Source organism: Lissotriton helveticus, chromosome 5_1 (assembly GCF_964261635.1).
Source record: "Lissotriton helveticus chromosome 5_1, aLisHel1.1, whole genome shotgun sequence".
Lineage (NCBI taxonomy): Eukaryota > Metazoa > Chordata > Amphibia > Caudata > Salamandridae > Lissotriton > Lissotriton helveticus.
In genome coordinates, this window is record NC_136065.1 from 1,534,512,172 (window position 1) to 1,534,656,350 (window position 144,179).

The following is a 144,179-nucleotide window of genomic DNA, read 5'->3' on the forward strand; positions in this document are numbered from 1 at the left end:
GCATCCACCACCACATCCACCACCACCGCATCCACCACCACCGCATCCACCACCACATCCACCACCACATCCACCATCACCACCACATCCACATCCACCATCACCTCCACATCCACCATGACATCCACCACCACATCCACCACCACCACATCCAACACCACCGCATCCACCACCACCACCGCATCCACCACCACCACCGCATCCACCACCACCACCACACCCACCACCACATCCACCACACCCACCACCACATCCACCACCACAACCACCACCCCATCCACCACCACCACCACATCCACCATCACCTCCACATCCACCATCACCTCCACATCCACCGCCACATCCACCACCACATCCACCACATCCACCACCATCACATCCACCACCGCCACATCCACCACCACCACCGCATCCACCACCACCACCGCATCCACCACCACCACCACCACTACATCCACCACCACATCCATCACCCCATCCACCACCACCACCGCATCCACTACCACATCCACCGCATCCACCACCACCGCATCCACCACCACATCCACCATCACCACCACATCCACCATCACATCCACCACCACCACCACCACCACATCCACCTTCACCTCCACCACCACTACCACCACCACATCCACCATCACCTCCACCACCACTACCACCACCACATCCACCATCACCTCCACATCCACCATGACATCCACCACCACCGCACCCACCACCACTACATCTACCACCACATCCACTACAACCACCACCCCATCCACCACCACCACATCCGCCGTATCCACCACCGCATCCACCACCACATCCGCCATCACCACCACATCCACCATCACATCCACCATCACATCCACCACCACCACCACATCCACCACCACATCCACCATCACCTCCACATCCACCATGACATCCACCACCGCCACATCCACCACCGCCACATCCACCACCGCCACATCCACCACCGCCACATCCACCACCACCACATCCACCACCACTTCCACCACCACCGCATCCACCACCACCACATCCACCACCACCGCATCCACCACCACTACATCCACCGCATCCACCACCACATCCACCACCACATCCACCGCATCCACCACTTCCACCGCATCCACCACTTCCACCGCATCCACCACCACCGCATCCACCACCACCACATCCACCGCCACCACATCCACCACCGCATCCACCACCACATCCACCACCACATCCACCACCGCATCCACCACCGCATCCACCACCTCATCCACCACCGCATCCACCACCACCACATCCACCATACCCAACACCATCACTTCCACCACCACATCCACAACCACCGCATCCACCACCACCACATCCACCACCACCACATCCACCACATCCACCACATCACCACCACATCCACCACATCACCACCACATCCACCACATCACCACCACATCCACCACCTCCACCACCCCCACATCCACCAACACATCCACCCCCACATCCACCACCATCACCACCACATCCACCATCACCACCACCACCACATCCACCACCACCATATCCCCCAGATCCACTCACCCTCACCACCTCACCCTCAACCCCTCACCCTCACTCACCCTCACCCTCACTCACCCTCAACCCCTCACCCCCCACCCCTCACCCTCAACCCCTCACCCTCACTCACCCTCACAACACATATTGTGTTACAATAGGTGTCACATTTGCGAAAGATAAAACTATCTAGAGATGTAGCATAACGACCAGAGCTGCCATATAAGTCACGTAAATACAAAACATGTTGCATTCCAAATGCTATAGGTGTCACTCATCCATTTGCAAAACGAAAAATGTCAAACTCTTCTATTGCGAGACCTATTGCATTTTCAATGCTTGTTTAATTTCTCCTCATTCTGCCAGGTTAAGACCAGGTTTTCCCTGGTCTTATTTTTGGGGCTGCCCCATAGTTATGCCACCCTTGTAAATGGGGGGCAGTGTAAAAAAAATGGGTGTTGCGGCATAACGCCCACTGCAAGCCCCATTGCCTGCCCCATTCACTCTAAGTGCTGCGTGAAAATGGTTGCTTATTCACAAGGCGGCAATAAGTCATCTTGTAAATAAGACGAAGGGTTTATCGCCACAGGAACATCATAAAAAGTGATGTTCCAATGGCGATAAACTCTTGTAAATATGCCCCATAGTGTGTTACTTTTCTGTTTCGGTCTTGCCTTTCGATATCCTTTGCATTTGATTTTTCTTTCTGCTCTCCGTGTTGTTGTTTTGGTTTTTTTTCTCTCCCACACAGTAGTTATGCCCTGTGTGATGGCCAAGATGAGGCAGTTAACTCCACATTCACCCCGTGGCAGCGGTACTTGTAAAGATAAGTCTCTCTTTATCTGAACTCTAACAACTCCCTAATCACAACAGGGCAGAGAAAAACATGAGAAGATTGTCAGAAACCTGTCTCGCTCTAGGACCTTGGTACTCATAGTACGGCCTGCGGGCTGCCAGCCGGCCACAGACCTTTCTTGGTGGCCGGCAAGCCTTGCAGTCAATGTACTGGTGTGTCACAAACGATAGATCTTCACTGAGCATGCTCCAGAGGCCCTCTTCTGTGTTTACTATTATTAAGAGCCTCTTTTTTTTGGCATAGGTTTGTTTATAGGGGGTCACAGTGGCAAAGGATTTGATGTGCAGTGACGAGGGTACAATCTATGAGTAATGGTGGCAAAGCGCAGGGATGAGAAAACAACACTTTCTAGAGACCCCCGAGGTAGGAACCCCCTGAAGCGTTTCTGGGTGACCTCACCAGCTAACGATTTCAGGATGAGATGATGTTTCCAAAGCTGGGGGCATAGGGGACGACTCACTGGTGTCCTGAAGGGACTAGTACTGAGTGGAAAGAAACCTAAGCACATTCTGGCCCGGTGTAATTGGTGTCTTTGAGACGGTATAGGGCAGTGGTTCCCAAACTTTTGACTCCTGAGGACCCCCATTGAGTCACCACTGGAAGCCAGGGACCCCCAAGCAATTTGTATGAGTTAAGTTTCAAATATTAAAACAGTAATTCGAAAAAAATACACACGTGTGCACACAAAACAAATACTCAAAGTACTTAGGGGCAGATTTACAATAAGTGACGCATCCATGCATATCAGCAGGGATGCGCCACTTATTGTGCGCCATGCATGTGCCACCATTGATGCGCCACATTTACAATGCTGCGCCTCATGGGGCAAAAAAGCACAGATGCATGACGCATCTGTACCGTAAAGGTGGCGCATTGCTGGAGTTGCCTCGCAAGCGCGACACACCTCCAGCAATGCTCTGGGGGCCCGAATCTTGTTAATGCTTCGTCAATCCTTATGCCTGCTTCAAGCAGGCGCAGGGTTTTGACGCAACATGGGCCCCAAAGTGACTGAGTGAAATCTTGTAGATTTCACTCAGCCACTTTTAGGAGGCGTTCCTGCGCTGGAACGCCTCCTTCTGGCGCAGGGCTTTACAACGTGGCGCATCTCTCAGATGCGTCATGTTGTAAATACCCTGCACCATGGCGCATCTTTTGCGTCACCGCTGCATCACGAAAGTGACGCAACGGTGGCGTAAAAGAGGAGCAAGGGGCTTGTAAATCTGCCCATAAGGATTTTGGGGCCAGAAGTACGACCATTTCATTTAGCGCCTCGCAATTGGCGACACATTGCGAGTGGCAAATTGCGAGTCGCTAAATGACATGTACAACAGTGTGTTTAACACTGTTTCGGATTCCCAATGGGGTCGCAAATTGTGAGGTTCATTAATATTAATGAGCCTCTCGCAATTTGTGAGCCTATTGGGAATGCCAGCCCTCCTAGGTATGGTGCCTGCTGGGCTCTGCTTTTAAATAAAGCAGTTTAAAAAAAATGCAGCCCATTTACCATGCATTTAAAAAAAAAAAGAAAATGAAACGTTTTCGTTTCATTTTCTAAGGGCAGGCAGAGGTCCCTGGGACCACTGCCTGCCCTTAAAAAATAATTTTGCATGCATTTGCAAAGGGGAAGGGGTCCCCTTGGGACCCCTTCCCCTTTGCAAATGCATTACCATCTACTTGAAGTAAGTGGTAATTGCGAGTATTTTGCGACCGCAAAACATTTGTACATGGTTTTAAGACTCGCTATTTGGAAGGGAATGCCCCTTCCAAATAGCAAGTTACAAAACCTATTTAGCGAGTCGCAAACAAATTGCGACTCGCGAAATAGGCAATGTACATGGCCCAATACGTTTTTGCATGTGGAAGCGGGTTCACAAACCCGTTCACGCATATAAAAATGGATTGTACATCTGGCCTTTAGTATTTTATATTGAAGTAATAGCCCCTCTGTCCATGTATTTCATTTGTTTTATAGCATCTCTTATACCATTGTAGGATGTCAGAGCACTTTACATCACACACATATAGAGACATTGAATCATACATGTAAATCAGTGTGTATATAAAATGTTTAATGAGTGCGTGGTCTGGAAAAGCACTAACTCAGGAATCAGAACATAACACAGTGGCTAGCACTGACTTTAACATTAAAAATGTATTTCCACCCAAATAAATCTTTTTAGCAGCATCAGGATAATGAATAACTGGGAAAAAACAAAAGCTACTAACTGGTACCATGCAGTTTGCAAGCAGCTCTTTGATGACAGTTTATAGGTCCCTCCGATACATTACGAGTGTCACTTATGAAGTGCACAGTAACAAAAGAATCTATGTGACAAAAGCAGTAACCACGAACCTATGCACATAAAATGCTGCTTTTTAAAATGCATGTTACACGTTCTTTGCAGTAGGGACATTAACCCTCTGTGCTACATTAGTTAAGTCAAAGCTGCCACTAAACATAACTCTCCTCACGCTCCAGCAGGTACATTAATCACTGGCTTTATCTTGACACTTTTATTGCTGCTGGCAATCTGCTAATTATACAAGAAACTTTTCTGTGCTTTTAAAACTGTTGCCTGCGGACCCCCTGGGAATGTGTCACGGACCCCTGGGGGTCCGCGGACCACAGTTTGGGAAACACTGGTATAGGGTAAAGAGGGGGGGAGGTCTTGATGCATCTTCGTTCTCTTTACGTTATCTCTTCCTCCTGTTTTACCCAAGTCCTTGCTGGATGTGGGCACCCATTCGGGCCATTATCTCACTGAAGGTGTACTAGCGATAGACTTTTCTCCACAAACTGCGCTATTTTTATACCTGGTCATCTCATGCATTTTTCGAAAAAATACTCCCTAGTTATAATAGTCATTTCACTTGCACTGTCTTACAATATGGAGAACACAAACGTATGATCGAAGATGGGGACTGGCGCAACACCTCCACAGTTAAAAACATTGTTATGCGTGTTTACAAGGAAGTAGCCAGAAAGTGAAAGCACCCCACTTAGAACTAAATCTCTATTGGCACAAGGTGAGAAAAGCGACCCTTCCTAGAATAGTTCCATCCAACCTCCTTTCATGCATCCTTACACTTCTCCATTTTTCCATCATTTCACACTTCCATCCATCCTTCCACCATTCTATACACATTTATCCGTCCTTTCACTCATTCATTCACCAGTCTATCTAATACCCTTCCATCTATCAATCCATTCATTCATAGTTCCATCCATCCTTGCTCCCTTTCTTCTTTTTACACGTCTTCCTACCTTTCACATTTTCTTCTTTCCACCCTTTCTTTAGGTCTCGACTATTCTATCCTGCAGGGATAAATAGACAAGAGTATAGTAGGCAAAACAAGCTCTTGAACCATTGCGGATTTAGTACAGTTCATGTGAACACAATCACGCGAATTCTCCCCACGGGCATTTTTTTTCAAGAGCTTTCATTGGCTCTTCACTTTGTGCACGCTGCATTCAGCTGCCAGTCCTCCCACCCCCTCCCTCTCCAGCGCGCGACTCTCGCTCACTACACCCCCTCCCTCTCCAGCACGCCAACACGCAGTCCACAGCCTCTCTCCCATTGCGCATTCTCCCCACGGGCATATTTTTCAAGAGCTTTCATTGGCTCTTCACTTTGTGCAAGCTGCATTCAGCTGCCCAGTTATCCCACCCCCTGCCTCTCCAGCGCACGCGTCTCGCTCATTACACTCCCGCCCCCACACAGCAATGCCGAGAAGCTTGTTTCCTCTAGTAACATATCGTTTGCTTCCTCTTGTATTTTGTTTGCTCTTGATACTTGCACAATTGTCACTATTGCCTCATGTAACGTAACGTTTGCTTTTGTAACATGCTCACTTGTAATTTTTGCTTCATGTATCACTACTGTTCCTATTGTGAAGCGCCCTGACACATTCGGGTTAAGTCCGTGCTATATAAAAACGCCTCCCTCGCTCTTCTGCCACTGCCATTGCCTTGGGCTCTCGCGTTCTTTTCTCCCTCTCTCCCGCGCGCTTGCCACCGCTCTGAGCCAACCAAAGAGCGGGTACAGCAGCTTGTGCACCAACTGAGAACAGCGCGCAAGCTCAAAAGCCAAACTGGATAACTACGCACGCGCGTGAACTCCCAAACGCAACTCGTCCCTGTGCATATGTCACTACCTTAATTTGTGCGCACACGCTCTCGCTGTCATCGGAGTCGCGCGTACAGTCTCACAATGAAGCTTGCGACTTTCTTTTCTCTGATTGCAGGCTCTTTGTGTGGTCTGCTGATGTATGCTGGTGAAGTGTTTTCCCGTTTCTCATTCTACACGCCCTTCCAGCGCCTCTACTGCCCGAACTACGGACGCCAGATTTTTCGTCACAAGTAGAAGTGTTAAGGTGCCTCTAAAGTTAAATGTATTTAATATTTTGCACACGGTAGTGGCATTATGGTGTATATCAGCTACAGAAGAATAGCATTACATGCCAATCTACGTTGGTTTCATTGTTTTCTAAGGAAAATACCGATCTCGAAAATGGTCGGTGGACAAGCCTAAATATAGTAAGAAGCTTCTGGGTACTTGTTCACTTTTAGCGCGATGCGCGCGCATTTTGTTAATGCTGTGGTACTGGATGCTTAAGGGTCCACTGTGGCCTCGGAAAGCAAGCTGTGGAATGTCCACTTTCTAAAGGGGTTTTAAATAGAGAGCTGTTTAATGTTAGCACCAATCCCGAGATTGCATCTCGGCGCTGATTGCTGGGAGCCCCAGGGGCTCGCTGGTGTTTACAACCCAGTCTAATCTGAAGGTGGAATGTCCCCCATTTAGGGGCCATCACGTTAGGGAAGTCATGTTGATAACATTTAGCTGTGTGCTAGGCTTTTGTGATAAAACCATCACAAAGCATACATGCATAGTTAAATGTACTTCCTTTATGGGCCTTGGGTGAACCTTCAAAAACCATAGGTCGATTTCAGTATCATTAACATTTTCTTCCGCCCTCCACTACATCCAACATGGAGCGCAAGGAATCCCACTTAAGCCATGTGCTCTCTTGCTGAGTCAGTGTTTTGCCTACACACATGTAAACAACTGCGTGAAACGGTGTTCCCTTCACCGCCAGGGCTGCTGGTTGAGTCCTTTTATTTTACATTTTCTTACAGGTTTCCTTAATTTGTTTATTTCTCCTTATAGTTATTTATTTTTGTCTCATTCGTCAGCATCTACTACTAGGTGCACATCCCCTCCCCCTTAAATGTCTTTATTGACATTTGGGTATAAACAACGATACTGCTGCATGCTGCAGAATACCACACAACTCACACTCCTGCATGCCACACACTCCTGCACGCCACACACTCCTGCACGCCACACACTCCTGCACGCTACACACTGCTACACACCACACACTGCTGCACGCCACACACTGCTGCACGCCACACACTGCTGCACGCCACACACTACTGCATGCCACACACTGCTGCACGCCGACGCACACTGCTGAACGCCACACAACACCACCACATCACTCGAGGACACAACCACATCACTCGAGGACACCACCACATCACTCAAGGACACCACCACATCACTCGAGGACATCACCACATCACTCGAGAACACCACCTCATCACTCGAGAGCACCACCTCATCACTCAGGGAAACCACCACATCACTCAAGGACAACACCACATCACTCAGGGACACCACCACATCACTCAGGGACACCACCACACCACTCAGGGGCATCACTCAGGGGGCACCACTACATCACTTAGGGACACCACCATATCACTCAGGGAAACCACCACAACACTCAGGGTCACCACCACATCATTCAACTCCACCCTCCAACTACACCCTCCAACTCCAACTCCACCCTCCAACTCCACCCTCCAACTCCACCCTCCAAACCCAACTCTACCCTCCAACCCCAACTCCACCCTCCAACTCCACCCTCCACCCTCCAACTCCACCCTCCAACCCCAACTCCACCCTCCAACTCCACCCTCCAACTCCATCTATCGCCCTCACTCTATCTATCGCCCTCACTCTATCTATCGCCCTCACTCTATCTATCGCCCTCACTCTATCTATCGCCCTCACTCTATCTATCGCCCTCACTCTATCTATCGCCCTCACTCTATCTATCGCCCTCACTCTATCTATCGCCCTCACTCTATCTATCGCCCTCACTCTATCTATCGCCCTCACTCTATCGCCCTCACTCTATCGCCCTCACTCTATCGCCCTCACTCTATCGCCCTCACTCTATCGCCCTCACTCTATCGCCCTCACTCTATCGCCCTCACTCTATCTATCTATCTATCGCCCTCACTCTATCTATCTATCGCCCTCACTCTATCTATCTGTCTGTCTGTCTGTCTGTCTGTCTGTCTATCTATCGATCGGCCTCACTCTATCGGCCTCACTCTATCTATCTATCTATCTATCTATCGGCCTCACTCTATCTATCTATCGCCCTCACTCAATCTATCTATGTATCGCCCTCACTCAATCTATCTATGTATCGCCCTCACTCAATCTATCTATGTATAGCCCTCACTCTATCTATCTATCTATCTATGTATCGCCCTCACTCTATCTATCTATCTATGTATCGCCCTCACTCTATCTATCTATGTAACGCCCTCACTCTATCTATCTATGTAACGCCCTCACTCTATCTATCTATGTATCGCACTCACTCTATCTATCTATCGCATCACCACAGCATCACTCAGCACCACCACAGCATCACTCAGGTGCACCACAACATCACTCATGGGCACCACAACATCACTATGTGCTACCACAGCATCACTGAACACCACAGCATCACTCGTCGCCACCACAACATCACTCAGCGCCACCACAGCATTAATCTGTGCAATCATTCAACAACGACTGGTTCAAATATGTTCGCTCAATGTTTCAAGCTTCATTACAAATGTCACAAAAAGATGTTAATATTTCACTTCTGTTCTTGGATTTTCTTCATAATAAAATACAATGAACATAATCTTCACACAAGTTATTTACAAAAGTTTAAGCTATTGCCATTATCAATTACAATAACTTTTTTTAAAGTATTAATTATTAAAAAAATTACAAGCCATTGTTATTTGTAATATCAATACATCTAAGTCATGTAAATACAACACATATTGCGTTACAAATGCTATAGGTGTCACATTTGCGAAATGTTAAAACTATTGGCATTGTAAATGACAAAGCTATTAATTTCACTATTTTCAAAACCAACACATAAATAAAAAATGTGTCATTTACAATACCAATAGCTCAAACGTTCCTAATGCGAGACCTATTGCATTGCAAATGCTTGTTGCCTTTTCCAATGAATCTTTTCTGCTTTCTACCTCCAATCTTTCTTTCTTTTCTCATATCATTTTTTTTGTTCTGTTTGCTGCCTCCCTATTTTCGATGTTTTCACCATGTTTCTTTGTATCTGTAATACAAAGGCATTATGCCTTTGCAACTGGGCGTCTGGGCCTCTTCAATTAGTGGCTTGCTGAATTTTAGATAGATGCAGGGCTTTAAGTGGGCCGGGTCTCACCGGGTCTGACCACCTGTAGTTTTTAGGGCTCGGGCCTACGTCACACACTGCAAAGCAGTGTGGGCGGAGCCAAGAGTCCTATAATCAGGGTCTCCGAAAAGCTACCCAAACATTCCTGAATGCTCGTGATTTTTCGTGTTCTTTTTTTGCCATCTGCATGGCAATTGGGCCTCGCATGCCTGTCTTTTTAGAAGACAGCACGCAATAGGCCATAGGCTGTAGAGTTGCTCCACTTCCTGCATATTCCGTGCGGACACGAGCAGCAGAAGGGCATATGTCATCAATTACCAGCTGTCAGGGGCCGCGGTAATTGAAGCCAGATGCTGGGCGCGCATTCAGCACTCTCCAGTTACTTTTTTTTTCAGCTGTGTGTGCGCGCATGCTGGCTCCCTGCCAAAGCTTGTGTGTCTAGTTTATGTTGACTCAGATTGGCACTGCTTCGGGCAAGTCAAATTCCGTTAAATGTCCGATTTCCCAACACATCAGAACGATGACTTAATCCCACCTTACAGTTAGTATTTATTCCGCTTGTACGTACATTGTAGATGTCCGTCTATTTACAACCGCAAGCATTATTTTAATGTTGGCGCAGAACGATACTGCTCCCGGTAAGTCACATTCCGTTAATACACAATATTAAGAACTGCATACGTGATTACAGTAAATGCCGTTAACGCTCTTAAGCACTTTTTTAGCTGGTGTTTTCAGCGATCACAGTTGTTACCACTCCCACAAGGCACAGTAGTTTTTAGTCACGTGACTAATAGGAACTCTATTAAACTTTGAATGGTATCATTACGCGGTAAATACAACGGGCGAGTATAGCGGTTTTTGGCAAGACGTGATCACCGCTTTAATACAGATTTGCTGAGGTACGTTCATGAGGCATTTATAAGGTATTGGCAAAATGAATGGTCCAGGCTTACGAATTATTCACGGCAATTCATGAATATATGTTGTCGTTTTTTTAAAGGCACGATTACTCACGAGTGTGTGAAGGACCGTTTATTTTCCAGACCATTGGATTATTTTTTTTGGGCTATCACAAGGTATGTCAATTAAGACACGTTTTTTTTAAGACACACACTAATGTGGATGTAAGTTTGGAAATGACAGGAGCACCATATTTCTTACAGATGATTATGAAATCGCTTGATTCAGCAATTGCATAGAAAAAACTTTCCTGGAATTCCTTTGGCCAGCACCTGGTCCTGCTTTAATCAGGTCAGCTACATTCTATACTTATTTGAGGGTGTTATCGGAGAGAGTAAGCAGAACAGCACTTTTCAACTCAGGTGGCAATAGTACATTTGTTGATGTATGTACAACCATGCAACATTTGTATCAGTGCTCCCTTCACACCTCGCCATAGCCTTGTGCCCCAAAACGCTTGTATTGATCATCACGGGTTCAAACTGCGTGATCCTGAACACATCGCCCACCCCTCCTTTGTCCCCGATCTCTGGCAAAGGTGGGAGCGATTAGAAGCAAGCGTATACCCGTGTTAAGCAGCATATATGGAACTGGGTTGGTACATTGGCAGCTGCGGCTAGCGCCCCCCTCCAACACCCCCACAGCTCCCCATCCCTGATGTAAGTCTCCCGCGCCCGGTATTGACTACTTTACATGTCTCTGCCTGGGAGTTCATTCTGTAGGGACCCGGGCTCACTTAGCTGACGTCTCAGGGCAGGGAAGGATGTGCGCTGCCACGGTGCCACCCACTCCCCCCCCCCACTCTCATATAACACATGTAAGTACGTGCCTGCGGTGGCCCTGTCTTTGCCTTCCTATTTGCATTCAGTGCTCTTGTAAGGACATTTCATACTCCCACAATTTAAATCATCCCTCAAGGAAGAACTTTGTGAGTTTATCAGGAGCCTGGGAAAGGGTACCAGCATGCTACAATAGAAGTCGGACAACTCGGTGGGTCGAGTGCCTGCTACAGAGATCTGAGTAACCTGCAGGGGTAATATTCGAATATAGACAGGGCCAACTTAGATTTTCCTCCTTTGGAAGTTGATGATATAAGAGTCGTTAGATTTTACAATGGAAAAAACCTTTGTTAGCAGGACTGCAACTCTATGAACGCACTGAACGCACACTTTGTTGCTGTTACAACCACAGGAAGACTGCGGGGGTTCTCGCAGAGTGAACGCCGACGTGGCCATGTTTAACTGTGTATTTCGCAGCACATTTCACTGTTTTAACCCATGTGTGCAGCACCAGTACTATGAGCCTCTGGTGCTCAGTGCCACAAAGGCTGCAGCACAGTAACTTTCTACAGTACAGAAATCCAAGCTTGTGAGCACGATGCTGCGGTCGAGTCCTAGATATTCTTACCAGCCTGCCAGTCCTCTTCAGACTGCAGCTCCTTTCCTCCCCCACTGGAGAACTAATGTAAGTATCGCGCCTGCCACTGTCCATGGCAGAGTGCAGTAGAGTGCAGCGTGCAGTAGAGTGCAGCGTGCAATAGAGTGCAGCGTGCAGTAGAGTGCGGCGTGCAGTAGAGTGCGGCGTGCATTAGAGTGCGGCGTGCAGTAGATTGCAGCGTGCAGTAGATTGCAGCGTGCAGTAGAGTGCAGCGTGCAGTAGAGTGCAGCGTGCAGTAGAGTGCAGTAGAGTGCAGTAGAGTGAAGTAGAGTGCAGAGTGCAGAATAGTGCAGAGTGCAGTAGAGTGCAGTAGAGTGCAGAGTGCAGTAGAGTGCAGAGTGCAGAATAGTGCAGAGTGCAGCAGAGTGCAGCAGAGTGCAGTGTGCAGTAGAGTGCAGAGTGCAGTAGAGTGCAGTAGAGTGCAGCAGAGTGCAGCGTGCAGTAGAGTGCAGTAGAGTGCAGTGTGCAGTAGAGTGAAGTGTGCAGTAGAGTGCAGTAGAGTGCAGTGAGTGCAGAATGACTGCAGAGTGATAGTGAGTGAGTGCAGAGTGTGAGTGAGTGCAGAGTGTGTGCAAAATGAGTGCAGAGTGACAGTGAGTGCAGAGTGAGTGCTGAGTGCAGAGTGAGTGCAGGGGCAGAGTGAGTGCAGGGTGAGTGCAGGTGCACAGTCATACAGTTGCAATATTTCATACAGATACATTTAATAATGTCTGATCTTACCTACAACTGTGTCAATGAAAACGTTTTCCTTTTTGAATATCAATAAACAACTTTTACTTGCAAAAAGTGTTTTTTTTCAGACTGTAAATCAAAGTTACAAACACATATTTTACGTATAGTGTGTGAGTGTGCAGAGTAAGCAGTATATGGGATTAGTGTACAGTGAGAGTGAGTGCAGAGTGAGAGTGAGTGCAGAGTGAGTAAGTGTAGAGTGAGTGCAGAAAGAGTGAGTGCAGAGTTATGTTATGTTATGTTAATTTATTTCTTCTATAGCGCTCGGCTACTCCAAGGAGCATCCCGGCGCTTTGGTGAAGAAAAAACAGCAAGCAAAACAACCACATAACAACTAAAAGCAGACACAAGAGAAAGATCAAGTTTTATTTAGTAAAAAGCCACGTTTTTAGCTCTCTTCTAAAAGTAAGGAGATTGGGAGCCTGTCTGAGAGAGAGTGGTAGTTCATTCCACTCCTTCGGGGCTAAATAGCGAAAGGATCGACCTCCAATCCTTGCACGCCTGATCGCTGGGACTGTCATTTGAGATAGATAGGATGATCTCAGAGATCTGCTGGGTACATATCGGGAGAGGCGTTTCCTTATGTACTTAGGGCCAGATCCATGTAAGGCTTTAAAGGCAAAAGTCAGACACTTGAAAAGAATTCTTTTAGCGATCGGCAGCCAGTGTAAAGAATTCAGTAAAACTGTGGCTCCTGCTCTTCTCGGAAGTCCGTAAATAGCACGGGCTGCCGAGTTCTGGACTACTTGCAAGCAGTTCAAAAGATATTTTGGTAAACCCAAAAAAAGAGCGTTTGCGTAGTCCAGTCGAGATCCAATCAAGGCCTGGACAATAATCTTCCTATGCTGGAAAGACACTAGAGGAAGAAACTTCCTCAGCATTCGTAAAATGCCAAAGCATTTGCCTGAGAGGCACGAAATATGTGGCCCAAAGGACAATTCACTGTCCACCATCACTCCCAAATTTTTTGCCTTGAAAGACACATTGTCAGGAGGGAACAAGTCTTGTGGCCACCAAGCTTTCCAATCTGGTTCACAGGTGCATCCAAAAAAGAGCAGCTCCGACTTATCGGAATTGCACTTTAGTCCATTACACCTGAACCACTCAAAGACCGCGCTAAGGCAATCTCTGATCTTTACGCCGTCGAATGACCCGCCCCTATCACAAGTGAATAGGAGCTGGGTGTCATCGGCGTAAGATACGATCTGGGCGCCAAAGGATTCCGCGACTACCGCCAGAGGGGCCATAAAGATGTTAAATAGCATGGGGCTAAGAATGGAACCTTGCGGAACCCCTACCTCTAGCGGAGTCATATCAGCGGAAAAAGGGGGTGCCCAGATCGTTTGCCGGTGGTCGGCCAGAAAGGATTTAAGCCATTTCCACACCGTTCCCCGAATGCCGCTCTCCCAGAGTCTTATAAGGAGGCGATCATGAGGAACGGTGTCGAAAGCCGCCGACAAATCTAACATAACCAACATGGTCCTTCCCCCAGAGTCGAGTCCTTCCCTGATGGCATCAGTGACCTCGAGAAGAGCCGACTCCGTGCTAAAATTTGCACGGAATCCCGATTGCGTGTCATGCAACAGGTTGTTTCCTTCGATGAAATTGGAAATCGTCCGATGTGCAAATCTCTCGGCCACTTTCGCCAGAGCAGGGAGAAGGGAAATAGGCCTATAGTTGGCATGGATGAGGGGGTCCAAGGTAGGCTTTTTGATCAATGGCAGGATCAGAGCATGTTTCCATGCCTGCGGGACCACTCCCGTTGACAATGAAGAGTTTAGAAGAGGGTTCAACAAGGCATTTAAGGCAGGTGCCACCTTCCCCAGATGTTTAGCCGGGCAGGGGTCAAGTGGAGAACCTGATTTCAAGCCTGACAGAAGCTCTAAGGAAGTGTCAAGGCATAGGTGTGGAAATTGTGAAAGAGAAGGGCCTAGGTCCTCCCTGAATGGGGAGGGGGATAAGGGACCCACAGCCGACTGAGAGCTGGAGTGGAAAAGAGAGGCCTGAATGGTTGAGATTTTATTAACAAAAAAATTTGCAAGTTGTTTTATCCATACTTCTGAATGAGTATGAGCTGGTGTAAAAGTAGCTGGAGAGGTGAAAACCAGCACAACTTTAAAGATTTCTTTGCATCCATTTTCAGCCTCATCGATCCGACGCTCGAAATAAGCCTTTTTTTCATTCCAGATTGACTGGTGATAGGCTTTAGTTGTTGCTCGAAATTTCAATTTCTCAGTCGGGTCATAGGCCCGTCTCCAGACTCTCTCAGCCCTTTTACAACCCTGCCGTTGCTCCCTTAATTGGGGAGTGAACCATGGGGCCGACGCTCAACGTTCACCTGATGTAAGCTTTTTTTCGGGGATTAGGATCTCGAATCTGGCTATCAGCCAATCATGAAAGAGGCTAAGGTTCTCTTCCAAATTGCCCAGAAGCTGACATGGAAAGGTGGTAAGGGCCTCAGATAACATATCCACTGAAAGCAGATGGAAAGGGCGTGAAGTTCGCGTGGTCACAATTGATTCTCTCACCCGAGTCAGAGCAACGGCAGGTACGGAAAAGGAGATCAAAAAATGATCAGACCATAGTACTGGTTCCATAGCCGTTATCGTAATAGATTTTGTTGAGAAAATCTGGTCTAAAGTATGGCCTTTATTATGCGTCGGTTTCTGCAGAAAAGGAGACAGTCCTAATGGAGCTGTGATGTCACTAAGTTTCATTGCATCGGGGTCCAACGTATTGTCCATGTGGACATTGAGATCCCCAAGTAGCATACAATGTTCAGATCTGAGACAAGGGACTGAGAGAGCTACTTGTAGTTCATCAAAGAACGGCCCTACAGGTCCCGGGACTCTATACAAGAGAATCCCTGTACAAGCCTGGAGGGGGGCGAGCTGAAGCGTGAAACCCAAGGCTTCACATACCTGGATATTCTCTACCGGGAAGGTTGAGCAGGGTATGTTTTTATTTACCACAAGAGCTACACCACCCCCTCTGCCTGATGTTCTATCCCTCCTAAAGATGTTGTATTCCGGAGGGATGGCATTGGCCAAATCAGGTGCGGAGCAATCACTCAGCCAAGTCTCAGTAAGAAATAAGCATGACACATTGGAATTCTGTAATAAATTCCAGATATCAAGGGAGTGACAGGTCAACGATCTGGTATTAAGGAGAAGACATTGATATGGGGCCGGGGTATTGTCCTGCGCAGATCCAGTAGACAATGGAAGACGCCAGCCACAAGTCGGACACCCTTTCCTTAAGGCTCGACAGCCAGGAAAAAAAGAGTAACATAGGTTACGAGGGGGGCGTAAAGCGAGTAAGTCTGCCGAATTATAGCAGAACATATCCAAAAGATAACACAGAGATTCTGCAAACAAATACAAAATTTAAGCAACCCACCGTCCAGCTCCGTCCGCTGCCGAGACGCTGACGGGCAGGACTCTGGCAAGACTCCGGCAAAGCGGAGGCCGACCCGCTGCACGATCCCGCTGCGCTCGGAGGACAGGTTTAAATAGTCCCTCCAGGTGGGGAGCAGAAACGACCCTCCGGTACACCCAAGATGGCGCTGGAAGAGCGACAAAGCCCTTCTCAAGATGGCGCCCGCTAGGAAGCAAAGAAAACCCTCAACAACCCCAGAACCGGGCCCGCACAAGCGGCGGTGTAATAAACTATTAAAGTGCAGGTAAGGGGTGAGCCCCAGGAGTACTGCCTGTTAAAAACAGGGGATAAAAAATAAACGAACAAAAATGCAAAAATGGGCTATTTAAAACCAGAACGCGCTCACCACGCTGCGCAGAGCTGTAATAGCTGCCTATGCCTGGCCAGTCGTTTCAATCAGGCTGAGTGCAGAGTGAGTGCAGATGCAGAGTCAGTGCACAGTGAGTGCAGGTGCAGAGTGAGTGCAGTGTGAGTGCAGAAAGAGTGAGTGCAGAGTACAGAGTGAATGCAGAGTGAGTGCAGAGTGATTGCTTGCAGATGCAGAGTCAGTGCACAGTGAGTGCAGGTGCAGAGTGAGTGCAGACTGAATGTGAGTGCAGAGTGAGTGCAGAATAAGTGTGAGTGCAGAGTGCATGTAGAGTGAGTGCAGGTGCAGAGTGAGTGCAGAGTGAGTGCAGGTGCAGAGTGAGTGCAGAGTGAGTGCAAGTGCAGAATGACTGCAGAGTGAGTGTGACTGCAGAGTGACTGCAGTGAGTGTGACTGCATAATGACTGCAGAGTGAGTGTGATTGGAGAGTGAGTGTAGAGTGAGTGCAGGTGCAAAGTGAGTGCAGAGTGAGTGTAGGTACAGAGTGAGTGCAGTGAATGCGAGTGCAGAATGACTGCAGAGTGAGTGTGACTGCAGAGTGACTGCAGCGTGAGTGTGACTGCAGAGTGACTGCCGAGTGACTGCAGAGTGAGTGTGACTGCAGAGTAACAGTGACTGCAGAGTGACAGTGACTGCAGTCTGTGAATGTGCAAGGTAAACAGTATGTGAGTATGCAGGGCGAACAGTGTGTAAGTGTGCAGGGTGCAAAGTTTGTGAGTGTCCAGGATGAACAGTGTGTGACTGTGCAGGATGAACAGTATGGATGTGCAGAGTGAGCAGTGTATGTGTGTAGGGACACTGTGTGACTGTGCAGGAGACAAACACTAAAACTAAGTTCACCACACACATACATAGGACCACACACATAAAAACCACTGTCGTGTATTTCTATAGGTTCTGAATCGATCCCCCTATTCCTGACCCTATTCTGGTTAAACTACCTAGCTAGTTAACTAACAGTCAGCCCATGAGGCAAGAAATCCCCCATGATGCAGATACCGTTATCTGACGCAGTCACACTACGGCACAGGAACGTGTTATCTGATTAGGTCATAACGCTTGAGATCTAATTAGACAAGCGACATTCCTCCAGCCCCTGATAAGGCATACGACGTTCTCATAACAAATCAAACCTATGACAACCTGGATAATCCGTGCGGCCATTGTTTTGATTTCACAGAGAACTTTAGTAAAGAATGTGCTAACGAGCAAGTCGTATGACATCTTTATTGACGTACCTATGTCCATCCTTACGTCAATCCCGGCACCTTTAAGGTATAAATATTGCCGACCTTGCCCTATGCAAACACACGCGTGGTGACAAGACGGAGCAGCCATACTTGCCGAAGCCGAGAGCAGAAGCAGACCCCGCAGGCAGCAGCCCCGCCTTCCTGACGCGCTGAGAGACGCGCTGCTATCTCAAGCCGAGAGACCCAGCACCGGCGCTTCTGGGCAGCCCTCGCAGGCAGCCTGGAATATCGAGAGCAGAGAAAGAGATACCATTCCTCATTCATCCTAAATTCCAGGTACAGAACTGAATAACCCCTCCTAGAGAATTCTTTAGTTATTCACTTGGCAAAAACAAACTTAACTTAAACTGTAACTTTCTATTCCCGCCCACGTATTAGACTTAGGTCAGGTACACGGGGTAGGCGTATTTAGAAACACCAGTTGAGCACGTTTAGTCAAATGTATATGTGTATGTAAATATATTTTCATCATTTTAAAACATCATATGGCTCAGAAACCATATCAATGTTTTTACAGTATTATTTTATACTATTGCTTTTAATGTATGCACTTTACTTAACTATAAGTATTGCAATAATATCGATCCATTTCTCTTGTACGAGAAAAGAGACTGATCAATAAATCACACCTTTTATTGAACACGCCCGTCTCTTCCTTTTCTCTACATTCTGATGAGACTAAGAATGCACGTACTGACTGAGTAAAATAATTGCCTTGTGCTCACACGACTCTTGAGATTGACTCTTGATTAGGGGAGAGCAAAGTTGTCATGTTCTATGGTTGTCAGAAACTAAATCCCTTCTTGTCTAATCAGGGGAGTTAATCCTTCCTTGAACATTCGAGAAAGTTTCTAGCGAACTCTGAGCTTAGCTGGCAAACCCAAAAATTAAGTCTAGTATCGACAGTAGTAGACCTAGTTAACGTCTGGCCTAGGCCTTTACTGCTGTAGGTACTATTCCAATGTGCAGAGCCTATTGGGAAAATAGGAGCTACACTACATGGCGCCCAACGTGTTTGGAAAGGGCGATAAAACTAACGTAAGACATTTAGAGTAACTCAGTCGTGCTTTCTCACTCAGACCCCTTTTCCCAAATACTCCAAAGACGTCTGGAGTGGGTGAAAGGTTATAATATCCTCCAAAACCTCGCAGGAGGGAACTCCTATGTATGGTTCTTGGTCTAGTCAACGTTGAAGGATAAACAGTGTTCCAAAATATTGTGCATCTAATCTCTGTTTCCATAAAGAAACCTGATCTGCAAATAAACATAATACCATCCTGTCAGCAAAATGGACAGCGATGAAGAACGAGAGGTTACTAGATTAGCTACTGAAATAGCAGATGCTGATGCTACCATGCAAGCAGCAGACGCGGATATAATACTCATTCCGGTCGCCAAAAGGAGATCTATAACCTTAAAACTTATAGAAAATGGACTGACACCTAGAGGTGGCACAGTCATATTCGTAATCGAAGCACACGAATATCGGCAGACAGAGGTATACTATACATGGATACATTTTCCAGCAGCTAATACTATAACAAAGTACTTCCACTATTACAAAGTAGAGGAACCTCCTAATGAGTACACTCCTTTCGAGGAGGTGGAAGTACCACTCAAATTCCAAGAGCATTTGCTCTTATTTGATGGCGCCCTAAAACATAATAATCACATTACAAGGCTCGGTCCTTTAGGAAGACCAGGAGCAACGTGGCCGGTCTTAGCCGGATACACACCATATCCAGACATCGAAAGAATGCCTGCAGCAGAGCTGTTAATACAGCTAAAACAACTACTAAAAATTCACAGACAATTAGTTCAGTATGTAATGCGGACTTCAACAATTCAGCCAGCGATTAAACTACCACAGCTGACCCCTCACCAGGGGAACACAAATAAAATTACACCACAGAACATCCAATCCTGCCTAGGTAAAGTTCCAGCTAAACGGGAACAAATACCATTCTGGTTGGCACAGAAAATTACCCAAATAGAGGCGGTGTTTCCTGACACCACCCCATTAGAAAAACACAGGATTCTGACTATATGTCTCCCAATGGGAATCGCACCACACATTGAGGACTGTGACACTTGGGGTACAGTCTTTGCTTCCATCTACACAAAAACGCACGGTGTTCCATCCATTTCGGTAATACCAGATGTGCTAAAACAAATTCAAGATGAATACGGTCCAGAACCTGCTTTAACTCTTGGTATGAAATTACTAAAAGACTTCAAGCAGGTCTCGGCTATATTACTAGCCAACATAAAGGGTGAAGCAGCAAACGTGGCGATCCGCCAGAGGTTAAAAGAGACAGATATAGCAGACCAACCAGCTGAAATTGCCAGAATCATAGAAAAATCCTATGAAGAACTAGGCAGAGATAGTCTAGGTGGAATACCAGTAAAACCGCAACTGACTACAAGTCCAGAAAAAATGTTTTTTAATAATAATAATAATTCACCAAAAAAGAACTGGGATGGGAACAAACAATCCAATCCCAAAGAAAAGAAATTCCAGTCCAGAGGAAGGTCTCCTAGGCGAAGAGAGAAATCTCCAAACCCGAGACAAAGGTCACCCCAGAGTGAACCCTCTGGGAATAGATATAACCTTAGAAATAGGGATAATATTAAAAAACCTGATAGATATCAAGACATTGATACACGTCCCTCTCAATCTTTTCAGAATTCCTCGCAGAAATCGGAAAGAAGAGGACGATCAGAAGAGCACGCCAAGTCCAAAGACAAGGAACCTGCTCAACTGAAAAAGAAATCACAATTTCCAAAAAAGAAGGTAGCCAGTATCAAGGTAGTTAACAATGCCGAGAATACTGAGGACACAACTGAAAAACGGAGAGTGGGCTCAGACAATGCTAGACAGCGCAGCAGAGGTGAGCATAGCTCGCAAAGTCCTTATGGATCATCTGGAGACAGTGGACACGAATGAATACCTTCAAGTGGAAACTGCAGATACCAGAGTTAGCAAGCCCCACAAAATATACGAGATAACATTACGTATAGAGGGAGATAAGACTAGGAAAATAAGGGGACTATTTTGGGATAACCTCTCAAAGGGTTATGACATACTTTTAGCTGAAAAAGACTGGCCACCAGAGTTTGTCAGGGAGTGCCCTCATGGCGAAGAAGTAATTATGCCTGCCTTCTCGAATCAAATCCCGATTCATAAAAAATACACACTTGCTAGAAAGTGGGCAGTGGCCTTAGCACCTGCTTTATATAAAAATGGGATGGGATGAGGATTCTCCTCCTCACAAAGTCCAGTTAAAATCACAACCAACTGCACAAAGGCAGTACCCAATTAAGCAAGAAGCTAAAAAACAAGTAAATGAAATACTAGATCAGCTAGAATACCAGGGGGTGATTGAAACTTGCACCTCACAAATGAACAATCCTTTGTTTCCGGTCTCCAAACCAGACAATTCATATCGTCTAGTTTTGGATTACCGACACCTTAACACATGTTGCAAAACTTTTGCAGTGCAAAACTCACACAGTGCTGCACTAATGAATAACATAGTGCGCAAAAAATACAAAACTACCTTGGACATCTCCAACGGATTCTTTTGTCAAAACATAGCACCAGAGAGCAGATATTTAACAGCTTTCTCAGTAAATGGCACTCAAAAACAATTCTGTCGGTTAGCCCAGGGGTACAAGAACAGCCCGGGGGTATTCTCAGCGAGAGTAACAGAATTACTACAACTATATGATGATGAAGCATTATCTTATGTCGATGACATTTACTTAACAGATGATGACTTGGAGACTCACTTGAAAAGAGTGAACACCATAATACTTGGTTTCGCTGCAGAGGGTTACAAATTCAACTTCAAAAAATCCAGAATTGCCCATCTGACAGTCCTATTCTTAGGATATGAGTTATCAAGTGAAGGCAAAAGCCTGGCAGACAATTTCCTAGAGAAATGTGCCGTTATCCAAGCTCCTAAAACACTAAAAAACCTACAGTCAATTTTAGGCTTCCTAAATTTCGGAAGAACTTACATTGCAAATTACGCAGAAAGGGTCAAACCCCTTTACGATCTAATTAAGCCAGATTTTAAAAGATCAAGTTGGACTCAAACACACACAGACATTTTGAGATCCTTACAAACAGACATGCTAATTAAGACAAAATTAGAAACACGTGATAATACACGCAACCTTGTGATCCGAGTCATCCCAGGGAGATGCGGATTCACATACCTGACCTCTAATGAGGGAGAAAAGGTACCAATTGCATTCAAATCACACTTGTACACAAAAGCTGAGCAGAGATTCAGCAACAAAGGAAAAATTGTTCAAGCAGTTCAAACCGCAATAGCTAGAGAAAAAGACATAGCTGACGGTAGACATATCACAGTCAGAACAGCTGAATCAGCCTTCGAGGCACTAACAACACCGTGTAATTTACCAACAACAACATTGAATCCGGAATGGATACAATGGGTGAATTCAATCACAACGGACAAAGTATACTACTACTTTGATCCAGAACTAGAAGAATTGGAAAATCTAAAATATGAAAAGACGTATCCTCTGCCAATCGACATTCTGCCTCTACGACATTACGCCTGTGTAATCTATACAGACGGACATGCTCAACCCTCCGTTTGGGGAGAACATGCATACAATCCCACATGTGAGATCACAAAAGAAGTGTGGCGCGGAGGTAAACTAAAACCTCTATTAACAAAATCACACTCAGTAGAAACTAATTCAGAACTGCAAACTGAAATAATAGCTTTGAAAATGGCGCTAGATAATGCGGATCGCGAATTCCCGACACTTATAGTGTCAGATTCATATTTCTGCGTCAAAGCATATAACAAGGATTTGCAGACATGGATTCAGAACGGTTACAAAGATGACACAGATGCACCAATAAAGCAGAGACTTCTCTGGGAACAAGTAGCTCTTTTGAAAAAAGAACTACCAAAGACTCACGTGACTCACTCACTGAGTCATCAGCGTGATGGCGTTCACGTTGTAGGGAATTCATTGGCTGAAACAGCCGCAGCGGCAGCCAGTAAACCGGCTCCCGTAGATCGAAAAAAGCGTACATTAAAATACATTGACGGTGAAACATTGCTGGCGGTGAAAACGTCATCAAAAGGCGACTGCTCAGCGTTACCGATCAACTATCCACTCAATTATACATACATAATCGATGCAAACTCCGTCCCTTTTGCTCGAATCCCTGGAGTGGGGGATAGAGTGATTCCAAACATGGACAGGAGAAACTTGTTAATCGCAGACGCACACATGGGCGAGGGTCACAGACACCTTAAATTAAAAGATTCTCTGGAAGATTTACAATCACGGTACTGGTGGCCAGGCATGAGCCTCCATCTTACCATCTTTGTAAAAAACTGCCCAAACTGCAACAGAGATCGCAGTGGGGAGAGAAGCAGTTTTATACCTCGTCGTATCAAGGCAGATAATATTACCAGCAAAAAGAATGGCTTGCGATTAACATATACAGGCTAGTTCCCACTTATAATGTAGATCCACAGCACTCAGCTGACGTCCGGACTGTTATACAAGATTTGCGAGTCTAAATGGCATATGCGCTAAGAGCATGCTACGTTCGACCATTTTTTTTTCTTTTTCTCAGGCAATCCAGCCTGGGGGGGAAAGAATGGCCAAATGAGCACAGCCCAGCGGGAATCTTCTCACTTCCTTCCTGAGGGTATGGGATGGTGTAAAGAAAAAACCAAGACAGAAAGCAATCTATAATAGAAAGGATATTAGGTTCGGGAGCTGGGTGGGTCAAACATCTAATAAGTGTCCAACGTAGTCTAAATAACTTGCCAAGAAATTCTCTGAAGGGATTCAGTCCGTACGAATTATTATTCGGAACTAGGATGTTGATCTCTGACCTTGATAGTCAGACTTCAGTGGTAACAGAAAAAAACTTTGATGTCAAAGACCGTTTGGCTATTTTGCAGGACTTAAACAAAACAAGAAAAGACCTGAGCAACATACAGTTGAAACAACAGCCAACAACCACTGAAGAATCACCACCTGTCCCAGCAAGACCTGTCTGGATTCCAAAAGTCGGGGATCTAGTCAGGGAGAAGATCGCGGTAAAGAAGGAATTTGGGCCTTCTTACAGAAAAGCAGTTCCTGTCTTGTCTGTCAACGGGACAAGATCAGTTGTACTACCGCCACTTGCTGGAAAAAAGGAGAACCGAGTTGTATCCATCGACCTGGTAAAACCACAACATGTGGCCGATAACAAACAGTAGGCCAAGTGGACTCCCAATAAGTAGCAGAACACCAAGGTTTGCTACCAGTACAGAGGTCCTAACAAAGAGGCTCATCACATTCGAAACGCCTACAGAAGAACAACAAGGACTATGCAACAATGCAATAGAACTTAGACCTCTGAAAACCCAAATAAAGACATTTAGCAGAGACACACCAATCTATACTGAAGTACCAAGTGAAAATGCAAAAAACAAAAATCCTGAACCAATTGGAACAATTGACAGAACTGCATCCGGTTACTTCATCAACTTCGATGATTCCTCTGAAGGCTTCAGCGAACAAAAGACACAGCCATCATCAAAATCCTTTAAAGACAAAGCGAAGGAACTTTTGAAACAACTAAAAGAAACATATCTGATTTCTCCATGGATTGAATTTTGGGTGGGTTTTGGTGCATTTATCCTCATACTTTGGCTCATCATGGTATTTACTTTGGGACGCTTCATTGAGGGAAAATATGCTAAAATGGACACAGCAAGTCAGAACATCAACTTGGTCCTCAAACCACACACATCTTCACACGTCGAGAAACGAGAACTTTCTTCAGAACTTTCTTCAGCCAACTTCACAGCAATTCCAATACCTGGTGGGGTAGCCTGGGACAACACTGACTATGAAATTTATGGTCCGGTCGAGATCCTGAAATATCCACACCAAATTAAGATCTCTTTGAGTGACTTTGCAAAACCAAACTCATTTGCTGATGATTGGGACTTTGAAAGTATAAACAATATGATGTCTGACTTAGTAATGTCTGCTAAATTTACAAAACATGATTATTTGCAAGGTTCTACAAATTATGATAGTATGTATTGCTATAACCACTATGGTAACCATTTCTTGCATAAATCTGCACAACCTAGAAATGTTTTAAATTTTAATCAATGGGAACATTGTGCTACACCTCCAAAAGGGAGCTCTAGAACCGTTTATGACAAATATTCATACTTTCAAGGTTTTAACACTAGTAATGCTGAAACATTTTATTATAAATTGTCAAACAAGACAGGGACCAAAACCATGATAACCAACACAAAATTGATTTATTCTGATTCATTCTTTGAAAAAATGAATACTTTTGGATTCGATTATTGGGACAAAAATGTTGATTTGAAAAGTGTTTGGGGTACAAAAGAATGGCAAGTACAGGGTATAGAAGCTTTGTTTAGAGCCTGCATGATCCCAGAACAAATGATATTTTTAAATGACACTGTTCAACAAACCACCTGTCTTGGCTTAGCCAAAATCAAAGATTTAAATAACCCGTCTATTCCAAAGCCAACAATGTTTAGCAATAACTCTGATACAGATGAAGAAATAGACATAAACCATATACTTAACCAAAACAGAACACATCCTGATTGGAAACAATGGTTGATCTGGCCCACAGATACAAATAACTGTCAAGATAGATTCCTGAATAAAACACAGGGTTTCAAAATGACCAGGCCAGACCCTAGATATCCCCAAAGACATCACCCAGGGATAATAACAACCTACAGTGTGGGCAAATTATGCCTTCAATGGCTACAGTCTTCCACACTGCCTGAAATTAAGCAACACCTAACTTTACTTACTGATGGTGCTGACTAGCGTGATTTCATAATGGGACCACGCAAACAGCGTCAAAAGCGTTTCATAGCAGCCTCTGTATATGCAGCATACAATGAGGCCTGGAAGGTTACTCAAATTGAAACAGCAGAGAGAATACGTGAAATTGATCGTATTAATTTGGAAAAATAACTTTCTGTGGTGGACAATGGGTTAATGACTCTGTCCTCCAGAATTTTTTCATTGGACAGCATTGTGTCTTCAGCAATCGATATATTATCGCAAGACTTACTGTTATTACAACATGGTCAGTCACAATTGCGTTCTATCGTACAGCTTGGCTGGACGTTACAAAATCTGCGTTCAGGCTATGTGCCTTGGCGTTTAATCAACACTACGTCACTATTCCAAATCTTTAACCTTACTGATAGACAAATCGGTATGGCGCAGAAGGGTGCTGATTATACAATCTTGAGCATTGAAAAACTAGAAAGATTACCGTTGACAATGTCAGAACGACCTGTCAGTGAATGGATAATCCACGGAATCATAAATATTCCAATCTCAACCTTCAGGTTTCAATACTGCCAAAAATATATACAGGCTGGCATGTACGAGAAATTGGGAAAGGGGTACCTTAAAACAACTTGGAACCTGCCCTATTCACATGCATGTGTCAGTAACAAAGGACAGAAAGTGTTTCTTAGTGGCAACAATTGTGCTATGTCACTAAGCGGCACGCTTCTGTGTAACGGTATTAGTTTGCACGGAGCCTGTGAAGGGAATTCATACAACCTTTCATGTCACCAGCAAGGCGCACCTGCAACTGAAATAGAACCATTCTTTCAAAGACTCTATAATGGGAGTTACATTCTTATTGTAGACCGCAGATGTTGTAGTCTTATGCCCGGGACTCCTTATCTCGTCACTACGACGGCGAAGGTCAAGTGCTGTGGACGTTCTTTGTTCCCCAGCTCCTTTCCAGACAGGGAGGCAAGGGCATGGCCCGGTTTGAAAATTACTTCTATTCGAATAGACACTTTAAGCAGAATGAAAACAGTGCTTCTTCAGACGCCTACAAGGCTCACGTCATCAAAAGAAACGTATGATCTACAAGTCGCAAGGACGACTGCAGAGATACATACATTATTATCAACTAATTCCCCCGTACATTTTGCGGAAATCCTGAGCGAAATCTTAAATATTTCTGATACCACTGGGGTCTCAAAGGTATTTAAGACAGTATTTTCGATGGCATTAACACCATTCAAAGCCATACTGGGTATTTTTCCAGATTTCGTCCATTCGATTTTTGGCGGACTTCCCTTGATCCTGGGACTAATTGCAGGAATCCTATTCCTAGTCCTTATTTTTCGTTATGGCAACCCATGTCACAGAACAAACTCTCGCGACAATGGAAGATACGATCCTAGCCATTGGATACCGGGACCGGATATCAAAAATCCTGGGACTCTCCCGGCTTAGAGACCTAAACATGACTTGGTTTCTATCATTTCGACCAATGTGGCAAAGGTGTGTTTTACCTGTACTAAGGTGTCTGCTATGCGGAGAAGAATGCGTGTTAGACACCTGTCTGACACTACAATCGGATGCGCCGGTGGATGCAGATACACTGCTGGTTCCTACCAAGGTTCACGCTTTGTGCTGCCCTCAAAGGCTGCCAATTCTGATGACGGCATTCCTGGAATCTTCACCACTGCGATTGAAGAGTAGTGAAGTTCAAGATGAAAGCAGCATCGAACAGGTACGACCTTCTGTCAGCAATGCAAATCAGAAAGTCAATGCAGACAATCATGCGCATGAATGCATGGTTACCCCTATTTCCGACTTAGTGGAACTTTCCCATGAAGCTGTTGACAGTTTTTTCGAAAGCCTGAATGATATGATGTTCAGAAATAGAGACTTTTGAGTAAACTCGCACACGGCGTTCCCTGAATCCGGCCTTCAACTTAAAAAATAAAGTCACATGAACAATTACAATCCAGTTCACGGACAGCAACTTTTTTCAGCAAGCCCTTAAAATATTTTTCTATATATTTTTTCCCCGGGACACTGACCTTCTGCTTAAAGTAAGAAACTATTCCTAGAGAACTAAGATTTCTATTTTTTTAGATACTTTATAGACTTTATATAGACTTTAGCTGCCCGCTGGTATGTTCACAATATATTTTATGTGATGAAATGGTTTCGACTTTTTTTCTGTATAGCCATATTAAGAGCCATTTCATGTGTATTTCTCATATACCAACAAGCAATAATGCATAACAATGCGTGTTTACTTTTGCATTTAATTCATAGCTTAAGTGCATACAATATATATGACTGCAATTTTTCAGTATATTTGAAAATTTCAAAATGCATTTATGTATTTTGGGGTGGTAAGGTATACACTATACTCTATAGTATGTTGTACTATGTTATACTATGCTTAGATTAGTAGATATGACCATAGTTAGCGTGGAGTGGGTGTCGTGTATTTCTATAGGTTCTGAATCGATCCCCCTATTCCTGACCCTATTCTGGTTAAACTACCTAGCTAGTTAACTAACAGTCAGCCCATGAGGCAAGAAATCCCCCATGATGCAGATACCGTTATCTGACGCAGTCACACTACGGCACAGGAACGTGTTATCTGATTAGGTCATAACGCTTGAGATCTAATTAGACAAGCGACATTCCTCCAGCCCCTGATAAGGCATACGACGTTCTCATAACAAATCAAACCTATGACAACCTGGATAATCCGTGCGGCCATTGTTTTGATTTCACAGAGAACTTTAGTAAAGAATGTGCTAACGAGCAAGTCGTATGACATCTTTATTGACGTACCTATGTCCATCCTTACGTCAATCCCGGCACCTTTAAGGTATAAATATTGCCGACCTTGCCCTATGCAAACACACGCGTGGTGACAAGACGGAGCAGCCATACTTGCCGAAGCCGAGAGCAGAAGCAGACCCCGCAGGCAGCAGCCCCGCCTTCCTGACGCGCTGAGAGACGCGCTGCTATCTCAAGCCGAGAGACCCAGCACCGGCGCTTCTGGGCAGCCCTCGCAGGCAGCCTGGAATATCGAGAGCAGAGAAAGAGATACCATTCCTCATTCATCCTAAATTCCAGGTACAGAACTGAATAACCCCTCCTAGAGAATTCTTTAGTTATTCACTTGGCAAAAACAAACTTAACTTAAACTGTAACTTTCTATTCCCGCCCACGTATTAGACTTAGGTCAGGTACACGGGGTAGGCGTATTTAGAAACACCAGTTGAGCACGTTTAGTCAAATGTATATGTGTATGTAAATATATTTTAATCATTTTAAAACATCATATGGCTCAGAAACCATATCAATGTTTTTACAGTATTATTTTATACTATTGCTTTTAATGTATGCACTTTACTTAACTATAAGTATTGCAATAATATCGATCCATTTCTCTTGTACGAGAAAAGAGACTGATCAATAAATCACACCTTTTATTGAACACGCCCGTCTCTTCCTTTTCTCTACATTCTGATGAGACTAAGAATGCACGTACTGACTGAGTAAAATAATTGCCTTGTGCTCACACGACTCTTGAGATTGACTCTTGATTAGGGGAGAGCAAAGTTGTCATGTTCTATGGTTGTCAGAAACTAAATCCCTTCTTGTCTAATCAGGGGAGTTAATCCTTCCTTGAACATTCGAGAAAGTTTCTAGCGAACTCTGAGCTTAGCTGGCAAACCCAAAAATTAAGTCTAGTATCGACAGTAGTAGACCTAGTTAACGTCTGGCCTAGGCCTTTACTGCTGTAGGTACTATTCCAATGCGCAGAGCCTATTGGGAAAATAGGAGCTACACTACACCACACACCACACACACATACACCACACACACATACCACACTCACACACACCACACACACACCAGCCTCTCACCACCACACACTCATCCCCACTCACCACCACACACTCACCACCACTCACTCACCACCACACACTCACCACCACACACTCACCACCACACACTCACCCCCACAGACTCACCCCCACAGACTCACCACTACACACACAACCACACACCACCAGCCGTCAGGGCACGCTTTCACCAAGCACAAACACCACCAGCCATCAATGTACGCTTTCACCAAGCACAAACCACACCATGCGTCAGTGCAGACTTCCACCACGCACACAACACCAAATGTCAGTGCATGCTTTCACCAAACACACACACACACACACACACCTCCAGCTGTCAGTGCACACGTTCATCAGTCACACACAACACCAGCTGTCAGTGCACTCTTTCACTAGGCGCACTTGCCACCAGCTGTCAGTGCACCCTTTCACCAAGCACACACATTACCAACTATCTCTGTACATTTAACAGGCACACACACTACCAGCCGTCAGTGCACGCTTCCACCAGGCACACACACCTCCACCCGGCACTGCATGCTTCCACCAAGCACACATACCACCAGCCATCAGTGCACAATTTCTACAGGCACACACACCACCACCCATCAGTGCACACATCAATTGTTAACACATCTACAATTAACTATTGTAGCAATCGCACTATGCTGCACTTACTTTTAAACATATTCATCTAAAGCTCAGCATGCACCATTGCTACTAGTCCAATCCAACACACATATTTCCACTACACACCACATGCATACACTCCATAACACATGGCTACAAGACATTGCCATTTACAATGCCATTACCTCCAACTCAAAAAAATCCGAGACCTATTGCATTTCTAATGCTTGTTTAAAGGAGGCCTCGAAACAGTTCTCTATCAGCCTTTGTTTAGTGGCCTGGCACAGGCGGTTCGTTTTTTTCCAGACTGAAGGGAGAACAGGCACATCGATGTGTACTGCTCACTTCTCACTAGTAGATAAGTTACGGCATGACGTCATGCAGGGGCAGCGTTGAAGAGTAAGGGAATTCCTTTAAAGAGAGTCATTTTCCTCTGGATTTCCCTTATCTTTTTGAAAACTCAGGAGCAGCAACTTTGTTGTGGTGTCCAGGGTTTTAAGTGGAAGCTTTTTCAGTATTACCTACAACGAGCCATAGTTGCTGCTTATTTATCTTATTCAACTAACAACCATTGATAAAGGCAATAGTCCTGACTTGTTGTAGGTATGATGTTACTTGGTGTGTCATATATCTGGTTACAATGACAGAAACAGCAAAATACAAGTCAAATGACACGCTATGCTAAGAACAGATTTTTAGCGTACTTGTTTTTAATCCATGCCCTTAATTACATAGGCCACGCCCCTTTGAGAGACCCCACAATTTTTTCATCCCACTTAAAGCCCTGGATAGATGCCTTAACTGTGGTCCTAACTGGAGACAAAACTATTTTCCCTTTAGAGTTTGTGACAGATGCAATGATGTAATGTCAGAGGGAGCCCTTGTGAAGTACTAGTATTGTTACAACTGTTTAAAAAGCGTGTGTTGTATGTCTTTGGGGGGAGGTTTGTTGGGAAGAGATTTCCTGTATTATCAACACTAAGTAGTATAAAATAGTATCTTGTAATATTTTTCAAATGGGGTGATTTTTGTTTTACTCTAGCCCTGCCCACACTGATTCTGCCATCACTAACGCCGCCCTCACCTGGAGGCCTATTGGTGAGGCCCTCTCCCACAAATCAGCCTGTAATTATGGCCCCAGAGAGAAAATTTGTGAGTATCCACTCTTTAGGATATGACACATGTAATTAAATCCCTAGGCAGCAGGACATCTGATTAGACAGGAGCTGTCTTTGAGATGTACATTGAAGCCTTTGTTATCGATCTATGCAACACGCTTTCTGCAGAAGAGAAAAGCTGTGCTGGCATTTTTACATGCAAAACCAAACGACATCTACTGCATTGCACAATAAACTCTGGGGCTTCTTTACAAGTCCTTTGCGCTGCCAGTGAGTCACTTTTAACATGGGAAAAAGTAACGTACGAGCAAGGAACTTCTAAATAAGCTCCTCTAAATTTAAGTTAAGTTACCACCCAAGTGTATTTGTCTGTTTATTGTTTACCGTGAGGTGACTAGCTCTAATGTAAATGTAAATGAAGTGGATTCTTGTAAAGCGCACTGTTACTCTACCCGAGTGTCCTGGCGCTGGGTAACCTGTCCTGGTTTTCCCTGTGAGATGGTCCCTTTCTGGGTATCTCCAGGGTGAAACCAGGCATCCCCAGCGTCTGTGGGGGGCCGTTGTAGAGATGAGGCAAGCTTAATGCCCAGAGTTACCGTGTGTGTTCCCTGGTTAGAGTAGGCACTGAGGTGAGAATTATCGAGTCTGTTGACCCTGGTCCCAGACCCTGCTGCGTCGGGAATTGAACCCTGGTCCCGGGCCGTTCTCTGCTTACAGGTCTGCCGCACATCTAACCTGGGTTTCGATTGAAATTCGAATCGCATATTATCAAACCCATTATCGCCGCTTTATCGGCAGTTTCCTGCCGGTAAAGCGGCGATAAACTACCGCAGCTTCCTTGATAATATGGCCCTAAGTTTTTTTAAATAAATCCACCTCTCTCCAGGTGTAAGGCCTGCTGCCTTTGTTGAGCTCCCCTCATTGCCTTTGCACCAGAGGGCACTTTCTAATTCTTCCGTACGAACCAAAAACAGCCTGTATGTATAAAAATCTAGGTACATCTTCTCTTTCAGGTCAAAGAGTGGCATGCTGCCGTCGGTCTTTTCTGAGAATCTGGATTACAGAGGGCCGGCTGCAAACCTTCCATTGAGACATGGTTTAAGCGTAGGTGACTTGGGTTTCAATCCTTGGGGCCAGATGCATCAAAGGGTTTTGCCCATTCTGTGTCTATGGGAAAATGTGTTGATGCATATGGCCCTTGATTCCTAGCATTAGCAAATCGGGGGATTCTGGAGAATTTCTTTTCTGACAAAATTGACAATCCCTTGAGATGAAATGCTACGCAAGAAGATCAAAGCAGTTTATTCACATATGTGTCAACCTAAACAAGGTGCCATTTTTTTTTTATTATTTGAATTTAATGGCATTGAAGACCCCCAAACTACACATTTGGTATCAAATGTGGCAACTACATTCTTCGGAGGAATAGCGGGGGCCGCTGCAGCTCATGATTTTTCCACATCACCCTAATTCAGCCAGGAATGTGTTCATCCACGTTTATTTTTAATTTTTAATGTTTCTTTTTCTTATTTTGAACCATAAAGACATTTAGCCAACCAATTTGAATAAAATTGTCCTTTGGAAAACTGCCCCTTATTCCTCTGTTTTGCTAACACCGTGTGTCACTTACATGAAGCTTGTTTTAATACTAAATTCTTAATGAGTATTTTGTGAATTTGTGAGTGGATATGAATTTGGATGATAAAAAAATGCTTGTATTTACAACACGTCAGGCATGGTGATGCCTGGCCTCGCGAGCCTCTGGGAGACACAAGATCTCCGCCAGGCTGCACATCCAAACTGAAATACAATTGAAATCCAGCCCCACCCGGTTCACTGGTTTCAAGAAAGGCCGCAGATTTAGAATGAGATCAGAACAATTTTCATTATGCTGAAGGTAAACCAGAGCTGGGAAACTGTGAACAGCAGCTGTTGGCTCCAGAGGTCCACAGGGACCCTGTTCAGTTGAAATAGACACGTTCATAAAGATGCACTGCTTTAGTATTCGCCTTCTGCTCGCCTTCAGATGGACTCTGGCTATATTTTCTTTGACTTAAACAGGTGCTATTCATTTTGTTTACATCCACATTGTTAACAGATTTTCTAGAAGTTTAGGCTGCCAAATATTCTTCTAGATGAAAGTCAATAAAGCTGGGGGAGGGGATGTCTGGTAATAATGCTCGAGAAACTTGGCCTTAGTAGCTCACGATGATTTTCATCGATCAGAAGTAGCTCTCATTACAGAAAAGGTTGGAGACCCCTGTTCTACAACCTCCATTTTCTCACGCATTCCTAGCCTGAGATGCACTGATGCTCGATGTTTAATCAACAGAGCCAAACATTAAGGCTCTTTAATATCTAGCAGAGCAACCTTAACATATAACACTTTGCTGAGACATAACTGCTTTGTCAGCCAGCTTTATCCTGCCACAGGCCTAGCTCTTCCAAAGCCCTCGGAATAGGGCTGTATCTGTCCTTCATTCCACTTGGAACCCGAAGCAAACATTCCACCTTTTCCAGCAACAGAGGCAGGCATAACTTTAAGGGCAGTCACTAAGACACAAGATATCCCGCTGGGAGGGTTGACTGGCTCCCCTGGAGGAAGCGGATTGGCGTGACGGCCTAATGGCTTCCAAAACTCTTACGACCTCTTCTAAACTCCGTCTCATTCAACTTTATTACCTCTACACAGCCTACCTTACGCCTGTGTGCCTACATAAGGCGGGACTGTTCCCCTCCCGGGACTGTACACGATGTGGCCAAGCCCGGACGATTTCTTCCACATGGTCTGGTTGTGCCCTGGTCTTGCCCCGTTCTGGTCTGGTGTGGAATCTGAGCTTACACATACCCTGGGCTGGCATGTTCCCCACGATCCCTTACGCCTTCTTTTGGGGGTATTTGATGATCTAGACGGCTCCAGAGCCAACAAACACTTTCTGGGCATGGCGGTGGTGGTGGCCAAGCGAGATATCGCGGCAGCCTGGGCTCAGGCCAAACTCCCTACTCTGCCAAAATGGCGATGAGGGGTGGACTGGTGTGCGACCTAGGAGGAACCTCTCTTCGAGGCCCGGGGATGTCCTGGGAAGTTCCTTAAGGTGTGGGGCAAATGGCTGAATTTACTCTTTTGAATTATTTACTCTTATTTTCTTATATAGGGCTATATTGCCTCTCAAATGGTATGGCTTGCTTGAATACCTTAATCATGACTGTGGATTTCGTTGGCTGTTAGGATTGTATGCTGTCCTTATGTGAATTTGTTTTTCAAATGCAAATAAACTTGATTATCAAAATAAAAGACACAAGATATGTGACTCATGAACAACCTTCACCCATCAATCAGATCCCAAATACATGACCAAATGTTCCGGAAAGAGCTGCACATAGTGCTTTCCATGTAAGGTTTCTGCCAGGTTTGCTTTTAGTGGATACCCCCTTTTCTGTTTATACTGAAAACAAGCAAAGAAAATCTAGCGTTTCCACAAGGCCAATCTACATTCACTTTCCAGCATAACATTACGACCCATCCTTCTTATGACCCTTCTTATTGTGGCCAACTTCAAACAACCTTGCAGGCCACAAGCATCTGGCTGTACTCCAGGTGAGGTCATTCCAAATTTGAGGAGCAACATAAGAAAAGCAAAGTTCACCCTAGGTCGATTTTAAATACTGGCAACATTCAATAAATGGGCCTGCCAGGAGGAAAGAGATGGCCCTGGGATACACCTAAATTCAATGGGATAAAAAAAGGCAGGAGAGGTTCCAGAGATACAAGACATTGTGTTTTGAATTTACGCCTGGTCTCAAAAGGAAGTCAATAGACCGTGCGCAATAACGGAGAACTTCTAGATTAACGGGACAATGGTATGGCAAGTCATGAGGCTGATTTTTTATATTTCACAGCAATGAAGAAGGAATTTATCTGTACCTGGCCAGATGTGAACAAATCAACACTCTGTTGGTGGCATATTGCCCAATGGGAGTCAACTGGTGTGGAAATGTTCACCTTTTTTGCACTTGAAAGGTGCAAAATGCGGGCATTGTAGTAACTAAACCTGTGACATCAATTTAAGACTGGTATCGTCTTTTATGCCAAAACTTTCAACAACCGGAAAAGGAGGACAGGAACTGAGCCCAGTCAGCCATAGCATTGGGGACCAATGACTTGCACTACCTCCTACAATCAGTACGTTAGTTTTCTCTAAATGTATTTAGAGTGAATTTCTGCCCATCCCGTGTTTAAACTCCTACTTAAAGTCTCTTGAATTATAGGCACTCCCTGCTTCACCTGTCAAGCAACAGAGATGTTGTATATCATTTGCTTAGGTGTACAATAGTAAACAATGGAAGATAAAGACGGGTTTTATGTATAGGGTGCATAAATAGAAAGACCGGGAGCCTACAGGGCATGGACTTTTGGTTTAAAAAGCAATAGACCATGGTGGATAATATTCTGGGATTAGCAAGAAAAGGTGAGAACTATTGTAGAATGTCACCCCTCTCATCCTGGCTTCACAATTTGTTTGAAGCATACAGAGGTAGTCAACAGTGTTAAACGGAGCTGACAAAAGGGTAAAACCAGGGATCTGATACTGCTGGAATTCACCATCCTAGTATGACTAAAGAAATGACAGCAGACCTGTTGATGGTTCTGGTTGTCATGTAACACTACCCGTAGTGACAAGACAACACTCCAATACCGGTGGTGGGAAGGGGGGCCTATATATTTATATATATTGATTTATTTATTTTCTGAGCAAATCACTTAATGTCCCCTGAATGTGTCCGTCTGTAACGCAACTGGTGCTCATGTAAAGCACTCCGATACCTTCGAGTCGAGTTTGAGCTATATAAAACTCCCTCAAAAATAAAAATAAAATATGTAACTCCATGTTTCCTGTCTCATCCTGAGCCCTATACCATTGCAGACTCTGTGCTATGTGCAGGTTGTAATCCGGCCTACGCGTCATCCTGCACCATATAAGTTTCCAGGGCACTTTACGTACTGCGTAGAACAAAAACTCTCTCACGTGGCTCGAGGGTGGCATGCCAAGAGCTATAGAATAATAAACCAAATCCATAAACATGAAAAAAGAAATTGTGTGTGGTATGTCGAGCAAGAATTGAAAGGTCATATGTGGTAAGCATCTGTGGTGCTGCATCTTTAATTCCAAGGTAATCTGTTTTTTCTCCAAATGCACCCATTTAGCAGGATTAGGTGCAGTTCAGGCCGTTTTGATGCTCATGATTCGGTTTATCTATGCTGCTGGATCACGAATACCCATCATATCCCACACCTCCAATGCAGGGGTTCAGCTCTTTAAACTGGGCCGGGTGACAGAGAACAGGGGGGTCAATGTTTTGTGAAGGTCAGCAGGTTGGTACTGGATTGCATTCGGGCACAGAATTTACTCTAGTGCTGGCAAGCGCTGATCAAGCATAAGCAGCCTCTAAAAGATGCGTTCAATAAGGGGGATGAGATACAGCACCTTAGGGATTAACAGCAGCACCTGACAGAGAGAGGCTAAGGGGTGCTATCTGTCAAACACTGGGGTTATCAGCAGCACCTGACAGAGAGAGGCCGGTGGATGATATCTTTCATACCTTGGGGTTATAAGGAGCACCTGACAGAGAGAGGCCGTTGGATGCTATCTGCCTTACCCTGGGGTTGTTGTTTTTGCATTTGTCACCCCGAGTGGGACGGGTATGCTCAGACGTGAGTCCCGTGCTCTCCAGGCCACTGGAATCAAGCTATCCTGGCTGATGACGGCTGATAGCTAGAAACCGGTCCGAGGATGCTTGGTTCCGGTCCAGGAAAGACATGGCTTGGCAGTTCGGGCTGGACTGTTCCCATGAGGCACAGGTTCAAGACTGATGTGCATATGGCCATGTCTGAACTGGGATGGTCTGGTGAGCAAAATAACGATGGATTAAACCCAGATCTGTGACTGGGGCTGAATGTTCTGCCATTGTGCAACATTCCGTCCATCAATTGTTGTTTTTGCATTTGTCACCCCGAGTGGGACGGGTATGCTCAGACATGAGTCCCGTGCTATCCAGGCCACTGAAATCAAGCTATCCTGGATGATGACGGCTGATAGCCAGAAACCGGTCCTAGGATGCTTGGTTCCGGTCCAGGAAAGACATGGCTTGGCAGTTCGGGCTGGACAGTTCCCATGAGGCACAGGGTCAAGACTGATTTGCATATGGCCATGTCTGAACTGAGGTGGTCTGGTGAGCAAAATAACGATGGATTAAACCCAGATCTGTGACTGGGGGTGAATGCTCTGCCATTGTGCAACATTCCGTCCATCAATTGTTGTTTTTGCTTTTGTTGCCCCGAGTGGGATGGGTATGCTCAGACGTGAGTCCCGTGCTCTCCAGGCCACTGGAATCAAGCTATCCTGGCTGATGATGGCTGATAGCCAGAAACCGGTCCTAGGATTCTTGGTTCCGGTCCAGGAAAGACATGGCTTGGCAGTTCGGGTTGGACGGTTCCCATGAGGCACAGGGTCAAGACTGATTTGCATATGGCCATGTCTGAACTGGGGTGGTCTGGTGAGCAAAATAACGATGGATTAAACCCAGATCTGTGACTGGGGAAGAATGTTCTGCCATTGTGCAACATTCCGTCCATCAATTGTTGTTTTTGCAGTTATCAGCAGCACCTGACAGAGAGAGGCCGGTGGATGCTATCTGTCATATGCTAGGGCTAACCGCAGCACCTGACAGAGAGAGGCAGGTGGCTGATCACTTTCATATGCTGAGGTTATCAGCAGCACCTGACAGAGAGAGGCCGGTGGATGCTATCTGTCATACCCTGGGGTTATTAGCAACACCTGAGAGAGAGAGGCCAAGGGGTGCTCTCTGTCATATGCTGGGGCTACCCAGCTAATAGAACAGGCTTTTACTAACCAGGATGTTTGCTTGAAAAGAGGGGTCATCTTTGACTTTATCCAATTGGTTCAGGCTTTTAGGTCAGATAAGAAGCTTTCATTAGTGCAACAGGTGCAGCGGCATTGGAGCCAATAGGGGTTGAGGGCCTGACTTTCTTTTGCTACTACACGTGGCGGGATCTAACTTGGTTTAGTGTTGATAATGCTGTGCCACCGCGCCAGTCTCTGGATGGCAGCGAGGTCTGTTAGCCAATGAATGACAGCCATTGTACGGGGCCGGTCACAGTCTTGTCTGGCAATCAGTGTTCAGGCTCTCAGTCCCTGACTGTCAGGGAGTGCACAACGATCTCACTATCTGCCCTCGATTGCCAGCCAGCAATATAGTGTAGGGACTTGAAGCCCCTGATTGGCATCCGATGTACGTATTTCAGGGTCTCTGTGAAACACTGATAAGGAAATGCAGACAGCTGTGGGCAGGCGAGAACCCCTAACAAGCGCGCGCCGCTGTAGTCAGAGCAGCTGATAACCGAAGGAAAGTGCTCTTCTGTCAGCTCGGCCAAAGTCCGTCCCTCTGAGAGACCTCGTGTTATAGGAACAGAGGAAGGACTGCAGGCTTTAGACCATTTTTAGGTTTTGCCTGGGGCACGGAGCTTTAGCTCCGCCCCCAGGAGAAATCTGTAGTCTTCAGTAAGGGACACTTGAATCCGCCCTCTGTTCCATTGGCTAGCTCCATAAATGGAGGCTAGCCATTGGAACAGAGATCTGTCCGTCAAGGCCGGACCAGATTCGGGGGCGGTTCCGAGAATTTTTCGCTCTCCACCCTTTTTGCCTCGTCATCGGGCGGTGGGCGTATTATTTTTTTCTTCTTTCTGCAGCATCCTTCCTCACACCAGCTGGACGGCTCTCCGTGTGAGGACGCAGACCTGACCGGCTCTCTACTCCGAGCCGACACAATGGAAGGTGATTTGTTGCCAGTGCCCGTTCCCGCCCCTGCCCCCCTCTCCCGCTCTCCATGTCTCCGGACCCCGTTCCCGCCCCCCTACCACTGCCTCGCTCTCCGTGTCTCTGGCCCCGTTCCCGCCCCCCTCCCGCTGCCTCGCTCTCCGTGTCTCTGGCCCCGTTCCCGCCCCCCTCCCGCTGCCTCGCTCTCCGTGTCTCTGGCCCTGTTCCCGCCCCCCTCCCGCTGCCTCACTCTCCGTGTCTCTGGCCCCGTTCCCGCCCCCCTCCCGCTGCCTCGCTCTCCGTGTCTCTGGCCCCGTTCCCGCCCCCCTCCCGCTGCCTCGCTCTCCGTGTCTCTGGCCCCGTTCCCGCCCCCCTCCCTCTGCCTCGCTCTCCGTGTCTCTGGCCCCGTTCCCGCCCCCCTCCCGCTGGTGCCCGTGCGGTTTTTTATGCATGTTCGGCTCGTCTTCCGGCCCCGTTCCCGTTCGCATTAATGCAATAGAAATGCAACTTGTTTGTTTAGCCTTGTAAGCTTCCTCTGACCCAATTAAACTAACATACCTAGGGCAAGGATTGTAGGTGAAACGGTCACTAGAGGAAACCGTGTCCATAACGACAAGGAGTAATGTGATTACCCTCTTGGCACAAAGCAAAGGGACAGGCCACAAGCACATGTGCAAAGAGCGTCCATATTTTCAGGTTAAGTGAAGAGGTGAAAAAGGCGGCAGGAAGAGAAGGCGAATTGAGAGGCGGCGAAAGGAGGGCAAAGGCATGACATAGATGGACAAGAAGTAAAAAGAGATGATCTCTCATTCGGTCAATGGCCCTGTGAACAGGGTTTCAGCAGCGGAAGCGCCATGCCTTACAAAGCTATGTGATCCGATTATGAACTGGTTCTGTGAAATCTCAAGGCCCTGCCTCCCCAGCCGTGCGGCCTTCCCCTTTCACCAGATCCTTGCTCATTAGCCACTGAACCGAGCAGGATCCCCTCGAGACAAAACATGAAGTCAAGCAGATGTCAGGGCACAGATGGAACATAAGCTCTTCTTTGGCTCAGCCCGATACGCTCTATTTTTAGAACGCAAAAACAAAATGTAAAAAAATAAATGAAAAAAGTGTGAGGTGCCGACCTTAAAATATGACATAAAGAATCTGCCCGTCCTACACTGCACGGGGCAAGGATTCTGGCAGGAGGAGTTGCACAATTTCAGAGGAAGCAGCAACTTGTGGTCAAACATGGATGAGCAGAAGCTTCAAACACCAATGACGGACCTGTGTGCGACAAGTGAGCAGGAAGGGCTCATGAACAATGTTCTGCACAACATACTCCTTATACAAGACCAACCGCGGAATACACAAACACCACATCTAGCGCCAGACACAACCCTGACGTGGACACTTCTGATCACCATTTGTGAAATAGTAGACCATGGGTACCCAATGCAAGTTCGGGGGGGGCTGCTTCAAGCCACATTTTTGGAAATAAACAATGACTTAGTACACAAGTCACAACTTGTGTTGTGGCATGTGCAGTGCCTCCAATGGCTGGAATTTGAGACACAAATGAAGTAGCTATTAGAACTGGTTTGCATGGAATACTCCAATAGAGGCCAAAGATAAGGAACTCTTAAGGTGCACCTACTTAATGCTCTCAGATTTGGAAACATAAATATTAATATTGGAAACCAACCACTACTCTAGCCTCAAAATAAGTATCAGAGCCTGCGACCACGAAACCTTCTGTCTTCAAAGTAGTAAAGTGATAGATCTGAACAGGCTAGAGGCAGCAGCCAGCCAGCAAGAAGTCCAGAAAAGAACGGTGAGAGGCACTATACCATGCAGACATCTTCCCAGATGCCAAAAGGTTACAGGGATTACTTTAAATATGGTTGATGGTTGTCCCCGTGTATAAAGATGTGGCAAAGGCTAAAGTATAACAAGCATTTACAATGCAACGGTTTTGCCTTTGGAAAAGTTAGAGCTATTAGCATTGTAAATGACAAATTTTTTATTTATGTCTTCGTTTTGAAAACCGATAAATAAATGGCATTGTCATTTACAATGCCAATAGCTTAATCTCTCGCAAATGGCACACACACCCACCCACAGAGAGCACCCCCACACAGAGCCCCCACGCACACACACCCACACAGAGCCCCCCACACACGCACCCACAGAGCCCCCCACACACACACCCACAGAGCCCCCCACACACACCCACACAGAGCCCCCACACACACTGCGAGCCCCCCACACACCCACACAGAGCCCCCCCTTAAACTCAGAGCCCCCCACACACCCACACAGAGCTCACCCACACAGAGCTCACCCACACAGAGCCCCCCCACACACCCACACAGAGCCCCCCCACACAGAGCCCCCACACACCCACACAGAGCCCCCCACACACCCTCACAGAGCCCCCCACACACCCTCACAGAGCCCACCACACACCCTCACAGAGCCCCCCACACACCCTCACAGAGCCCCCCACACAGAGCCCCCCACACAACCACACAGAGCCCCACACAACCACACAGAACCCCACACACAACCACACAGAGCCCTCCACACACCCACACAGAGCCCCCCACACACCCACACAGAGCCCCCCACACACTGCGAGCCCCTCACACACACACACACAGAGCCCTCCACACACCAACACAGAGCCCCCCCACACACCCACACAGAGCCCCCCACACACCCACACAGAGCCCCCCACACAGAGCCCCCCACACACTGCGAGCCCCCTGTGCAAGTTATACACTGTTGTTAGAGATGAACCGCATAGGTAACCAACAGGTGTAAAAAGGACTTCAAAGGTGACAGACTGGGGAGAGAGATGATGATGTAGGAGTGAGAGAGAGAGGGATTGTGATTTCCTAACATATGTATGTTGCTTTTTATTAATGTTAATCGGAGGAACCTGAGTAAGTAATGTAGATGCTGCAGAATCATTGTGCACCCCAGGATCGAAAGCTGATAATATTTAAATGCTCCAATTCTGACATCTCCGCCCAAGATTTGAGAATAATGGGCTTCGGGATGCTTTGAATGGCATGAAGGAAATGAAGCAAGTGGGGATCCATGTCACCTCATACTGTGTTCATGCCACTAAGAGCTTGTGAGGGACTAGTTTCAGATACCCAATCTAGTCCCTTTTTATGTATTTAAATATAACCTTCCTTACTTGTGTGGAATATTCAAAATATGTCCAGTGAATTTTCATCCAACTAATTTGTATGTCCAGATGCTCTTCTGTCGCTTCTTTGATCACCTTGTCCCGCCTGCATGCCCAGTCTAAACATCAGATTGCCAAAATTCTACAATAACTTCCACGTCACATTCTGCATTTGTCAATTGAGTGGTCTTTAAGGCGTTCAGAGATTACAGAATTTTTTTTTTTTTTTTTTTAAAACCTTTATTGTGCATAACAAGCATACAGGTACGGGCCCACAACCACACAGGCCGGCCGCGAAAGCTATCAATAGCACAAACAGTACGGATAGTTCAATACGGCAGTCCCCAGGAAAATATATACGACAATTGTCCAAGACGCTGCGAAAATAAAGTGGGACCACCAGTCAGAGGAGAAATGAGGTTAATTTTAAAACTTAACAATAAAAAAGGATCAGGTGCAGTCAATTCACCGAAAGCAACGGCAGGGAACCAGCGAGTCATCAACAACAGAAGGAGTAAAATAAAAAGCAACAACGGATAGTAACCATCAGGATAATAGCCCAATAACACATCACAGATCGGCCACCGCCCGCCCCATGAACTCGGAACACCAAAATCACAAAAAACAGGATCAACCACGGAGAAAATAGGTGACAGTACCCCAAAGCACCTAACAACCCTAAGGAAGGAAGGAAAAGGAAAAGGAAAAAGACAAGAGAAAAAAGGCCCATAGTAACGGAAACTAAAACAAGACCCTACCCCCCACCCCCCACCCTGCACGTATGCGGAGGCTACGGCCTACCCCCCCCCAAGCTGCGTGCCTGTCGCCCAGTAACCAAACCCGAAATTTAGAACAGAGAGAAGAGAAGAAAAGAGGAAAAAAACCCTAATCCACGGAAGGCCGGAGGAGGGCCATCAAGTTTCCCCAAATCACCATAATGTTACATTTCGGCCGCCCGCTCCCAGACCCCGCGACCAGTACAATACCCATCTTTGACAGCCCCGGCAGTCCATTAATGTCCCAGCGATGCAAGTGAGACAGTCCCGACAGAAGGGGGGAAGCGGTCTCAGCCCTGTCCCCTGCGATGCGAAGCAGCAACACAGTCCGGCCTCACGGTAGACATCCTGAAGGAGGCAGGCAAATCAAATAGTCCATCCAGAATAAAGGGACGATCAATCAGGTCCATCCGAGACATAGCAATGCAGGTATCCGCAGCACAAACGAGAATGGCGAGCATCAGTAATCTCCCGGGGTTGGCAGGTCCAGGCAATAGGAGTCACATCAGGGGGAGAAATCGAGACACCCCAGGGACCTCGGGAGGAGAGACAAAACATGGCGCCCAGCGACGCTGCCCCAGCCGCATCCCACGTCCCGAAACTGCAGCCTGCTCCAAGGATAGTACAGCCGGTATCTTGGCCACAAGTGGGTTTCGCACCTTCAGGTCGTCAGTAATAGCCGGAGTGGAGGAACAACAGAGGGCAGAATCAACATGCGACACAATGTCCTGCCCCCGGCAGCGCCCATGTGCAAGCAATGGTGCCATAGGGGAGATCAAAGCCAGCCGGTCTCCCAGCACACGAGCAGCCGAGTGTAGAGCTTCTCCCAGAGTAGCCAGGGCGCACATCACGTCACTGAGCCGTACTGGTGCACCATGATGAAAGGATTCAGCAGTCCTCCGCACGCGGGGTAAACAAGGGCAGCCATGCCCGTCAAGGCATCCACCATTATCATCCGCAGTCAGCCGGGCACCACGTAGAACCGAGTAATGGCGCAGCAAGTCTTGAGGCTCGAAGGAGGCACACTGCATGGGCACAGAGTATGAGCTGTGGCGTGGGAGGACAGCCGCAGTGTCGGTAGCTGCCCCGGGTCCGCCCGAGTCAGGACGGGAGAACAGTCCGTAAGATGGCGCCCAGCCGACTCACAGGGAGACAAAGTATCAAGCGGAGTCGCGGCCAAGGGAAAAACACGATACAATGTGTTCCCCTAGCGGCAATATGCGAGCCCCAAGCATGAAAGAACGCCACAGGGAGCAGGACGAAGCTTGCGTCGCCGTGTACGGTCCATCAGCGGCGGTGATTGTTGCAGCGAGCGAGGCCGGTCCCAGTCGAGAACAAAGACCTGGTAGTAGCCGCGCAGCGCGAGGCAGGGACGGAGACGCTTCGAACGCTGCACCGCCGGGATTCGGCAACAAAGCACACCGATAGATCCGGGGTCTCTTCCCGCTTCCGCAAATACTTGGTAGCAGCAGGATAATCACAGGATTAAGCAGAAAAACGGGAGAAATGCAAAAGGGTCGGCGGAGCCGAGAGATCAGGCGGCCATCATGGTTGCTGGTTAGGCTCCTCCCCCCGAGATTACAGATTTGCTAGTCCACCTCAATCAAATTTGAATCCAATAGTTGACTTTCCATTTTTTTTTTTTTATTTATTTATTGCAAGCAGGTCAGGATAGGTTCGTGCCGACCACCCCTCCAGCCACCTACGAATGCACTGTGAATAATGGTGTTTGTGTATACACTTTTGAGCGTACGAATACATGTGTGTACATACTTATGTGTGTATGTACTATGTGTATGCGCCTGTGTTTGTGCGCGTGTCTGTGCGGGTTTCTTCATGTGTGTACGTCTGTCTGCGCATTGTGTGGCTGAGTGAGTGTGCCTGTGCGTGTCAGCTCGTCCGTCTGCATGTCTCTCAGTCTCTGCATATGTGTCTACGTGTTGAGTATCAGTGTGAGAGTGTGTATTGTGTGTGTGTGTCCGCCTGAGTGTGAAAAAATGTGCGTGCAGTGGGGGAGGCACACATTGCACAAGGGCTGTCGTGACGCCGTCGTGCCCCGAGAGGAGTGCACTATCCCAGGACACATTCTGTGTGTGTGGGGCTCGCAGTGTGTGGGGGGGGCTCGCAGTGTGTGGGGGGCTCTGTGTGGGTGTGTGGGGGGGCTCTGTGTGGGGGGGGCTCTGTGTGGCTGTGTGTGTGGGGGGTTCTGTGTGGGTGTGTCTGTGGAGGGCTCTGTGTGTGTGTGTGGGGGGGCTCTCTGTGGGTGTTTGTGTGTGGCATTTGCGAGAGATTAAGCTATTGGCATTGTAAATGACAATGCCATTTATTTATGTTAAAAAAAAAAATAATAATAATGTCAAGAGCAATGCCAATAGCTCTAACTTTAACAAAGGCAAAACCATTGCATTGTAAATGCTTGTTCTTGAACTAATCACATCTGTAGTACTCCCAGCGAGCTCGCGGCAGGCCATTACAGGTTAAATCCGCAGCCTACATTTGCTGAAGCTTTTTTACTATTGAGTACACGGTAAGATTATTTTGAAAATGACTTGAAGTGATCTCTCTATATAGTATCTTAACTCTGGGGAGATCAATATAACACTTTTTATATGGACAGATTGCACACACTTTGCACCAGTGAACTTTAATTTTCCACCACTCGATGTCTGCAAATGTAGGGTTTGCACAGTTGCCTTGGTGCAATTATCGTTTACATGTTGCCCTATCTGACTGCGTTTAAACATATGTTCTGGTTCATTATTAAAGGGTTCAAGTAGAACCAAAGGTTAGTGCTAATATTACTGGGACGGTGTGTGTGGCGCTATACCGCTAGCGCCTGTTATACGCTGAGAAAAGACTGTTGCAGGCTGCACGGGGCAGCTTCAGACATCACTATGGAAAAAATACCGTTTGTGAAACAAATCGGAAGAGACCCGTCCATGCCTGACAGCGCGTATCACGGTTACCATGCTAGCACGTATTTGTTCGTGCCACATTTGTCTAGCCCCATATTTTGTAAATTAAACTATTTGTCTTCCTGACAGGATAATATTTAGTGTCGGTGACTGGAGTTAAACATCGCGTGTGCCTGAAGTCTATATTTCAACAGCTTGCACAAAATATTGAGAGCATAATATTATCTCTTTAATGTAATAATATATCCACACAATCACAGCAATGTGGTAGCGGAGGAGAATGGAAGGTGGGAGAGAGAAACAGGCAAAGAGACATACACCGAAATAGGGGGGCTCAGAGAGGAAAAAGACAGCGATGGAGAAGAGACAAAGGGAAGAGGCAGAGATAAAGACAAAGAAATTGCAGGAGAAATTGTGATAAGGAGAAGGTGTAGGAGAAAAATTGAATAATAGACTAAAAGAAGGAAAGGGGCAGAAATCGAGAGTGAGAGAGTAGAGACAAAGATAATGCGATCGATAAAGAGTGAAAAGAGGGTTGAGAAAGAAAAAAGGAGAGTGAAAGAGAGTAATAGGAGGTTAAGAGACAGATCAAAGAATTGCGAGAGAGAATAAACAGACAAAGGGAGGCTTTTCGTTGGGGAAAAACGGGAGAGCGCGAGACTGAGTGAAATAAAAAAAGAGGCAGGGATGGAGGAAAGGAGGAAGAATGAAAAGGGGAAGAACAACAAGAAAGGGAGAGAGGGTATGTGTGAGAGAGAGAGAGAGAGGCCGAGAAACAAAATAGCGACAGATGGAGAAGCGAGTGAGAGGGAACCAGAATGGGAAACGAGTGCGAAATTGAGAGAGGACGTTCAGAGAAAGCCAAATCAACAAAAAAAAAAGTTTGGACAGTAAAGAAAGAGATGTGGAGAGAAAGACGTTAAGAGAAAGAATAAAGAGTTATACAATTGACGAGAAAAACTAGAAGGAGGCAGAGAAATCGAGGTGGAGTAAGGGAGAGAGAATGCGAAGTCGAAGGAGAAAAGCAAACGTAAAAGAAATCCTGATGCAGACATATTGAATGAAAGTGAAAGAAAAAAGTTTGGTATGGGAACGAAAGAGGTAGAGGGAGAAAAGAATATACAGAAGGAACGAGAGCGACAGTGAACAAGATGGAAAGCGAAAGACCTACGCAAATGGTATGGAAGAAGCATACGAGCGGGAAAGGACGGGGTGCGGAGCGAGAAAAAGAGCAGAAGTAAAAGAAGTGATACCATGAAGTAGGAACATTAATGGAAGGGAGAAGGCAAATAAAGTGAGGGAGAGGGATGGCGAAGGAAGAGAAAACACATTGAAGCGAGGAGGAGCAGAGTGAAACACGCGAGAGAAAAGAGAAGTGAGCAAGAGAAAACCAGAAGAATGTGTGCAGTAAAGATGGAGATAAACCAGTATCAAGTAAATGCATAAAGCTCACAAAGGGGATAGAGTGATACGGGGACAGTTACATCCGTGGCACGGTTCAAGCCTCTAGCAGCATCATATGGGGACATCTTTACTGGCTACTTTTGAGAATAAAAAACAAGTCCTCTCTAAAGGCGGCGCCTATGCTTCCAAGCCCTGGCGTCAGAGTGAGCATCAGGTGTTCACAGAGGTGCGCTTATTGGAGCCCCTCTCAGTGGCGGAGCCAGCCAGGGACAAGGACTCCGCAGAGCTCCCCTCTCAGCAGGTATCTCCCAGCAGCAGTACCAGCAGTATCCGCAGCAGCAGCGCGCGGCAGGGATGCTCTGCTGCTAGGAGGCGGCAAGCAGCGTCTTCACACATCACTCGGAGGCTCCAGCGGTGTCCGTCTGCAGAGCAGCGTTAACCTGTGGCTTTTAAATCCCTGCATCTCTTTCTCCACTGGTGATGCAGGCACTTTAAACAGCGCGTGTCTGCACTTTTTTTGCGTGCTGTAAGCGGTACTCTGGGCGCCAAATCCAGCTATTTTTTGCTCTCCATCTGGTCCGTGCAACAAGCTGGACCATTTGATATCAGACGCCTAATCTCACCTGAACGGTTACTGCGTGTACCGAGCCTCCCCCGACCCACACTTTTAGGGAGTTGTGGACTCGGCAGCTTGTGACGTAAAGTGGCTCACATCAGCACCCCTTGGACGAACCGGCAGTGGATGCCGACCAGCGGCCAGGGTTGGACTCTAGACCTGGCCAGCTCCGGACGTGTGAACATACCTGTGACCTGTGCTAAACATCGGCGGTCCATAGAACTCCCCCATTAGAATTCGAGGCGACCTGCCTTGGTATTCATAGCTCACCACATATGGCCCTCGAAGCTGGTTGGCGCACTATTACTTCTTTGAATCTTGAAAGACCGCTAATGCTTGTCTGTGACTCGCAGCAGAGTCAGGAAATAGAGTTAAAAGACCGTTTGTTGGAAAACTGATCACTTTAAAGATCTAAACTCTCCACAGAGTGCACAAAGGATGGATCTGGAGAAATATCTATACAGCAACCAAACAGGTTTCCTAAGAATGGACGATGTTACCACCATTCCAGCCACAAACTCCTCACACCAATCTTCTGGTGAGCAGGATGACCCCAGGGATGAAACTTTAGCCAAGGTAGAGATTGCAGTACTGGCAGTGATACTGGCAGTCACCACGGTGGGAAACTTAGTGGTCCTCTTCACCATGTACAGGATCCGAAGGAAGATGACCAGGATGCACTTGTTCATCATGCACTTGGGGCTGACGGACCTCGTGGTGGCTGGCTTCCAGGTCTTGCCACAGATGATATGGGATATCACGTTCAGGTTTGTTGGTTCCGACCTTCTGTGTCGGGTGGTCAAATACTTCCAGGTGCTCAGTATGTTTGCCTCAACCTACATGCTCCTCATGATGACTGTAGACCGGTACATCGCGGTCTGCCACCCTCTGAAGACGCTTCAGCAGCCCAGCATGCAGGCGTACCTGATGATTGGAGCCACCTGGCTGATCAGCAGCCTACTGAGCCTGCCCCAGATCTTCATTTTCTCTATGAGAGAGGTGAGCAAGGGCTCAGGGATCACCGACTGCTGGGCAGAGTTCCACTTCACCTGGGGAGCCAAGGCCTACGTAACCTGGACCACTATGTCCATCTTCGCCATCCCCGTCATTGTCCTTGTCGTCTGCTACAGCCTCATAACCTATGAGATCTGCAAGAACCTCAAGGGCAAAACTCAGACCGGCAGGTCTGAGAATGGATGCTACCGTGGCCAAGGTATGCCGTCCCGGGTGAGCAGCATCAGGACTATCTCCAGAGCCAAGATCAGAACAGTCAAGATGACCTTTGTCATCGTCCTGGCTTATGTGTTTTGCTGGACGCCCTTCTTCAGTGTCCAAATGTGGTCTGTCTGGGATGAGAACGCCCCTAATGAAGGTAAGTGAGAAGAAAGCTCAACACACACAAGCCCTAAACATCATCCAGCGACCAAAAGTAGAAATCTAAAATATTACAGCAAAAAAGGCTCAGTGAGGGAGGTCATGCTGTGGTACTTCAAAAATAAACTTGAGCTTCACTAGCACTGATCATTATTCTCCGCCTACCTTTCTTTATGTATTACAGAAGCAGTGATTGTGCCATTGGAACTATAGTTAGCACTGTTAGTCCACAGTTAACACACACTCTCTCTCTCTCTCTCTCTCTCTCTCTCTCTCTCTCTCTCTCTCTCTCTCATAGTTAGGACCTAGTTTGCATTGGAAAAGTGTTTTTGCGAATATCTTTGATGCTGTTTGACAAATCTTCATGACATTTTCCAAATATTGTGTACTGGTGAGTCTTATTGTGCATGGAAAGTTTCAAGGTGATCTGTTAAGCTGGGGCCAGGAAAAGAGGGGAGGTCAAAAAGTGCATTTCCCATGTGAACACGACTACAGCCGAAAAACCGCTGTACGGAATTACAACAAATTTATTCCGAAAGTTAGATTTTGGTCCAGAAAGAGCCCTTTTTAGGTCTAGCCTGAGCCAGCGCATGCGCTGCACTGGCAAGACTTTTTAGTAATTGGAGCTAGAGCTTGCGGTTACGAGCGCAACTGCCATCTGGCTTTCCTCGTCATGGCTCATTAAGTGCATCGCTCACGGGCACCCTGCACGATCGATATCACTTTCACTTAAACGCGCCTTCCCCTTCCACCTACAACTCAGATTGGGTACTCAATAGAGTAGAAGCCAAAAAGCATCTGCTTGCACCGCTTTTGCAGCCCTACTTCTGCCGGTACTGAGGACAGCTTCACTCCCTGGAGTGGGGGTCACTGCCCTGTCCCTGGTGTACATTGTTAAACCAGAGGCATATGTAACCACGTTTGATAGATTCTTTTAAAATATAATTGGAAAAAAAACGCTGACATACTGACACGAACGTCAAATAAATATTAATTTACAGAGTACCCGCTTCGATGCCCCCTTTAAGAAAAAACACAGATTTTTCACAACCGCTAACATTAATGGCAGCACTATCATTCTGGAAGTTTTTGCAGCACCGTTGACTACAGCTGACCCTATGCATGATCTTGGTGTCTGTGGCACTGACACTCTATGATATTCGTATAACAGTTTGTTATCTTAGATAAACACAGCACCTCTCCCCAGCCCAGCGCTCAGAGAACATGCAGGGTCTCCTCCAGCAAGCTCCCACAGCGACCCTAATTTTACTCAGTGGTGTAACAGATACTATATGAGACTCTGCCAACCTTGTGTGATCCTGGTTTCTGTGAATCCGCCTGTCTAATCTCTAACAGTGTGCTCTCTCACTGTGTGATCTTGGTGTTTGTTGCTGTCTGTTCGTGGTATCTATGCACATTAAACTGTGCCTGATCTTGAGTACTGTGCAACTGATGCTATGATCCTATCCTGTTGACAGTATCTGTGATCTTGGTATCTGTACGTGGTCTTCGTCTAGCAGTGGGTGATTTTGGCGTTTGTGACCCTCACTTTGAGTGCCCTTGTGTTTTCTATGTAGCTGACGCTATGTGTGATATTCATCAGTTTTGCTCTAACACTGTGTAATCTTGGTGTTTGCACCTCTGTTTCTTGGAATCTGTACAGCTTACAGTATTCATTTATGAAGCTGACACAGCGCGTGGCCTTAGTGTATGTGCAGCTAAGACACTATATTTGATCTTGGGCTTGCAGTGTGTGATCTTGAGTGTCTGTGACTCCCAGTGAATATACTCACTTCTATTCATCTGCCACTCTGTCTGATCTTGGGCTGATATCTGCGTCTGGCTATGTGTGATCTTGGTGTCTGTGATCATGGAAGAAGCCAACACCTCTTCCAGCCTGGTACCGCGGCGCTATGACAGCACATAGATCTGACCTGCTTGCAGTACCTCGGCTGTACAACAGGACTCAGATCTGACCTGCTTGCGGTACCCCAGCGCTATGACCACACTCAGATCTGACCTGCTTGCAGTACCGCGGTGCTATGACAGCAAGCATACCTGACCTGCTTGCGGTACGCATAGCCAATAGTACTTGCCTTTGGAACCTTATAAGTGTTTAGTCATGCAACAGTTGATGTTGTTGCACCAAGGCGATTGCATAACCAAATACTTATAAGGTCCCAAAAGCGAGATCTATTGGCTATGCCAATGCTTGTTCGTATTTGGTGTAAATCCCTTCTGTTTTTTAGAGTTATTAAAGAAAACCAAATTTGCCTATCTAGGGACGTGACCCCCTCCATGAATCCTCCCGGTCTTGTGCAGAGATATGATTGGCTGTCAACACTTCAACCAGCGAGTGTTGGCAGCCATCTTGAGACTTGGAGGACTCAGCCAAATCCCCCCCCAAAAATGGGGATAAAAGAGAAGGGGCAGGGTAGGAATACCCTGACCCCCTAGGCCTGGTGCTGGACTACCCCAGTGACCCTGCCAGTGCCAAAAAGCATTCGTAAAAAAATGTATGTGGCGAAAATTGTGAGGGATTCGCGAATTTGCAGCAAAAAGAAAAAAAAACAAGCATTGTCTCCCGTGCCTGTTTACAGTATGGCCCCCGTGTGGGCCAGGTCCCGGGGGCATGTGGGAATATAAAGGAAATCGAGGGAGGTACCCAGGGCCCTCCTTATAAGGCCATTTTGAGCCCCGGGGACGTCTCTTCCCTGGGACTTTAAAAAAAAATATCGGAGGGGGGCCGTGGGGACCTCTCTCCATGGGCTCATTTGACCCTGGGACCACCACCTCCCCGGGGCTGGAAATCTAATATGGAGGGTGAATACCTGGATCTCACTCCTGTGGTTCTAAGGAGCCCTGAGGACCACCACCTTTTGGGGGCTTAAATCATGAAATTAGAGAGGGGCCACTTGGACCACCGGGGCCTGGGGACCACCACCTTCCTGGGTCCAGAAATTAAAATTGAGGCCATATATATGTAAATGTTGTAGTACTTGTATAGCGCCTGAATCTCCCCACATGGGTCTCTCCGGCGCTTGTACGAATACCGCTGTGGAACCCTTCCTTGCTTTTCCCTGTGAGGCACCCACTCCAGGGCACCCCCAAGTTGCAGCCAGGCATCCTAGTACCAATTACCAATTTCAAAGCTTTATTCGACATTTGTCATAAAAGCATTTCCTCCATAATCACTATACAAATAAATACTAAATCTAAAAAGTTACGTTAAAATACATTATTAAACATTTGACAGTCGAAAGCACTATACAGTTAAAACTACTTACTTATTTCATAACAATCAGATAAAACAATTTCAATTTGCCTCATTATTTACCAAAGTGCGAGTGCGAATTATCCAGGCCCAACCAAGAAATTTTGCTACAGCAATTGCAAAGAGCGGCGAACAGTCTGATTCAAATATTCTGAGGGCAACCGATTGGCTCCGAGTGCCAATATTTAGACAAACTGGGCGTAGCCATTTCCTCCGTGGGTTAGCATATAATGGGCAACAGAACAATAAATGGGAGATGTGCTCCGTTTGGTCTTTACAGAAATAGCAATACTCGTCCCGCGGTGGAGTCCAATGCTTCTTGAAAGCATTTACTGGCAGTGTTCCTACTCGGAATTGAAAGTATAGCTTCCTGTCTCGTGGGCTTTCAATTATGTCCCAGTAGGTTTCACATACTGGTACCATTTTAATGTCCAGAAACCGGGCTGAAAGTTTAGCTATTTTCCCAGTACAGTAAATTGTGGAATACACCATCTCCCAATACATTTCTTTCAGTTTTGCTTTAGTTGGAAAGCAACCCACATCCCTATTGCCCCAAAGATGGTCCAGGTTTAGTTTTACCAGTAGGGCCCGCAGATCTTTCAACCAAACAATACAGTGGAACCGATCAAACTTGACAACATCTAGCAATGCATCGGCATAGTGAGCCAACTCAGGGGTCACCATCAATCGTCTCCAATACAACAATGGCCTTAATCGGGCAATATCATCAATGCTTTTCCTACCTAGGTCTAGCTTTAATGGAATTATGGGTGTGCTTTGCGGTACCATTGTTAACCCTCGCAAAAATTTATTTTCCGCTAAAACCAGATCCTCTAGGTTTGATAAGCCCCAAAGTTCAGAACCATACAGACATGCGCCCAAGACCTTCATATTATAAATTTCGAGAGCACAATTTATGGGTTTTGTCAGGGAGGCTTTATGTTTCATGGCCACCGCACCTGATAACTGGCTGAACTTAAGTAATGCAGTATTAATGTGCAATTTCCATTTCATGTTGTTTTGGAGTATTATTCCTAAATAGGAAAAATCTTTCACTTCCTCAAGGGGAGTACCCTTATACTTAATTACACCTTTAAATGTAGACTGTCGATTCAAACACATACATTTTGTCTTAGTTGTGTTTAGCTCCAGGCCTCGACTATCACAATAATCACCGAATGAATTAACAGCCTTTTGAAGGCCGCTCGGTGTGCGGGAAAGTATAAGTGTATCATCCACAAACATGAGGACGGGGACATGTGAGCCAGCTAAGATTGGGGCATCGTTAGGCGATTTTTTCAAATATTCCACAATGCCGTTGATATAAATGGAAAATAATGTAGGGGCCAGGACGCACCCTTGCCGCACCCCTCGTTCTACTGGAAATGAATTGGTCACTTCTCCCTGTGCTCCGCACCGAATTTTGGCGTAATTATTTTCATGAAGACGCACAAGAAGGGTGAGCAATTCCGGGCTTAAACCTAATTCAGCCAGAGTTTTCCACAGCTTTTCTCGTGGGACTAGGTCAAAGGCTGATTTTAAGTCCACAAATACGGCATATAAAGTGCCGTTTTTCAAGGTTACATTTCTCCAGTAGATAGCGATGAAATAGAATACCTGGTCTATTGAACTGGTCAATGGGCGAAACCCCGCTTGGTATGGCGACAAGATGTTATTTTCCTCGATCCATGACTGGAGTTTGTTCTGGACTAGACGGCCCATCAGCTTCTGTGCTGTGTCTATCAAACTGATGGGTCTATAATTTTTTGGGAGGGATTTATCGCCTTTTTTAAAGACGGGAATTATTTCAGCTCCTTTCCAGGTGGGAGGAACTTCTCCTCCCATAGCCACTGCATTCGCCAACCATGAAAAGTACAAACACCATGATTTCCTATCTGTTAGAAAGACATCTGCCGGTATACCATCCATTCCAGGTGCTCTTCCCCCCGTTATACAATCCAAAGCAATGTTGACATCATTTTCATTGAATACTTTTTGCGTATAGTATGCAGTTGGGGGGAAGAACTCAGTGAGTTGTGATTTGCTGCAGGCATACTGTGGCTCAAAAAACTCAACCCATTTATCTTTTCCCACGTGATTTTGGGGTTGAGGAGCTTCCCCTCCCCTGTCCCATTTTACCGTGGACCAAAACAGCTTAGAGGCCCTAGCTGCACATGCTTGCTTCAACTCACGCCAGTGTTCCTCATCCCATCATCTCTTAGCTTGCTTTTGGGCTAATCTATATAGGTCCCTCGCTTTCCTAACTGCGTCAGCCTTTCACTTTCTTAATTCGCTACTCAAGTTTTGTCTTGCCAATCTACAACTCTTATCATACCAGCTCTGTTTTGTTGGTTGCTTTTCACTCGTGCTTCGGTTAACAGTTTTTATGAAAAAGCCTTGTAGTTTGCCAACATTTTTTTTGTGGGTCTCTACCATGTGGGCCTGGAAACCCGAGTTCCCAATATGGGGTTTGATGCTATTTATTTCACTAACCACCAATCTCTTCAGATCGTCCAGTTTTCCTGCGTCTTCTAAAAACCTTCCCCATTTCAGGTGTCGCTGGTTATTCGAGCAAACTAAATCCTTAGTCACCATTTTATCCCTGTTATTTTGTACCATACTCCCCTGGTGTGTGTGAAGGGTCATACATAAGGGATTGTGGTCGCTTTCCATTCTTGGCTCCACGACCATATCTATCAGTTTACTCCACTCTCTTATGTCTAGTAAGAAATAGTCTATTCTACTAGCTGCCCGGCCATTATCAAAAGTGTTATTTCCATTTCGATCAGAGGGCGTACGCCCATTAACCGCTCTTAGACCTCTTGCCAGGCATAGGCTTTTCACTTGGATGGCTACAGTACTCCAACTTTTAATTGTGGGCACCTCAAGCTGGGGAATACCCCAGTTACTATCTTCCTCTTGATATAATTCCCTATCCTCCTCCCCCAAAGGCTCGAAGGTGGAATTAATATCTCCGCCTACTATGATATGTGGCTTCAGAGGTAACAGCTCTAGTTCACATTCTAAGGCAGACACCACGTTAGAAGATTTCCCGCGACCAACCCCCCTGGCGTATATGTTAAAAAGGGCAAGCTCCTGACCATTATCCCAACTAATGTCAAGTCCTTAGATATCATTAGTTGGTAAAGATCTTTTTTTTATTTTACAGTTCAATGACTGGCGTATCCATATTAATAGGCCTCCCGATGGTCGGCCAGTTCGATTTTTTATTGCAGGGATACAAAATGTTATGTACCCCTGTCGGAATATTGGAATCATTGACCATGTTTCTTGTAACATAATGATATCATAAGGGTTAATGAACTCACACCATTCTGGAGTTGCCATTTTGTTTGCTACACCAGCAACATTCCATGACATAAGAGTCAGGATTAATTTATCTTGAATTGATCCTGTCAGGCGCGAGCCCCTACTATTTACTATTTGTTCTGGTGTTAAGGATAAACTCATTTCTGGGGTTGCCGCAAGACTATCCGGAGGAGCAGGTAACTCCTGATTAGGCACCCGGCCACCAGACATTTCTTGCGCCAGGATGTTATTTCTATCATGTTTTACATTTTTAAACCTCCTTATATTGGGATCTGAAATTTCCCTGCATCTTCCTGCCTGGATATTGGTCAATTTACAGTCCGTATTTAATGTAGAGAGAGGTATTAGCATCTCCTGTGGGTTTCCTGGCTTATGCGTTGGCCCTATGAGTCAATCGCACTCATTTAAATTGGACAGTGCAGAATATCTATTTTCCGTGGTTAGCCCCCAGTCACATGTTTGGCCCTCTCTTGTCTTTCTACTTCCCACCACTGACCACTTAGTCCTTAGCACACTTGGTTTTGCTACAAGTCCTCTTCTGCTGTAAAAGAAATCCAGCGTAAGAGGAATTATTTCTGCTGTTCTGCGTTGTGGGGGGAATAAGTTAGGTAGTAATTCAGGTAGGACTTCAGGAGATTTAAAATTTAGTATCACACAGTCGCCCTTAAATTTTTTAGAACTACTTCCTATCCACTTTACTCTTCTTGTTGATGACAGGTCTTCTGACAGCTTTTGTTTACCCCATGGAGAAATGTGCATATTGTTACTCAACCACATCAATACTTTTTGTGATAAAGATTGGGGAGATTCAGTCTGGCCTTCTTTCAAGGTTGGGTCATTGGCTAGAACCAATATTAGCGGAGAAGCTTCCACAATTAATTCCACTGGTCCTCCTTCCAAGCCCCATGTTGGTTCAGTAATCAGTGGTAACTCTACCCTCGGGTCATCAGCTATTGCATTATTTGCACCTGTTTCGACTAGTGGTAAAAGTGGATAAATCGGGGCCGCTATCTCCCCTCCTTCCCCTGTTATTTTTCCCATGATTTGTTTTTGCTCAATCTTGTCTGCCACCTGGTTTGGTATATCCCCCACATTGGCATCAGTGTTTTCCAACAGAGTCTCCAATTTATTGACTTTGTTTGTGAGATGATCAATCTTGGATAGTAGTGGTTTAATTATACGACTTAGTTTTGAGTCCAACATACCCATAAGTTTTTTAATGTTGGCCTCATCCCACCCCATACTGGCATTTTCATCGCCCCCTATATCTTCTGAGGTGCTTTTACTCGGGGGAGTTGCTGGCCTTTTTTTACTTGAGCGCAGCCCCCCTCGTTTAGGATGGAGCCTAGTAGCCCCTTTTGCTACTCTCGGAGCGGGAACAGGTGCTGGATGGGGAGGGTCATCCTCTAGAAAGACTAGGTCTTGATCTTGATTCTCTAGATCATCCTCTGCTATTATGTCTATATTAGAATTTGTTGACACATTTACCATAGGGCTACACATGTTGATCTGGGACGATGTTACAATAACATTAGTTGGATCAACATCCATCACATCTCCCATTGTGGAATCCAACTGGGTCAATATTGGTGAAGCACTAAGACCCAAAGAGGACCTTCGTTCATTGTTTATCTTTGCCACTACCTGCACTAAGTAGTTATCCATAGTATTGGAAGGAGTGCTGAGTGATTTTAGTTTGGACATAATCTTAAACCATGGACAACATACAAAAGTGTATACAAGTCGAATGGGCCGGTTACAATCCCGAGATTACTATACCTTTCCAATTGACAAACAACGATGAAGCCTTAAAGACTTCAACATGGATAAAATACCTCGCAGGTAGCGTTCGTCAGAGGACTTTGTCCAGTCCAGTCGTGACCAGTCTTAGACTGTCCGCCCTTTGTCCGGGCTTCGTCCGGGCGTCCCGCTCGCGTCCCGCGACGCGGAGGGCGCCGTCAATTTGAAGCGCCTCCGGGCGCGGTGACCCCGGTGATGGCTTCCGGGTCGCAGGGCAGGCTGGGAGGTGTAGTCTCCCTCCACTTGGCGGCCGCGTGATGAAACTACAGCGGCGGCTATCCTAGTACTTTTGGGGCCATTGTGGAGATAAAGCAAGCTATTGCCCATAGTTGCAGAGTGGGACCCATGATTAGAATAGGCACCGAGGCGAGAATTATCAGGTCTGAGGAAATTGAGCCCAAGACCCGCTGAGGCGGGAATTGAACCCTGGTCCCAGGCCAGACCTCTGCATCAGGGTCTGCCGCTCTAACCATTGAGCCACACGTCTCCACACACACCCACCACCACACACACACAGTCACACACACCCACCACCACACACACACAGGGCCACACTATGGCCCTGTTGACCACCATCTTACGGGACCGGCTTATGAAAAGTAGAGGGGGGGTGCCATTAATGGCCCTGGAGACCGCCACCCCCCGGGCTGGCTTTAGCTATCGTCTGAGGTGCCCACCATAGGGAGATAGCAATATAATATACAAGTACCCCGGCACTCTAAAGTTATACGCCTTCTTATGTATAACCTTTATAAGTCAAGATTCATCCAAATTATAGTAAAGTATCACTAGCAACAGACAGAGATGGATTTAAGTGAAAAACATTCTTTTTAATTTGAACAGATATTATAAAGACATCACAATTTCTAATCAAGACCATGAACCAAAAGAACATATAGAAGGGGAGACTATTTTTTTTTATTTTTTTATTTTTTTATTTTTTATAATCATAGGATACATAAAATTACATTGATACTATTCAATTTAACCCCCTAACCCCCCCACCTCATAGTCTGGCACATTTGTAAAAAAAACAAGAGAGAGAAAAAAAACAAGGAAAAAAGAGAAGGAAAGCATAGAAACCAAATTATACAAATGTTTAACATATAGGATTACTTAGTACCACGTCGGGTTATTCAATCACATAGCATCCCTATGTCATATTATTCCACGCTAAATCTAAAGAAACACATTAATAATAGTAAACACACAAAAAAAAAAAGAAATTCGAATACAAATACAAAGGCACTCGCGAAATCGTCCGTCAAATTTCTGCCTTGTTTAAGAGTTATACCCTAAATATTCTTCAATAACAGTGACACAAATGAAACGAAGTTGGGTTTACAGGAGTCACAAATTATTATTACTTTGTATGTCACACCATTCCTGTAACGGAGCCCAAATTTTCAAGCCAACAGTGCGTTTCCTTTTACCTTTCCCTTTATAAATTGCAATTTCAAGTTTAAATGCGGCAAGTAATCTAGCAAACCATTGCTGGAATGAAGGAGCAAATTCGTCTAACCAGGCCGATGCGATACACATCCTAAAAAAAGCCATTGAGATAAATATAAATTCCACCCCTTGTTCTTTCCAGTTAGGGTCAGTTGCACCTAGAAGCATAATTTCAATGGTTAGGTTGATGGAATTTTTCACCACCGCAGAGATAAACCTCTCAATATCAAGTTTCAGTTGGGATAGGCCAACGCATGTGGCGAATATATGTACACAGTCTGCATTTGGAGTATGGCAACGGGGACAATATGTTCCTTTACCGGGGCCCCATTTTGCAATTTTATCCGGAGTATAATACAGCATGAAGCAAGTTTTATAAAATTGCGTCTGTAATTTGGTGGATATTATTTATATTATAGGCTATCACTAGTGACACTCATTAGTGTCTTCCTTGGCCCTGTAACTAGCGGTTGACAGTTTGTACTATCGTCCTATTTCCTACTCCTAACACCACAGCCTCTATAAAATGGAGCTCAACGGCAAGCACACTTTTAGAATTAACTACCCCTCCACTCCTCTCTCCAAAAATGCCACTAAACGTTTTAAACACAACTTCTTGAGGTCGCACCCTGAAACACCCTTTGCCGACACTTACTTCTCACCGGGCAATGGAGCCCTGAATACTGATATCATCTTCCACACCTCACGCAGAGCCCAATGGAGAAAAACTTTCCTATCCCTACTCACAGTCTCCACCACTAGGAAAACAACTCATGGCCTAATTCTCACCATCACACCTTCCCACCTCTTCCCTGGCAGGTCTACCATTACTATCTACAATAACGGGATTGTCCTAATCCAATCCACGGACAAGAACCTGGAATTACTAGACAACCTGTTCCCCAAGTTCAAAGAGCACCTCTCCAAGCTGCGGACCCCCACCCAGAACTCCGCCAGCACTATCACCCCTGATGTCGCAGCCACCACCTACTACACTTCCACCCCTAGCACCCAAGTAAATGGCCCACCTGCTGTTAACGACCCCCACTCCCCAAGGACAGTCACAAATAACTCCACCGCACATACTAGCAGCCCCTCTAACATGACCCTTCTTATCCCCACTCATACCCCCTCCATCCCTCCCCCCCGGACAGACCATCCCCCACCCACAACACACCACCATCTGAACAAGCCACCGCCCAAAGTTTATCCACCCCCCCACCCATCCCCCCCACGACAGACACCTCTCCCTCCCCATCTCCCTCCCCACTCCCACCCACGAGTCTCTCACACCTGACACAACAACTCCCACCCACAACACGCCTACATCTGCACACACCATCACTCGGAGTTTATCCACCCATCCCCCCACGGCAGACACCTCTCCCTTCCCTGCTCCCTCCCCACTCCCACTCACAACTCTATCTCCCTCCCAACAAAAGATACAGAACATACCTCCTCCCTTACCTTAGCATCCCCCTCTCTCCCACCTCCTATTCTCAGCCCTCACTACCCTCCTGTCTCCCCCACTGTCCTCAGCCTTCACTCACTCTTCTACTCACCGGCACCGTCTCCCACTGAAGTCACTACCTATGCTTCCCACCCACCGCCTGTCTCACCTACATCACCCACACCCCTCGCCCACAAACACGTCCACACCTTGAATACCATCCCACTCATTAGCACCGCGGAACCCCTCAACAACGCTAGTATACCCCCCCGATACCCTGCCTGCTCTCCAGCTCACCACTCAACCACTCACCAACGGCTCTCACCACCAACACCTTCCCCAATGACCCTCCTGACCTGACTTTATCCACCCTCCAACAAGTCAAAGAGGAAATCTTACAAATCAAAAAAGACATTCACGCAATCAAAGACCTTCTCTCCTCACAGCCCAGTTTACCTCCCACCATCCCACCACCCTACAAACGACGCACCCTCCCTACATACCCTCGCCCCCGACAACACCAGCAATGGCCTACTATCCCCGTTCGCAATAATTCCCACCACCCCCGTCGTGTTCTCAACCCCTTGTCGGACCGCGACCTATGCTCTCTCCTACGCTCTTATGGCCCAGGTCCGGTAAAAGACTTTTCCAACTCACACATCCCCATACCCACAATTCTTACAAACCCTCTAAGGCCCCCAACACTCAACAACAGAGGCTCCGTCCCTAACAACCTCAGAAAAGTTCCCCTCACACTAGAAAGCTCGACCACCCTTCTCTCTCCCAAACTCAAATGCATCCTACTAAACTGCAGATCGGCCCAGAGACATTCCTCCGACATCGCGGATCTCGTCTCAGATAGGGATCTGGACCTAGCCATTCTAACGGAAACGTGGCTCACTGAAGCCTCTACCCCGATTATGGACATACTAGTCCCCCCCAATTATCACATCATTAGGCTGGACAGGTCTCCTGGCAAGACGGGCGGGGGAATTGCATGCATTTTTAGGAGCAACCTCTCCGTTACTCAAGTCACCTCCCCCTCCCTTTCCTCCTGTGAACTCCTCTGCCTCGACATCACCAGTGAGGGCAAACAAGTCTGTGCTTTACATCTCATCTATCACCCGCCTGGTGACAATCTCATATTCACCCAAAAATTCATGGACCTGATCACTTCCAATGCCGGTCGGCAGACCACTCAAGTCTACCTGGGTGACTTCAATCTCCACTGGAACGATCAGAAAGACACCACGGTGAATAGTCTCAAAACTTTCCTCAATGCGCTTGACCTCACCCAAGTATGCGATAAACCAACACACGACAAAGGCGCGATACTCGATCTCATCATTGCCAAAGAGAACGCTATTCTACTGGAGGCGATTCTACCCTGCGATTGGTCAGATCACCACATTATCACCTTCTTTATCAACGAAAAAGTTAAACCTAACCCTACTCAACCAATCAAAACCAAAACATGGAAAAGAGATTTGAAGAATCTCAACCCCTCTACCCTACCTCCCCACATCGGCAACCTCCTCCTTCCCCCTTCAGGGGCCTCAGATGTTCAATCACTGACTGACCACTACCTTGACTCTATGAATACAATAGTCAATGAAGTCGCCCCTCTGCAACTGAAGAGAGTCTCCACCAAAATCTCTAACCCCTGGTATGATGACAGACTCAATGACGAAAGGCGTAATATGCGAATGGCAGAGCGCACCTGGAGATCGGACCCTTCAGCACTGCATCTCAAAAAGCTTAAGAACAAGAGAAATGCCTACTTTAGGAAAATAAAGCGCACAAAGTCGGACTTCTTCAGCCGCCAGTTGGACCAAGCGAAGAACAGGCCAAGAAAACTGTTCGAGCTAATCAAGACCCAAACAAAGGCACAACCCACACAATCAAACAGCACAACAAACGACACCCCACATTGTGAAGCCTTCTCTGCTTTCTTTAAACTAAAGACTGACAACATAAGAAATGACCTCATCATGGATGTAAGCCGATACCCCAACCACACCAGAATGGCAGACACTCAACCTAAAAACAAAGCATCCTGGCAGTACTTCGATACCTATTCGGAAGAAGAAATACACAAACTGCTCTGCACCTTGAAGCCCTCTAATCACCTCACAGACCCTCTACCTGCTAATGCTGTAAAAGACTTTATCCCCTTGCTCCTCCCTCTCTGGACCAAGATCATCAACAGCTCTTTGCAACAAGGCCACATTCCAGACTCCCTTAAGGTGGGGCAAGTCACGCCTATACTCAAGAAACCTACAGCTGATCCGTCTGACCTAAACAACTATCGGCCCATCACCAATATCCCCACCCTGGCCAAACTGCTGGAGAAATGTGTCCAACTCAAACTAACAAAACACATTGATCAATTTGACCTCCTCAACCCTCATCAATCAGGCTTCAGAGCGAAACATAGCACGGAAACAGCTATGACACACATAATTGATGACGCCCTCCAAATTCTGGATCGCAATGAGTCCTGCCTCCTCATCCTTCTTGACCTCTCGTCAGCATTTGACACGGTCAAACATGAGAACTTGCTGGAGCTGCTAAGCACTAGAATGGGGCTATCGGGAACTGTTCTCAAGTGGTTTTCGTCCTTCCTTCACAATCGGTCTCAGAGGTTCAAGATCGACAATGTGCTATCTACACCTGTGCCTGCAGATCTAGGTGTCCCACAAGGATCCACCCTCTCCCCTACACTGTTCAACCTCGTTATGGAACCGCTCGCCACCTTGCTTCAAGCATCCAATGTTCAATTCCATATGTACGCCGATGACACACAACTCTATCTAAAGTTACAATCCCAGGAAGATATCAAACATCTGAATTCCACGCTTATTAACACCCAATCATGGCTGGCCGATAATCACCTCAAACTAAATGCTCTGAAAACTGAGTTCCTACTCATCACACCCCCGGCGAAAATCTCCACCACCCATACCTGGCTCAACAACCTAACAGCACTCAATGTCCAACCTACCATCGTGGACTCGGCGAAATCCCTAGGCATCACACTCGACACCAAGCTCAACATGCAGCAGCACGTCAGCAAAGCCACAAAAGCAGCTAATTTCCAAATTAACACACTGAGGAAAATCAAACCCTTCCTCCCGGCCAAAGACTTCCAAACTGCTGTACAAGCTTTAGTCATCCCTCGAATAGACTACGGAATTGCGGCCCTCAGCGGTCTCCCGCTATCCACAACAGCACCCTTAAGAGCCTCCCTGAACGCTGCCGCGAGACTCATTACTGGCTCTAGAAAGCATTCGCACATATCCCCAGACTTAAAGTCTCTAAAATGGCTGCCTTTTGAAGCCAGAATACAGCTAAAAATTGCAGTTATGACACACGCGGCCGTGCACCACAAGGCACCCAACTACCTCGCTCAAAAGCTGTCTATATCAGGAGGTTCGAGATCCAATAGGAGTACAAAAAATCTACTCCTGAAACCTCGTAGATTCCGGAAAGTGAAAACTTACAAGCACTCCTTCTCAGGAATGGCACCCAGGATCTGGAATGCGCTCCCTCCTGAAACCAGGCTGATCTCCTCCACTGCACTCTTCAAGAAAGAGGTGAAAACAATCCTTCTGGCCAAGATCTCCTGATCGCTATAGATGTTGGTTCAGAGACTCTGCATTGCTTTGTATCACTGCTCACCCTATTCCTTGGCACTATACTCTACTTGTTGGGGGCACTACTACGCTACTCTCTTACTACCGTCCAAGATATGATACACGTTGGTTTACTGATCCACCTGAACACCTCTGTAGTGGGATCAATGACTTGTGCTGTCCTATATTACTTCCTTACCTGATTGTATATGGATTGGTTTTATGTATGTTTTTATTATCCATGTTATTACCATGTTATTGACTATTATACTGTTCCCATTATCTCTGTTGACTCCTACTGCCCCTACCCTGTCTTTGTGAAGCGCTCTGATATCTGTAAGGATCCTGTTCGCGCTATATAAAACTTTGAATAAATAAATAAATAAATAGATAAAAGATAAATTTGTGACATAACCATTGTTCTATCAAATTCTTCGGGAGATATACCAATTTTGTTTTCCCATTTCGAGGCTATCTTTCCTATATCATCAGGTGCCGAATTAATTAATAGAGTATATATTTCACTAATAGTGTTTGCTTTTATGGACGACAGTACCTCAAATAGCTCACATTTATTGCAAATAATTCCACTAAGATTTCTTCTAGTGATATAATCCCGGATTTGTAGATATTTGAAGAAATCTCGGTTATTAATTTGATATTACAATCTAAGTTCCTCGAATGTGAGAAGCCCTGTAGAAGAGCAGGGATTGCCGAAATGTGTAATTCCAGCTGCTTCCCATTTCTTCATACAGTTATCCCTAAATATTTAGGCAGATCTAAATTATCTTTAAAAAGTGTATAGTATGAAACTCGCCCAATATCCATCATTTTCCTTATTTTTCGCACAATTTTAAATGAGTGTAGAAGCAGCTTAAATTTTACTTTTTTGTGGTAGCTGTCATGTAAATGACGCCATAAATATCCTAAACTTTTTTCACCTATCATTAATTTATAAATAGTTGCTTGTTCACCCCGAGATAATTCACTCATTGATTCAATTTGAAGGAGCTCTTGACTATTGATAAGGGTTTCAGCACAATAATAAAATCGCAAATTTGGTAAGGCTAGACCCCACCGTTCCTTAGGTAAAGGGAGGAATTTTAATGCGCGTCTTGGTTGGGAATATGACCATATAAAACTTGAAAAATTACTTTCCATAGATTTTAAACAGGAATTCGGGAATTCTAGGCAAATTGCTCTAAATAAATACAGCAATTTAGGGAAGAAAAACCATCTTGATGGCATTCACTCTACCAATCAAGGAAAGATGTAGGTTATCAAGTCTGTGGAGATCTTTTTGCATAGTCCTTAGAACAGGTTTTACATTGATATCGACCAGATCTTCTAGTTTTGCGGTAATAGATATCCCCAAGTAAGTAGCGTTCGGTGTAACTCTAGAGTCAGCAAAAACCACATTTTCATTAATCACAATTTGGGTTTAACCTTGATTAAGGGCGTATCCGGCAATAGCTCCAAATTTGGTGGCCTCATCAACGATAGCAAGCATAGTTGATGCTGGGTTCCTGGTGACGATTGCGATGTCATCTGCGTAGGCTAAAATTTTAGTAGAGATATCTCGTGATAGAATTGGTTCTATCTCCCTATTCTTTTCCAGTCTTTGTATAAAGGGATCTAGATACAAGGCAAATAACAGAGGAGAACAAGGACAACCTTGTCTTGTTCCCCTAGATATCTTAAACGGCTTAGTAAGACTGCCATTAACCAAAACCATGGCGGCCGGGTTGACATATAATTGTTGTATGGCCTTATTGAAACTTGGGGGAATCCCAACCCTCTTCAAAGCTGCCCAAAGGAACTTCCAGGAGACCCTATCAAATGCCTTCTCAGCATCTAAAAGTACGAGGGCCATAGGGTCTCCTGAAATTCTTGATTGATCAAACAGCGTAATTACGTGATCAGTAGTAGATCTTCCTGGGACAAAACCATGTTGGTAATTAGCTATAACTTTATGAATAATTCGGGCCAAACGATTTGCTAATAATTTGGAGTAAATTTTGGAGTCCGCATTAATCAAGGTAATTGGTCTATATGAGCCTAATTGTTCCGGGGGTATGTTTTTCTTAGGAAATATTATGATTTTTGCACTAGACCAGGATTTAGGTGGAGTTCCCCCACTGAAAATATAACCAAATAATGTCACTATTATGTGTTGAAGTTCCGTCAAGAAAGTTAGAAAAAATTCTGACGGTAGACTGTCTAAGCCTGTCGCCTTACCCTTAGGTAGATTCTTAATTACTTGTTGAATTTCTTCCAAATTAGGATCTTCCATTAATACCGTTTGGTCCGATTCACAAAAAATAGTAGGATTTAGAACATCTAGATACTCCTTTGATGTTTTTTCTATATTATCTTCACCGCCCTCCGTATATAATCAGCTATAAAATTGAAAGAAGGCTTCCTTTATATCTTCGGGGTTAGTAACTACACCTTTTATTGGATCTGATATCTCCTGAATTGAATTGGTAGTCTCTAGTTGACGCAAACGAACTGCAAGTTGATGCCAAACTAGTTTTTTTACCTCATACACCATCTCCCGATTAGCTGTAGCTCTCTTTACAGCTTTAGCTGTAATAACATCAATAATAGCTGCCCTGGCTATTGCTACTTGAATTTGGTCCCGGCATGCACTTTGATAGCCTGAATTAAACCCTCTTCCGCCTGTCTGAGTTCTTCTAGTTGAGTCTGAGACTTAATTTGAGTTATACGGTTTGATCTTATGGAGTATTGTAATGTTTCCCCCCCGTATCCCTGCCTTTAGAGCATCCCAGACCACATCTATTCCTGTGCTTCCCATATTATCCTGTATAAAGTTGGGGATCCAATCTCGCATGTGTGAGCGGTAAGATGGGTCATGTAACAGAGTTTATTCAAAAGTCCATGTTCTTGCTCCCTTTTCGATTGGGCCTATGTTCACTATACACATTAATGGGTTGTGATCGGAGAGAATTTTGGGAGTTTATTAATTTTACTTATGGTTTTTAAGGAGTTGGAATGCCATCCATCAACCAGTCCATGCATACAACATAGATCTTTAACTGCCTTGAATACCTTTGGTTTGCGACCCTTATAAACCCAGAGATCTTTAGATGACCAATCATAACGCAAATTTATATTGAAATCACCACAAAGCACAACCGGTAAAGGCCAATGTGCAAGTTCATTAGAAATTTCATTGATACTGGAGGGAGCATCTTCATTGCTACCATAAAGGGTGCAGATCGTCATTTTCCTCCCGTCTGTATCTTGTCGCACTGCTATTGCCCAACGCCCATTTTTATCCACTTTACTTTTCGGGAATGTATGTCCCTGGCCCTTGAACAAAATAGCCACCCCCTTTGTCCTAACACCTTGAGTGGTAGCACACACAAGCTTAAACCCAAGTGATTTTAGAAAGTGCGTTTGAGAGGCCTCAATATGGGTTTCTTGTAAGCATATTATACTTGCCCCTTTAGATTGAAGCCAGATGGCTACATTCTGTCGTTTGTTTACATCATTCAAGCCACATATATTTACTGATAAGATTTTTAGTGACATAATTTAGTTTTAGGCATAGTTTTCCCAGTATGTTCAATCGTTTTACCGATCAGAATGCTTATCCTCTCTATATAGCATTTCAACATGTGGTGCCCTTCCTTTAACCATACTAGAACAATAAATACTTGCCAGACTACCCCTCCTGCCCTACCCCTCCATTCCCAACCCCCCCCGATCCCACACGGTCTCGTAAGTCCCACCCCCTCCTTACCACCCATAGAGGCGTCCTGGTTCCAACAGGATCCAGGTGTGGGCGTCTCGGTGGTCAGGGCACTAACAACCACTCTCAGTGCCTCCGGCCCTGCCTTTTTGAAAAAAATAAAAATAAATGAAAGATCGAGAGCCACAGCTCCAAATCTAGGAGCAAACATTAAAAATCTACAAGAACTAAATTGACCCCAACAGTATTACATATAACCAAACAAACTATCATACTAATAGGGGGTCATAAATAGGTCTTCTATAACACTGATAGCCAAACAGCGACCATAAACTTTTATATAGTTACTAGTATGTAGTCTTTATCAATTTGCCTTCCTTGCGGTGTCTGATATTTCTTGCAAATAGCTTTCCGCTTGAATTTCACTGTTAAAGATGGGGGTTGTGCCTCTAAAGATTACTTTTAGTCGAGAAGGGTTCTGGAGGTAGACTGTCTCACCTATTTTTTCAAAGGGGGTGAAGAGTTGCCGCATTCCCCACCTTCGTTCCACAGTGGGATGTGCGAAATCTGGTCTGGCAAAGAAGAGAAATCCGTTGTATTGCCGCTTACTAGTAGGCCGTGCCAGGTCATAGATGGCTTTACGTAGCAAAACGTTCCCGAAATACACCAGACTAGCCCTTGGGTATTTAGAAGAATTCTCGGTATGTTTCCGTTGAGTAAGGGGAAAGCGGTGTGCTCGCTGAATTTCCTTGTCCATATCCCAAGCTTGTAATTCCGGGAAAGATTTTTTTAGAAGATTACAAGATTACTTATATATCCCCTGGGGTCATTATTCTCTACAGATTCTGGAATACCCAGAAAGCGGCGGTTATTTTTTCTCGATCGATTCTCCTGATCCTCGACTTTAAACATTAGGTCTCTAATGATTCCATCTTGAGTTTTTTCCTGCTTTTGTAGGCAGGCAACATCTTTCTCTAGATATTCAGTACGGGTTTCTAGTGAAGCCATCCTTTCCGATATCTCAGTGCAGGTATTGCCTACTTTTTTGACCGCTCCCTCTAGCTTCTGAATAGCTAAATAATTTCTTTGACTGTCCTTTTTTATGTCTTTATGAAAATCTGATATGGTGGTTAGGATGTCTCTCAGGGATGGCTCTGCCATTTTCCTTTTCTTTTAGCATATCCCTGTAGTAGTTTACTGTCGCTCCCATTTGAGTCTTCCCCCATGTGCTGATCTGCATCTTCTTCATCAGAATTAGAGTTATTGGACTTTTTTTCATTCCCACTAGTTTTACTACCTTGTCCACAACTACTTCCTGGGTCTGAGCTTTCCTCAACACTAGATTTATTAAGCCGTCTATTCCTTGTTCTCCTTTTCACATTTTCTTTTCTTCGGAGTGATGCCTGATTCACATTCACTAGCATTCCTAGGTTCAACGCTAGTAGTCAAGTCAAGTCAAGTCAGAGCATTTATATAGCGCACTACATACCCAGAGGGTCCCAAGGCGCTTAGAGAGGGGAGGAAGATTACTTGTCAAATATCCACATTTTAAGTTGCTTTCTGAATGCTAGGTGGTTCTGGGTAAGGCGAAGGTAAGCGGGGAGTGAATTCCATGTTTTAGCAGCCAGGTATGAGAAGGATCTGCCGCCCATGGTGGTCTTGTTGATGCGAGGTACAGTGGCGAGGGCTTGGTTGGAAGAGCGTAGTTGGCGGGAGGGGGTGTAGAAGGACAGTCGTGAGTTGAGGCATTCTGGTCCGATGTCGTAGAGTGATTTGTGTGCGTGAGTTAGCAGTCGGAAAGTGATCCTCTTATTGACGGGTAGCCAGTGGAGGTCCTTAAGGTGACCTGAGATGTGTTCGTTGCGTGGGATGTCTAATATGATCCTGGCTGAGGCGTTTTGGATTCGTTGGAGTTTCTTCTGGAGTTTAGCGGTAGTGCCTGCGTAGAGGGTGTTTCCGTAGTCCAGTCGGCTCGTGACCAGAGCATGGGTGACTGTTTTCCTTGTTTCGGTGGGGATCCAGCGAAATGTTTTTCTAAGCATGCGAAGAATGTTGAAGCAGGAAGAGGATACGGCGCTGACTTGTCTATTCATTGAGAGTGAAGAGTCCAGTATGATGCCTAAGTTCCGTGCGTGGTCTGTCGGGATGGGAACCTTCATGGGATGAAAGTGGGTCAGCATCGATATTCACATCACTTAACCCACTTGATGTTGAGATGCCTGTCTCGTAAATATCCGCATCTGATTCTTCAGTTGGATTTTCTGTTTCAGACTGTAACAGCTTCCCCCCCCCCCTTGGAGGCGTTTTGTAAAATAATTGGAGTTCCATCGAGGCCAAGATTTATATTGCCGGTTTTCAAGGTGTCGGTGTGAGCTCCATTGATCCTAGTTTCTCCCATGTTGCCATTGAGGGCGCCGGACGCGGCGACGGTGATTTGTAATGTCGTTGCCTCAAGCCCGACTTTCTCGAGTGTTTCACCTTCGGGATCCAGATTTCTAATCCCATTATCCTCATACCTAAGAATTTGAGCTGAAGTCGGATCTTTGGAGACTATATCTCTTCTTTCCTTAGGGATTGGGCTGAAGATAGTGGAGATACTGGGCTGGAGTGCGATAGATTGCTCGCTAACTTAGGTGTTGGCTTTCAGAATTTTGATCGTTTGCAATCTTTTTGCTTTTTTGCCATCAACTCCACATCATCATTTGAATCGATATCTTTCTCCTTCTCTTTCTCTTAGCATTTGCCTTTCTCCTTATCCCCCGGGCCCGTTTCATTTTTATTTTGGGTTTTTTCATTGTCCCTTTCATTGTCCTTGTCTTTGTCTTTCTTTTTATCTTTCTCTTTCTCTTTCTCTTTTTCCTTATCCGGACCTTTACCCTTTGGTTTTTCTTTGTCTTTCACTGTTTCTTCATCTCGTGATTTGTTTTTAGTTTCCTTCGCTTTAGATCCCCGGGTTTCTGGCCCCTTTGTGTCTGGTCATCGATGTATATGTTTGTTCATTGGCGTGCATGTGTCCCTTGGAGTTTCAGTTACAGAGTCGTGAGAAGTACCCTCTGAACCCTCTATGGTCTTGGACGGTGACGGTTGCTTGCTAAGATCCTTTGGTCGATCTTGTAAATCCTCTGCAACTATTTCAATCTGCTTTTTTTGCTCACTCTGCTCACTCTGCGCCTTGTCAACCTTAGTCTCCCTGTGCTCCTTGTGCCCCTTGGGCTCCTTATGCACGCTCACCGGAGGTATACCAACTCCAGACTCTGCGTCTTCCATAACCTCCATTTTTGACTTTCTTATAAATGAGTTGCCTTGCCCACGAGTCTTAAGAAGAGTTCTGCTGGATGGTGTAACTGTAATAGTAATAGAGATCCCCTCCGTTAGACCTCTCTTCTGCACACTCCCTTGGGTAGATGTTTTGTGCCCACAAGGTTTACCAATTGTGCCAATTGCGCCAACTATACCAGCTACATTACGGAACCATCCGGTGTCACAAATAATAAGCTGGATTTTAATTGTTGATATTTTTATCTGTGTTTCCCTACTCGGGCAATAGGGGCAATAGGGGCATCGCACACATCCGTCTATAGTTTGTTAGATTGGTTAGATTAGTTAAGTTATTTAAGATTAGCCATCATTCACACTAATGAACCAATCCGTTTGTTGAACCAGGCAGATCCTGATCTGATTCTGTTCTGCCCGATCTTCTCCGTAGCAGCCGAATTGAACCGAGCATCTACACGACAGCGTTGCCGAGCAACCAAGCAGCCGAGCATCTGACGCTGTTAAATCAAGCGGAAACACCCCAGCTGAGTGATGACGAATCTCTGGGCTGACCAGCAGGGAGAGAAGCAGCGACAAGGTCGGCAGGGTCTGCACTAGAAAGGAGGAGGGAAGGAGGAAGGAAGGTACGCCGTAGTATCAGGGTTTTCCTGGCCGCACCACCACACCACGCATCACCGCATCACCGAGAGAGCAGAAAGAGCTGATAGAGCTGCAGCAGCGGGGAGGTGACTAGGTCGAAAATCGCGCTCACCCAACGAAATTGGACCAAAATTGTAAGTAGTTCCAGTGCCAGTTCCTCACAAAATCACAAAATTACAGTATCACAGGGGTCCAGGGGAGTTTTAGAGAGTTTCCGAGAGTTTTAGAGAGTTTTTTAGAGAGTTTAGACAATAGCTTTTTTTTTTTTTTTTTATCGGATCGGCCTTAGATCGGCATTAGATCGGCTTTGGTATCGTTCTTGGTTCAGTCTTGGTTTCGGACTTGATTTGGTCTTAGTCGGCCTTAGATTGACCTCGGATCGCCCTTGGATCGGCCTTGTGTTGATTTTTCCTACGGTGACTAAAGTTTATTTGGGATATTCAAGTTTTTGAGAAACAAAGTACCAAGGGGCCTAGGGAAGCTCCCCTGAGCCTCTGAGCTTACCGGCACAAATGGGCTTTTTCCCGCCTCCTCCTCACCTCCGCATCCCCACACTCCGTCTTAGTTGCCAACGTGTCAGCTCGTCAGATATAGCAGATATAACATCTGCCTCCTCTCAGATAGGTTTCTCTTCCATCGGTTTCGTAGGCTTCTCCGCCGACCCTGGGAGGCTAGTCGCAGGCAGGAAAAGTCGGATGCAAACAAGCAAGCACTGCTGGGTCCCCAGTATCTGCGGTACGCAGAGATGAGAAAATGTGGGTACAGATGTGATCCTTGTCGTCCTTGAGATCCTCCGCCACCACCGTCGGAGTTACTGCAGCAGCTTTTGTCTAGCCCCCCAGGCACTCCGAGTCTCAAACGTGAGGCGGCTGCATTATCAGGATCAGGATCAGGAGACTTGGGAGACTCTGGAGACTCGGGAGACTCGGGAGCCAACTCGGGTCTCTAGATTTCGCCACTCGCCACCTTTCGCCACCTTTCCACAGCTAAGAATGAGGAAAAGGCTAGTCAGTTTAGTCTTTAGTTCCTTTGGCTTTAGCTTGGCATAGCTCCCACAGCGCAGTGTAGTACAGGCAGGGTTCAGAGAGTGAGAGTGATGCAGCAGCGACTGCTCACTCAGGCGCCATCTTGCCTCCCAATTCACCTATTCACTATTTATGAAGAGAATTCCAAGCTATACAGTCTTGATCAAAAGATAGGGAGATAGCAGTATGCTACAGTAAGTCTGTGCCCAGCGGGCGGGTGCAGGAAAACGGCTCCTGCTTACTGGTAGCAGACTTTTTATCTGTTTTGGGCTGGAAAACAGATGAAAGATTAGCTCCCACAAGCAGGGAGCAGCATTTTTGGCTGCTCCTTACGTGTGGGAGCAATGCCAGCTCCCACTAGAGGCATGGGGTGGAGAGGGATGCCCGCTCCCGCGGGAGACAGAGAGCAGTGGGACTGCAGGGGCATTGAGGCTCCCCCCCCGGTCTCCATCGCTGGAGACTGGGTGCCCTGGGTGGACTTCAGGGCACCCAGATTGAAGAGGCCAGGCCCTGGGGTACGGAGTCCCCGGGGCTGACATCAGCCCGGGAAGGGGAACGCACACACCCCTGCCCCTTCTATAAAGGAACCTGGGCTTCGCCTCTCCTGTGGAGAGCAGAGTCAATGGTTCTCACTTTAAATGACAAAAGTGCAAATGTGCAAATCACCTGAAGATTTGTGTTTGCCCCCGCCCCATCCACCTTAGTGGTATTCATTGGTTTTTCAGCCTTTTACCAGGATGATGGACAGCTTAACAAAAGGACCCACAGTGCATTACCCGCAGATTTTAGTGATGCATTCTTGATGCCGAGGAATACGTGGACATCTCCACCAAACAAAGAGGCTATTACTTCATATAGTTGAGAGGTAGTACCCTTTGTATGGTGGAGATTTACCTCTTTGTAGTTTGGTTGTCTTCTCTATAGGATGATTCATGTTACCACAGATTTCTGGATAAATACGCATGAGGAACAATCACATTGTAGCAACGCACACAAGGTCATTGGGGACATTTCCTTGTGATCCATTACGCAGCTGTCCTGTAGAAATCACACAAGACATTTACCCAACATGGGAGCACTTACTAGCTATACAGTAGAAAGTACTCCAGTTGGGTAGACATTTTGTGAAAAACTGTGAACTCTTGTTGGATAAACAGTAATGTGAGGCTCTGTTCTGGCCCTGATGTTCATTTCACAGAAATTAAACGTCAACGGGAAGCACTTACAAATTCAAACATAGCAGTTGTCCCAGTTGAAGCTTCAGTTCTGTAAAGGACAAATGATCCTAACTTTCTGGGCTTTGCGAATGCAAAGCAAGTGTGATTTCTCGGCAATCCCACATTGAAAGACGATCTGAAATCCTTTGTGGCGGTGAATGCATCGTTGATCTATTGGGGTGCAATCTGTAGTGACTGTGTAGTTGTTTGTTTCCTAATGAAAAGAACAAATTTCCCTTAATGGCCACGCAAAACTAATTCTATTGTATCTCTCTTTAATAGTGAGACATTGGTGACAAAAGCACAACAATTTATTTCAGTATTTCACAAGACATCAATTTTATTTCATTTTCACTAAGTTATCATTCCTTTTTTCAGTGCATTGAAATTTCTTTACCAATTTTTTCACAAATACAGAATTACCATTTTTTTTTAAAAGAAGTTTTTTCATATATACATAGACATTTTTTTTATAAAAGGAGACACAAAGAAAAGTAAAGGCAAAAAACATAACTATATACAAAGACTAATTTCTAATACATTACACACAAATCATTATGCCCCTGGTAGTAAACAATCCATCACAACATTCTCACACATTCACACCCTATTTACATACATCACCACACCACCTGAAACAAGGAAACTGAATCATAAATACAGGTCCCAAGAGTACACACCCACTTACAGACCCATTCACATACCCATATAGTCAATCACACACCCAGTCACAGACCCATACAGCCACTCACAACACCAGGCCCACACCCACACAGCTTACTCACTCTCCCACTCACAGACCCACTCACAGACCCATACAGCCACTCACACACCCATACAGCTACTCACACACCCACTCACAGACCCATGCAGCCACTCACACAGCCACTCACTGGCCCATACAGCCACTCACACACTTACAAAACCACTCACACGCCCACTCACAGACGTATAGAGCCACTCCCACACCCACTCACTGATCTATATAGCCCCTCACATATCCACTCTCAAAGGTTTCAGGTTACATATAGGAATTACAATGTAAAAAAACCTTTAAAATTCACTAAAAACAGAGGTTCCTGGGACGTTATAGCTTAGAAATAACAGTTAAAAATGGTAGAATTTCACAAAAAAACACAAAGGTTACAGGGATGTTATAGTTAGAAAATAACATTAAAAAATTTATAAATTCACTGAAAAACCAGTGCTCATGTGCACGCTAGTGCGACATCCATTTGCTGTAAAACACATGGGAGGGATATCATTGGAAAGGGGAAAATCTCCTCTTTCTAATGGTACCCTGTCACGGGTCACAGGGGAGTCAGGACCCGTCCGACGGTGATACTGACATCGTACCGCTTCCTATACAGGGTATAAGTGGCCCCTTTAAGAATAGCCAGGAAGGACCAGAGGAGGAGGGCCAAAAAACGACGTCAGGAGGACAACCCGTCCTATCAGGCGGCGAGCAGGAGATTAAGGCGGAAGACGCCAAACACGCGTTGGCGTTTGCGAGGATCCCAGCGTGGAGAGAGGAACGCCTGCGAAGGACGCCGAAGAAGACGGAGGAGAGCAGCCATCTCGTAGAAGGATCTGCCGACACGCACGAAAAGGCGCCGACTGTCCCAGAGACTCCAAGGACCCAGATTCAAGACGCGACTTCCCGCCACACTCCAGGAGAAGGAGGGTGGCTGGCACAGAAGACCCCAGTCGTCCGTGTGAAGCCCCTAACAAGGATCAGACAGTCGGAGAGACTGTTTTAAGAACGCTTCTGTTATTAAAGACGTTATATTCTTTTGCAACCTAAAATAAAAAGTAAAAACCCTGTACTACAATAGTCCTGCAACATTCTTTAAAGGGACACACTCAGAGGTACAGCATCCCTCCGAAACAAGAGGGACATACCCCTTCTTAGTGGATCTCTGCATGGGGTTCCCACAGGGGGGCGTCCTCCAAGTAGGGATCCACCCACTAGGTACCAGTAGGGGGGAGCGGCCCCTTGGGCAATGGCCTTTGCTCCCCCATTTTGAAATGGCATATTCAGTCTTTCTGCCACCTTAGGGACATATGGGGGCAGAAACCCCTGATCTGCCCCCTGAGGGGACAAAAAGCCCACTAGGCACCAGGGATAAGGTTTTTTTTTATACCTAGGTGTGGGGCTGCCCAGAAGGGATATGCCAATGACCCACCCCCTAAATAATATAACAGTCTTTCTCCCCCCACAGAAGGCAGATGGGGGCAATAGCCCATGATCTGTCCCCGGGGGAGGGACAAAAAAGCCCACTAGGCACCAGGGATTATTATTAGTATTATTTTTGCATACATAGGGGTGGGGGTCATTTAGGAAAACTAGATAACACTGAGGAGTCCAGGGAGGTGTGGCACCTAACAACCTGAGGGAATGCTGGGTGTTAGGAAATTTGTGTCAGCCCATTGATCCTGCAACTTTCCGACACAGAAATGTGAGGCATTTTTTATTTTTTTCAGCTAAATTTGAGGTTTGAAGAGGATTCTGGGTAGGAAAACGCTGGGGGATCCATGCAAGTCACACCTCTCTGGCCTCCCCTGGGTGTCTAGTTTTCAGAAATGTCTGTGCTTGGTAGGTTTGCCTAGATTGCCGCTGAGCCTGTATAATATTTGAAGTCTCCACAGTACGTTTTAGGCCATTTCCTGTCGCGGGCACTAGGCCTACCCACTCAAGAGAGGTACCATTTTGATCCAGAGACTTTGGGGAATGCTGGGTTGGCGGTAGTTTGTTGCCCCCTTAGATTCCAGAACTTTCCATCACAGAAATGTGAGTATAATGTGTTTTATTTTTACAAAGTTTGAGGCTTGCAAGGGATTCTGGGTAACTGAACCTGGTGAGAGCCACCGAAGTCACCCCATCCTGGGATCCCCAGGCTGTCTATTTAAAAAAAATATATAGGTGATCTAGGTTTCCTTAGGTGCCGGCAGAGCTAGGGTGCAACATCCACAGAGCGACCGCGCAGCGGACACGCGCAGCGGGAGCACCGATTGAGCGCCGAAGGTGCGCCAAAGGTAAGCCCGTGTGCGCCCGTCCGCGCCTGGCCCGCGCCCAGCGCCAGGACCCCTGGCCCCCACCAACGGAAGCCGACCCGACGGACCTACAACGCCACCGAACTCAACGCACTCAACACCGGCCGATCCCCGGCCTGCTACCGAGCCACACCGAGACGCACCCACGGACCCTTCAGCTGCCACTCCTGCAAGTTCACCTGCAACCGGACCCACGCCACACCAGCACCCACCAAGCCGAACTCCAGCAGCACCCACCTGAAGTGCATCCTGCTCTACACCCGCTCCGTCCACAGGCACGCCGTCGAGCTCTGGAACCTGCTCGACACCACAGCCCCCGACGTCGCCTTCCTCACGGAAACCTGGATGAACGCCTCCTCAGCGCCCGACATCGCCATCGCCATCCCGGACGGCTACAAGATCATCCGGAGGGACCGCATCAACCAGACAGGAGGAGGCATCGCCATCGTCCACAGGAACACCATCCGCATCACGACCGACACCAACGATACCCTTGCACCCGCCGAACACCTGCACTTCCAGATCCACGTCAACCCCAGGACCACCCTCAGAGGCACCCTCATCTACAGACCCCCGGGACCACGTACACATTTCAGCGAAGACATCGCCGACTTCATCAGCCCGCACGCCCTCCCCTCCGCCGACTACATCCTCCTCGGGGACCTCAACTTCCACCTGGAGAACAACAGCGACCGCAACACCACCACCCTGCTGGACAACCTCGCCAACCTCGGACTCAAGCATCTGGTGACCACCCCCACCCACTACGCCGGACACACACTCGACCCGGTCTTCTCTTCCAGCAAGGACATCGCCTTCAGCCACGCCACGGGACTCCACTGGACGGACCACAGCTGCGTCCACTTCAGCTTCAGAAGGACCACGCTCCACCACCAGCAACAGGTTCCCCGCAGAAACTGGAACAAGATCACTGCAGACCAGCTCGCTACTTCCCTGAGCAAGTACCCTCCCACCAGCACAACGAACCCCAGCCAAGCGGCCACGAACCTCACAAAATGGATCAGCGACTGCGCAGACGACCTCGCCCCGCTGAAAACCCCGCCGAGCAGACCCGGCAGCAAGAAAGCACCATGGTTTAACAACGAACTCAAGAGCTCCAAGAAGAACTGCAGAGCACTCGAGAAAACCTGGCGCAGAGACCCAACACCGGACAACATGACTGCCCTCAAGCTCGCCACCCGAAAACACCACCAACTGATCCACGCCACCAAGAAAACCGCATTCAAGGAACGACTGGACAACAACGCACTCAACAGCAAAGAACTCTTCAACATCGTGAAAGAGCTCTCCAACCCCAACGCCGGAAACAACGACATCACCCCTTCGCAAGACCTCTGCAACTCCCTCACCTCCTACTTCCACAACAAGATCGCGGACATACACAACAGCTTCAGCACTCAACCGACGCACGCCACGACCGAACCACCGCCCCCCACAACCACCCTCCGCGCCTGGACCCCGATCAGCACCGAAGACACCGTCAACACGATGAACTCCATCCACTCCGGATCTCCGACAGACCCCTGCCCTCACCACATCTTCAACAAGGCCGACGCTGTCATCGCACCCCACCTGCAGGACATCATCAACACCTCCTTCGACACCGCTACCTTCCCGGAGAGCTGGAAGCACGCCGAACTCAGCGCCCTACTTAAGAAGCCATCAGCCGACCCCACCGACCTCAAGAACTACCGCCCCATCTCGCTGCTCCCGTTTCTGGCAAAAGTCATCGAGAAGACCGTCAACAAGCAACTGGTCGCCTTCCTTGAGATGAACGGCTCCCTCGACCCCTCACAGTCTGGCTTCCGGGCCAACCACAGCACCGAGACCGCCCTGATCGCAGCTACCGATGACATCCGAGCCCTGCTCGACAACGGAGAAACGGCGGCCCTCATCCTCCTGGACCTCTCCGCGGCCTTCGACACTGTCTGCCACCGTACCCTAGTACAGCGCCTCAGCAACGTCGGAATCCAGGAGAAGGCACTGAAGTGGATCATCTCCTTCCTCGCCGGAAGGACACAGAGAGTCCGCCTCCCCCCGTTCAGATCGGAGGCCACCGAAGTCATCTGCGGTGTAGTGTAGTTCCTATCATCCCAATAGGCTCTGCGCATTGGAATAATACCTTCAATAGTATAGGCCTAGACCAGACGTTAACTAGGTCTTCTATTGTCGATATTAGACTTAAAGTTTTGGGTTTGCCAGCTAGCTCAGAGTTCACTAGAAACTTTCTCGAATAGGCAAGGAGGAGTTGAACCTCCCTGGATAGACAAGAAGGGATTTAGTTTCTGACAACCATAGAACATGACAACTTTGCTCTCCCCTAATCAAGAGTGTATCTCTAGAGTCGTGTGAAAACAAAAGACAACTTATTTTACTCAGTCAGTACGTGCATTCTTAGTTTCACCAGTTTGTAGAGAAAAGGAAGAGACGGGCGTGTTCAATAAAAGATGGTATTTATTGATCAGTCTCTTTTCTCGTACAAGAGAAATGAATCGATATTATTGCAATACTTATGGTTAAGTAAAGTGCATACAATAAAAGCAGAAGTATAAAATAATACTGTAAAAACATTTATATGGTTTCTAAGCCATATGGTGGTTTAAAATGGATAAAATAGATACATACATATAAACATTTGACTAATCGTACTCAACTGGTGCTTCTAACTACGCCTACCCCAGTGTACCTGACCTAAGCCTAATACGTGGCCGGGGATAGAAAGTAGCAGTTTAAGTTAAGTTTGTTTTGCCAAGTGACTGATTCAAGAATTCTCTGCAAGGGGTTATTCAGTTCTGTACCTTGAATCTAGGATGGTTGAGGGATGGTATCTCTCATCTTTGGTCTCGATATTCCAGGCTGCCTGCAAGGGCTGCTCGGAAGCGCCGGAGCTGGATTTCTCGGCAGGAGAAAGGCAGCGTCTCGTTCTCAGCGCGTCAGGAAGGCGGGGCAGCGCCGGCGGGCTTCGCTCTCTGCTGGGCTTCGGCAAGTCTCGCTGCTCCGATCTCGTCACCACCGCGTGTGTTTGCTTAAGGCAATATCGGTAATATTTATACCTGTAAGGTGCCGAGATTGACGTAAGGATGGACATCGATACGTCAATAAGGATGTCATACGAACTGGTCGTTAGCACATTCTTATGCTGAAGTTCTCGGTGAAATCAAAACAATGGCCGCAGGGTTTTTCCCAGGTTGTCATAGGTTTGATTTGTTTTGAGAACTCCGTATGCCTTATCAGGGGCTGGAGGAATATTGCTTGTCTAATTAGATGGCAAGCGTTATGACCTAATCAGATAACGCGTTCCTGTGCCGTGGTGTGGCTTAATCAGATAACGGTTTCTGCATCATGGGATGGCTGCTAGTTAACTTGTTAACCAGAACAGGGTCAGGAATAGGGGGATCGATTCAGAACCTATAGGAATACATCACACCCACTCCACGCTAACTATGGCCATATTTACGAATCTAGGCATAGTAAAACACACTGTAGAGTATCGTGTATACCTTACCACCCCAAAATACACATAATGCATTTCGAAATTATGTAATATACGGGAGAAAAAAATTAGTCACATGTACTATATGCACTCAAGCTGTAGAATAATGCTAAAGTAATCACGCATATGTATACATTATTACTAATTTGTATATGAGAATTACACATGAAATGGCTCTTAATACAGAAGAAAGGTTCGAGACCACTTCATCACAGTTCAAAAAACATTTACGAACATACCAGCGGGCAGCTAATGTCTATGAAGTTTCTAAAAACAGAAATTAGTTCTTTAAGAGTAGTTCTTACTTTAAGCAGAAGATAAGTGTCCCGAAAAATCGTAAAAAAAATATTTTGGGGCTGCTAAAAAAATTGCTGTCCGTGGACTGGAGGAAATGTTGATCTTGCTTACTTTATTATTAAAGTTGAAGGCCAAATTCAAGGTGTCGGGAACGCCGTGTGCTAGCCTGTTCAAGAGTCATTATTTCTGCTCTGGTGAGAACATCATATCATTGAGACTGCTGAAAAAGCTGTCAACAGCTTCCTGTGAGAGTTCCACTAACTCGAAAAAAGATGTAACCATGCATTCGTGTGCATGATTGTCTCCATTGACGTTTTGATTAGTATTGCTGACAGAAGGTCGTACCTGATCGATGCTGCTTTCATCTTGATCTTCACTACCCCTTAATCGTAGTGGTGAAGTTTCCACGAATGCCGTCATCAGGATTGGCAGCCGTTGAGGGCAGCACAATGCATGAGCCGTTACCGGACCCAACAATGTTTCTGCATCCATTGGCGCATCCGATTGTAGCGTCAGACAGGTGTCCAACACGCATTCTTCTCCGCACAGCATGCACCTTAGTACAGGTAAAACACATCTTTGCCATATCGGCCGAAATGAAAGAAACCAAGTCATGTTCAGGTCTCTAAGCCGGGTTAGTCCCAGGATTTTTGATATCCGGTCCGGGTATCCAATGGCTCGGATTGTTTCTTCCCTTGTCGCAGGTGTTTTGTCTGTGACATGGTTTGCCATAACGAAATATAAGGACTAAGAATAGGATTCCTGCAATTAGTCCCAAAATGAGGGGAAGTCCGCCAAAAATCGAATGGACGAAGTCTGGAAAAATACCCAGTATGGCTTTGAATGGTGTTAATGCCATCGAAAATACTGTCTTAAATACATTTGAGACTCCACTTGTATCAGAAATATTTAAGATTTCATTCAGGATTTCTGCGAAATGTATGGGGGAATTAGTTGATAGCAATGAGTGAATCTCTGCAGTCGTCCTTGCGACTCGGAGATCATACGTTTCTTTTGATGACGTGAGCCTGGTCGGCGTCTGAAGAAGCACTGTTTTCATTCTGCTTAAAGTATCAACTCGAATAGAAGTAATTTTCAAGTTAGGCCATGCCCTTGCCTCCCTGTCTGGAAAGGAGCTGGGGAACAATAAGCGTCCACAGCACATGACCTTCGCAGTCGTACTTACGAGATAAGGAACCCCGGGCAGTAGACTACAACATCTGCGATCCACAATTAGAACGTAACTCCCGTTATAGAGTCTTTTAAAGAATGGTTCTATCTCTGTTGCAGGTGCGCCTAGCTGGTGACATGAAAGGTTATTTGAGTTCCCTTCACAGGCTCCATGCAAACTAATTCCATTACACAGAAGTGTACCGCTTAGTGACATCGCACAATTATTGCCACTAAGAAACACTTTCTGTCCTTTATTACTGACACATGCATGTGAATAGGGCAAGTTCCATGTTGTCTTAATGTACCCTTTTCCCAATTTTTCGTACATGCCAGCCTGTATATATTTTTGGCAGTATTGAAACCTGAAAGTCGATATTGGAATATTAATTATCCCATGTATTATCCATTCAATGACAGGTCGTTCTGACATTGTCAATGGTAATCTCTCGAGTTTCTCAATGCTCAGGATTGTATAATCAGCACCCTTTTGTGCCATACTGATTTGTTTATCAGTAAGGTTAAAGATATTGAATAGTGACGTTGTGTTGATTAAACGCCAAGGCACATAGCCTGAACGCAGGTTTTGTAACGTCCAGCCAAGCTGTACAATAGAACGCAATTGAGACTGACCGTGTTGTAACAACAGTAAGTCTTGCGATATTATGTCGATTGCTGAAGACACAATACTGTCCAATGAAAAAATTCTGGAGGACAGAGTCATTAACCCATTGTCCACTACAGAAAGCGATTTTTCCAAATTAATACGGTCAATTTCCCGTATACTTTCTGCTGTCTCAATTTGAGTTATCTTCCAGGCCTCGTTGTAAGCTGCATATATAGAGGCTGCTATGAAGCGTTTTTGACGCTGTTTGCGCGGTCCCATAATGAAATCACACAAGTCAGCACCATCAGTAAGTAAAGTTAGGTGTTGCTTAATTTCTGTCAGTGTGGAAGTTTGTAGCCATTGAAGGCAGAGTTTTCCCACACTGTAGGTGGTGATTATCCCTGGGTGTTGTCTTTGGGAATATCTATGGTCTGGCCTGGTCAATGTGAACCCCTGTGTTTTGTTCAGGAATCTGTCTTGACAGTTATTAGTATCTGTGGGCCAGATTAACCATTGTTTCCAATCAGGATTTGTTCTGTTTTGGTTTAATACATAGTTTACGTCTATCTCTTCATCTGTAGAGTTATTGCTGTTCATAGTTGGCTTTGGAATAGACGGTTTATTTAAGTCTTTGATTTTGGCTAATCCAAGACAGGTAGTTTGTTGAATAGTGTCATTCAAGAATATAATTTGTTCTGGGATCATGCAGGCTCTAAAAAATGATTCTATACCCTGAACTTGCCATTCTCTTGTACCCCAAACACTTTTTACTTCCACATTTTTGTCCCAATAATCAAAACCAAATGTATTCATCTGTTCAAAAAATGAGTCAGAATATATCAATTTTGTGTTTGTAAGCATGGTTTTTGTTCCTGTCTTATTTGACAATTTAAAATAAAATGTTTCAGCTTTACTTGTATTGAACCCTGAAAAATATGAATATTTGTCATAAACGGTTCTTGAGCTTCCTTTTGGAGGGGTTGCACAATGTTCCCATTGATTATAATTTAAAACATTTCTAGGTTGTGCAGATTTATGTAGAAAATGGTTACCATAGTGGTTGTAGCAGTACATACTATCATAATTAGTCGAACCCTGCAAATAATCATGTTTGGTAAATTTAGCAGACATCACTAGGTCAGACATCATGTCATTAATACTTTCAAAGTCCCAATCATCAGCAAATGAGTTTGGTTTTACAAAGTCACTCAACGAGATCTTGATTTGGTGTGGATATTTGAGGATTTCAACCGGACCATAAATTTCATAGTCAGTATTGTCCCATGCTACCCCACCCGGTATAGGATTGGCTGTGAAGTTGACTGAAGAAAGTTCTCTTTTCTCGACGTGTGAAGACGTGTGTGGCTTGAGGATCAAGTTGATTTTCTGGCTTGCTGTGTCCATTTTTGCATATTTTCCCTCAATGAAGCGTCCCAAACATAGTACCATGATGAGCCAAAGTATGAGGATAAATACACCAAAGGACACCCAAAATTCAATCCATGGAGAAGTCAGATAGGTTTCTTTCAGCTGTTTCAAAAGTTCCTTAGCTTTGTCTTTAAGGGTTTTCGTTGATGGTTGTGTCTTTGATTCACTGAGGTCTTCAGAGGAATCATTGAAGTTTATGAAGTAGCCGGATGCCGTTCTGTCTATTGTTCCAATTGCTTCAGGATTACTGTTTCTTGCAGCTTCAGCATATTCATTTGTTACTTCATTGTAGGTTGGTGTGTCTCTACTAAATGTTTTTATTTGGGTTTTCAGAGGTGTGAGGTCCATTGCATTGTTGCATAGTCCTTGTTGTTGTTCTGTAGGCGTTTCGAATGTGATTAGCCTTTTAGTTAGCACCTCTGTACTTGTAGCAAACCTTGGTGTTCTACTACTTATCGGGAGTCCACTTGGCCTACTGTTTGTTATCGGCCACATGATTGTGGTTTTACCAGGTCGATGGATACAACTCGGTTCTCCTTTTTACCAGCAAGCGGCGGTAGTACAACTGATCTTGTCCCGTTGATGGACAAGACAGGAACTGCTTTTCTGTAAGAAGGCCCAAATTCCTTCTTTACCGCGATTTTTTCTCTGACTAGATCCCCGACTTTTGGAATCCAGACAGGTCTTGCTGGGACAGGTGGTGGTTCTTCAGTGGTTGTTGGCTGCTGTTTCAACTTTATGTTGCTCAGGTCTTTTCTTGTTTCGTTTAAGTCCTGCAAAATAGCCAAACGGTCTTTGATATCAAAGCCTTTTTCTTTCGCCACTGAAGTCTGACTGTCAAGATCTAAGACTAACATCCTAGTTCCAAACAACAATTCGTACGGACTGAATCCCTTCAGAGAATTTCTTGGCAAGTTGTTTAGACTACGTTGGACACTTATTAGATGTTTGACCCACCCAGCTCCCGAACCTAATACCTTAGCTGTTATAGATTGCTTTATGTCACGTTTTTTTCTTTCAACAATTCCGTTTCCCTCGGGATGAAATGGACAAGAATACCGCAATGCAATGCCCATGCTGGTCATGGCCTCCTTATAAGCCCTAGAGCTAAAAGCAGGACCCTGGTCAGAATGCAGCACGCCAATTGCGTATGTGCCGATAAAGACTCACAAATCTTTTATAACAGTTCTGGCGTCAGCCGATCGCTGGGGCCACATCCATATGAATCTCGTGCATGAATCCACTGCGACCAAGATATATTTATAGTTACCATCCCTTTGTAAGGGACCACAGTGGTCCAGGTAAACACAGGCTAATGGTTTATCCGAGATTAGAAGGGGCGTCTGCGCTGGTCGTCTCACTGTTGAAACTTTCATTCTTTGACATATTTCACATTCTAGAACATAGTTCCTGGTTTGTCTTCTCATTTGTGGCCACCAGTATCTCTGTTTTAATAACGAAACTGTGGCTGAGACGCCAGCATGTACAGAAGCAAGTCCTTCGTGTGCCGCTATGATGAGTCCTGACCTATGTTCCATGTTTGGAATTACTCTATCCCCCACTCCAGGGATTCGAGCAAATGGAACATTATTCGCATCAGTTATGTATGAGTACTTTACTGGAAAGCCTTTCGGGAGTGTTTCTATCGCATCTTTTACTGTAGCGCTGACAGCTTGTAATATATCGCTGTCTATTTTTGTTTTTGACCGGGTGATGGCAGCTACGGAAGCCGTTTGCACAGCTGCCTTTGCGGCCTCATCAGCCAATGAATTCCCTGCAACGTGAACGCCATCACGTTGATGACTCAGTGTATGTATCACGTGAGTCTTTGGTAGTTCTTTCTGTAAAAGAACTACTTGTTCCCAGAGCATTTTATGCTTTATTGTGCCTCCTTTTGCATCCTTAAAACCATTCTGAAGCCAGATCTGTAAGTATTCATTGTAAGACTGAACGCAATAATACGAATCACACACTATGAGTGTGGGGAATTCCCGATCGGTATTTTCAAGCGCCATCTTGAATGCCAGTAGTTCTGCTCGCTGAGCTGTACAATCTCCTAGAGATTGTGTTTTAGTGACCGCTGGTTTGAATTTCCCATCGTGCCAGCGACCTTTTACAATCGCACACGCAGCACTGTAAGCTTGTTTACCCCCTACTGCGGGTTGTGCTGATCCGTCTGTATATATTATACAGCCGTAATGTTCTAGAGGCAGAATTTCGGTCGGCGGCGGACATTCGAATTCATATTGGAGAAACTCTTGTGTTTTTAAGTTAGGATCAAATTCGTATGCCACGTCTGTTGCAGCAAGATAATTAGCCCATTGTATCCATCTCGGATGGAGCGCTTTAGCATTCGGTATGCTTGCTTTCGTTACAGCCTCTAGGGCTGGTATCGGTGTAACGATTATTATTCGTTTACCTTGTGACAGGGCTCGTTCTTTTGCTATAGCTGTCTGTGTTGCAGTAAGAATTTTTTACGTTGGGCTAAATTTCATTTCAGCTTTAGTGTACAAGTGTGATTTGAATGCAATTGGTACCTTTTCTCCCTCATTAGAGGTCAGGTATGTGAATCCGCATCTTCCTGGGATGACTCGAATCACAAGGTTGCGTGTGTTATCACGTGTTTCTAATTTTGTTTTAATTAACATATCTGTTTGTAAGGATCTCAGAATATCTGTGTGTTTCTGAGTCCAATTGGTTTTTTTAAAATCTGGTTTTATTAGATCATAAAGGGGTTTGACCCTTTCTGCGTAATTTGCAATGTATGTTCTTCCGAAATTTAGGAAACCTAGAATTGACTGTAGGTTTTTTAGTGTTCTAGGTGCTTGGAGTACGGCACATTTCTTTAGGAAATTGTCAGCCAGGCTTTTGCCTTCACTTGATAACTCATATCCTAAGAACAGGACTGTTAGATGGGCAATTCTAGATTTTTTAAAGTTGAATTTGTAACCCTCTGCTGCGAACCCAAGTATTATGGTGTTCACTCTCCAAGTGAGTATCCAAGTCATCATCTGTTAGGTATATGTCGTCGACATAAGATAATGCTTCGTCATCATAGGTTTGTAGTAACTCTGTTACCCTCGCTGAGAATAATCCTGGGCTGTTCTTGTACCCCTGGGGTAACCGACAGAATTGTTTTTGAGCGCCATTTATTGAGAACGCAGACAAGTATCTGCTCTCTGGTGCTATATTTTGACAAAACAATCCATTAGAGATGTCTAATGTTGTTTTATATTTTTTGCGCACTATGTTATTCATTAGTGCAGCACTATGCGAGTTTTGTACTGCAAAAGTTTTGCAACATGAGTTAAGGTGTCTGTAATCCAAAACTAGACGATATGAGTTGTCTGGTTTGGAGACAGGAAACAAAGGGTTGTTCATTTGTGAGGTGCAAGTTTCAATCACCCCCTGGTATTCTAGTTGATCTAGAATTTCTCTTACCTGTTTTTTAGCTTCTTGCTTGATTGGATACTGCCTTTGTGCCGTAGGTTGTGATTTTAACTGGATTTTGTGTGGAGGAGATTCCTCATCCCATCCCACATGATTTTTATATAAAGCAGGAGCTTGAGCTACTGCCCACTTTCTTGCAAGTGTATATTTTTTATGAATTGGAATATGGTTTGAGAAGGCAGGCATAATTATTTCTTCGCCATGTGGGCACTCCCTGACAAACTCTGGTGGCCAATCTTTTTCAGCTAGAAGGATGTCATAGCCCTTGGAGAGATTATCCCAAAAAAGGCCCCTTATTTTTCTAGTCTTATCCCCTTCTATACGTAAAGTTATTTCATATATTTTGTGAGGTTTGCTAACTCTGGTGTCTGCAGTTTCCACTTGAATGTATTCATTCGTGTCCACTGTCTCCAGATGATTCATAAGGACTTTGCGTGCTATGCTCACTTCTGCTGCGCTGTCTAGCATTGTCTGAGCCCACTCTCCGTTTTTAAGCTGTGTCCTCAGTATTCTCGGCATTGTTGAATACTTTAATGCTGGCTACCTTCTTCTTGGGAAACTGTAATTTTTTATTTGGATGAGCAGGTTCCTTGTCTTTGGACTTGACGTGCCCTTCCCTGGGTTCCGATCGTCCTCTTCTTTCCGATTTCTGCGAGGAAGTCTGAAAAGATTGAGAGGGACGTGTATCAAAATCTTGATATCTATCCGGTTTCTTTATGTTATCCCTATTTCTAAGGTTGTATCTTTTCACAGAGGGCTCCCTTTGGGGAGACTTGGGTCCTTGGTCCGGAGATCTTTCTCTCCGCCGAGGAGACCTTCCTCTGGACTGGAATCTTTTTTCTTTTGGATTGGATTGTTTGTTTCCATTCCAGTTCTTCTTTTGACTGTTTAGATTATTTTTAATAAATATTTTTTCAGGACTTTCAATTAGTTGGGGCTTCACTGGTATTCCACCCAAACTATCTCTACCTAGTTCTTCATAGGACTTTTCTATAATTCTGGCAATTTCAGCTGGTTGGTCTGCTATATCTGTCTCTTTTAACCTCTGGCGGATCGCCACATTCGCTGCTTCTCCTTTTATGTTGGCTAGTAATATTGCCGAGACCTGCTTGAAGTCTTTTAGTAATTTCATACCAAGAGTTAAAGCGGGTTCTGGACCGTATTCGTCTTGAATTTGTTTTAGCACATCTGGTATTACTGACATGGATGGAACTCCATGTGTTTTTGTGTAAATGGAAGCAAAGACTGTACCCCAAGTGTCACAGTCCTCCACGTGTGGTGCGATTCCCATTGGAAGACAGATAGTCAGAATCCTGTGTTTATCCACAGGGGTGGTGTCTGGAAACACCGCCTCTATTTGGTTGTTTTTCGTGCTAACCAGAATGGTATTTGTTCCCGTTTAGCTGGTACTTTACCTAGGCAGGACTGTATGTTCTGTGGTGTAATTTTATTTGTGTTCCCCTGATGAGGGGTCAGCTGTGAATTTTTAATTGCTGGTTGGATTGTTGAAGTCCGCATTACATATTGGACTAGTTGTCTATATATTTTAATTAATTGTTTTAGTTGTACTAAAACATCTGCTGCAGACATTCTTTCGATGTCTGGATGTGGTGTGTATCCGGCTAGGACCGGCCACGTTGCTCCTGGTCTACCTAGTGGACCGAGCCTGGTGATGTGATTATTGTGTTTTAGGGCGCCATTAAACAAGAGCAGGTGCTCTTGGAATTTAAGTGGTACTTCTACTTCCTCGAAAGGAGTGTACTCATTAGGAGGTTCCTCTATTTTATAATAGTGGAACTCCTTCGTTACAGCATTTGCTGCTGGAAAGTTTATCCATGAATAGAATACCTCTGTCTGCCGATATTCGTGTGCCTCAATTACGAATATGACTGTACCACCTCTTGGTGTCAGTCCATTGTCTATAAGTTTTAACGTTATAGATCTTCTTATGTTGACCAGGATGAGTTTTATATCCGGGTCCGCTTCTTGCATAGTATTATCAGCTTCTATTAGTTCAGCTGCTAATCTAACTCTCTCTCTTTCATCATCACTGTCTACCATTTTACCGACAGGAAGGTTTTTCTGTTTGTTTGCAGATCAGGTTTCTTACGGAAACAAAGATTAGATGCACAATATTTTGGAACAGTGTATCCTTCAACGTTGACTAAACCAAGAACCATACATAGGAGTTTCCTCCTGCGAGGTTTGGCGGATATTACCTTTCACCCACTCCAGACGTCTTTGGAGTATTATGGGAAAAAAGGGTCTGAGTGAAAGAGCACGACTGAGTTACTCTAATGTCTTGCGTTAGTTTTATCGCCTTTCCAAACGTTGGGCGCCATGTAGTGTAGTTCCTGTCATCCCAATAGGCTCTGCGCATTGGAATAATACCTTCAATAGTATAGGCCTAGACCAGACGTTAACTAGGTCTTCTATTGTCGATATTAGACTTAAAGTTTTGGGTTTGCCAGCTAGCTCAGAGTTCACTAGAAACTTTCTCGAATAGGCAAGGAGGAGTTGAACCTCCCTGGATAGACAAGAAGGGATTTAGTTTCTGACAACCATAGAAAATGACAACTTTGCTCTCCCCTAATCAAGAGTGTATCTCTAGAGTCGTGTGAAAACAAAAGACAACTTATTTTACTCAGTCAGTACGTGCATTCTTAGTTTCACCAGTTTGTAGAGAAAAGGAAGAGACGGGCGTGTTCAATAAAAGATGGTATTTATTGATCAGTCTCTTTTCTCGTACAAGAGAAATGAATCGATATTATTGCAATACTTATGGTTAAGTAAAGTGCATACAATAAAAGCAGAAGTATAAAATAATACTGTAAAAACATTTATATGGTTTCTAAGCCATATGGTGGTTTAAAATGGATAAAATAGATACATACATATAAACATTTGACTAATCGTACTCAACTGGTGCTTCTAACTACGCCTACCCCAGTGTACCTGACCTAAGCCTAATACGTGGGCGGGGATAGAAAGTAGCAGTTTAAGTTAAGTTTGTTTTGCCAAGTGACTGATTCAAGAATTCTCTGCAAGGGGTTATTCAGTTCTGTACCTTGAATCTAGGATGGTTGAGGGATGGTATCTCTCATCTTAGGTCTCGATATTCCAGGCTGCCTGCAAGGCCTGCTCGGAAGCGCCGGAGCTGGATTTCTCGGCAGGAGAAAGGCAGCGTCTCGTTCTCAGCGCGTCAGGAAGGCGGGGCAGCGCCGGCGGGCTTCGCTCTCTGCTGGGCTTCGGCAAGTCTCGCTGCTCCGATCTCGTCACCACCGCGTGTGTTTGCTTAAGGCAATATCGGTAATATTTATACCTGTAAGGTGCCGAGATTGACGTAAGGATGGACATAGATACGTCAATAAGGATGTCATACGAACTGGTCGTTAGCACATTCTTATGCTGAAGTTCTCGGTGAAATCAAAACAATGGCCGCAGGGTTTTTCCCAGGTTGTCATAGGTTTGATTTGTTTTGAGAACTCCGTATGCCTTATCAGGGGCTGGAGGAATATTGCTTGTCTAATTAGATGGCAAGCGTTATGACCTAATCAGATAACGCGTTCCTGTGCCGTGGTGTGGCTTAATCAGATAACGGTTTCTGCATCATGGGATGGCTGCTAGTTAACTTGTTAACCAGAACAGGGTCAGGAATAGGGGGATCGATACAGAACCTATAGGAATATACATCACAGCGGCGTTCCTCAAGGCTCCTCGCTCAGCCCAACACTCTTCAACGTCTACATGAGCCCCCTCGCAGCCATCGCACGCCAGCACAACCTCAACATCATCTCCTACGCCGACGACACCCAGCTGATCCTCTCCCTCACCAACGACCCCGCCACCGCCAGAGCCAACCTACACGAAGGGATGACAGACGTTGCCAAGTGGATGATGAACAGTCGCCTGAAACTGAACTCGGACAAGACGGAAGTCCTCATCCTGGGATCTTTACCCTCCGCCTGGGACGACTCCTGGTGGCCCCCCGCCCTGGGCAGCGCACCCAAACCCACAGACCATGCACGCAACCTGGGCTTCATCCTGGACTCCTCCCTCTCCATGACCAGACAAGTCAACGCCGTCTCCTCGTCGTGCTTCAACATCCTGCGCATGCTACGCAAGATCTTCCGATGGATCCCCACGGAGACCAGGGAGACGGTCACCCAGGCCCTCGTCACCAGCCGTCTGGACTACGGCAACTCCCTCTACGCCGGAACCACCGCCAAACTCCAGAAGAAACTCCAGCGGATCCAGAACACCTCAGCACGACTCATCCTGGACATCCCCCGCCGCAGCCACATCTCCGGACACCTGAGAGACCTGCACTGGCTCCCGGTCAACAAGAGAATCACCTTCCGGCTCCTCACCCACGCACACAAAGCCCTACACAACCAAGGCCCAGGATACCTCAACAGCCGCCTCAACTTCTACGCTCCCAAACGCCAGCTTCGATCGACCAACCACGCCCTCGCCGCCGTCCCCCGCATCCGAAGAACCACCACAGGAGGAATGTCCTTCTCCTACCTGGCCGCCAAGACTTGGAACTCCCTTCCGACCCACCTCCGCCTGACCCAAGACCACCTCGCCTTCAGGAAGCAGCTCAAGACCTGGCTGTTCGAGCAGTAGCGGACCCCCTCCCCCCAGCGCCTTGAGACCCTCCGGGTGAGTAGTGCGCTATATAAATGCTTTGATTGATTGATTGATTAAGCTGGGTACATTAAGATAAAAGTGGCAGTTTTCACTGGAAAAATGTGATGTGTCCACATTGTGTTTTGGGCCGTTTCCTGTAGCAGGTACTAGATTGCAGCTGAGCCCGGTATAAAAAACGCAGGTGACTCCCTGGCAAAAGAAGATCTTTTTGTAATTTTTGAAGTCTTCACAGTACGTTTTTGGCCGTTTCCTGTCGCGGGCACAAGGCCTATCCACACAAGTGAGGTACTATTTTTATCAAGAGACTTTGGGAAATGCTGGCTGGGTGGAAGTTTGTGGCTCCCTACAGATTCCAGAACTTTCCATCACAGAAATGTGAGTAAAATGTGTTTCTTTTGACAAAGTTTGAGGTTTGCAAGGGATTCTAGGTAACAGGAACTAATGAGCGCCACACACGTTACCCCATCTTGGATTCCCCTGGGTGTCTAGTTTAAAAAAATGAATAGGTTTGCTCTGGGTACCTCGGTTTCATTGTGAACCTACAAGTCCTATATATCCCCGCAAACAGTACCATCCAGCAGACATAACGGTATATTGTTTTAAAAAAACTTGCCATACTTAGAAGAAGTTACAGGTGAAAAAATTGGCATAAATGGCTGTTTTTTTCAACTCAGTTTCAAGATTTGTTCATTTCAATTGTTAGTTTCTATAGAAAAACCTTCAAGGATCTACACAAATGACCCCTTGCTGAATTAAAAATGTGGTCTATTTTTCATAAATGTATAGTTTTCTGGGATCCATTATAGGCTATGTCCCAGTAAAATGCCAAAACTATGTAGAAACGTTTGTTTTTCTGACAATAGTCCGTCTGTTTCTGAAAGCTGGGAAGATGGTGAATTTAGCATCACAAACCCTTTGTTGATACCTTTTTGCAGGGAAAAAACAGATACTTCCTTCTGCAGCACTTTTTTCCCTTTCTCCAAAACAAAACAAAAATTAGCTGTATTTTGGCCAATTCCTTGGTTCCCTCCAGGGAAATCCACAAACCCTGGGTACCTTTACAATCCTCAAGATGTTGGAAGTAAAGGATATTACAGGGGCCGAAGCACAAACAATCCCAAATAGCCCAAAAAAGCCTTAACAGGGGGAAAGGCCAGCAGTGAAGGGATTAAAAAGAGATTGAGGTTCTCCTCGCAAGAAATGTTTGAAAAAAATTGCAAATATTGTGTTTATATAAAACACTTTTTTTATTATAGAACCGTGTCCAATCGTTGAATGTATACATGAAGAATGGAGACATGTTTGCATGGCTCAATGAATACATGAATAACTGAATGGGTGAGGTGTGGGTGGATGAATAAATTCAACAATGAATGACAAATAAAGATTTTTAGCTACTTGGAACACATGGCCTCAATGCATTGATCAAGGGTGGATGCTATGGTCTGCAATTTAGCGTCTACATTAAAACATCAAACCCCCCCCACACTACCACCACTAATATTTGCGAAACATGCATAGCCCAGGTGTAATTAACAAAGTGCAGTTATTTAGCACTATAAAGAATTAAACACAAATTATTGCGCTTTGACCTAAATGCAAGAGAAAAAGAGATATTGCTCAATGTGAAAACAGGAAACCATAATCAGTCCCGACTTCCACATGACCACATTATGTGATCCTAAGCAATTACTGTTTTTCATAGTGCTCTATTTTCATTCATCATCACACGAGATCACATTTAAATACATCATATGAGGGACTGTGCTGCAAAAAAACAAAACACTGTAATGCTACTTCATCCATTGTAACCACGTATAGGATTTAAAAGACAACCAACTTCCCTCTTGGCTCACTAATAGAACCGTCATTAGGGCAGCAGAGGGGCATGAACGTTTCTCTGTTCATGATTACAATCACTTCTAACAATTGTCACTCAATTAAATGGTATAAGTTAATATACTAATCTGAAATGCATTTGGATTAGCCACATTATAATGAAATACACCGTTTTGAAGTTTGAAGTGTCTTAATCATATATGTACTGGACTCTCTGAGCCAAGTGACAGTAGGTAGACCCTTCACCGCCTCAGACAGTAACCAAGCATATTCGAAAACAAAGTTTTGAACTGAGCGTAGTTAGGCCAGCACACTTGAAACCCATTTGTTTTGTGTTTCTTTGTGAAACACAAGAGCACTGCTGGCAGGAAACACAGCCGTCCAAGCTCCCAGCAACAAAACAGAATCTACCCTGCCAGATCACCGGAAAAACACCTGGTGCCCGGCATGGCCAGTGCAGGCTTAAGAAATCTAGCATTGGTAGGGCACCACTCTAAATAGGGGGGGTCCTCTGATGCTTCAAATCCAGTGATCATGTGGTAGAAGGCCATTGGCACAAGGTTTCTAATAGCAGAGCCAGAGGATGATCCTCTATCAGAAACAACACAGCTCCCCTGTCTCTAAAAGAGGTGGGGGAAAAAGGGTGAGGGGTATGTGACATCTAGAACTTTTTTGGCAGATGCCCCATTACTGCCCACTCTAAGTGAACCTCATAATCTTTTACATTAGGAGAGACAATGCATGGGATAAAGGTATGTTCCCCAGCCCTGAGTGCCCAACTAAGTGTATAGCTGGTAACATGACTTTTATTTTGGCCCTGGCTTCACGCTAATCTAAGCATGTGTACAGAGGTCTAGTCCTGTCCCTGACAGTGTGAAGTCCTGGACTAGTCCTGTGACATGAAAAGGTGCACCAAACGTGCCTTTATTGCAGGTAGTGGATTACCGTCTCTGTTCTAGGACTAGAAAGCAGTGGTGGCTGCATTAGGTGTTTTTAAAGGGAATCAATTGTGTGACCTGAGGTTTTCAAGTCTCACCTACCATACCACTTTTAGATGTCTGGTAGGCAAAAGCATATTGTGGACTATAACAAAAACTTACAGTACCCTTTGGCCTAACCCATTGCTTTCCACTGGTTGATTTTGTAGCAACTCCTATTTGCTACTTTTTTATTCAATGTCTTTCTTTGTCCAGCTTGTATTTGTCCATCCGGTTCTTCTGTTGTTTGTCTCCCCCACTCCCACTGGAGCAAATTATTTGCCATATTTTAATTGGATGATTGTATCCTTCCACTACTCACATTTATGGAAGTTTAAAAAAAATTCTTTGAGCACTCCTTGAGAGTGCATATGTAGTCTAGTTCTCTCCCTTGTGTGCTGCTTCCCTCCTCCAAACACCAATCCTTTCCCTAATGTGTTCTCTGTGTTGTTCCCTCATCCCTTCCACCTTTCCCATCCACTGCATTCCACAACCCTCCATTGCTTTGTTTTTGTCTCTTTTTGGAGCCTTGCCCAGTCCAGCTTCCTTTGCCTGTTTCTCCCCCACCTGCTCCTCTATTGCACCCTAGCCCCTTGACATTCTTTTTTTTAAAGAAAAAATGTTGGAGAGTCCATCATCATATTGCTGTTGCGCTGCTAAACCTTCCAAAAGCTCTTTCTTTCACTTACATTTCACTTTCTTATTTACTGATTCACCTTGGATTAGTAAATAAAAAAAGGCACCTGCATCATTGACTAAGTAGGTGCATGCGTGGTGACGCATACCCACACAGACGTCATCCATCATGCGTGCCTATGAAATACACTGCTGCCAGCTTCAACCATGTCCTCATGCCTTTTGTTTTATTTTGACTGATGCTGCAGAGCATCTGCAAACAGCATTGGCAAAGCCAGAAGGTCCAAAAGGCGAGACCTAATGGCTTTGCCATTGCTTATTACATGTGACACTGGTGCTAGAGGCCTACTGACATATTTGAGTAAAGTTCTGCTATTATGTGTAGGCCTATTACCTTGCACTGACATTCTATGCGTGTCAAGTAGGTATAGATGTATACTGTGGTTAGCACATTTGTGATGCTAAGTTGAATGAGCCTTAGTAATGGAGGCCAGAGGGCTTAGCATAAGATGGAGGATGAGGCCTCTACTTGGAGACACTGGAAGTGTATTACCTGCATTCCTGACGCTGGGTGGGGCGATCCAGACACTGAAGTGAGGAGGAAGGAGACAGGGATGCTGTTATGAATTTCAAGAAATCTTTGTCAGCAAGGAGTTACTGATTAGTCTTACTGAGCAGTGCCTTTTGGTGGATGGTTGAAGTGAATGATGGGACTGCAGTCTCTGTTGTGTGAGGTGAGAAAGTCTATTGGTGAGGCTCGTCTTTTTGTTTTTCCCTGATTACATGTTCACTTGGGCTGCGGAAAACCAGGTGCAGAAATCTCACACCTCCTTTCGCCTATAGTTTGAACGTTCCAGGTTGAAGAGAGCCACAGTGCTACCTGCTGTGAGAAGCATCACTCTACACAAAGACTGTGTTTAGCGGAGCTGTGGGTCTCCCATGAAGCACCTAGAAGTTTGCCTGCCGAGAGAGGATGGAGTCTGCCTGGCCATGAATGAGGGGAGACTGTCCAGTAGGAGAAAGACCAGAGTATTCCATGTGGCTGGGGGATTTCCACTGACTATACGAGAGAAAACTAGGGAGGCCCCTGGTCTTTTATCCCAGTTCCTGATGGGAACCCCAATGCTTTCCTCATCAGCCCAGTTGGTTCTGTAACTACGTAATTGCTGTAGGCCCTGACACGGGCTTCGCTGCATGCTTGCATTAGGCCCTGAGGAGGGTTGCAACTGGGGTTTGTTACAGACCTGACCTGGGCTGCATTGTCCTGGGTACTGATCAAGGCAGCGACTGACTGCCGTGATGTTGTATGCCACAACCACACATGCCTAAACCATGCATGTCTTAACCATGTGGTCTTCACCACAACCGCGTCTTTGCCATGCATGCCTTTACAACAAATTTAATTGTAAAGGCATGATTGTGTATGTGTGGTAAAGATCCCACCCCAGACCCCCCTGCACTAAGCCCAATACGGCCCTCCTGCATTGTAATCTATCGGCCCCAGCTATATTAACTTCCCGACCCCCTATCATGAGCCCTAAAACCCAGCCCCCTAGCTCAAAAAAACGACCCGACCCCAGCACCCTTGCCCTGACCCATAAAATCTGTCCCCCAGCACTGAAAACTGCCCCTTCCCCCCTGCCCTAAGCCCTACAACACGGCCCCCTGCCCAAAAACCACCTCGACCCCAGCCCCCACCCTGAGCCCTAAAACCTTCCCCACACCAAAAAACTTCCCCCCACCCCCACCAGCCCAACTTACCAAGCTGCATCCCGGTCCTTCCCGATGCATGCATTCCGGTTCCTCTCCCCACCTACCCACTCAGACAGCTAGAACGCTGCCTGCCTTAACTACACATATTCCTGGTTAAAGCATATGCATGGTTAAGGCAAGCGTTGTTCAGCGTGCGGGGGGAAAAAGCATGCATGCTTAGGGCTGCATTGTAAAGGCCATTCCCTTCTGAGACCATCCGTAGCCCGACCCAGGTGTAATCTGTCCGAGGCCCAAGATGGCTTGCATCTGCATCTCCCCCAGTGCCACAGCTCACCAGGCCGGTGCCTGACCACTAATGCATGCAGCAGAATTGTATACATGTATGTCCTTAGATTGGCAACATAAAGAAAAGCTGTGTATACATGTTTATCAAAACTATATATGTGTGATCCTGAATGACTTGAGAATGAGAAAACTGTCCAATCTAAGGACAGAGTAGGTAAGGTTCCCTTCACCTGATGTTTACTTTCATCACTATTCCACCTATGGTGTTCCTTAAGATCTTTATCAGTTTCAGATTTGGACTATAGGTCTCTCCTTCTGTCCTCCACCAAATTCAGAAAATTCTTCTCCACATCTGACATTGAACAGGTCAAATTATGTCTATCTGCGTATGCAGTATTTAGTTACTTAGGAGATGCAAAATACTTGTCTGCAATCTCAGCACCTTTGAAATATGGATTTTGTTCAAATGTTTGAAAACAGGGACTTCTGAAAAAGTGAAATCATAGTTTGAAAAAGAATATTGGAAAGTACCTTGTCTATAAAATAGCTCAATATAAGGCTACAAGAAATTCCATATGAGGGATATGATGGTACGTAATCCCCTTAGCAACAGACGCAGGCAACTGAGTACATACATAGCAATCTCTCGCATTCATATTGTCAATATAGTCACACAGCAACAAAACATAAGCATTCAAACCATAGACTCCTTGATAGGTCTGTGTGCAGTTTCTTAACCACCCACAACTGTAAACTATTATCAGCAGAATGTGGTGTAATATAAGCAACAGTAGCCTTAACTTCTACTGATTTATATGTAGCTGGATATTATCCTACAAAAATGATGATTATTAAAACACTACTGCTATTAGTGGGCCTGCTCTGATATATCTACGCCTATTAATATTAGAATAGGGTTCCATCTCTTCTCTAGAATTTAAACCGTTGGGTGGAAAGTGGCAGCTTCAGAATCCTTTCTATCAATTTCCACCTGTGCAAACAGCAAACGCAAAGGTCATACGATCTGCAGCAAAATCATGTACAAAGTCTTTGTAGCACAATAAACAACCTGGACATACCCTTTCCTTTCCTCTGGAATGAGCTGCATGCACCCAGGCATTCAGCACTTCAAACTGCGTAGGTCTAGGCTGGGGTTTCATCTCATATAAAATGCTCCTCAAATTTAAAATACTTCTCACATTAAATGTACAGTATTGTGGAAACACAAGTGCACTTTTTTCCTCAGTGAACTTGTGCCATCATTTAAGTCACATACAAGTGTGTAACCCTACTTGTATTGCTATGTAATGACCTTCAGTATCTTCAGGTGGAGCTTCTTCTCCCTCCCTAACAGGTGTTGTTGCATCTCCCCATATCAGATCTCGTTTGTTTGGTCTGCACATTCTAAACTTCCTTTGGTTCCTCCCATCTTTTCTTTTGTACGGACAGTAGTCCTCCATTCCATCATTAATTTCTTATCTCGGTCAAGCAATACTTCTTTGACCTTCACTATCTATTTCACACAATGGACCCTTCTACAACCATGAGCTCACTCTTCAGCACCTGCAGAGGAGAGAAAAACATTGCACCTGAAGCAAGCATTCACACAACCATTACAAAATCCAACAGCTTAAGTCCTTTGGCCAATTTTAACTCCATAAGCATTTCAATATATATTTAAATGCGTGATTACAAGTACATATACAGATATATAAGTGTAGAGCATTATTCTAATGAATACATTTTCAATTTCAAATTAATGGAGAGCCTTAATTAAAGAAGTATGTGCAAATATAAGAAATACAATGTTATTCAAACCACACATGATTAGATATATATAATTCATTGTTACTGTAAGGAAAATGTTAATAGGCACACACATATAAATGTTGAGATTACATGGTAAATGCACTTTCAATATGGCTTCAAGTGCACTTCACATCATTATTCATTTAAGTCACATGAATATGTGCACTTCACTTCATTCTTCATTTAAGTCACATGAATATGTGAGGCCATAAGTAAACATATATGTGACCTAATCAATCATGAAAGGGTGGAGCCAAAATTAAACTGCTTCAAGCCCATGTAAAGGGTAGAGAGTCGGTAGATCAAGGCTTGGTTTATTTTGTGAGTTCATGAACTGCCAAAATGCATACATTATGGGCATTCACAAACTTCGCTCCAACCTTTTCTCGTCCTGGGAACAGGCATAGATTTGCTCCAGTAAAGGGCTAAAGTAAATCTGTGTTGAGGGCGATAAATGAAACAGAACACATCCAAACTTCGTTGGGTTGTAGGACAAGAGGTTTCTTCATGGTAGAAGAATGCTTCTACCTGTGGAGTAAAAGACTAAAAGAAACAAGCATTTGCAACGCAAAAAGGTCTCGCATTTATGAGAGTTTGAGCTATTAGCAATGTAAATGACAAATCCTTTTTTTATGTGCCGTTTTTAAAACCGATACATAAAAGGCATTATCCATAGCTTAAACTTACGCAAATGCCTGACCTATTGCATTGCAAATGAGTGCTTTAAAAATTAAAATAAAAAGTGTTAGGAGATGGGTGTCCTGCCAGGAAGGACAAAGCTATTTGAGAAAATAGTCCTTGGAGGCTGTAATTAAAGTCTACCGAGCTACAACACACTTAACAGGGGGTGTCGCCATGGGAGGTTACAAAATTAGGCGATATTACGGAAGGACTACTAAGCCTTTTGACCAATGAACAGCCACAGTTTACAATGGACAATGACACAAGCCAATCAAAAATGTGGGCGGAGCTTCAAGTCCATACTTCAATACATCATGCCTTGCAGAGCAGCGCATGTGCTGCCCAGGCTCGACTTAAACAAGCATTTGCAATGCAATAGGTCTCGCATTACTGATAGTTTGAGGTATTAGCTTTGCAAATAATAATGCAACGCCAATAGCTCATACTTTCAATAATGCGAGACCTAGTGCATTGCAAATGCTTGCGTAGTGAGCCACGGACCAGCATTGTATGTCTCAGTGCATTACCGCAAGCTGCTCTAGGAGGTCCTTAGTGAGTGAGCAAGGCACCAGCACTGAATGTCTAGGTGCAGTACCGCAAACTGCTGCTAGAGGTTCCTACTAAGCAAGGCACCAGCACTGCAAACCTCTTTTGGTCACATATGGTACTGCACCCTGCAGAAGAGAGGGTAAATCCACCCTACCCATAATGTATTGCATACAAGACAGTACTATGAGTACATTCAAATAGCTATCCATATATACAATTAGTAGCTTTGAAATGTGACAAAATAATGATTACATTAATTTCGGATTAGGTTGTATTCTGTGTAGAGCTGATGAAGGGAAATTTATAGACGTTCTCATATAAATGTGACATGTTCTAGTGAGCGAAATAGCCACTGTCAGCCTAGCTTAGGACCAAGTGTGTGTCTTGCCTCGAGCCTTTTAAGATAATAGTGCATTGAGGCTGTAATAACAGGGGGTGTTCCCTTGGCAGGTTACAAGAAGAGACAATTCGGTACTAAGGAGGGACTACTAAGCCTATTGACCAATGAATAGCCACCATTTACAAAGGACAGGGGCAGGAACCAATTAAAAAGATTGTCGGAAAGTGGGTGGAGCTTTATGCCCATATCCTGAATACAGCAGGTTTTGAAGAGACAGCACATGCGCTGCCTAGGCGAGACCTAAAAATGGCCAAATGCACACAGGGATGACTTCACCAAATGTGGAATTGTGCTGTGCTTACACTGGGTAAACAGCAACTTTTAAAAATGTCAGATAACCTCTCTAATTGAAAGTTTCGAATTGTGGAATTAGCGCCCATTTGATTTTATTGTGAATTGGGCCTTAATCCTTTACCATCCTGGAAGTGCTCCAAGATTTGCCCCGGTCAAAGGCTGAAATAAATCCCTTTCCAAGGTGGGAAGAGGGATCTCAGCCCCCAGACTTCGAGGTGTTGTAGGAGAAAAGGTTTCTCTATTGGGAAACATGATTTCTCTTTGAAGAAAAGGGGAAAAGAAAAATAATGCAATTACACAGCATTTGAAGAGCGCACTGCCCCGGTTTCTTTGTTGCCATCGGATGCTGTCAGTCCATCTGTTCACCTCCTTTCCCCCCACCCCTCTGCTTTTCTGAAGAGTGGCTGCGTCTTTCTCGGTGGGGCTCGAGGACTGCCACTGGCCATATAAATCAACAGGGCGACGCACCTGCTTTGCAGTAAACAACTGCACGGGGCCATGTGGTGCGTGCGGGGGGGGGTTGGGGGGGGGCACAGGCTGCTGCTGCTGGCAGTAACGGGCCCCGTGGGGTGGGCGTGTGAGGGGAGGGGAGAACGAACGGGGCTACAGGCAGGTAAAAAAAGATTCCACAGATGTACGAGGAGGTTCAGAGCTCAGAAGGTGGACCCAATCCTGCACGAGATGTAGTTCAGCAGGCTTGGCTCTCGCTGCAGAGACCCGCGTGCAACCTGCAAACCTCAGGCTCCAACGCTTGATATATAGCGCGACACACATAAAAAAGTTATCGTGCGCAGAGTGGGGGGGGTGCTAAAATGGACTAATTCTCAATGCGTGTAAACGGAGAGGAAAATAAAAATCTTACATTGCTTGAACAGTTATTGATTTTCTGTAAAATGTTGCTTTTCCTTGGCCCCAAATTTTCTTTCTATAAAGAAACCAGTGGTACCACAGAGTGCGCACCACAGAGGGGTCGACGCGGGAACCAAAACCAGTGGTGCGTGCGCACCATAGAGGACCAGGGGGAGGGAGCGCGGCCGTGGCAGTGAGGTGAATGCGCGCTGCTGCGCATGCTAGCCACCATCGGGAATGGGCAGAGCAAAAGCGGGGCATGCACCCGCCTTTGCACAATTGCGTGCTGGATTTTTTTTTAAAAAGCACGCGAAAGCCAATGGCAGCCGCGGAAAGCTGCTCACACGCACGAGCGTGTGAGCAGCTTTCAAAACCCCATACAAAAGAGCTCTCGCTGCGCAAGCCCTAAAAAGACAGTATTAGACACATATAAAAAGCCAGTATTACACACTCTGTTCAGCTTGTTCCGGATGGGTGTTTGCTGCTGCTAGGTGGAGTGCTACTGCTGCTTTCTATTGCCTTGCCTCAGGGAAATCTGTTGAATACTCTGCCATTATGTGGAGGGTCATACATAAACCGTGCAGCCCTGCCGCTTGGGATGTTGAGACTTAAGACTCCCACTCAAAGAATGATGTGACTTCCACTATGCTCTTTCATGGAGTTTTCCCTCTTGTGCACTCAGAACCTCAAACAATGTACACTCCATCATGCTCTGGCATGCCACAGTGACCCAGGGCTGGGCTGGCTCTAAGCATGGGCAGTGTGGGCAGCTGCCCAGGGCACTGCACTGAGCCCTCCAATATGAGGCCCAACACAATTGCGACACAGCCAGGCCATTGCACGACGATCCTCCTGTGCCCCTGCTGGTCCCAGTTGCAAGGAATCATGTTCTGCTGGTTTGTCCTGTAATAATTCCTCCTGCAGACTCCCCATTCAGAGACACCGTGGGACGTGCATTGTCCAGCAGTTTATCTTCCCCTTGAAGTTTGAATCCTCTCAGATGATAAACAACTCTCACACCTTTAGCCTTCTCACTCTTTCCTTTTCTGTCCACGGCCCCAAAAATCCTAGAACAGTCCCTGCTCCAGGTCTAATATTTGCTCCCTGCTTACTTTTGGATCTTGCATGAAGATGGAGCCATATTCTCTTCTTACCTCCTGTTTGGAAGTGAGGTGAGGAAACAGATTGCAATCTACAGTATCCAGGTGAACAGGACACCTAGTGAACAAAATCTGGAAGTACAAAACTCCATATCCCAAGAACTACTATTATTGTTGATACAAGATGATGGGAAGATATTTCTGTATAATTGCAGGAATGATCAGACCTAATCTATGTCAACTGTCGAGGATTCATGTTTGTCACGTTCTTCACCCATTGTACTTCCTTCCCTTGTTTTGTCTATCTTCTTGTGTGCCAAGGGGTTGTTTTACTGTTTGACATTTGTCTAAGGAAATGCCTTCTTTTGTAACGTCATCTCAAAAGTTTTGGACTGATGCTGCTGTTTTTTCCAACTCTAAGAGTGCATTGAGGTCTGCTAACCAGACCTCAGTCTCGGTGCTTTAACATTAAAGTGTGTGGGGCGTGGCTTGGCGCGCGGCAAGATGGAAGCATAGTCAAGCTGCTCTGCCGGCCACCATGATAATATCCTTCAATATCCTGCTCTGAACGTGTTGGAGACTGAATCCCTCGGCGGTTCCGTGCTGGTGGTGACCCTCGCCACTCCCTGTGGCTTTGTGGAGCTGCGTGCTGGTCTGCTGGCCGGCGTGACACTCGCGGCCGCCTCTCTGTGCCCGGACGAGTGGTAAGCAGTGTGGCCGTGCAACGGGGATATTGATGTAGAGCTGGACCTCGGAGCTGACGACGCCGGGTATTGGGGCTGCTACGGCTGTCCGGTGGCTTTGTGGAGCTGCGGGCTAGATTGCTGGCCGGCATAACGCTCGCGGCCGCCTTGCTCTGCCTGGACGAGAGGTGGGCAGGGTGGCTGCGCAACGAAGCCATCGGTGTGGTGCTGGACCCCGGAGCTGACAGCGACGGGTACCGGGGGTGCCACAGCTGAGGGGGGAGAGGAAGACAGCGACGTGAGATTTACTTGGGAGCGAAGCGGAGCGGCCCTCGAGTTTGGGGACGCGAGGTGCGACGCTGCGGACCCGGCTGTCCTGAAACGCGATCGGATGGTCCTGGCGCCCGGAGGAGGCCGCGAGTAGGCCGCTGGGGCCTACGTCGGATGAGCAGACCCGTGAATAGTGATAACGTCGGTCGCTTTGTGACGCTCCCCTAGGTGGAGATCCGCACAGTGTATGAGGCTGGGTATTACTACAGGGCTGCAGATCAAGCAGGCGGCCTCCTTGATATTCGCTCCCCCCCCCTCCCGGCCTCATTCTTGGTGTAATTGCAGTAGCCGACTTTGGAGGGGCTCTGTACTGTACTGTGCTTTGTGTGATCTGCCGCTACCGGGAAACTTGCAGATGACCCCCCCTCTGAAAATGGTACGTTGTGTGCTGATCTGATAGTACATCTCCTTCCAGTAGGTACAGAGAGACTCTGGTGTGGATTGGGTCTGTGGATGGCAGCAGATTGGTGATTGTGATCCACGCAACTTGGGCCACTGACTATCGCATTGTCGCACACATAGAACTACTGGCCAGAGGGGACAACGAGAGATTTCAGCAGACCTACCTGACAGGGCACGTGACTGGGGGCCTGATCTGGCGGTGGACACAACCTGGGGAGTCTGAGCAATTTGCGGGTACCGCTGGCTGTTCTGAGTGGGCAGAATGGGCAAACCTGAAAAATCCCAGCCCAAACTAACATTTGAACTCCGCAAGGGTGGCAAACCGCCTCATTCTGGTGCCCCTGATGGAGAACGGGACACCACCACACAGGGTCCGTCCACCTTAGAAGCTACGCTGGTTGCGATCCAAGCCAGTTTACTGGCGATCAATGGGAAAATAGAAGAGTTAAACGGCCGCATTGATCAATTTTCTGCCAAGTTAGATAAACAGGCGTGCGGATAGGGGAGGCGGAGCAGAGAATCTCAGACGCAGAAGATGGTTTACAGCAGGCCGCGGACAAAACCTCAGATATTGCAAAACTCCTGGCAGTAATACAGGCTAAGAATGAGGACATTGAAGTGAGGTCCAGACGCAACAACGTCCGCGTACTGGGCCTGCCGGAATCGACTAATGTGGGGCGTCTGGAGGATTATGTCGAAACCATGATGCAAGAGATATGCGATACAGATGAACTATCCCCCATGTTTGCGGTAGAACGTGCCCATCGATTGCTGGTGACCCGACCACCTCCTGGCACGCCACAGCCTCCTATCATCATACGCCTGCTGAATTACAGGGATCGCGATACGGTGCTGCGTATCACCAGACAAAAGGGCAAGATAGTTTATCACAACAGCCAACTGTCGTTCTATCCCGACTACACGGCGCAGGCGGCACGTAAAGAATTTCAAGCTGTAAAGAAACTGCTGCAGCGGGAGGAAATTCCCTACGCCATGTTATACCCTGCGAGGCTGCGCATAGGTGAATTTGAAGGTGGCAAGATCTTCTCTGCGCCAAAGCAGGCTATGGCGTACGCTAAGACTCTACAGAAGCGGCGCAAGACCCCTGGCGGTGCCTCGGATGTTGAAGACTCAGTCTGCTGTGCCTGTGCTGCCAATGGGTGGGATGGGGTGAATGCCTTGACGTTAATGATCTCACGGTTTGTGGTAATGAGGGGGCTGGTTACCTATTGGGGACCTTTAATGGATTGGAGACTTGGGGGCTATGTCTGCTGTACACTTTATGCCGTCAGTTTGCTACACAGCTGTGGAACAATGGACTGCCTAGTTATTATGTATGGCTGACTGGCTCTGTGCACGATGATAGGTTTGTTCGGATATGCACGCTTAATTGGATCTGAATGACACGTTTACTGGGCGTTATGACTTAGCCGCGTGGCCCATTTCCGCCTCGTGCCAGGAGTGAAGTCGCCATCGCAGCCCTCATGGGTATGACCCGAATACTACTACTGTTGCTGTTGGGGCTGTCTGGGGTTTGGGGGGGGGGGGGGAAATTCGGTGTCTTTGGCGGGTTGGGGTTGCCAAAGTGGGAGGGGGGTAGGGGTCCTGGTTTTTCTTTCTGCCTCAGAGGCTGTATAACGAGTTATGTCTTTATGGTACGACTTGTCAGGAGATTGTCGCTAAATTGGTTGGTGTGCAACGACGCTGGGTCAACACTATCTTTCAGTTTCTTGAATGGCAGGTGAACGATATAATTGTCTCACATGGAACGTACAAGGCCTGAATACGCCTAAGAAGACTAGGCAGATCCTTGCACAGTTAGACAGACATGGTGTGCAAATTGCACTGTTGCAAGAGACCCATCTGACCAAAAACACTGAGGCCTCTGTGGCGAAGAAATGGGCTGCTTACAGACTGGCCTCCTCTTACTCTAACTATGCCCGTGGAGTCTTGATTCTGATTAAACGTGGGACGCCATTTCATCCGATAGACTCATGTATTGATGGGGAGGGACGATGGGCAGTTACACATGGTAAATTGGGGAACAGGCTGGTGACTATTGCAAATATTTATGGTCCAGTGGTGGACGACCCAGCGTCGTTTCTTTCTATGATTCAGGTGCTGCGAAGATGGCCGGAGTCGGCACTAATGCTTGGAGGGGACTTGAACACACATTTAGACCGTATGCTAGATAAATCTGCTCTGGCTGGTAGTCGTACGCTACGGACGGCTCAGTGCATTAGACAGTTTATGGAGGAGAGGGGATTGGTAGATGCGTGGCGATTGAGACATGCTGAGGTCCTAGAGGGCACACACATCACGCCGTTACACAACACCTGGTCCCGCCTGGACTATTGGTTACTAGATGAGCTGGCCAACGCTTGGGTGACAGAGGTCCGCACTCTACCCAGAACATTATCGGACCACAATCCGGTTGGGCTTAAGATTCAAGTCCCACATAATGTTCGCCCTCCCTTTACCTGGCGATTCCGGGCTGATGCCCTATTAGACCCCATATACGACGACACTATACATAAGGCTATAGTCCAGTTCTTTGACATAAATGTAGGTACGGTAGATAGTGCGTCCACATTGTGGGAAGCGTTTATAGTGACCATAAGAGGGGTGTGCATAGGCACTACGGTGGGTATTCTCCGTGATTTAAGAGGGCAGCTACACCGCACGGAGATTAAACTGTGCGAGCTAGAAGCTTCTTATGATGCTCATCCTTCACCTGAGACTCTGGTGCAAATCAGAGACTACATAGAGGAGTACAATTTACTGGCGTCTTCGGAGATGAAATACATATCAAAGAGGTCGGTCGCTAGAGCCTACGGGGAGGGTGGCAGACCAGGCAGGGTTCTGGCCAACCGTTTGTGGGAACATGCGACTGCTCCCCCAATAGACCATATAGTGGACGACATGGGTGAGGATCACTTCACCCCTGAAGATATACTGGGCCAATTTTATAAATTCTACCAGAACTTATATACTGCTAGCGGAGATGTACCTGAGTCTGAGTTCCATGAGTACTTGAGAGACACGGCGTGTGCCTGGCTGTCGGACGTACATAGAAAGTTTCTCAGCCTCCCTATAGATGAGTCAGATACAAAAGGATGCTATACTCTTTATGCCCAACAAGAAGGCTCCAGGGCCGGATGGGCTGACGGTAGAATTTTACAAGAGATATGCTGATCTTCTAGCCCCGTATATCTTAGCAATGTACGCAGAGGCACACAAGGTGGGTCATCTCCCCCAGTCTCTCCGACAAGCGCTTATTATTACACTGCTAAAAAAGGACAAGACCCCCCCTAGATGTGAATCTTATCGGCCATTGTCTTTAATCAACATTGATGCTAAAATTCTGGCTAAGATTCTTGCTACTAAATTGCATCCTCTAATGTCCCTACTGGTTTTGCCGGACCAATCCGGCTTCATCCCTGAGCGTTCCACGGCATGGAATCTCCGTACGATCTTCGCTTTGTTCCATGTTCTGAAACCGGACCTACCACCCGTGGCTGTGTTGCATGACGCAGCCAAGGCTTTTGACTCGATCGAATGGAGGTATATGTTTTTTATATTGAACAGGATGGGTTTTCCCCCCATTTTCGTCCACTGGATTGAAATTCTGTATACTGACGTATCGGCGAGGGTAAGGGTAGGGGGGTTTCACGTCGGAACCCTTAGCCATACAACGTGGTACCAGACAGGGCTGCCCCCTTTCCCCATTCCTTTTCGCCATCATCCTGGAGCCACTGGCGTGCAGGCGTCGGCAGGCTCACAGGGCGGCTGCTCTAAATTTCAATAATAGGCCGGTGGGTATATCGGCATATGCATTCGACATGGTTGTCTATGTCAGAGAACCGCACATGTATCTTTCGAGAGTCATTAGGGAATATGTCCGCTTTGGACTCCTTTCTGGCCTCAATATTAACTGGGAGAATTCTGTTGTCATTCCCCTCACATCAGGCACTGTGGAGCCCGTGATGGAATACCCCTTGGTATGGACGGTTGACCCAGTGAAGTATCTCGGCATATGGATCCACCGCGATCCTGTGATAGTCGTACGTGAAAATTACGGACGGGCATACACTAACCTGGTACAACAAGTGGATAAATGGATGGGTCTTCCTCTGTCGCTGTCAGACCGCATCGCAGTGACCAAAATGGTTATTCTTCCCAAATTCCTATACCTCTTCTGCACCATACCTATTCGTTGAATAAGCAGTTTTTTGCGACGATACAGGCACAGCTGCTTTGACTGGTATGGGGTACGGGCCCTCCCCGAATAAGTTGGGCCACGCTCACGCTGCCATTTGACCGAGGGGGGTTTTGCGCTCCAGACTTTTATTTATATTTCCTGTGTGGACAGGTGCAATACGCCTTTTTCTGGTTCCGGCCGCACGACTTTATCCCGCATGTGGCGGTGGAGGAGGGAGACGCGGGAGACACTCCCCTCCATGGCATCCTATCACATAATCGTAGACTCACGCCTAGGGCTGAGATCAATACGATTGATGCCACAATATTTGCATGGCATTAGATCGGCCGGCGGACAGACAGGCTTCCGTTGTACGCGCCGTCTATGCCTATAGCAGGCCACAGTGCGCTCTCGATTGCACAAGAGCGTGGTCCGATGAGGGCGCTTAAAGAAGCTGGCATTTCGGTTCTGGGAGATCTGTACAAGGATGGGACTTATGTGTCAGGCGACAACCTGAATGACATCTCTAACTCCTCTCCACTGTTTACATACACATGTTACCGGCTGCGCAGTGCTATGCGGGCCCACTATACCACGTTCCCGCAGGAACCGGTCATATCTAACTCACTACAACTAGTAATCACTGCGGCCACCAGGAAACATTTGCTTACTAGACTATACCGGATTGTCATGTCAGAATCGGTGCTCCCGGAGGATCGTAGCATGGGGCGTTGGAGCAGAGCTTTAGGTATACCCATCACAGAGGATACGTGGGTACAGATATGTTCGGTCACGGGGAGACTGTCGTCGAATAGCAATTTGAGAATAATACACCTGAAGTTTATACACCAGACATATCACACTCCCGTCAAACTATGCAAGATTGGTTTCAGGGACACTGACTGCTGCAGGCGGTGTGGGCGGGAGGGAGCTGACTTCATGTATCTTGCATGGCATTGCCAGGCTGTATACTCCTACTGGGCGGAAATCCTCCACAAACTAGATGCCATGACTGGCCACACTCTGGACTGCACTCCATTAGTATGCTTACTGGGACATGTACCGGAGGTCAAAGGGGGGCTGGGCCGCTTTATCATGGTGGCTCTGTTGCTGGCTAAACGGCGGATGTTGTTCACATGGGATGGGAGACGCTGTCCTAAAGTCTCCACAAAAATCTCAGATATGGTATACTGCCAGGAACAATTGAGTCTCTATGTGGAGGAACTTCCACGGAGTTCCAGACCTAAAGACATATGGGCTCCACTGCGAGAATATTTACTAGCGTGTAGTGAACGGGGTGATGGGGAGGGGGGCACTCCACATTACTAACTTGATCTCCTATTCTTGATGTGATAGATTTTTCTCTCCTTGAGGACACTCGATTTTGGCGTAAGCTGCTTCTATGTAAATGCATTGAACCGGCTTGGCCAACAACAACGTTGCTGAGATTGTAAATGTATGCCGCAGGAAGTGGACCAGGGTGGGGAGGGGTTAAATTGTTGTCTGTTTTCTGTTTGCTCATTTACAAAATGTCACTGTACCATGTACTGCCTTTGCTTGACAACTTTCATAATAAAAAAAATAAAAAAACATTAAAGTGTGTATGTTTGATTGGCTTATGCCCAATTGGCATATGCTAACTTACCTATAAGTCCCTAGTACCTGGTGCCCAGGGTACCCCAGAGACTGTGAGATAGAGGGCCACCTCAGGGACTGCAGCACTGGTTGTCCCACCCTCGGGGTGACAAGGATAAACATGGCTTCTACTCTGCCACTGCAGTCTGGAAGGGGAGTTTTGAACTGCTAGCTCAACTTTGTCATTTAAAGTAATGGCAAAGACAAATCCTCTCTTTTTGATGTATATAAGTGATCCCTAAAGTACACCTAGCAAGTCCTAAGGTATGGTGGTGTATAACGAGAAGTGGAACGTGTTTCTACATATTCAAACAGAAAAAGCGCGCAATTGTAAATTTTACTGTGGAAAATGTGAGGTAGCCCCATTGGTGAGTGCAGAGTTGCAGGCTGCCACTACAGCTCAGCTAACTTCTGACTGGGACTACTAAAGTTGATCCTGTAAGGTACCAAACAATTTGTTACATTAGGTCTGGCTTGATGCCCACGTTGAAATTAATGTAACGTGTTGCAGAGTGCAACTTTTCCAAAGTAGCCACTTTGTTGTGCCAAAATCCCCTGTGCCCATCCATAGTTGCACATGGGGCATGTCCCAGAGACAGCTTTCTGCCCTGTGGGGTAATCTCCTGCAGTCTCTTACTTTTTACCTCTACTCCACATTATTTTACCCCCTTTCTTCCTCTGTCACACTAGTACCAATTTCATTCTCTCACCACCTCAACTTCTTTCCATTTCTCACCTCCACTACTGCCTTTTTATCTCATTCTGTTCCCTCTTCTTCTCATCTCAATCTCGTCTGTCATTTTTATTTAGCTGCTTCCCAGTTTTCCCTCCTTAACCTGGCACACTCTCTTCGATCTCTCGAAGTTTCCCTTTTATCTCTACCTCTGCTTCTTTTTGTATCCACATTCATACATTCCCACTTTTTCAATTGACCATTCACCTTTAAATTTACCTATAATTACACGTTTTGTAATTTGCCTCTTACCACTCTGCTGTCTTCATTTTCTCATCTCTTTGTGTCCCCCATTCACCTATGTATTTTCCAGCTTCCCTCCCACCTCCTACCTCCCTCTCTGCCATTCTCACCCATTTTTCATCTTGAATTCTTGCACATCTTGATTTCTCTTAGTTCTATACCATGCACTCTCCTTTTCATTTTCATTTGTCTCTTTGGCACTAAGAATCTCTAACTCTTTAGCTAATCTTTTACATAATCTCACACTCTTTCACAGTAGTCACTCAGTGGCACTCTCCCTTCAAAAAGCTATCTCTCTAAATGTTTTACCTTCATCGCCTTCTCAGTTTCCCACCTACCTCCACATCTTTCATTCTCTAATACCATCTCTCTCACTTTTCCTAACGTTTTTTCATTCTGTCATATCCATCTTCTAGTTGCCATTTTCCTCTATCTGCCTTCCATACTAATAACCCTCTGTATTCCTCTTCCCATCTTATCCAGAGCTTATGGTAGCCTACTCAAACTTCCTCACAATACTGCTTATTCATTTGCACCCATCACAATACATTCCAACACTGTCCTCTCCCTCCTTCCAATCCCATCTAACCACTCACCCTGTTAGACCCCTGTCCACCCTCGTTACCTCCTTAACCTTGCACTTTCACTATCTGCCCCCTGCTTTCTGTTAGCTTCCTTCTCAGGCCTGTTTCTCAAGCCTTCTCCCACATTGTTCCATCTATATCTTACTCTGGCTTCATACCCTTCTGATCCTCTTAACATTCTCTCAGTTTCTTTTGTTCTTCCTCTTTGCCTTTTCTTTTTCATATATTTTTCGGTTATTTCTTTTTCTTCTCTCCTCTTTCCTTTAATTGTTCTAGTATCCTCCCTCATTTTGCCTCCTTTTCACAATTGTTCCCTTTCCTTTCTATCATTCCACGTCAGTTCTTTTCCTATTCCTCATTTTATTTTAACTGTTTATAACACCTCCTGTATGGATCATGTTACCGCTTTCTTCGTTTCATTCTCTCGTCAAGTTCTCCTCTATTGGCTTCACTCTCTTTTGTGTACCTTCTTTTTTCTTTTCCTCTCTTCTCTTTTATCTTTCACTTTCTTTTCATTCCATTTTTTCCTCTCACATTCATTCTTTCTGTACCTTCAATTGTTTCTCAATCGGCTTCCCTTACAGTCCTTTACTGGTCTTTTGCTTCACCATTACTTACGTTCTTGCTTTCTTTTCGATTGTCTTCCTCTATCACTATGTTAAAGCATTTGCTTCCCTAACCACTCCGCCTCTTCATGAGGTTATGACCCTCTGCCTGAGTGCTGGGACCGGAGTTGCATGGGGGGCATACTTACAGGGGTCCTATTGCTTTCCTAGACAGGTCACACCCAGGAGTAAAGATGCCCCTTGATCTCTGGTGCGTTTAGCAGGTCCAGGTGAGGAGCAGAGCATTACTTAACATCAAAGGGTGTTTTGCTAATTCACTAAATAGGGCCCAAGTGCACTGTGGGCCTTGTGGTTTAACCAACTTTGTTGTTGGGGCGCAAAGGAGGGATGACGCAACTCCACATCCAGGTCCAGGGAGGAGGGGAACCACCCTCCCGCCCTCCTGTGTCACTGCCCAGCAGACATTATGTTGGGCTGTTCTAGCAGAGCAAGGCATTTTCTTAGCCGGCAACGAGTGCGTGCGTGTTCAGCAAACACCTTTAAACACTGTGAAAGAGGAGGAAGCTGGGAGGCTTGCTTGTCCTCCAACCGGTTTCTCTGCTCTTGGAAATACGGCCTGGTTCACTGCGCTCTGACGGGCCTCACTCGTGGCCCAAGGGCGCCCACACTATGTACGGCCTGGAAGTACAAGCCTGTGCAGTGATTCACTCCCACTCAACCGGCCTCTCTGCAGAAACCACAACTGTTTTCTGAGGCCAAGTAGGCCTGTGGGCCTACCCACACCACAGGGCTCAGGAGGCATTCCTTACGCCCCTGTTTCAATATTTGGTCTCTTACAACCTGATCACAGCCATTACATTCAATGTCACTTGTCCTACCCATATTCCTTGTAAGACCCACACACCCGCCATTTGATTTCTCTTCGTTCTTGCCTTTGTCTTGAAATTGGTATCTTTAAATGACAATGTTTATTTTCTTCCCTTATTGTTCCTCCACTTGTTTCATCATATTTGAACACATAAAACCACCAGGAGCATCCACCTGTATACATAATTGTGTGCATTTAGTTAAGCCTTTCTAAGCCATGGTTGTTTCCTCTGAGATATGAAATCCACTTATTCCAGTAGCTTGAAACAGGCTTCAAATACACCCAGCCGCATTGGTCGTATAATATGTGTCTCCCACGCTATTCACAGGAACGGGTTGTTTTTAAACATTATTATTCCATTTTCTATTACATTTTGGAACACCGCCGACACTTATCCGGCTGAAAAGGGATATTTTATTGTGCAATGATATGCTATTTGTGTTATGAAAACTCTAGCCTTTATTTACATTAAGGCACACTATTTGATCATCTGTTTCTTTTCGCTGTCACCTTGTTTTCAACTTTTCATGTGTTTCCCATTGCGCCGTTCACTTGAATCCCACGAGCAATGTGTGTTCACATTGCACATTAAGCATCTCTATAATCTATACGTGATGCTGCTCTTAACGCTACATACATTGATTTGACTATATCTGATTTTTGGACTATGTTTGGCCATATTGTTTCTTCTTTCCTCTTCTTCTTTTATCAATAATTCAAATATGTGTACAATTCATACATGCAGCATTTTAAGATTAATCAGATTGTTTTCCTTTCTATTTGTGCCCTTTAGAACATTGTTGCATGATACAAACGACCTGTCATGCAGGCACACATTGTACTATTTTATAATACGGAGTTTTAAATAGCAACCTGCCAAAATGTTATATCCAGGATATTGACTAAGACTATATTATGAAGGTAAGTATATATAGGCAAGCTTCGATCTATGCACATCTGTGTATCTTGAACACATATCTGCCAGGTATATGTGGAGTTAAGAATAGGAAATCCATATTTACATTCACACTTCACAATATTGTGGTGATATTTTGCAGGATGATATGTTGTCACTACTATTGTGACATACTAATGGCGAAAATAGGCTTGATGTAGGTAGAGGGACCATCTGATTTTACCAATATGGCCTTGGGGGTACTGTTACAGATTACACCTTGGAGTTGTTCTTTTTTTAAGAGGAGGCTACACAATTCTGTTTGGTGATTCTCCTGTGTTTTCACCTGACAAGAGATGGTCTAATCCTCCATTCTCTGTTTTCCACCTCCCTTTGCCCTGACGTATTCTAAAATAAGAGCAGCTCTTAGACCCACTCACCTCTGGTAATGCAGGGATCTCTTATATAAAGTTGGTGATTCCAGGACAGAGATGATGAACCGCCCTACTTCTTTGACCCCTGCAGGAGGTGCAGGGATCAAAGCCATGCGGTAAAAAAGGGGAATGGGGAAAGGTTTAGTGACAGAAGCACCGTGTTGTGGAAGACAGACTCTTGACTTGTACATGAATCATATTGAAATAAATAATAATCCAATTTTCAGTCAAACACGACAATTTAATCTTGTTGATTGATAATACAAAATTATTCTAAGACTTTGTTTGATTCTTTTTGTATCTATGAACAGACATTCATTAGGATTTTCATAACTTTTTCAAGTTAGCAAAATGATTTAAACTCTTCTATCTGTAAGTCGATGAGAAAGTTATAATATGTGCCTTGCTACACGATATATATGTAGGAATGTATGCCTCCTCTGACTATAAAGATTTATTTAAAAACAAAATTCTACCATTGGATAAAAACAGGAAATCTTTTGGAAAGATGGCAAACTCTTCCACTGTGTTTAATTCGTAACGTAGCCCTAACGTCAATTTTGGTTCTTTTTGTATTTGTGTTTCTTAATGTTCCTATAAAAGCACAAGCTAAGTATTTTTCACAGCTAGAGCAAGTATTCTAGAGTTTTATATGGCTGGGCCACAGAACACAACTTTCCAAGCTGCAAATTGATATGGAGCCTAGGGGACTAGCCATGCACCACCTAAGGTTGTATTATTTAGCAGCTTAGGCAAATTTGACAACTCGATTGTATAAGAGTACACAACTCTGTTGCATTGATACCTCCATTATAGAGACACTGCTTCATGAACTTGCAATCAACATACCAGCCTTTTGTAAAAATTCCAGAGAGCCTGAAAATAATGATGCATACATTGTTCGAATGTAGATTTGAAGAAAAATAATTCATTTTACAAAACTATGACATATATTTCCTCTACCTAGAGAGATTGCACTGAGTTAGGACACAACTTGGAGTGAGGGTTTATTTGGAAATAGGACAATTTGCTAGTGATTTTCTTAGGAGGTGTTTGCTATACATGTTGAGGGTTCTGCCAAACAGGTTCTGCTACACATATTCAGGACCACTGTGAAGAAAATTAATTATCATTATTGGTTTATGTATAAACAAATTAAGTTATTTTGGGATTTCTGTTCACACTCTATAAAGATCCAGCCACAAGATATATTTAAAACTTAACTTTTTCATTTGTAAATGTATTTATTAGATTAAGGCTCTGCTTAAAGTGGATAATGTTTTTATCAATTTTCTACCTAATTAAAATAGCTTGCAGTGTGTGGCATGAAATAATGAATACTCCACAGCCTTGTTAAATACAGCAAAAGTGGGATTGGCTACCCAAGGCAGCATTGGTAAGCTGTCAGGTTTACACAACAATCGCAAAGCATTCTGTTCAATGTCTAACTGTTTTTTCCAGTTCTGGTGCACACAAATATTATCTTAGACAAAACTGTAACCTTAAATAATGCATGGGGACTTTAACCATACCTTACGCACATCATTAGCACAAATCTATACAATATATTGTGGTCATAAAGTATGTTATCTTACATTTTTTTAAAGATTAATCCCTGAGACACCCAAAATGGAAATATGCTAACATTTTGAAATTCTAAACCGAAACATTAAATTCAAAACCTAATTTTGTATTCTAAATTCCACATAGTAGTGGTGGGAGTGACGATTAGGTGATTATGTCAATGATGAAACAAGAGAGTTAGGGCATTCCTTAGCTACTGAATGTCCTCTCTTTTAGGTTACATGGTGTATCACTATAAAGGTGTAGGTCAACCTTAACTCCGCATTACCTTTTTAAATTTTTTTTTTTAGGGTATTTCAATATTTTTATGCATAGCTCTCATAATGGTTCAACATCTGAAAACTTCACTCAGCAGTCTGTTAGCTAGCTCGAACTGTGTGTGGGGCATCTATCAGCTGTCCCTGGCCTTTTTCAATGTGCTCTTTTTGGCCTGAAAGGACAAAAATAAAGTTAAAAGGCGGGCTGGTAAGCCAGTGGCCCACCGTGATTGCAGACAGGGCACGAGATAAGCACTGTTCAGCATTGCAACAAAAGCGGAGCGTGCACCCACGACAACAGCTTGACATTTACAGTAGAGACTGAATAGCACCCTCACCCTGCAGCGGGGTATAAAGAGACAGGTGGTTAGCACTTCAGGAGGCAGAGCCAGTCACAGGGAGAACAAGAGTTCTTAGGGCAGACTGTGTCTTTGATAGTGGTCTGCCCTCAGGCATCTTGAACTGACTCTCACCAGATAGCTCACAACACAAGTGTCAGTCCTGTCTTCAGAAAGGAATTGAAAAACTCAGCTTTTGGCAATATCCATTCTTGAGCCTAGTTGAACATCAACAACAGGCCTTTGATCTCTGGTATCTCCTCGCCAACACAAGTCATTATTTTAGTACATGGAACAGCTGAGCCCGTAGTCATAGGCTGAATAAGTCAAATTCTGAACATGCCACTTTGTCTACCTCAGTTAGTTCTTGACAATCGCTTCTCTTTTCAGCTGGGCATGTAGTCATGGGCTAAATTGAAAGTAGCTTTACGGCTGAAATGTTGACCTCGAAGCTGGGGAACTGGGTTCGAGTCTCGGCAACGACGCTCAATATCTTGCGATTCTGGGCAAATCACTTAATCTCCCCTTGCCTAACAAAAATTAATGTGTCCTCATGTAACGAAACTGGTGATCATGTAAAGCTCTGTGATACCCGATGTCTCGGGTCTAGTTCGCAGCTATATAAAACTCTACAAAAATCAAATCAAAAATAGGTCAAATTCTGAGCTAGTTTGAAGCATGTCAGAACGCCTACCTCATTAGGGTCTCAGCAACAGCTTCTCTTTTCCTCCGGCTTGGAGACTGCGTCCTATCCTTCTGAAAAACTAGCTTCCTACCTCTCATTGAATTCTTCCTCCTTTGCTTGTATAAGGACCACCTTCAATTAAAAATGTTGAATTTGGAGATAGAGCCTTTGTGGGTTTGTTTTGTCCATTACTTCATCCCTACACCAACCTTCCCTTCCATGTATTAATGATACCACCCTCTTGGTGGATGCTAGATGTACCCGGCCTAAGTTAGGTGACCTGTGCACCACATAACACAGAAAGATGGGTCAAAAACGTTATGCATGTTTAGTGCTCTAGAGAGTCTTTTTCCCCAGGGGATTGACATGTTTAATCCATGTATAATGATGTAGCAATGTTTTTCAGAAAAGAAGGTTAATGAATAATCTACTCTTCTTGGTTTCAGAGTCGTCGGACTTCGCCTTTACCATCACCATGCTGCTGGCCAGCTTGAGCAGCTGCTGCAACCCCTGGATCTACATGTTCTTCAGCGGACGTGTGCTGCAGGATGTCCTCGGGAATGTCTCATGCTGCCGGTCCTCTCGCCGCAGCCTCAGAAGACAGAACTCAAACGGCAGCCTATCCAGCCGCAGGGTCACCATCCTAACACGGATCCACCAGAGGACCATCAACAGCAATGTCAGACCCATGCAGAGCGAGAGCCTGAAGGACTTCTACCCGCCTGAGGAAGAGACCGTGATGGTGTCAGGAGTCCTGTAGGGAGCTCAGTCTGACCTCTGGGTGGAACTGGGATGCCTTGGTGAGATTTGCATGTAGGTGCCCGGAAGTGTGGACTGACTATATAACAAACTCTTGGCACCCTTCAAATCTCTGCTACTGAATGTTCCACATTGTGTGGGAGTAAGAAAACTACAATTTAATGTTTTTGTGATATTATTCGGCATTTTAAGAATTTATTTTATAGTGCAGGTACAGTGTTGTTGAAGTGGCTCATATTTTACTTTCATTGCAAATAAATATATGAAACAGCACATGTAGAGGGATTATTCGTATGGAAAAGTTAGTCTTCAATGAAGCAGAGAACAACTTGAGATGTAATATGGACTTGACAGCATAGGAAGGAGTGACGTACACCAGGAGTGATACACTTGGAAAGTTGGAAACAAAGTCTTAAGGCAGGCTCACCACATATTTTGAGGACCTAAGGCAGTTACTCACTATCTTTTGGTGAATCTACTTAGTTTGCCTTGAACTGCTTATTAACCTTTGGATTTGTCAGTGAAAAAATATATACATTTAGAAGAGGCCATTTATACTTACTTGTATATAGTAATCTGCAGAACGTTGTGGTGCTAAATATTCTCCATAAGATATTATGGCAGAATTATTTTTTATCACTCAATATTTTGATATACATCCCTCTTCACACTGGGCATTTCTGTAGCCTACCAGTGTTTCTTCAACAAATGCCTACCAGTGTTTACATAAAGACATTCATTAACAAGTTATGCCTTGAGTGGAGAAATGGAGACTTATAACTCATTGCAGACCACAGTGAATGCCGCTGACCGCGGGACCCGCAGGGGAACATGGGCGGGGCAGCGCTTTAGTCCCACCCGGCAAAGCTCCAGCCGACACTGGTGGGGTGCCCCGCCCCGCGTCTACCATGCACAGGCCAGGGGAGGGCCTACATGTGGGAGGGGCGAACCCCCCTATATCTAACTCGGTGGCCAAGGCTCGGCCTCTCGCATCCCAGTCTTCCCGCGGCTCAAGCGCTGTTGTTTCCGGTCCGCCCGCCTGAGCGCCGTTCGTCGTGTTGGTGTGCGTGGTCCTTCGGAACTAGGTATGTGCTGCTCTCTTGCCTCCCCCCCGGCCCTGTCCCTGGGTATGACCAGGTTGCACGGGGCCCCAGTGGCGGAACACCACGGGGAGAGTGAGAGGTGGCCACGCTAGTCGCGGGTGCGGACGGACTCGCTTAGAAGAACAAGGGATGGGGCGGTGGGGGGAGGTTCAACCGTCCCGGAGACTCGTGTAGGGTAGTTTAGGAACGAGGGCTTCGTGGTCCGAATATCTAGTCGAGAATCCGTGAGGGTGAAGGCCAGATAGGTGCTAGCGAGAGGGGTGGTGGATAACTGTGGCGCCAGGGGGATGCTTAAGGCTCTACAGTTAGTCTCTCTGAAACATGGGTTGAGCAATGTAAGCACCGCGCGTTTCAGGCGAGTGTGTGGTTCTGCGGCGCGCATGTTGCCTGCAGCCGCACGCAGACGGGGTACCGTGCAGTCGTTAGGAGCTGCAGGCCTCGCGTCATGTGCTGGCGCCCAGGGGTCAACTAGTTATGTGGCCTTGCGGCGCGCCTGCTGTCCGGCAGCCGCACGGGGTCAAGGGACGATGCAATCGTTATATACTTGGAAATGTAAGTGTGCCTCGTTAGCGTTATGGCGCAGCGTCATTGACAATAAGAGCGGTGCAGGGCACTCTCGGTGCCAGGTTCGCACTGTGCACAACCGAGTCACGAGCCACAACACTGCGGAGGCAGGGAACACAAACCATTGCGTTGCTTGAAATGTAACAAGGCGCTGATACCTCGACTTAAATTGGAACTGCTACTGACGTGCATTTGTTTGCTTGCCTGTTCCACGCGCGCCTCACAACCAAATGAATTTTAACATAATAGACGGTAACGGTACCTGAGATGTTGCACGCGCAGGTATTCGGGTGGAACGTTAAATTGCCAGGGAACACAAACCATTGCGTTGCTTGAAATGTAACGAGGCGCTGATACCTCGACTTAAATTGGAACTGCTACTGACGTCCATTTGTTTGCTTGCCTGTTCCACGCGCGCCTCGCAACCAAATGGATTTTAACATAATAGACGGTAACGGTACCTGAGGTGTTGCACGCGCAGGTATTCGGGTGGAACGTTAAATTGCCGTTCGCATCACGTTACTGTGTGACCCAGAGCCTCGATTTACCGGGGTCTGGGGCGGCTCCTACTACCTTCACTTCACTTAAGCGCCGGTACAAGTTAAGCCAGCGTTAGTGTATGGCCAGCTCCGGATTGGTGCCGTGCGTTGCACGATGCGATTTGTTCCTGGGTAAGATGGCGACCATGGGCGGACGCCAACCCCCCGACCCCTCCTCCCCCCTTGGGGATTCTCGAGCTAACATGGCGATTGCCTCAGTCCCGCGCTTTGGTCAGCCCACGCCTTCGAGTCCGGGCAGGCAGGGTAGTCTCAAGGGCCGACCCAACCATCGGTGATCAGGAATGCCGCCCGGGATGGCAGAAGCACATCGTCCGCGGTCACCCTGGGACAGCTCCCGTTTCCTGGGAACGATCCAAGGTGCATAAGATATGAGGGATATTCTACAAACTGGATCCCTCACTTCCTGCTTACCTATCAACCATGTTATGGAACGCATCACACAACCAGATGTAGATCACCGAGTTAGCATGCTCTCACCATGACGCCAAGTGGGCCATTTGATCGTTACCACTCAATACTATCGACTTATTACAAGATGATCTGTCTAACTCTCCCTGCGTTCTAGTGCACTTTTGTTCCATGTGTATGATTTTTACAAATACAGATCTGATACATTTGGGTCATGATGTTGCAGTATAAAAGTCTTAAAATATCAAAAGAAACATAATCCAAAAATCCAATCTTATTCTATCCTTCCTGCAGATAAATGGACAGGAATTAGTGGGAAGTGTCTTCGAAGGAGCAGCTCTTGAAGTAATGAGCTTGCCGCATGTATTCACCCCGTCCCCCTATGGGCCACATTCGTGTCATCTGTCCGATTCAGGTAAAAGGAGCTGCTCTATGCATCGGACCGGCAGCGCGCAGCCAACTGCTGCAGTGGCATTCCAGCAACTTGGGGGCTTGAATTTCTGTTGATAGATGGGAACCTAGTTTGAGTATTTTGACGCTACGAACACCCGTACGTGGCGGGCGACTCACAGAGGGAACCGAACCGACACATATGGTGGCATTTGTGCGGGTACCGGAAGCAATGACATGGTAAGGGATAACGCAATATGTGTTACAAATGGAAAGTGACATATGCTGGTTATGATATAGATCAAATGGTGAGTATAGCATGATCACTGGCCCCTTCCTGCACATCCAGTGCTAGCCTGCGGGTTAGCGCCGTTTTCTGTTTCACTTTATGTCAAACTCCCGAATAATAATGAACTCAACTACTTAGTTACATCCTGATTGTAAGCAACTATTGAATGACATTCTGCACCACAAAAAATAATTTTCAATCATGAGTTCGAGAACCTCCGACCACGCCCCCAAGGAACTCAAATGTAAAGCAGGACCATATCAACCCTATCAATCAATCAATCAATCAATCAAGCATTTATATAGCGCACTACTCACCCGGAGGGTCTCAAGGCGCTGGGGGGAGGGGGTCCGCTACTGCTCGAACAGCCAGGTCTTGAGCTGCTTCCTGAAGGCGAGGTGGTCTTGGGTCAGGCGGAGGTGGGTCGGAAGGGAGTTCCAAGTTTTGGCTGCCAGGTAGGAGAAGGACCTTCCTCCTGTGGTGGCTCTTCGGATGCGGGGGACGGCGGCGAGGGCGTGGCTGGTCGATCGAAGCTGGCGTTTGGGAGCGTAGAAGTTGAGGCGGCTGTTGAGGTATCCTGGGCCTTGGTTGTGTAGGGCTTTGTGTGCGTGGGTGAGGAGCCGGAAGGTGATTCTCTTGTTGACCGGGAGCCAGTGCAGGTCTCTCAGGTGTCCGGAGATGTGGCTGCGGCGGGGGATGTCCAGGATGAGTCGTGCTGAGGTGTTCTGGATCCGCTGGAGTCTCTTCTGGAGTTTGGCGGTGATTCCGGCGTAGAGGGAGTTGCCGTAGTCCAGACGGCTGGTGACAAGGGCCTGGGTGACCGTTTTCCTGGTCTCGGTGGGGATCCATCGGAAGATCTTACGTAGCATGCGTATGATGTTGAAGCACGACGAGGAGACGGCGTGGACTTGTCTGGTCATGGAGAGGGAGGAGTCCAGGATGAAGCCCAGGTTGCGTGCGTGGTCTGTGGGTTTGGGTGCGCTGCCCAGGGCGGGGGGCCACCAGGAGTCGTCCCAGGCGGAGGGAGATGATCCCAGGATGAGGACTCCCGTCTTGTCCGAGTTCAGTTTCAGGCGGCTGTTCGACATCCATTTGGCTACGTCTGTCATCCCTTCGTGCAGGTTGGCTCTGGCGGTGGCGGGGTCGTTGGTGAGGGAGAGGATCAGCTGGGTGTCGTCGGCGTAGGAGATGATGTTGAGGTTGTGCTGGCGTGCGATGGCTGCGAGGGGGCTCATGTAGACGTTGAAGAGTGTTGGGCTGAGCGAGGAGCCTTGAGGAACGCCGCAGATGACTTCGGTGGCCTCCGATCTGAACGGGGGGAGGCGGACTCTCTGTGTCCTTCCGGCGAGGAAGGAGATGATCCACTCCAGTGCCTTCTCCTGGATTCCGACGTTGCTCAGGCGCTGTACTAGGGTACGGTGGCAGACAGTGTCGAAGGCCGCGGAGAGGTCCAGGAGGATGAGGGCCGCTGTTTCTCCGTTGTCGAGCAGGGCTCGGATGTCATCGGTCGCTGCGATCAGGGCGGTCTCGGTTCTGTGGTTGGCCCTTAAGCCAGACTGCGAGAGGTCGAGGGAATCGTTCGTCTCGAGGAAGGCGGACAGTTGCTTGTTGACGGGCTTCTCGATGACTTTTGCGGGAAATGGGAGCAGCGAGATGGGGCGGTAGTTCTTGAGGTCGGTGGGGTCGGCTGATGGTTTCTTGAGTAGAGCGCTGAGTTCGGCGTGCTTCCAGCTCTCCGGGAAGGTGGCGGTGTCGAAGGAGGTGTTGATGATGTCCCGCAGGTGGGGTGCGATGACAGTGTCGGCCTTGTTGAAGACGTGGTGAGGGCAGGGGTCTGTCGGAGATCCGGAGTGGATGGAATTCATCGTGCGGACGGTGTCTTCGGTGCAGATCGGGGTCCAGGCGCGGAGGGTGGTTGTGGGGGGCGGTGGTTTGGTTGTGGCTTGCGTTGGTTGAGTGCTGAAGCTGTTGTGTATGTCCGCGATCTTGTTGTGGAAGTAGGAGGCGAGGGAGTTGCAGAGGTCCTGCGAAGGGGTGATGTCGTTGTTTCCGGCGTTGGGGTTGGAGAGCTCTTTCACGATGTTGAAGAGTTCCTTGCTGTTGTGTGCGTTGTTGTCCAGTCGTTCCTTGAATGCGGTTTTCTTGGTGGCGTGGATCAGTTGGTGGTGTTTTCGGGTGGCGAGCTTGAGGGCAGTCATGTTGTCCGGTGTTGGGTCTCTGCGCCAGGTTTTCTCGAGTGCTCTGCAGTTCTTCTTGGAGCTCTTGAGTTCGTCGTTAAACCATGGGGCTTTCTTGCTGCTGGGTCTGCTCGGCGGGGTCTTCAGGGGGGCGAGGTCGTCTGCGCAGTCGCTGATCCATTTCGTGAGGTTGGTGGCCGCTTGGCTGGGGTTTGTTGTGCTGGTGGGAGGGTTCTTGCTCAGGGAAGTAGCGAGCTGGTCTGCAGTGATCTTGTTCCAGCTTCTGCGGGGAACCTGTTGCTGGTGGTGGTGGAACGTGGTCCTTCTGAATCTGAAGTGGATGCAGCTGTGGTCCGTCCAGTGGAGTCCCGTGGCGTGGCTGAAGGCGATGTCCTTGCTGGAAGAGAAGACCGGGTCGAGTGTGTGTCCGGCGTAGTGGGTGGGGGTGTTGACCAGTTGCTTGAGTCCGAGGTTGGCGAGGTTGTCCAGCAGGGTGGAGGTGTTGTTGTTGTTCTCCAGGTGGAAGTTGAGGTCCCCGAGGAGGATGTAGTCGGTGGAGAGGAGGGCGTGTGGGCTGATGAAGTCGGCGATGTCTTCGCTGAATTTTGTACGTGGTCCCGGGGGTCTGTAGATGAGGGTGCCTCTGAGGGTGGTCTTGGGGTTGACGTGGATCTGGAAGTGCAGGTGTTCGGCGGGTGCGAGGGTATCGTCGGTGTCGGTCGTGATGCGGATGGTGTTTCTGTGGATGATGGCGATGCCTCCTCCGGTCTGGTTGACGCGGTCCCTCCGGATGATCTTGTAGCCTTCCGGGATGGCGATGGCGATGTCGGGCGCTGAGGAGGCGTTCATCCAGGTTTCCGTGAGGAAGGCGATGTCTGGGGCTGTGGTGTCGAGCAGGTTCCAGAGCTCGACGGCGTGTCTGTGGACGGAGTGGGTATTGAGCAGGATGCACTTCAGGTGGGTGCTGCTGGCGTTCGGCTTGGTGGGTGTTGGTGTGGCGTGGGTCCGGTTGCAGGTGAACTTGCAGGAGTGGCAGCTGAAGGGTCCATGGGTGCGTCTCGGTGTGGCTCGGTAGCATCCCGGGGTCCGGCCGGTGTTGAGTGCGTTGAGTTCGGTGGTGTCGTAGGTCCGTCGGGTCGGCCTCCGTCGGTGGGGGCCAGGGGTCCTTGCGCTGGGCGCGGGCCAGGCGTGGACGGGCGCAGACGGGCTTACCTTTGGCGCACCTTCGGCGCTCATTCGGCGCTCCCGCTGCGCGCGTCCGCTGCGCGGACGTTCCGGGGGCGTCATAAGTGAGGAGCCGGGAGGGCGGGTCAACTCTATATATACAACGAAGTGGAGCAATACATTGTGTCTGTCTTTCAGTATGGCAACTACTGCTGCTGTGAGTCTCTTAGCGGGGCGGGTTAATCATTTAGCGTGTCTCAACCGGCATGACGTGTAAAGTGTGAAAAGTTACCAATTGAGACTTTTGTAAGATTAAGCTGCAAACAGACTCTGTACCCAACTGAGAAACGCCATATTGTCAAGTAGTTGCAAAGTGAGGATAGTTAACACTTGAGACTGAAACGCCATATTGTCAAGTAGAAAGGGGGCGTCTAACAGAGAGATCAGAATATCGCGTCAAACGCCGATATAAGAGTTTTCAACTGAACCTAGTGGCACGCAGTAATCTAGTCTACGACCAGACTGGAGTATAGATCAGAATATCGCGTCAAACGCCGAAATAAGAGTTCAACTGAACCTAGTAGCACGAAGTAATCTAGTCTACGACCAGACTGGAGTATCAGGGAAAACATAGTGAATCCCTAGCACACACAGACTGACGATATCAATCCTGAGAAGAATCATTCGGTTTGTGTTGCCAAGGTGAGGAACATACCTCTGTGTATGTCAAAGCAGTACTCTGGTTTGTCGTGCCAAGTCCTTCGACGAACGCCCTACAAAGGAATGTGGAGACCTCATTAGTATAGGGGTTATGAACAGACAGCTAGCGGTGCCGAAACAGTATGACGCTAACTCGTGATAGATAGGATTAATAGGATAAAGTACCATAGACAGGTAGAAGGTCTACGGCTGGAACTGGCAGACCCTCCAACAACAAGCACCACCCGGGGGACGACATTTCCGTAGTCAAGGGGAGTAGAAGTTTCCATATTAGAAAGGGTTCCCGTCAGATATAAAAGGGCATCAAGGAAATTTGGAGGTGCCAAGATTTTGAGATCAGTTTAAATGCCTGGAGTGGAGATTAGGGCGATGAGTTCAGGAGCGTCCCTAAACCACACACCCATAGGGCCATGGTCGTTAGCAGAGGAGCTAAGGGATATTTGACTCAGTCAAGACACCACTCCGGCAGCAAGCGCTGGAGGTATGCAAGCGATCCTCCACCAAATCCATGCGAGAAGAGATTCTGGGTGAAATAGTTCTCGCGACCTGGAGGGTCAAGTCGCTATGGTACAAAGCCAAGTAGAAGTACAACACTGCAATACATGACAGGCAGTCAAAATACATGGACACACGCTACGTAAGCAAAGGTGGCACCGTGCTAGGACAGGTGGTAAACACTAACCACCAGAGGTACTAGTGGTGAGTAGCGATGCAATACATACCAGATGACAGACATAAGAACAAACATTACGTACGCAGAGTGCCACCCTGGCAAGTATCGAAACAAACACAAGGTAGAGGTAGCAAACAGTGGAGTACCAGAGGGACGTGACGGGCATGTCGCAATGGGGACTAACCTCAAAGTACGGGATACCACGGCGACAAGGGGCAGACGGGTGAACCACTGATCGCCGGGTAAGCACTTCCTGAAGCAGGGAGAATAGAATTTCCATTGGAACAGCGTCTTCTGATGAAAGGGTAGACAACCAACCCAGTGGGCCATGCACAGGGCCAATTTGCCATATATACATGAACGTTTCGATTCACGAATATTCTACAGGACGTACACACTCCAAAGCGCAGGCCAGGACATCTCTCTCAATGGAAAGTAATTCAGTTCAGAGTGGGATAGAGTTGCAAGGCGGAGGCTATAGTAACCTCTTCACCTAATTTAATTTGACTAACAACATCTTCCTTGTCATTAAGATGTAGCTCCATTCCCACGAATAATGCGTGGATGTGCGGCTGTTCCGGTAAATGTGTGCACTCAAGGTGGGTAAAGTTTGCACAACTCCAAGGATTACCATGACCGATCTTGTGCCATGGCACACTCACTCCATGCATGGCCTTTAATAAGTTATCGATAAAGAAAAAATACTGTTTCACGTAATCTTGTGACCTAATATGTTACTTCACTAGACTAGAATGCCCACTTCTCTAACTGAACTGTCATGCCTTATCCTAACGTGAAGGAATATGCGCTAGGATGGCATTACTCTTTGCATGCTACTACCCCTCCTGCCTTCTCTAAGCAATAATGCATTGTTTGGAAAAGCTGAAACGTCATGAACAAGGGGATTTCTTGAGGTATAGGGGGGTGGCATTAAACAACGATATGTTAGTAACATTGGGCTTCAAAATTTGGAAAGGCCTCTAGCAATTAGGCCATATTTACAACATAAAACTGGAAGGACAATTTGACGGTAAATCCATTGTCATAATTACTACTGATGCTGTGCCACACAGCAAGAAAACGATTCTGACTACAGGGGAACTTTCACATTCCCACCACTTTTGCTTCCTGGGACAAGTATCACTGGCTTTCCATTAGCATCAAATGAAATCATGCAAATAGTCACTCGCCTATCCCCTGTATTCTATTTCCGAAGGAAAACAGCTACCTTATTGCATATTACGCGAAACAAGGAAAGGTGAACAAATATGATAATTCGAAGTAACATCCTTTCAAGTTTACAGAGCGAGAAAGAGTTAAGTAATCAGACTTCAGGCGAGCGAAGAAATAACTTCTGGAAAAGAGCCAGACAGCGTATTTCTGAGTGTTAAATTTCGAACTGGGGTGTAACCGTAAATACTTATAACACCTGGAGTTGACAGTACCCCTATTGGGAGCGGGCGAGCTCCTGTGGTCTGAGGGTGGCACTCGCGGGGCTAGATCACCGGTAGCTGTAGTACATTCCGCCGGATGGTCAACGGATCCATGCAGAAGTTAATGGGAAGTGAGGCCTGGGTTTCAGTTGGCAAGTACCAGTACAAGAGAAAACTGAAGGATACTACGACAAAGACATCCATGCAGAAGTTCATGGGAAGTGAGGCCTGGGTTTCAGTGGGCAAGTACCAATACAAGAGAAAACTGAAGGATACTATGACAAAGACAGGGTACACTTGTTGAGATTGGGAGTGGACATATTCCTCCCGGACGTACAAGAGGCACGAAACCGCGTCGGGAAGTAGCTAGGTGGGTGGGGGGTTCTGTCATCGACGGAAGCCTCCTCCAGAGCTGTGGCGGAGTTACAGGGCGATCTGGAAGCAGACGGGTACAGTAAGGGTACCTCTGCGGCAGAAGGGTACAGTAAGGGTACCTCTGCCTGGCACAGTAAGGGTGCCTGAGCCAAGGACCAGGAGCCGAAGGAGGTTCCGGGAAACCGCGACGGCGCCCCGTTAGGCCTTCGGGCGGTCGAGGGGCCTGAACCGACCGGGGGTGTGCCACACCGCTCCGCCCCGACAGGGGGGGCGGGAGTATAATGAAGTTGGTAATGTGCTGCACCGTCAGAGCATCGACTCGCCGTGCAAGATGGCTCCTTAGGCATTTCATGTTGTATGAAATAAACCTGCAACAGTTCTTTCCCATAAATATGTCTCCAGAGTTTCATTGGGGAGGAATTGTGTATATGTTCAAGCGGGCGGGAGTGATGGCGGTGTGGGCACTATGCCGCTGACCGCGGGACCCGCAGGGGAACATAGGCGGGGCAGCGCTTTAGTCCCACCCGGCAAAGTTCCAGCCGACACTGGTGGGGCGCCCCGCCCCGCGTCTACCATGCACAGGCCAGGGGAGGGCCTACATGTGGGAGGGGCGAACCCCCCTATATCTAACTCGGTGGCCAAGGCTCGGCCTCTCGCATCCCAGTCTTCCCGCGGCTCAAGCGCTGTTCCCACCCTGAACCCTGACCCAGCAGCTTGAGCGGCGGCGTAAAGTAATAGAATGTTGTAATGTTTTTCTTTGTGTTGCAGGCGGAGTTACAGGGCGATCTGGAAGTAGACGGGTACAGTAAGGGTACCTCTGCGGCAGAAGGGTACAGTAAGGGTACCTCTGCCTGGCACAGTAAGGGTGCCTGAGCCAAGGACCAGGAGCCGAAGGAGGTTCCGGGAAACCGCGACGGCGCCCCGTTAGGCCTTCGGGCGGTCGGGGGGCCTGAACCGACCGGTGGTGTGCCACACCGCTCCGCCCCGACAGGGGGGGCGGGAGTATAACGAAGTTGGTAATGTGCTGCACTGTCAGAGCATTGACTCGCCGTGCAAGATGGCTCCTTAGGCATGCGGGACAGCGAGGGGCTGCCTGCGTTGGATCGCCTGTAAGATGACCCACCTTATAACATCATACGTGTGGTGTATGAAATAAACCTGCAACAGTTCTTTCCCATAAATATGTCTCCAGAGTTTCATTGGGGAGGAATTTTTGTATATGTTCAAGCGGGCGGGAGTGAATGGCGGTGTGGGCACTAAGAAGCAGCATTTCAGAACAGCATCTGTTTGTGGTCGCCTAACAAGATGATGATCGAAACAAACCCATAGGTTATTGCTAGTGTAATGAAACCGAGTGACCTCCAAATGGACAAACCCAGAAGATTTGGTCTGTAGAGGAAATGGTAAATGATTCATTCAGTGGAGGCTTGCACAGGTAAGAGCAGTGGGGTGGTGGGGCAGGGCAGGGCAGGGAGGAGGGTGGTGGAATTCGACAGTCGACTAAGTAATATTAAATAAATAAAATCACATACTTTGCCCTCGCTGCATCGCCGACTCAGCGATACGGTGGTTTAATTTATTTAATTAACGTTACTTAGCCCGTCATCTGTCGAATTCCACCCACCCCCCCACCCCGCCTCACCGCTCTTAACTGTGCGAGCTGCTACTGGCATCATTGGCAAATTAATCAACAATGGGGAATTGTGCAGCCAAAGCTTTGTCACGTTTCTCGAAATCTGAGGCCTTTCTACTGACACCTAACTCTAAAACAAACTCCAGGTCCACTGATGGGTTAATTAAGATTCTACAGGACTGTGAAGCCTGTATGTGTGTACGAAAGGAGGAAAACATTAATAGTTCATTTACTCGCATTATTAAATAGAATTATTATGTAATGTGCTAAAACATAGGTCTCCTCACACTGAGTTGAATGCATTGCTGAATGTTCTCTAAGAGGGCTGGCTGAGAGGATTTTTTCAATGACAAGGTGGTTGGTTGATAGCGTTAGTCTTCGGGGGCGATCTACTTGTTTCGCACTCACATATTGCTTCAGTGTGCTGAAATATATTGCAGAAGCATGAACTGATGAACCGCCCTGTGTTTTCGTGACTTTCACAAGAGCCTAAATCAGGTATGCTTTTGTTTTGTGATCCCCAGTTTACCTCACATAAAAAGATCGCCATTTAAAACGACAAGATCATACTTTAAACAATTAGAAATGGTGGGATTCTGCCACCACAAATGGGGTTTTCTCATACAGAACATCCCCCAGTGTTTTGGAATTTCCATGCGAGAAACTTTACTCCCAGCCATCAATGTGTGTGTGTTCCTGGGCAGGTCCACAAGAAAAGGCTGGATATTTAAGAAACATTTGCAGGTATTTTCCTTCGTGAATACATTAGTATTTTCAGGAAAGAAGAAAACTGTTTTCAGTGTGGGGATGCAGACCGAACACATCCAGAATTGATGAAAGTGTAGGGGAAGGAGATTATCATTTGGTAAAATAGTTGCCCTCATGGAAAACAAGCATTGGCGTAGCCAATAGGTCTAGCCTTTAGGACCGTATAAGCATTTAGGTATGCAGCACATTATCCTATGTATTGTGTTGCTATGCATGAACAAATCAGATAGGTAAAAAAAAATGTCCAACATTTGTAAATTGGGGCTACTTTGAATTTGTAAAGACCAGCCGCGGTCGGCAGTAGGAGTTCCTGCAGGGCGGTGATGTGGGGAGGGGGAGGGGCAGGGCGGGGGGGGGTAGTAATGTATGGATTACGGAGTTTAACAGGTAAGTAAACATATAAATAAATACAACGAATTTAGTTGCGCGCACTGTATCGCATTTGGTGATGCAGTGCATGCAACGAAATTCGTTTTTATTTATTTATATGTTTACTTACCTGTTAAACTCTGTAATCCATACTTAGTAGTAGACAAGAAGGGGTACCAACCACATAATCCCAACATGTTTCCAATTTTTGTATGCTCTGTTTCAAGTAATTGTGTAAATGTCTAACTGGTTAAACAGAAGCAAAGCTCCAACTGGTACACAGAAACACAGGGGTGTCCTAACGACATGAAGCAAACTAACAACCGCCGCAATCAGTCATCACGACAAACTATACCTGGGGAGAAATACACGACTCCTAAGACTTAAAAAGGGTATGCCATTATTTTCAACATGCTCTCAGGTGACTGGGCAGTTATTTACTTAAAAAAAAAACTCTGATCAGGGACCACCTCTTGGTAGTGGGCAGAGTAGCTAAGGCTAAACCTAGAGTAGTGCACTTCAGATCAGCAGAGCAGAGCATATCATCAAGATTTAGATGGATGGAAAATCTACAAAAGGCGCCCACATCCATTTCTCCAACCCTTCCTCTTGCACAGTAGGTTTTCTACAGAAACGTGTTAATGAGCCCTGAGCAAAACACCTCAGTTAACCGGCCGGGTTCGGTCATTGCGCCGATACCATATGCAGGCCATAATGGTAAAGTCCATACCCATCACAAACATTTCTTGCGCTAGTGTACAGTCAACCTCACTGCAACCACACCCCACTCCCCTTACCTAGCGCTGATCCAGAAAGTCACAGCTACAGAAACCAGGGTGCAATGCTAACTGTTTATAAATGATAATAGTTTGCAATGCTTCAGCACGCCGCTTATGTGTGTGTGCACTGCACTCTGCCAGCTCATTCGATCCTTTACGGCGCCATGCACTGCAAAAGATACAGGGACAATAAGGAATCATGATGGCTGTGAATGGAGCGATTTTAACCCATACCAAGCACTCCGAAAATACACTTACTAAGGAAGTGCTGAACATTGACAATGGGAGGGGGCGTGATCAATGGCAACGCAACAATCGATAGCGCTCGCACCTAGAAACATATCGCAGATATGCCTAAATGGAAACGAGAGGGGCCGCGGGCCAGCAAGAGTCAGCAGGGACCATTCCAGGCATATTAAAGAGTGCCCAACAAACAATAAAAGAATTCAAGCATAATGGCAGTCGCCTCGAAACTGAAACCACACCCAAAGGTGGGACAAAGAGCAGTGTTCCGTCCAGTAAAAACAAATGACTACGGAAAAATACACAAAAGAACAAATAGAATGTGGGTGGTGTGGTCTAACATTACAGATGGAGTACTTCATGCCTCGCCGAGCAGCACATGCGTGCTTCCTCTAGGCTTGATCTAAAAGTGAAAAAGCTTGGAAGAGCAAATAGAGACAAATGGATCCCTCAGCCCTACCCTTTTCAACATTTACATGGCTCCCCTCGCTGCCATCGTCCCATAGCACGACCTCAGCAAAGTCTCCTACGCCGATGACACCCAGCTCATCCTCTCGCTCACCAAGGACCCTGCCACCACCAGACTCAACTTCTAGGAGGGAATGCAGGACGTCGCAGCCTGGATGAGCAACAGCTGCCCAAAACTCAACTCCGAGAAGATGGAAGTCCTCGTCCCCGGAACCTCCCCTGCGGCATGGAACAACTTCTGGTGGCCCACCGTCCTCGGCAGCCCCCACGGACCATGCCAAGAACCTCGGCATTGTACTCGACTACTCCCTCTCCATGAACCAACAGGTCAACGCCGTCACCTCCAGCTGCTTCAACACCCTCCGCATCCTCCGTAAGACCTTCAAATGGATCCCCACTGAGGCAAGGAAAACTGTCACCCACGCACTCATCACCAGCAGACTGGACTACAGAAACGCCCTTTATGCCGGCATTAAAAAGGTCCTACTCCATAAACTCCAGACAATACAGAACACTGCCACCAGACTCGTCCTTGGGGTCCACGAACACATCGGCAAACATCTACACAAGCTTCACTGGCTCCCCGTCGAGAAAAGAATCACCTTCAAGATGCTCACCTACGCCTACTAATGCCTACACAACACCGGACCCCAATACCTCCAAAACAGGTTCACCCTCCACGTACCCAAACAAAACCTCCTCTTCACCAGCCTCCTCCTCGCCGAAACACTGCGCATCCACCGAGCTAGAGCAGGAGGAAGATCCTTCTCCTATATCGCGCCAAGACCTGGAACGAGCTCCCCACCAACATCAGACGCACTCCCTCCCTGAACACCTTCAGGAAGGCTCTGAAGACCTAGCTCTTCGATTGATATCTGTTGATCCCCACCACACCCAGCGCCTTGAGACCCTCACGGGTGAGTAGTGCACTTACAAATCCACTGATTGATTGATTGATTGATTGATCTCTTCTGGACCCATAAACGGTTATGCATTTGAGCACTCCTTGATAATCATGACTTACACATCTGTGCAGGAATACTCTTGGTATTCTTTCTGAGTTCCAGAAAAAGTCATCAAATTCACTCCCAACGTGGCCTACTTGAGTACATTTCCTTGTTTTCAAGGAAATGTTGTAAATACGGTGCAACGCGATTAGTTCAGTGCGGTTCTATGACGTTCCAAAGCATACCATTACCCTGCATGCCGTGGCAACGCAAATCTTTACCCCCACTTGCTGTCGGGGTGCGCTGTAAGTTGGAATAGTTTAATTTACTATTCCAACTCCAGTGTGTGCAACAGTAAGGAAGGTGTTGGGAGTTAAATCCAACACCTTCTACCCCCTGCTACACACCTTTTGCGTTGCAACGGTATGCGGGGTAATGGCATACGTTGTAATGCTTGCGGTGTAATGGCTGTTTCATGTTTAGTGCAGTTGTTCACATTGATTGGATTGCAATAATTCTAACTTGTGTACAGTTCCCTTATTTTGTAATGCGAATATACTACAAAATGTGGATTTTGAAGTCAAAAGTACATCCTCAAAAAACAGGGTTTCTTTGTCACATGCAAATTTCAAATGTTTTCTATGAGTACTTTTATGTGACAATGATTTTTGAAAATTACCTAGGCATTCACAAAGAACGAAAATTAAGTTATTTGAAACAAAAGCACTTAGTTGACTTTTTTGCTCTGTAAACGTGAGGATGTAGAATACCAGTTTTTCTGGAAATGTCAAAATTGTGCAATATTTCCTTAGCCAAAGATCTAAATGGTCAAAGGCCGGGAAATAAGCCAGAATATTTCATGAATTAAATGAAATTACAGTGGTATTTTAGAATAAAGGGATGTGTTGTCTGAAAGACCAACTTGCAATTGTTAAAAGCTGCATAAGCCTCTTTACATGAAATAGCCTGACGCTCATCCATCTTCCTGGAAGGCATGATTGCATAATTTTAATATCCTTCTTCCAGAAGAGTATATCATTGTCACATCATGTGATTTGGTGCAGTGGTTTGTGTATGAAAGGCTCATACAAGACTTAAATCTAACTAAGGATATTGATCCCAAATCAGAGGATAAATGTAATATAGTCTCTCTGCATGACGCTTTGCTTCATTCACCAGTGAAAATGCAGCAATAAATATGCCTCAGTATCTCTTGGTATTGCTTGCATGAATCTACTAGGATTCCCTTATCTGTCAAGTATCAATGGAGAAAGCATATTATTTAAGTAGGCTTTTAAGTCGATTTGAGTTCTTTTTTCAAGGGGCAGTAGTAGAAGATACGTGTTTGCTTTTATATTGCCTCCTTATGTTTTCTTCTTATCGGCACACTTTCTGGAAATAGCTTTTTTCACTTACATTCAGCAAGCATAGAAAGCTAGGAGATCTGGAAACCAAGGGACTATCCTGGAGCTGTCAGAACCAACATTGGTGAGGCCTAAATAAATCAAATTGTATTTTTTGCACGTTTCTGAACCTCTTGAGTTTCTGGATGGCTTAATGTGTGAGGAGAGTTGATAGAAAAGTATAAAGAAATCTCCATGTCCAGTCCATAAAAAGCATCTCCTAGCATGTTTCCCATTCCCAGAAAGAAGTTCGATTTCTGACCTACAGGTCTATGTAACGAAATACCCAGCTTTTGAGAAATGTCATCAACTGAGTGTGCGTCACTTGTGTGAAGCATCTCAAGCAATCTGCCGCCACAATATTATTTTTCTCTAGATAAAAAAGGCTCCTGGAAGGAAAATGTTTTAGAGTGCCCAATCCCACAGCTGAGTTGATAGGTCACAAATGGAACGAGTGATGGTCGCTGTCATCCCTCGGTTGGTACAGAATGGCACCCTCATGCAGACATCATGTGATGTATGAACAATTAGCTGTTAGACTCAATTTTGAAATTAAATTCTCCCTAGAGGCTGAAATGCCATGATCAAAGAAAAGTTCTCCACTGTCCATACAACGTGAAGATTTTGAATGGGAACCAGGCGTGAGTTCTTCTGATTGAGATAGGCACACTGCTTGTCGAAGGCTTTAAGCATTGTTCAGAAGACATTGTTTTAACCATTCACCCAACAAAGTAAGAAAACAGATAAACAACTTGTAGGTGATGATGTACTGCTACAGCAGAGAACAACTTGGTAAACATCTAGAAGGAGTTTAGATAAAAGGATAGGCATCTGTAGTCGTAATGTCTGCCTCCGATCGCAAACCTCAGGTACAGATTAAGCTGTGATGTGACTGCAAGAAATAGCAGCATCTTAAAAGACCACTGATGCCATCCAGTGTTTTATCTGTATGGCCTTTAATGTCTGGACCTGTTCACCAAGTTGAAGGACTTCATTAGAAGACTGGTAATGTTAGGGGTGGGTGGAATTTGCCTAATCGTGCTACACAAATCTCCGCGAAAAGGTAAAAAATCTCAGCGAACACGCAGAGATTCTACAAACACGCGGAATTGCTTGTTTGAGATGCTTTATTCCTGTTCGCAATTGCTGTTTGCGTGCTCGGGGAGAAATATCTTGCGAACACACATTTTGAGAACAAGCAAAAAATTTCGCGAAGTCGTGGAACACAGAATTTTAGGAAATTTTGCGTTCTCCGTGGAACGCGAAATTACCCAAATTCCACAAATTCCGCGAGCGGAACGGAATTGACCGCCCAGGCCTAGTAATGATTTAGGTGTCTGCTTCTTTCTTTTGTCCACCTCCTGATGCTTGTGTTTTGAACCGGATTTGTCCAAATCAGTTCTGGCTCCAGTTTCGGTAAATGGGTATGAGATTTGGATCTCATTCTGATGAAGTATATGTAGAACAGAAGTGATAATGATCATTTTTAATATATTCAGTGGTCCCATAAAAAAGCCTTCAGTTATAGTTTGGGTCTGGGACCAGTGGACGTGGACAGACTCAAACTGCAAAAGAATGGGTTGGCCAAATACCAACCACCCTTCTCTAACGATTTAGCTTTTGAAGCCCTTTATACCCCAGACTGTCCATTCCTATTTTGGTGAAACTCCGAGGCAGAAGCACCACTGTGTGAAACCTCTGCAGCACTATTGGGTTTGAAAAGGTTTATCTGGTTGCACAAGTACCTAATCATCCAGTTCAACACACTTCCTCCTTGAGGCACTCATGGATGCATGCGGGCTGAAGGGTCCTTACCACCCTCAATGGGTGGAAAAGGTTCGGGAATGGGTTTTGCAGCTTTCTGACTGAAACCAATATATTTGATGAACCAGTGACCATTCCTAGCCCCAAATGATTCTTATGCAGATGAGAGAGCGTTTTATTCCACAACAAAATTGGGTGTTCCATTCAGTGCTATACATTCATTCATTCGTACTAAACAGGAATACAGTTTAACAAATAAAGGGCAAAAACCTAATGTAGAGAGATTTAGCAAACCTAAATGTCAGGGTTGGTGTGGACAAGCTACCGAGGACTGCTTACACAATAGAATGCTTAGAAGGGAAACAATCAAAACAAGCATTGGCATAGCCAATAGGTCTCGCCTTTGGGACCTTATACGTGTTTAGCCATCCAACAGTTAATGTTGTTGCCCCAAGGATATTGTGCTGGACAACTAGACACTTATAAGGTCCCAAAGGCGAGACCTATTGGCTAAGCCAATACTTGAGTGTCAAACATGTGACCTAGGCTAAGAAGCTCACTAGTGCATCATCCTTTTGCAGCTGGGACAATTCCCGAATGGGGAAGGGGAGAAGAAGCATACGCTGTACAATTCAGTCATTGTTTTTACCTTATATTTTGGGCGAGGTTATTTGTAGTATGGAGAAGTTACTCATTTAAGCATGAGCACACAAGTCTAACCAATCGAAGTGTTGTTAGATAAAAACCGAAGTGCAGTTGTATGTGCCTCACTGACAACAAACATACATGGATGGCTTTCGTGATGTGCATAGTGTTAAGTCATACGCTCGTATGAAATGACTTACATATGTCATCTTTATTACTCATTTTTCAGCACAAAATAACATATCTTAACAGTTACGAATGCTATACGTTGAATAATTTACTGTGGCTAGTACGTCCAGTCCACATTCGTGAAGCCTGGGAAAGAAACCACTTCCTCCATAGCCAGTAAGGGAACCCACCAGATCCCATTCCTTATCCTTGAAGCGACAAACAAAGGCACTGATCGAAGTAGGTTGTATGGGAGTACAGGCGAGCTAGTAAAGCGAAAAACTCAATAAGAGCTTTGATAGCTGGATACTGCTCTTAACGGAGGGCGTAGCACACGCAAATAGTGATGAAGTACAGGCAAGTGTATGCCATTATAAGGCATCCAGAAGGCCAGAATCGATCGAAAATTGTCCCCAGATTAAGAAACCGCTACGATGCAACACTTTTTATAGAAGGAGCTATACAATGGCTGCTAAAAAATGCACATGGGCAGTCTGACACAAATCCTTGGCACAATTTACTGGCGTTAATGAATAAAGCAGAAGTACATTTTCTCCGTTACTGCCTAGGATATTAACAACGTCTGAAGATTATACACCACTCTGGCAAAACACTGGTATGCAGCGTTATGCCAATATACCATTATTGCATTGTTTGTGCGACCACAGACAGAGATGCAAACACCGTCACCGTGTAAAGAAGCTTCACCATATAGACTTTTCTAAGTAATCCTGTTGCACTAATGCGCAGATATCCTCAAAATGACGGCTTTAGAATGTGGGTTACGAGATGATCGCCTAAGGAAACACAGTAAGTTAGCAGCAGAGCTGGGACTTGCAGCTTTAAAGTCCCTAGTTGGCATTTGGAGCAAGCTCCTGCCTTGAACAAGTACTGCTGCAGATAATGCTCAGTCAGACTATCCTTATTTTCCTAATAAATTAAACCAGTGTGAGGGAGCGTGCATAGTCTGCTCTTTTTGGAAGCACTGCACTCGTGCTTGTGGAGCACCCCTGCTCGCTCCCAAATGCTGAATGCTGCCACAAGCACAAGTGTGTGCTCCCAAAAAGAGCAGCGCGGCAGCTAAAGGTCCTCCTATGCAGCGCATGCGCTCTGCGTAGGCAAGACCTAAAAACTACCCTTGAGCAAAAGGGAGAGGTTAAAAGAACACAGCACTACCCAAAAAGGGACAACCCCGGAGAAGGCAATCCCCTCATCCTACATAATCGTCTGTAGAAAGAGGAACTGGGTGGCGACAGGTTCAGCTGGAGTATGACTTTGTTATCCAGAGATGCTCGCACTGTGGCCTCTCTCAAAAAGTTAAAGTGCCTCCCCACTATGAAGACACTTTTGCACGTCATACACACGAGGCAGGCAATTCACAAACAGATGGGGAGGAGGAAAAGCTTGACAACAGCGTAACATCAATATTTTTTAACATCATTTATTTGTAGCAGAAATAACTCATAGATTCCTTTTAGCATCCTTTGAAAAATGCTGCCGGTAGTACTGAAAGCCAGGATCCAATGCCATGCAATTTAAAGATATTTGCCCCCAGGCCTGCATAAAAACAGCCCTCCCTTTAAGGTGGTGAATGGCAGAAAGCAAGAGTCAATTCACGGGTCACAGGAACTGAGAGAGTGTCCGAAAAACCTCATATGAACCATTTTTACCTGCGACCACGAGAGTAATGAGAAACAGCACTGCCCACAGTTCCAAAGAAGTGGGGATGTTTCATTCACAAAATTCTTTAAAGAGGGGGCAAAAAGTGAATTTTAAAGTGCATATTCGTAGATTTATTGTACTACAGGCTGTATTTGTTAAAGACTAAGCAGGTAAATGGATTTATCAGACTACTAAAATTCCAATAATCCTTCGATGTGTTTTTCTGTATACAGAAAAACATGCATGAGTCCATACGATTAATTCGAGAAATATATTCATCAATAAATACACAGCAGTACATTACTTGTGCAAGTGATATGTGATGCTCGTCCTAAAGCACGTGACAGGAAACATGAAAAGTAGCATCCATCATAAACTCTATAGCTATACACTTATTTTTGGGGGAAATATGCCAATTACTTATCAAGCGAACTTGTTCCCATCAGAGATTTTCTGTGTGAGCATTAATGCTTCGACGCAGTTTTATTGTCTCATTACTCAAAGCAACAATATCTGTAACAGGTTGCACGGCCAGCAGCTGTTGTGCCATTAAATAATTCACATGGAAAAAGAACAACTGATGGACGGAATGCTGAACAATGCAAACAATCACCCCCTCACAAAGATCTGGGTTTAATCCATCATAAAATGATTCACAACGCAGTTCTTCGGAGGTAGCAATAGGATAATATCCCCACATCATTGGCACTGTCGAAAGATGCCTACCTGTAATCAGTACTCTTACTTTAGTATTTATACTTTTTATCACAGATCACATCAAATAACGTATCCCTTTAGTTTCTGACCGCATTATAGAATTTCTCATCCTTATTACAGACTGTAGCAAATCATCTATGAATGCAATGATGACGACCTTGTGACCTTATTGACTGTCACCATGAAAGGGAGCATTTTATGCTTTGAATCAATTCTATCCATTATAGAGAACGGCTACCTATAATGAATAATCGTTGGCACTTTTGGTTTCTCTAGTATTATGTTTTTTATGAGTCATCACTGTCTCCGCCGAAGGATTTAGTCCTTTTATCTGCTACAATTTCAATCTCCATTAGCAGGCGTATGACTGATTCTTAAGCATTAGCACATCAGATGAAGGCTGTGATCATGTTCCCACCAGGAACCCTGTCTGCAGCAATGTGTGCCATTGATATACTAGTGTCTGTTACCCATCAAACAACGCATACCAGTGAATCTGATCCTTTCCACTGGTCTGTGTTTTTATACCAGGATCCGTTGCCACACATATTCCAGTGAGTGCTCCACCGAACAGCCTCTCATCACAGACCCTTGCCGCCGAGCTGTAACCAGGGACACCACGCAGGGAATGAATCAAACAAATAATCATTCCTCTGTTTAATAGTTGCACTTGGATTGGCTCCAAGAAATGCTGTGTGCATTCATTCATTTATTACATGGAATGTTTAATATTTTCACCAATTTAGTGCAACTACAGTTAATTAATTTGATGTTTTTGCCCCAGAGATATAATGGAACTTGATTATCACATTTAATTTTATTTCTGATTGGCTTCGATTTTCTTGACTATATTTAGTTCCTAAGTGGGAAACATTTATTTTGACATTTATTCACATTTCTTTTTAGGTTTCGCCCTGGCGTTGCAACTGCGTAGCAGTTGCTCCGCCCAGGGCGAAATCTCATGATCCTACATATGGGCTTTGGTCCCGCCTCTGTCTCCCATTGGCTAGCTCCATAAATGGAGGCTAGCCATTGGGAGACAGAGGCTGTCAATCACGCTTTCCCCTGAAAACGCGATTCAGGGGCGTCTCCGTGTCTTTTTTTAAGTCACGCCCTCTCCTCTTCCCATTGGTTGGAATTTTACCTTCCAGCCAATGGGAAGGGGAGAGCACGAAAAACACGCCCCCGAATCTGCCGGCCCGGGACACCCCCGTGACGTCATTTCCCGGGCTGCGCTGTGATTGGCTGCCGGCCCAGGACCTGACTTGTTTTTTTTTCCTCGCAGGTGACGCTCTTTGGCGTGTTACTCTCTAGAACTTCCAGGTCAAGCCCTACGTAGGCTCCTTTTATCATAGACGACAGCGTGCAGGTCGTGAACGCACATGTGCGGCTGGGTCTTCACTTCCAGTGCAGCAGCAGCAGGGCGGTCCTTTTCTGGCGCAAGGTAAAGAATGGTTTCTTTCTGGTCGTGGTTTTATTGCGGGTCATGTCTTTCTAGCCAATCACAGAGCTTACTGGGAAGTGCAGCCCCGTGAGACCCGCCTAGTGCTGCCAGTTGATTCGCTGGGGTTGGAGTGTAGGCGTGTCGCAGCCGCCCCAGCTGATCAGGGCCTCCTAGGGTTACTCTTCGCTCACAATACCGGCACTGCTCCCACGTGTGCCAAGCGGAAGACGAGCGCCGTCACCCGGCTTCCTCTGAATGCCCCTGAGCCGCCGGTTGTCTGAGACCTAATTGGGCGCGTGAGAAGGGACCACTTAAAAGTTTGGACGTCGGCTGCCAGGTTAGATGGCATTTCCCGCTTGTCCAGCGAACGTATTACAATGGCGGGAAGTGAGAGCCACTTATTGGGAGATGCAAAGTGTATTCGGGCGCCCTCGCATGAGAACAGAAACGCGTGAGAGCGGTAGCTTTTAGAATGCTGGACCTGATGCAATGCTCTGCTTGATAAGTACATTTCTCGTGACAGCCCCTCTTCCCTTCCCGTGCACCAGGCCTGAGAGAATATATCAATATTTGTACAGACTCGGGATGGTATGACCACCTGGCAAGATAGCAAGTTCTAGGCAGTGTACAAATTCAGGGCAAAAAAGACCGCTGCCAGCCCTACAAGTCACCAAAGGTTTATGTGCATTAGTTTGTATCACATTTCACACCAGCCTCACCTGACCCTCTGCAGCATCGGGCAGAAACAGCCTCCGCAGCGCCGTCCTCCTCAGAGCTGCACCTTGCCCATTGGCGTTCCCGCCCCCCCTCCCCTCCTCCCGCTGTCCGTTCGTGCCCCCCCCCCTCCCGCTGTCCGTGTCTCCGGCTAAAGAGGGTTTGATTTATGCACCACCCCTCACACATAATTCAAGGCGTTTTTATTATTATTTATTGCTACCTGCACACGACCAACCTGTGAAGCCCAGCAGTTGCACTGACTCCGCCAGTTTCCTCATGCGCCCCTCGCCCTGTTTTAAGAGACTCTCTGGTTGCGTGTGCTACTCCATGTTGTACACTTTACTACCAGCGCTACTCCCGTACTCGGCAACGCCCTGCCTGTGAAATGTACCACCTATGCTACTTTTCAACGTGTACTGCTCCAGCCCCGGGCTCAACTCCGCCCCCTCACTCACCGCTCGCTGTGGAGGGGCGGGAGGCAGGGCCAGCGGTCATGAGACTCACATATTTACAAAAATACCTCCTCCCAGGCCCACCGACGCGAAAAGTCTTCGACTCTGACTGGAAAAGTTTGTGGAAGCTGATAAGTGCTAGCTCCCTGTGCTGAGATTTCGCCTTCCCTGGGAAAGTCATGGACGCCTTGAAGTCTGCGGGCAGGGCCATTATCAGATGCCCCAGCCTGGCCAAGCAGTCCTGGGGAGGCGGCAAGAACAAGAGTAAGTTTTGGAAACGTATTTAAATCTGCAGAACCGCGGTGTTTAATCCCCTCTCCCTTTGTGATACACCGTGTTTACATTCGCAGAGGCTGTTTATGTACCTCGCTTTTTCGAGTAGGTATGTAGTGCCTACCCCGCGCGCCAGTCTGAGTTGATTCCATTTACATTATGGTACCTGTAGTTAAAAAAAAAAAATACCGGTAACAAAGCCGAGAAAATCCTGACGAGACCGAGATTTATAACATAGAAAACAAATTGGCTAACTGCTCACACCTGCCTTCTGACTGCTTAAGAATTACATCACTGCTTTTGTTCTATCATTATTATTTCAATGTCTTGGCGTTTTTGCCTCTCTTTACGGGTCGAAGAGCGTTTTAGAACTCCTGACATTAGAGTAATTAAACTATTTCCCACATTTTAACTGTGTTTTGTGATACGCACACTATTAAACGCTAAAGTTTCTATTTTTGCCCCCCCCCCACGTACACCTCAAATCCAAATGTAATTTTCTTTTTGTTAGGTCTGGCATTTGCGAAAGATTAAGCTATTGACATTGTAAATGACAATGCCATTTATTTATCTGTTTTCAAAACCAACACATAAATAAACAATTTGTCATTTGCAATGCCAATAGCTCTAACTTTGTCAAAGGCAAAACCGTTGCATTGTAAATGCTTGTTTTTCTTTGCATTTATTTATTCATTTGAAAAGTAATAAAAAAAATGTCCGTCACCACCCAGTAATATCCTGAGGGTACAAAAGAAGACAAATAATGTACACCTGGTAGAGCACATGTTTGTTTGACCAGTGACCCGGTGTCCAGAGGTCGGGTGGTGAGAACCAATGGAAAGCAAATGTAGA

General features: G+C 46.1%; 1 protein-coding gene across 1 annotated transcript; it reads left to right on the forward strand.

Moving 5' to 3' along the window:
- Positions 1 to 48,765: 48,765 nt before the first annotated feature.
- On the forward strand, positions 48,766 to 119,243 carry AVPR1B (arginine vasopressin receptor 1B). Its single transcript, XM_078641287.1, has 2 exons — positions 48,766 to 49,699; positions 118,707 to 119,243. The coding sequence occupies exons 1-2, from the start codon at positions 48,766 to 48,768 to the stop codon at positions 119,018 to 119,020; spliced, it is 1,248 nt and encodes a 415-aa protein (XP_078497413.1). The 3' UTR covers positions 119,021 to 119,243.
- The last annotated feature ends 24,936 nt before the right edge of the window (positions 119,244 to 144,179 follow it).

Coding starts and splice junctions, on each gene's coding strand:
- AVPR1B (XM_078641287.1), top strand. CDS start 48,766: ATGGATCTGGAGAAATATCTATACAGCAACCAAACAGGTTTCCTAAGA. Junction 49,700..118,706: donor TGAGAACGCCCCTAATGAAG/GTAAGTGAGAAG, acceptor TCTTGGTTTCAG/AGTCGTCGGACTTCGCCTTT.